The sequence below is a fragment of the Oncorhynchus kisutch genome, linkage group LG10 (assembly GCF_002021735.2).
Source record: "Oncorhynchus kisutch isolate 150728-3 linkage group LG10, Okis_V2, whole genome shotgun sequence".
In the NCBI taxonomy this organism is placed as follows: Eukaryota; Metazoa; Chordata; class Actinopteri; order Salmoniformes; family Salmonidae; genus Oncorhynchus; species Oncorhynchus kisutch.
The window spans coordinates 63,226,159-63,370,337 of record NC_034183.2 but is presented as its reverse complement, the minus strand read 5'-3'; the positions used below and the strand labels follow the sequence as shown (position 1 = coordinate 63,370,337).

The 144,179-nt window shown below is 43.2% G+C and overlaps 1 protein-coding gene across 1 annotated transcript; it reads right to left on the bottom strand.

The window, feature by feature from the left end:
• Positions 1–48,616: 48,616 nt before the first annotated feature.
• Positions 48,617–143,655, bottom strand: LOC109897392 (transmembrane protein 104). The gene is made up of 10 exons (XM_031834658.1): positions 143,428–143,655; positions 142,791–142,863; positions 127,570–127,691; positions 125,979–126,060; positions 124,647–124,734; positions 123,315–123,401; positions 117,735–117,834; positions 115,722–115,818; positions 68,966–69,059; positions 48,617–53,123 (listed from the first exon to the last, which is right to left on the bottom strand). The coding sequence occupies exons 2-10, from the start codon at positions 142,833–142,835 to the stop codon at positions 52,360–52,362; spliced, it is 1,479 nt and encodes a 492-aa protein (XP_031690518.1). The 5' UTR covers positions 142,836–142,863; positions 143,428–143,655; the 3' UTR covers positions 48,617–52,359.
• Between the last annotated feature and the right edge of the window lie 524 nt (positions 143,656–144,179).

The following is a 144,179-nucleotide window of genomic DNA, read 5'->3' as shown; positions in this document are numbered from 1 at the left end:
TTGGAAGTGAGGGGGAGACAGAAAAAGAACGATCCTTGATATTTATTTGGGAACAGCTGCTGTGAGGCATGGAAATGTGTACCCCTGTGAGCATCTGCCATTGCAAATTGATTACCCAGGGGTAGACCAAACTGTGCCAACCCACCACAGACTAATGGCATCTGTTGCTTTGATTATGAGGAGAACACAGACCACTATCTTCTCCCTGATGAGAGCCTGTGATGGGGCCTCTCTGACTGGAGCTCCTTGGGCCCATGTGACTGGAAGCCTGACTAGAGGAGAAGTCGGCTAGCAGGGCTGGTCAGAGGGAACGAAGGGGGTATAGGGGGTGCGCACTGGCAAGGCAACCCTGCAACCCAAGCCAGCAGTGGTATGCAGGGTGGTATGCTGCTGGCTTGCTTCTGATGCTAAGCAGGGCTGGCTTGCCAGTACCCTCCCCCTACACCCGGTCTAAAAAATATCCCAATGCCCCAGGCCAGTGATTGGGGACACTACCCTGTGTAGGGTGCCGTCTTTCGGATGGGACGTTAAACGAGTGTCCTGACTCTCTGTGGTCATTAAAGATCCCATGGCACTTATCGTAAGAGTAGGGGTGTTAACCCCGGTGTCCTGGCTAAATTCCCAATCTGGCCATCAAACCATCACGGTCACCTAATAATCCCCAGTTTACAATTGGCTCATTCATCCCCCTCCTCTCCCCTGTAACTATTCCCCAGGTCGTTGCTGCAAATGAGAATGTGTTCTCAGTCAACTTACCAGGTAAAATAACAAATAAATAAAATAAACTGGCGGCAGAGAAGTCAGGCGCAGTAGCACCAACCCCTAAACACCTCCCCGAGCACTCTTGCGACCACCCCATGAGAGCCCAATTCTCTCCTTGTGACCCCCCTGCATCACCATGCCCACAGGATTGGTGACCTCCCTAATCAACCCTGACCCTAATGGTCGACTATCTGAGGCGTGAACGGGGAAGGGCACAGCCACGGGAACAATAGGGATCCCTAAACTATGGGCAAATTATCTATCTATAAAATTCCCAGCCGCGCCTGAATTGACGAGCTCCTTAAGCTGGGAATGCAGAGAAAAGTGAGAATGGTTCCCTGGCGAAGCCAGAGCGCCCTGCCTGCTGCCTCGATACCCAGAGGAACCAACCCGGCAGTGTGACCTCTGCGGCCACAGATGGTGCACGAGCTAGAACCCCTTCCGGTCTCCCTGTGCACCGCCCCTCCCAGCTCCATGGGTATCGGAGAGGGGTGCGGGGGGATGGAGCCAACAGACCCCGATCTGAATGTCCGCGGGTAACCAGCAGGTTATCCAGCCGGATGGGCAGGTCCACCAGCTGGTCGAACGTGAGGGTGGTGTCTCTGCAGGCCAACTCCCGACGGACATCCTCGCGCAGACTGCAGCGATAATGGTCGATCAGGGCCCTGTCGCTCCATTCCGTGCCGGCAGCCAGGGTCCAAAACTCCAGGGCGAACTCCTGGGCGCTCCTTGTCCCCTGCCTCAGATGGAAGAGGCATTCACCTGCCACTCTACCCTCGGGCGGGTAGAACTCCACAAACTGGCCGCATCTCCCTCTCTCCATACGGCGTTGGCCCACTCCAGCGCTTTCCCGGTGAGGCACGAGATGAGGGTGGACACCATATCGCGGCCCGTAGGAGCCGGATGGACGGTTGCCAGGTATAAGTCCAGCTGCAACAGGAACCCCTGGCAGTTCGCAGCCGTCCCATCGTATTCCTGAGGAAGGGAGAGACGAATCCTACTGGGTCCAGGAGAAGGAGGGGTGCCTAGTAGAGACCCCGGTTGTGCTAGTGGAGGCGCTGGGAGAACTCCCTGACTCTCCCAGCGGTCCATTGTCTGGACAACGCGGTCCATGGCGGTGCCAAGATGGTGGAGCATTGCTGCGTGCTCCCGGACGCGCTCCTCCACCCCTATACCCGGGGTATCTGCTCCTGCTGACTCCATAAGTCAACAACGGAATTCTGTAGGGGGTGCGTACTGGCGGCAGAGAAGTCAGGTGCAGGAGAGCAAAAACTGATTTACAATGGCGCAGTTTAATAAATAAAACCACCATTAACAGAACAATAAATCAATGGGTAAACAAAACCCGGTACACACCAGCATAACGTGCACAATCACTACAATAAACAATTCCGGACAAGGATATGGAGGGAAACAGAGGGTTAAATACACAACATGTAATGATGGAATTGAAACCAGGTGTGCGGGAAGACAAGACAAAACAAATGGAAAATGAAAGGTGGATCGGCGATGGCTAGAAGACCGGTGACGTTGACCGCCGAACGCCGCCCGAACAAGAAGAGGGACCGACTTCGGCGAAAGTCGTGACAGGGGGTCAGGGGATGAGCGGACTGGTCTATATGGCAGACTGTCCAGACTCAGAGACCTGATTCTGTGACTTATTCTCTGTTCCAGTAACACGAACACATCACAGGCATCCCAAAGGCAGCTAAATTAGGACAGCTGCTAGAGATGGAATGAGTGACAGGTCATTTCATGTCCGTTTGATCATTAATTGCGGGTATGTTTGTATCAGATGTGGAACTATAGACATATTACTGGTGCACAGGATATGCTCAACAACAAGTAGGTCTCTCTCTTTCTCTCTCCCCTGTTACTGTTATAGGCACTTATCAATTTGATAACTCACAGCAGCTGAAGTATTCAGTCTAAGAGCGAGCAACTAAGAGTCTCTCAGACAGGAAATTGTTCTCTTGTTTATCCTGCCATCACACAATTGTATCTTCATGCATCGTTGCAAACAAACTCGACTCAGTCCTGGCTGTCTAATTATCCCAGTGGAAAGAAGCTCTAACAAGGTTTGACAAGTTCCTTCCTCTTTCGTGTTTTACCTGGGACAACACATTGATTCAACTGATCAAAGTTGATCTTACTGGACTGCCTGTGACCTCTGGGTTTAAAATCATCAAACACCACCCAATGAAAATCCACGTGCCCAAGAGGTACACTAATGAAAATGTCAAAGTGCATGTATTAACAATCTCCCAAAACAAGTACAGTGCATAAAGCTTACATCCCAATGAGTCAACATGTATGCTTTCAATGTGTTTCTGCACTGCATGCACAATTATTAGGCAAGTGAGTATTCTGATCTTATCAATATTTCTATGCACATTTTCCAGCTCCAAACCATATAAACTTGAATACTTATTGGATTGAACCATTTTCAGGTGATATGTATTTGTGTAATGAAGGAGGGTGTGGTGAAAGTGAATAACACCTTATGTCAAGGTGTGCATAATTACCAGGCAGCTTCATTACCTCAGGTCAAATGGGCCAAAAAATAGATTTAACTGACACCGATAAGTCAAATATTGTCAAATGCCTTTCAGACAGATGCAACACTCTTGAAATAGCTAAACTATTGAGGCGTGACCACCGGACAATCAAACGTTTTGTTGCGAACAGTCAACTGGGGCGCAAAAAATGCATGGGGAAGAAAAGGCTCAAATTAACTGCAAAATACTTAATTAAACGTCAAGCTACCAGGAACCCATTATCCTCCAGTGGCACCATAATCCAGACTTGAGAAGAATTAAACATCAAGCTACCAGGAACCCATTATCCTCCAGTGGCACCATAATCCAGACTTGAGAAGAATTAAACATCAAGCTACCAGGAACCCATTATCCTCCAGTGGCACCATAATCCAGACTTGAGAAGAATTAAACATCAAGCTACCAGGAACCCATTATCCTCCAGTGGCACCATAATCCAGACTTGAGAAGAATTAAACATCAAGCTACCAGGAACCCATTATCCTCCAGTGGCACCATAATCCAGACTTGCACAGTCAACTTCGTGTATGTAAACTTCTGACCCACTGGAATTGTAATACAGTGAATTATAAATTAAATAATCTGTCTGTAAACAATTGTTGGAAAAATGACTTATGTAATGCACTAAGTAGATGTCCTAACTGTCTTGCCAAAACTATAGTTTGATAACAAGACATTTGTGGAGTGGTTGAAAAACGAGTTTTAATGTCTCCAACCTAAGTGTATGTAAACTTCTGACTTCAACTGTATATATTCCCCTGAGAAAGGCAAAACTCACTTTTCCTTAGTTAAACATTCAGGTTTGAGGTTCAATAACATTTTGGATTGACTGAAAGCGTTGTGTTTGTTCAACAATAAAATGTATCCTGAGGAATACAATTTGCCTAATAATTGTGCATGCAGTGTATGTTGATCCAATTAAGAATGGAAATGGAGTACTACATTATGTTTCTGGAGATAGAAATTCAATGTACTGCATCAATCAATTACACCATTTTTTGGGCACTAAATGCTCCTCATAGTGTAATTACGGTGATGAATAAATATTGATATTTTCTCTCCTGAATTACATTATCAATGCACTGTGCTACGGATTCATTACAGGCTGGGTATTCAGATCATAGTTCCTTATATGAAGAATAATAAAACATGAATATCATTCAATTATGGGAATCGTTTGTGTGTGTGTGTGTGTGTGTGTGTGTGTGTGTGTGTGTGTGTGTGTGTGTGTGTGTGTGTGTGTGTGTGTGTGTGTGTGTGTGTGTGTGTGTGTGTGTGTGTGTGTGTGTGTGTGTGTGTGTGTGTGTGTGTGTGTGTGTGTGTGTGTGTGTGTGTGTGTGTGTGTGTGTGTGTGTGTGTGTTGTGTGTGTGTGTGTGTGTATGTGTAGGGGTGTGTGACGTTATGAAAAAGTGGTTTGTCTGAGAGAAGCATTAATATATGAAACACACTGAAGATAAGTCACAGGTTGAGAAGAGTTTGGAGCACATTGAAACATGTAATTGCTGTATTGTACCACATGAGATATAAATGTACGGTAAAGTGTAGGGATGCATTGCTATTAAAGAAGACAATATTACCTTCAAGTCGTATAAGGAATCAACCACTTTGGAAACACATCCAATGTTACCTACTCTACAGTACATGCAAATACCACTGGGATTACATACATTGTTGTGTGTGCTATAGCAATTACAAACTGATTGTTTGATGAACTCCTCTATAGTAAAGAACATGGAAATAATGCATGGGTACTGGGCTCATATTATTGACTTAAATGAAGCCATTAAAGTCCAAACAGAGACAGCTGTCTTCCTGTTGTGTAAAAGGCAGGAGTAGCTAGGTTTCCTTCCAATTGGCGACAGATTTTCATGCGAACATTCTAAAATCTGCATTAAAAACAATATGCACATTACCACCAGAGGGGTGTTTCCATCAAACTGACTTGTTATAAAAGGCTGTGAATGATAATGTAGTGCACATAAAACACTTTTGTGGTTAAGTTTCCATTTACCAAATAAATAATATAATTTAAATGGGTTTCCATGGCATTTTCAACTCTATCAATGGTTTTGTCACAAAACCTATTGCGATAATATTGCAAACTTGCCCAATCTGGTTTTGGTGCATGCTCTATAGACAGTTCGCTGATAAATTGGACAGGGTAGGTTATATGATGAGATATGGATAAAAGTCAGATCATTTGTATTTGATAATTGCAGCCAAACACCAATTATCATGTCCCCATTCAAATGATAGTTTACCCTCAATCTAAAAAAATTATCGTGTGACTCCAAGATTACTGCGAATTTATGCTTTTAATATCAATATTTGTCCATAAAAGCATTTCCACTGGAATTTTTTCATAATCTATTTCACAGACCCCAAAAAATCCCACCTTGTCTTGCGTATTTTGTTTTGTTGACATTGGGACATTTCACCAACAAATTAGCTGTTTCCATAAGGCCTGGTGTTTTTTATGCATCAAGTAATTCATCCGCCTGAAATGACTGGATCGAAACCTGCTTACTGATAGGTTTCATTTCACACCTTGAGGAACATGGACAGACAAATAACATTATATTGATCCAATGTAATTCCTAGAACAACTTTGAGCAAAGGGAGGGAGGGAGGCAGTGAGGGAAGGAGGGAGGGAGGGAGGGAGGCAGGGAGGGAGGGAGGGAGGGAGGGAGGGAGGGAGGCAGGCAGGGAGGGAGGGAGGCAGGGAGGGAGGGAGGCAGAGAGGCAGGGAGGCAGGGAGGCAGGCAGGGAGGGAGGGGTTAGGTGAAGGAGAATGTACCTCTCTACCTTTCGACTGTCTGGAGGAAAATGATGTGACGGCCTATAAAAATGAGACTCTCCTCCTGCTTTTCGAAATACATTATTCCAGCATTTTAGGTGATGCAATAAACAGGACTGCTGAAATGGGAAAGGGAGGCAATGGCTATTTCATCAGTCGGAAACGAGTCTTGTCTTTCACTCCCGTCACTTCTGCTCCTGATACGACTGCTACTGCCGTCCTCACAGACCTGTGGCAGCATGTTTGTCATTCACAGTGGACTCAACTTGCCCTATAGATCGGATTTACACACTTCTTCAGATTCCAATTCCAGCAGGCCTCTCTCCTCTGGGGTCCTTCATGATTTACCAGGAGATGGCTGGACACTAAGACAGAGGTGTTACTGGGCTGGGGAGGAGGTGTTACTGGGTGGGGTCTGGGAGGCTAGTACTGGTGACTGCATGTCAGGGTCAGGGTCAGGCCAGTTTCTTTCATCATCCTTCCTAACATCTATCTATATCAAATATGGGCAGGAGAATACCACCATGCATCCCACTGGTGGCTTGCTTCTGAAGCTAAGCAGGGTTGGTCCTGGTCAGTCCCTGATGGGAGACCAGATGGTGTTGGAGGGCCAGTAGGAGGCACCCTTTCATCTGGTCTAAAGAAAATATGCCACAGAGCAGTGATTGGGGACATTGCCCTGTGTAGGGTGCTTTCTTTTGGCTGGGATGTTAAAACAGGTGTCCTGACTCTCTGTGGTCACTATAGATCCCATGGCACTTATTGAAAGAGTAGGGGTGTTAACCCCGGTGTCCTGGCTAAATTCCCAATCTGGCCTTCGTACCATCATGGTCATCTAATCATCCCCAGCTTACAATTGTCTCATTCATCCCCCTGTAACTATTCCCCAGGTTGTTGCTGTAAATCATAATCATCCCACAGTATTGCCTGTGACCTTGATGGACATGATAGGAACGTGGCAGAACTGAGGCCAAGTTTTAGGACTCATCTTGGTGCTGTTTCCAATATGCTCCTCTCTATTATAGAAGGAGTCATCTATCTCAAACACTATTTATCAAGCTAACAGTGATGAAAACTCATACATTAAAAGTCATTTCTGTACAATTAAACATTGCATTCGCTATCCAAAAACGCATGAACATATTCCCCCCGTAGAGAGAAACACGTTTGAATCATTTCTTTTCTTGAGAGGTTATTTCCTATTTTAATTTCACTAGTGCACATTACATTGATGTTGTTTGTCATCCATTTCCATAGTTGTCAGGGGTTTTTCAACGAGGCAATCTTTTGTTCAAGATATGATACAGGTGCACTTGGCAACAAGTGGCAGCAACTACTGTATACTCGACACTGATTGATGTTGTTCTCATTTTTTATGAATGACAAAGACTAAAATAATGTTTTTAAAGTGAGCTTAATTTTAGGCCGATAGTCATTTTGAGATGCATAGAACCACTGTATAGCCTCTAGGGAGTCAGAACAACAACAATCAACTGGCAGACAATGAATGGATAAATTCCCTGTCTGAAATCATGAGGGTCGATGGGTTAACAAATAGATCCTTCCTTTAGCCAAAACCCATCCTCTTCCCTCAGTCAATTAGTGCCAAAGTCCCTGGAGTTGCCCAACCAGACCAGCACAGAGCTGCCTTCTGCCCCTTCTCCACTCAGTCTCCCAGTCCCCTCAGATCAGCACCATAAACTGTGTTATGGAAGGTTGCTTCTAGTCACTTGTTTCTACCAAACAGGCACATCATTTGTGGATGCCAAAATGGTGGACCGTTGTGAATAAAGAATGTGAGTATTTAGGTGCCAGAAATCCAAACTCAAAAATATTCAATAACTCTAACATAGCACAGTGAAGCTTGGAAGGACATCCCATAGGGTATTCATTTTTAAAATATGCAACATCCCTGTCATCACTCAAATGCATGATCACTTTTTGTTTTTACCTTGACAGCCCAAAGAGAAGTAGGGTAATTACTTTAACACTAAATTAATAAAAAAATAACACTTCACTTTTATTAAATTATTAAAAAGGATGGGTTATTATACAGCCCACTTAGAAATTAAACCCCCACACAGTGTATGTGTGTGTGTCTATGTGTCTGTCTGTCTGTCTGTCTGTCTGTCTGTCTGTGGTGAAGCCACCTGTTTTGTTTTAAATGAACATTGCTGACAGGGTGAGGTGAGTGCCATGGTTACCAGGATCCAGGCTCTGTAAGACCACATAGAGCATGTCTCAATGGACATCAGGCTCTGGTATTACAGACAGTGTGGACTGTTATTAGCAGCTGTGGTAACTGGATATTTTGGAAGCATTAGCAAAGCTACCAGCTCTCTGCTGGTTGACTGTCTGCAACTGGAGGGAATGATTGGTAATATACAACAGGTACAGTGCCTTGCGAAAGTATTCGGCCCCCTTGAACTTTGCGACCTTTTGCCACATTTCAGGCTTCAAACATAAAGATATAAAACTGTATTTTTTTGTGAAGAATCAACAACAAGTGGGACACAATCATGAAGTGGAACGACATTTATTGGATATTTCAAACTTTTTTAACAAATCAAAAACGGAAAAATTGGGCGTGCATACTTTGTAGCGCCACCTTTTGCTGCGATTACAGCTGTAAGTCGCTTGGGGTATGTCTCTATCAGTTTTGCACATCGAGAGACTGAAATATTTTCCCATTCCTCCTTGCAAAACAGCTCGAGCTCAGTGAGGTTGGATGGAGAGCATTTGTGAACAGCAGTTTTCAGTTCTTTCCACAGATTCTCGATTGGATTCAGGTCTGGACTGACTTGGCCATTCTAACACCTGGATATGTTTATTTTTGAACCATTCCATTGTAGATTTTGCTTTATGTTTTGGATCATTGTCTTGTTGGAAGACAAATCTCCGTCCCAGTCTCAGGTCTTTTGCAGACTCCATCAGGTTTTCTTCCAGAATGGTCCTGTATTTGGCTCCATCCATCTTCCCATCCCTGCTGAAGAAAAGCAGGCCCAAACCATGATGCTGCCATCACCATGTTTGACAGTGGGGATGGTGTGGTCAGGGTGATGAGCTGTGTTGCTTTTACGCCAAACATAACGTTTTGCATTGTTGCCAAAAAGTTCAATTTTGGTTTCATCTGACCAGAGCACCTTCTTCCACATGTTTGGTGTGTCTCCCAGGTGGCTTGTGGCAAACTTTAAACTACACTTTTTATGGATATCTTTAAGAAATGGCTTTCTTCTTGCCACTCTTCCATAAAGGCCAGATTTGTGCAATATACAACTGATTGTTGTCCTATGGACAGAGTCTCCCACCTCAGCTGTAGATCTCTGCAGTTCATCCAGAGTGATCATGGGCCTCTTGGCTGCATCTCTGATCAGTCTTCTCCTTGTATGAGCTGAAAGTTTAGAGGGACGGCCAGGTCTTGGTAGATTTGCAGTGGTCTGATACTCCTTCCATTTCAATATTATTGCTTGCACAGTGCTCCTTGGGATGTTTAAAGCTTGGGAAATCTTTTTGTATCCAAATCCGGCTTTAAACTTCTTCACAACAGTATCTCGGACCTGCCTGGTGTGTTCCTTGTTCTTCATGATGCTCTCTGCGCTTTTAACGGACCTCTGAGACTATCACAGTGCAGGTGCATTTATACAGAGACTTGATTACACACAGGTGGATTGTATTTATCATCATTAGTCCTTTAGGTCAACATTGGATCATTCAGAGATCCTCACTGAACTTCTGGAGAGAGTTTGCTGCACTGAAATTAAAGGGGCTGAATAATTTTGCACGCCCAATTTTTCAGTTTTTGATTTGTTAAAAAAGTTTGAAATATCCAATAAATGTCGTTCCACTTCATTATTGTGTCCCACTTGTTGTTGAATCTTCACAAAAAAATACAGTTTTATATCTTTATGTTTGAAGTCTGAAATGTGGCAAAAGGTCGCAAAGTTCAAGGGGGCCGAATACTTTCGCAAGGCACTGTATGTGTTGTGGCAATGGAAAGGAGGTCACCGGACAGGACGCTATTATACAGCGCTACAAAGCTTTTAAAACCAAACGCATTTACTGTTTTGAAGGAGAATTAGGATGCAGCGGTCAATATTTCTATAAAGTCCATTATGCATTTCAGCTGGCATCAACTGGACCAGTTTGTTTCTCCACACAGGCTGTCCTCCCACCCTAATGTCCAGTACTCCTCATACTCACTGCCTGCTGCTGCCACCTGACCTGTGTCAGGATGTCACAGTGCAATTTTCCACCTTATAAAGTAGCAATACACTCTAACAAGCTTACCCTCCAGGCTGAAAGTCACAGTGTGGTGTGTTTTTATTGCTTTCTCTCCATTTGAAACTTTCCAATAAACTCAATCTCCCTCCCTCCTTTCTCTCTCTCTCTCTCTCTATTTTGCTCTCTAGGCTGTCTGAGAGACATCAAAGGTTATGTTCACGCTAATTCATCTTAATTGTGTCAGGCTTTGGACTCGGAGGGAGTGGAACGAGATGCTAATGGCTGACGTCAGATCAGCGTGAGGAGGAGGGCGACCTTCACCAGGAGCGACCTTCAGAGGGCATTGGTCCACAGAGAGGTCTCCCTGATAAGTGGAGCAGCAGCGTTCAGATTGCTCCACTAATCAGTAGCAGAGCCTCAGGTGATCCTTCAGTACCCCAGCGTCTACTCGACTGTGTCTATGCTAACTACGTGGCTAAATCAGCATTCTAATTTGTGCAACTTGTAGAGAGACAGACGCGCTGACATCAAGGTTGCTCCTGATTCAATGTCATGTTCAATTTGTTTGAGATTTGTTTGAAGCTGAACAGCTTGTTGGAGGGATATGTGTGCTTCTGACAGTGCTATAGTTGTCTCTTAAGCCGTAACCAAAGTGCTGAGGTCTAACCCTGAGTTAATGCATACAGGATTGAGATTGAATGGGGGAAACACTGGTAAGAGGAGCAATAATGTGCTCATCCATAACTTGCTGGGCGAATATCCCATAATTACAGAACACATTAGAGTCCACAGATACATTAGCATTGATCATTAGAGCGCAATGCGACCTGGTTGAACCACCTGAGCCGACAAATCCCTGGCATAAAAAAAACATTTAGCTTGACCGACTAGTTTGCATGAGAGTGATTAGTTTAGTTGAGAATTAACACATCTGTCCCCATATGATGCAAAAGCTATGCTTTCTTGTACATCAGCAATTACCATGAACCAATTTAGGGGCTGTGGATGTGGCAAATGATTTCTAGTTCCACAGAACCACAACGACAAACTACTGGCCATAAGCAGACCCTGAAAGTGCTTTTAAAGTCATTTTCAGAAAGTAATAGTTAGAGGTATATACAACCCATTGGGAGTTTTTCTCAGTTGGGCTTTAAGAAAAAGTAAATGGGGAAATAGTTCGATTTTCAAATGAATTTGGTTACTTAGCAAAGCGATGAGCCATTGCACTGTGCCCTAACGACTTGCTTCCCCAAGCTACTACAGGAACAAGCCTGTGGATTTATGGGTGTTGGTGTGTGTGTCAGAGTTGCTGTGAAAGACATGTTATGGATTAACATTATCCATAGGGAGGGATGGAAAGAGCGGGGGCAGGAGGGATTCAGGGATGGAAGGAGGGGGTCAGAGGAAAGGGGGGAGGAGATTTGGGAGAAAGACAAATACAGTGTGGAAGGCCTCCTGAGTGGCGCAGTGGTCTAAGGCACTGCATCACAGTGCTAGCTGCGTTACTACAGATCCTGGTTTGATACCGGGCTGTGTCGCAGCTGGCCGCGACCATGGGGTGACGCACAATTGCCCAGCGTCGTCCAGGTCAGGTGAGGGTTTGGCCGGCCAGGATGTCCTTGTCCCATTGCTCTCTAGCGACTCCTGTGGCAGGCCTGGTGTATACACGGTCGCCAGGTGTACGGTGTTTCCTCCGACACATTGGTGCGGCTGGTTAAGTGTGTATTGTGTCAAGAAGCAGTGCGGCTTGGCGGGGTTGCGTTTTGGTGGACGCGCGGCTTTCGACCTTCGCCTCTCCTGAGTCTGTACGGGAGTTACAGCGATGGGCCAAGACTGGAACTACCAATTGGATATGGTGAAAAGAAAAGACACGTCAACATTTAATTTTAATCATGTTGCTGCCATTTCACCAACTAAGCCCTTTCTTTTCAGTAATGTAAACTCAGTCACATTCTGTTGATAGACATTAGATGTGAAGCCAACACTGTTTGATACTACTGGGAAACCTTCCCACAAACCTCCAGCCACCCAGATTTACTCTGCTGTCTCCCATTCTAATTGGCTGCTTCTAATTCTAAGTGGAACAAAGGTGGTGGGAATCTAACACCAATTAAGAGACAATGAGGACCAGAGGCTTTTGGGAGGCTCACAGGCAGTCAGGAGGACACCTACACCAAAGCCCTGCTGGGTGAAATAGTACCATTCCCAGGTCCACAAAACGGCCTGTGTCTGGCACGTGCCAAGGAGCATTAAGTGATTTAGCTGTGGTGTCCACTGTGTCCCTGGGGAAGGAAACAGAGAGCTGGGGCTCCTGGGAAAAGAGAGGGCGAGTAGGAAGGTGGTGAGAAGGACTAGTGTAAATCTCCACAGCATTTCGAGGGGAAGAAGCAGCAAAGAAGCAGACAAACATTACACATCAGCACCATAAATAGTGACTGTAAAAACAGAAGCATCCTCAGGACCTCCAAGAGCTCTCAGCAAATCAACCAAGAATACTGAGGCAACAAGGGCACCATGTGTCCATGTGTATCAACTTGTATCTCTGGTGTGTTTGCCACAAGAGGCAATTGAAAGCAAGGTAGGAAATGACAACAATATGTAGCCCATACTGATATTTACAACATTGGAGAGTAGTTGAACGTATTCCAGCTCCAGAATGTGTGTGTTGTAAGTCCACTGCCATCCTCTTATAAAACGAGCCCTTTTAAAGGTAAGTGCTGCTGTCTGTTAGAAGGCGATATAGACCTAACTAGGAGCTTGTAAAGGAGGTTCATGAAGGTGTTATATTGTCTTCCATTTGGACCTTTCATTAAGTTGACAGCAGAAGAGACAAAAGAAGAGAGAGAGAGAGAGAGAGAGAGAGAGATGGAGAGGCAGGGGTCACCACACCGTGACTTCAATCGTTAAATCGATGAATAAAACTTCTGCTGAATTAAGTCTGAAAATGACACTGAAGCTTCTCTCCAAAGCTCCTCACCTTCAGTCGGCAGAGTCGTGAGTGGATGAACTCCAGGAACTGCAGATGTGACCGATTGGCTGATTCCTTACACTTGGCGGCCAAATGGGGTGCGCTTAAGCAGGCCTATTGACAAGTAATTTGGATGAAAACAAATTGGAGTTTCAGGCTGACATTAATAAAACAAAGTCATGGAGAAAGAAAAAGGGTGGGGTGACAGAGAGAGAGGATGAGGTGTGGGGGGAGAGAGGATGAGGTGTGGGGAGAGAGAGGATGAGGTGTGGGGAGAGAGAGGATGAGGTGTGGGGGGAGAGGGGATGGGGTGTGGGGAGAGAGAGGATGAGGTGTGGGGAGAGAGGGGATGGTGTGTGGGGAGAGAGAGGATGAGGTGTGGGGGGAGAGGGGATGGGGTGTGGGGAGAGAGGATGAGGTGTGGGGGAGAGGGGATGGGGTGTGGGGAGAGAGAGGATGAGGTGTGGGGGGGGAGAGGATGAGGTGTGGGGGGCGAGAGGATGAGGTGTGGGGGGAGAGGGGATGGGGTGTGGGGAGAGAGAGGATGAGGTGTGGGGAGAGAGAGGATGAGGTGTGGGGGGAGAGAGGATGAGGTGTGGGGGAAAAGAGGATGAGGTGGGGGGAGAGAGGATGGGGGTGGGGGAGAGAATGCGGTGTGGGGAGAAAGGATGGGGTGTGGGGAGAGAGGATGAGGTGTGGGGAGAAAGGTTGAGGTGGCGGGAGAGAAAAAAGGTGTGGGGAGAGAGGATGAGGTGTGGGGGAGACAGGATGGGGTGGGGGGGAGGATGGGTTGGGGAGAGAGGATGGGGTGTGGGGGAGAGGATGGGGTGGGGGGAGAGAGGATGGGGTGGGGGGGAGAGGATGGGTTGGGGAGAGAGGATGGGGTGTGGGGGAGAGGATGGGGTGGGGTGTGGGGGAGAGAGGATGGGGTGGGGGGGGAGGATGGGTTGGGGAGAGAGGATGGGGTGTGGGGGAGAGGATGGGGTGGGGGGAGAGAGGATGGGGTGGGGGGAGAGAGGATGGGGTGGGGGGAGAGAGGATGGGGGTGGGGGGAGAGAGGATGGGGTGGGGGAGAGAGGATGGGGTGGGGGGAGAGAGGATGGGGTTGGGGGGGCACACTGAAACTAATTAGATATGACATCCAAAGCCTGCTATCAATTTATACCCCACACACCACACACAGACTGACCGAGAGGAAGGGCAAGGTAGGAGGAAAAAAACATATACCTTGTTGATACGTCACGTGCCACAACTGCAGAACCACTTTCAACATTTGAAGAAAGCCATGGCTGTGGAAATTAACATTGACCATCTATTACAGTATGCTTGAAAGAGATATGTACAGTAAGTCAAGGATGACTTAGACAGAGTAGGCCTTAAAGGAGAATTTTCCTTTTTTACAACCAAATCTCTATTTTTGATGTAAATGGCATGTTATGGAAGGGTCCAGACACTTTTCTTTTGCGATTTCACTTGATTTTGAAAAACGTACCCCAAGCAGCGATTCATTTCCTCATCCTCGTTGTGCAGTACGGGGCTCTGGAATAACAAGAACAATGGCTCCAAAAACACCCAACTAATCTCTCAGTATAGTGACGCAGGTCTTTAGAAGTACACATGAAATTCTGTCATTTGGAACTTTATCCGCAACATTTTCATCTTCTTCCATTTTTCCTCCAGATACACATTTATACATAAGAAAAACTATTTACAGACGCACACAAACAATGACTACTATTATCTGCCCAGACCTGCATACTCACAACCCCATCCCTAGTGTCTGCATTATTGTTTGCCTGAAATGGTATCAATTAGTTTTTCTCGGTCGCCCATGCTATTTCAATATTTACATAATAAATCATTAGATTTTCCCATTGTATTAATGATGGCGGATTGATATCCAAGTTTTTAGTATACGTTTTTTCAAGATGAGTTATATTCCATTTGGTTGCGACTCAAGTGATACCTCTCCATCCACTCTAGCAGCAGGCTACACTGAGAATGGAACAGCTGGATAAGGGAAACAGCTCAAGTTGCACAAAACGGAATATAACATTGCAAATAATGTTTGGGATGTGTACAACATCTAAAGACCTGCATCACTATACTGAAGGCGTTTCAGATTCTAAAAGGATGTATTTGTATTTGGGTGTTTTTGGAGCGTTTGTTCATGCTTTTCCAGAGTACTGCACAACGTACTGCACAACGTACTGCACAATGAGGATGAGGAAGTGAATCGATGGTTGGGGTAAGTTTTTCAAAAACAATCAAAATCCCATCAAAAAGAGTGATTTGGTTGAAAAAAGCAAGCTTCTCCTTTAACAACACCTTGCTGAATGCAATTAAGGCTGGCCATTATATAATGTAGTGGGTTGACTTAAATTGAACCCTGGCCTGTTTTATGGGGCCTCCGCCTCACCAATGCTCTCACGTTTCAATAGGACATCACAGGGAAGTGCTTTGGGGGAGAGTAAATGAAGAGGGTTCCTGCGATTGGTCACAGGCATATATCACTATGGCGACAGCTTCACAATGAATTTAGACTTTCAGCCATTTACTCTGCCTAACAATGGGAAGGCGATGTCCCCAGTGGAATGCAATTAAGACCCTCTCGTCACTGAACTCCCTCCTCCCTAACCCACACCTCTCCTCCCTGTAAAGAAGGTAGTAAGACAGCAATGTGGATGGTATTTCACTGTGCCTGTCTCACTATATAGACTAATAAATCCCAACATTCAGTAGTAAATCCTAACATTCTAATGCATATTTTCCGTGTATAAAAGCACTTTTTGGAGAAAAGATGAGACCTTTAAAACATTTTCTTTGTTCTGTGAAGTGTATTTCAATGAGGGCTGTTGTTGCCTTCTCTACTCCTCGATAAGAGGAGTAGACCCCGTACCCCCTCCCCACTCTGCTCTCTATCTCTCTGGGGCAGCAGGGTAGCCTAGTGGTTAGAGCATTCGACTGGTAACCGAAAGGTTGCAAGTTCAAATCCCTGAGCTGACAAGGTTAAAAGATATCTGTTGTTCTTCCCCTGAACAAGGGACTTTTCCTAGGCCGTCATTGACAATAACAATTTGTTCTTAACTGACTTGCCTAGTAAAATAAAACAATTAATGACAGAGTGATGACGCAGTTCTTTGTGAGCTTTTTGCCCTGCATCGCCCTGGCTGCAGAACACTGTGTGTGTGACTGCAGACTGCTGCGTGATAGTGTCACTGCACATCTGCCCAGCTGGCCACACCTCCAGCCTGGTTGTCGAGGAGGAAGAGGAGGAGGGATAGGGCCGATACGGGAGAGGGACAGATGGCTTCAGAGGAATGGGCAGGGGTACAGGGGTACAGTATGCCATCAATTAATTTGCAATGGAACCCAAATCCCAATTGGTGCCTCCATAAAATTTCAAAGACGAAGGAACAGATTGAACCCTGGGTGTGTATGGAAATCCTGAAAATAGGGTTTAATTGGGAGTGAGGAGGTACAAATCCATTGAAGCATAAAGACTGCTACCTATTTTGTACTGAAACTACATTGCATTTGTACTGTACGCATCATGATCAACCCTCACCTTATATTACCTCATTTTATCATATAGGGCTGAGATAGCATAATAATAATGAACGATTCACCAAAATGTCAGTTTAATTTTGGGGGGTTATTAATTACTTTTCATGTTCAAAACTGTGCACTCTCCTCAAACAATAGCATGGTATTCTTTCACTGTAATAGCTACTGTGAATTGGACAGTGCAGTTAGATTAACAAGAATTTAAGCTTTCTGCCAATATCAGATATTTCTATGTCCTGGGAAATGTTCTTGTTACGTACAACCTCATGCTAATCGCATTAGCCTACGTTAGCTCAACCATCCCGTGGTAGGGACACCGAGCCCATAGAACTAATTGACTGAGGTCGGTTCAATGACTTGAATTTCGATTTAGTTAGGGTTTTTTGTGAGCTCAAAACATCGTTTCTCTAGAAAGAAATCAAATTGTTCACTTGAGAAATTAAGTCAAGATCTATGTGGGACGCTGGGCTAATTGGAAGTTGTAGTTTTTATTAGGCAAATATTCAATCTAGTTCAGTGCAGAAACATGGTAATTAACTACATTGACCATAATCCATTGTACCTGTTCCAGTGTTACTAGAGACAAATCTAGGGACTTATTCTGGTGTTATTGGAGACTTTTGGAGACTCTGACGTGAAAGCACGTATCGTTCTTACTCTTCTCAACAAGCAGCCGGTGCTGCCGTGGGCCCCACCCTGTCCCAAAGCAATCACAGGCGGCCCAGTCTTCGCGCAGCAGTCTGTCCCAGCTGCAGTCAGAACAGGAGATGTTCACCCCTCCGTCCAGACTGCAAATGAACCGTGCATGCGGGAAGCCGCCGCTGGCTGATCCCGCCCTGAATGCTTACATTCAGGGCGGGATGTAAATGTAATAAAAAATAAAAATAAAAACCCCGCCAGTGTCGCTTTTGCCGGTCCCAAGCCCAGATAAAGGAGGACGGTTGGATTTGAGACATTAAAAAAAACAAGAATCGACAGAAGAAAGCTCATTTGTAGTTCTAAAAATATTTTGGGTGTTTCTTACTCATGTTTTTTTATATATATATATATATATATTTTTTTTTTACCCCCTTTTCTCCCCAATTTCGTGGTATCCAATTGTTAGTAGTTACTATCTTGTCTCATCGCTACAACTCCCATACGGGCTCAGGAGAGACAAAGAAGGTAATGCGTCCTCCGAAACACAACCCAACCAAGCCGCACTGCTTCTTAACACAGCGCACATCCAACCCGGAAGCCAGCCACACCAATGTGTCGGAGGAAACACTGTGCACCTGGCGACCTGGCCAGCATGCACTGCCGCACAGGAGTCGCTAGTGCCTGATGAGACAAGGATATCCCTACCGTCCAAACCCTGCCTAACCCGGAAGACGCTAGGCCAATTGTGAGTCGCCCCACGGACCTCCCGGTCGCGGCTGGCTGCGACAGAGCCTGGGCGCAAACCCAGGACCTCTGATGACACAGGCTATACTGCTATGCAGTGCCCTAGACCACTGCACCACCCAGGAGGCCTTTTTTACTCACTTTTTGTCTCTCCCACAACGTTATTCCTCTCTCGTACAGCATCCATCACAATTACTTGCACATAGCCAATTATGCAAAGTTGGTGATGACGTTATTTAGTGACTTCTAGCAACTTTTAGGACAGCCAATAGCTACGTTCCTTACTGAGGAGTTGGCAACACTGCACAGACAGACCATATGAGACTGCATGAGAGCGGAATGACACAAAGACAAGAGGGATTACATTTAAAATTTAGCAGGAGTGTCTTGCTCAAGTGTCTTGCTCAAGGTTAGATCGTCAGATTTTTCACCTAGTCAGCTCAGGGATTTGAACCAGCGACCTTTCTGTTTAATCAAATCAAATCAAATTGTATTTGTCACATGCGTCAAATACAACAGGTGTAGTCCTTACAGTGAAATGCTTACTTACAAGCCCTTAACCAACAAGTCTGTTTTAAGAAAAATAAGTGTGAAGAAAGTATTTACTAAAATAAACTGAAGTAAAAAAAAATTAAGAAGAAAATAGAAAAATAACAAATAATTAAAGAGCAACAATACAATTACAGTAAGGAGGCTATATACAGGGGGTATAGGTACAAAGTCAATGTGCGGGGGCACAGGTTAGTCAAGATAAGTGAGGTAATATGTACAAGTAGGTAAAGTGACTATGCATAGATAATAAACAGAGAGAAGTAGCATCATAAAAATGGGGGTTGGGGACAATGCAAATAGTCAGTGAAGACACTTGCCAGTTGGTCAGCGCATGCTCAGGAATACACATCCTGGTAATCCGTCAGGCCCTCCGGCCTTATGAATGTTGACCTGGCTATGTTGACCCTTGGGTTGTGCCGTGGCGGAGATCTTTGTGGGCTATACTCAGCCTTGTCTCAGGATGGTAAGTTGGTGGTTGAAGGTATCCCTCTAGTGGTGTGGGGGCTGTGCTTTGGCAAAGTGGGTGGGGTTATATCCTTCCTGTTTGGCCCTGTCCGGGGGTGTCCTCGGATGGGGCCACAGTGTCTCCTGACCCCTCCTGTCTCAGCCTCCAGTATTTATGCTGCAGTAGTTTATGTGTCGGGGGGCTAGGGTCAGTTTGTTATATCTGGAGTACTTCTCCTGTCCTATTCGGTGTCCTGTGTGAATTTAAGTGTGCTCTCTCTAATTCTCTCTTTCCCTCTTTCTTTCTCTCTCTCGGAGGACCTGAGCCCTAGGACCATGCCTCAGGACTACCTGACATGATGACTCCTTGCTGTCCCCAGTCCACCTGGCCGTGCTGCTCTCCAGTTTCAACTGTTCTGCCTTATTATTATTGGACCATGCTGGTCATTTATGAACATTTGAACATCTTGGCCATGTTCTGTTATAATCTCCACCCGGTACAGCCAGAAGAGGACTGGCCACCCCACATAACCTGGTTCCTCTCTAGGTTTCTTCCTAGGTTTGGCCTTTCTAGGGAGTTTTTCCTAGCCACCGTGCTTCTACACCTGCATTGCTTGCTGTTTGGGGTTTTAGACTGGGTTTCTGTACAGCACTTTGAGATATCAGCTGATGTACGAAGGGCTATATAAATACATTTGATTTGATTTGATATGTAGAGAGCGATCATACCGTAGTCTAGAACAGCTGATGCTCTCATGTATGCTTCAGTGTTGCTTGCCTCAAAGCGGGCATAGATGTAATTTAGCTCATCTGGTAGGCTCGTGTCAATGGGCTTCTCGTGGCTGTGCTTCCCTTTGTAGTCTTTAGTAGTTTGCAAGCCCTGCCACATCTGACGAGCGTCGAAGCCGGTGTAGTATGATTCAATCTTAGTCCTGTATTGACGCTTTGCCTGTTTGATGGTTCGTCGGGGGGCATAGTGGGATTTCTTATACTGGCCCAACGCTCTTAACCGCTAGGCTACATGCCGCAGATAGAGACAGTTTGTGAGGTAGCTCTACTTGATTGACAGTTGAGGTAGTTGGTAATAGGCAGTCTTGAAAATATGTGTGAACTAGTGAAAATTATTTTGTGAAATTATTTTGTCATCCAGCTAGGTACTACTACTAGCTTAGCTAAATAGGATGACTCCTTCAATGGGGAGCACAATGGCTTGCTGATACTGCCTGAGCAGAGATTTGATGATGACTTCAAGGAAAAAGAATCATAAAATAAGTAATGTGAATACATTATGGTTAATAAGTGATAAGCAGTGATGAATATTCACTAGCATCATGGGGCTCTTATTAATTGTTTTATTTGGTTTTGTTACCAAATGCAATCCACTGTCAGGTTCATGGAAAAGGCAGGTGATGGCTGAGAAAAGCTCTAAAATTATTTTTATGTCATTATTTCATAATGCATTTAACATTTTCAAAAATGATAAGAACCGTGATTTTTATTTTATAATCAAACCAAAACAGAACCAACCTCAAAAAGCACTAATCGCTCAGCACTATACTGTAGATTAAAGACACTTTCAACAAACATCAACGTAATTAACAACTGTGTAAAATAAAGGTTGTCTAAATGCAGGTGTCCTTGTCAGGAATGTGATAGAGATCTTGTGAATCAATACTAGCCCATTCAGCACATGGAGGCAGGGCCTGGGTCCCAGGGACAGGGGGCTGTTCACTAGATGGATGCATAGAGGACTGTTCACTAGATGGATGCATAGAGGACTGGTCACTAGATGGATGCATAGAGGACTGTTCACTAGATGGATGCATAGAGGACTGGTCACTAGATGGATGCATAGAGGACTGTTCACTAGATGGATGCATAGAGGACTGGTCACTAGATGGATGCATAGAGGACTGGTCACTAGATGGATGCATAGAGGACTGGTCACTAGATGGATACATAGAGGACTGGTCACTAGATGGATGCATAGAGGACTGTTCACTAGATGGATGCATAGAGGACTGGTCACTAGATGGATGCATAGAGGACTGTTCACTAGATGGATGCATAGAGGACTGGTCACTAGATGGATGCATAGAGGACTGGTCACTAGATGGATGCATAGAGGACAGGTCACTAGATGGATGCATAGAGGACAGGTCACTAGATGGATGCATAGAGGACAGTTCACTAGATGGATGCATAGAGGACAGTTCACTAGATGGATGCATAGAGGACAGTTCACTAGATGGATACATAGAGGACAGTTCACTAGATGGATACATAGAGGACTGTTCACTAGATGGATACATAGAGGACTGTTCACTAGATGGATACATAGAGGACTGTTCACTAGATGGATACATAGAGGACTGGTCACTAGATGGATGCATAGAGGACTGGTCACTAGATGGATGCATAGAGGACTGTTCACTAGATGGATGCATAGAGGACTGGTCACTAGATGGATGCATAGAGGACTGGTCACTAGATGGATGCATAGAGGACTGGTCACTAGATGGATGCATAGAGGACTGGTCACTAGATGGATGCATAGAGGACAGGTCACTAGATGGATGCATAGAGGACAGTTCACTAGATGGATACATAGAGGACAGTTCACTAGATGGATACATAGAGGACAGTTCACTAGATGGATACATAAAGGACAGTTCACTAGATGGATACATAGAGGACTGTTCACTAGATGGATACATAGAGGACAGTTCACTAGATGGATACATAGAGGACTGTTCACTAGATGGATACATAGAGGACAGTTCACTAGATGGATACATAGAGGACTGTTCACTAGATGGATGCATAGAGGACTGTAGGAAAGTCAAACTGGAACATTACATGTTCATCAAGTGCTGCGAGACAGATGAGCTAAATGACCTCCCTGTTATTTGTCACACCCTTACAGTAAACATGAAGACACACACGATCAATGCCACACATGTAGTGCACAGCACATCTCACATTCATGCTACATGAACATGTTCACACATGCTGAAACAAAGTGTTTTAACTCTGTCCCTAAACATAAATACAGTTAGTATACACACACTCTAGTTGATACACACACACTCTAGTTGATACACACACACTCTAGTAGACACACTCTAGTAGACACACACACACACACACTCTAGTAGACACACACACACACTCTAGTAGATACACATTCTAGATGATATACATTTGTTACGGCTTTCTAGTGGTGAAGGAGAGTCGGACCAAACTGCAGCGTGTCGATTGCGATCCATATTTATTAAACAAAACGTAAACACGACTAAACACTAAAACACAATAAACGTAATGAAAACCGAAAACAGCATATCTAGTGCAAACTAACAGCGAGTAACAAGTAAGACACTAAGGACAATCACCCATGACAAACTCAAAGAATATGGCTGCCTAAATATGGTTCCCAATCAGAGACAACGATAAGCACCTGCCTCTGATTGAGAATCACTCCAGGCAGCCATAGACCTTGCTAGATAACCCCACTAGCTACAATCCCAAATATATACACACCAAAACCCCAAGACAAAACACACCACAATACAAAAACTCCATGCCACACCCTGGCCTGACCAAATGCATACAGATAAACACAAAATACTTTGACCAGGGCGTGACAACATTCAAGTTGATACACATTCTAGTAGATACACATTCTAGTAGATACACATTCTAGTTGATACACAGTCTAGTTGATATACATTCCAGTTGATACACATTCAAGTTGATACACATTCTAGTAGATACACATTCTAGTAGATACACATTCTAGTAGATACACATTCTAGTTGATACACAGTCTAGTTGATATACATTCCAGTTGATACACATTCTAGTTGAAACACATTCTAGTAGATACACATTCTAGTTGATATACATTCTAGTTGATATACATTCTAGTTGAACCACATTCTAGTTGATACACAATCTAGTTGATATACATTCTAGTTGATACCCAGTCTAGTTGATATACATTCTAGTAGATACACATTCTAGTTGATACCCAGTCTAGTTGATATACATTCCAGTTGATACACATTCTAGTTGAAACACATTCTAGTAGATACACATTCTAGTTGATATACATTCTAGTTGATATACATTCTAGTTGAACCACATTCTAGTTGATACACAATCTAGTTGATATACATTCTAGTTGATACACATTCTAGTTGATATACATTCTAGTAGATACACATTCTAGTAGATATACATTCTAGTAGATACACATTCTAGTTGATATACATTCTAGTTGAACCACATTCTAGTTGATATACATTCTAGTTGATATACATTCTAGTTGATATACATTCTAGTTGATATACATTCTAGTTGAACCACATTCTAGTTGATACAGATTCTAGTAGATATACATTCTAGTTGATACACAGTCTAGTAGATATACATTCTAGTAGATACACATTCTAGTAGATACACATTCTAGTAGATACACATTCTAGTTGATACACATTCTAGTAGATACACATTCTAGTAGATACACATTCTAGTAGATACACATTCTAGTTGATACACATTCTAGTAGATACACATTCTAGTAGATACACATTCTAGTAGATACACATTCTAGTTGATATACATTCTAGTAGATACACATTCTAGTAGATACACATTTGAGTAGATACACATTCTAGTAGATACACATTCTAGTTGATACACATTCTAGTAGATACACATTCTAGTAGATACACATTCTAGTAGATACACATTCTAGTTGATACACTTTCTAGTTGATATACATTCAAGTTGATACACATTCTAGTAGATACACATTCTAGTAGATAAACATTCTAGTTGATATACATTCTAGTTGATACACATTCTAGATGATACACATTCTAGTAGATACACATTCTAGTTGATATACATTCAAGTTGATACACATTCTAGTAGATACACATTCTAGTAGATACACATTCTAGTTGATACACAGTCTAGTTGATATACATTCTAGTAGATACACATTCTAGTAGATACACATTCTAGTTGATACAGTCTAGTTGATATATATTCTAGTTGAAACACATTCTAGTTGATACACATTCTAGTAGATACACATTCTAGTTGATATACATTATAGTAGATACACATTCTAGTAGATACACATTCTAGTAGATACACATTCTAGTAGATACACATTCTAGTTGATATACATTCACGTTGATACACATTCTAGTAGATACACATTCTAGTAGATATACATTCTAGTTGATATACATTCAAGTTGATACACATTCTAGTAGATACACATTCTAGTAAATACACATTCTAGTTGAAACACATTCTAGTTGATACACATTCTAGTAGATACACATTCTAGTAGATACACATTCTCGTTGATATACATTCTAGTAAATACACATTCTAGTTGAAACACATTCTAGTAGATACACATTCTAGTAGATACACATTCTAGTTGATATACATTCTAGTAAATACACATTCAAGTTGATACACATTCTAGTAGATACACATTCTAGTAAATACATATTCTAGTTGAAACACATTCTAGTTGATATACATACATTCTAGTAGATACACATTCTAGTTGATATACATACATTCTAGTAGATACACATTCTAGTTGATATACATTCTAGTTGATATACATACATTCTAGTAGATACACATTCTAGTTGAAACACATTCTAGTTGATATACATTCTAGTTGATACACATTCTAGTTGATATATATTCTAGTCGATACACATTCTAGTTGATACACACTGTAGTTGATACACACAGTAGTTGATTCATACTCCAGTTGACAAAGCGACAAATTGTCAGTGTGTAAGGGACAGAGACAGGGACAGAGACATGGACCAAGACAGGAACAGAGACAGGGACACTGACAAAGACAGACGGGGACAGGGACAGAGACAGATGGGGACAGAGACAGACGGGGACAGAGACGGACGGGGACAGGGAGGGGGACAGAGACAGGGACAGAGACAGTACGAGGACAAAGACACTGACAGGAGAGGTGACAGTGACCAAAGCTGCTGCCTGGCTTCCGCGTGTCTCTCTCAAGTCCCTCTGCGGCTGTTTCAGCATCATCACTCTACGGGGCTTAAGCTGCCATCAGCGGCAGACATTTTACATTCCGCCGGCGTATCCTAATGAGAGGCGTGGAGCTGACTGTCTGACACTGTCGGACCGCATCAATCCAAACTATGTCTCTTAATCCTCTCCTGCCAGGCGCACGCTAGCCTGCCTCCTTCCTCCTGTCGATGGTCAGAGCCTTTGGGGAAGGGGGAGGGATTGTCAACGGGTGGGTACACACACTTACTCAATCACATCCACACACTCACATACTTACACAATCACACAAACACACAGAGTTTAAATTCTCACCGTTTTTGTCAGACGAGCTAGCTAGCCCAGGGGAAGTCCATGGGCTGCATCCTGTCTGAGAAGCTTTGGACTGCTAGTCTCAGATCACTCATTCATGCCAATTACCCACCCAGCACACACACAGATGTAGCATGCCTGTCATATTACCACCCATGACCTTCTCCATATCTGGGGAATGTGATCAAGCACGGGTGTCTGTGCGAAATGTGATCACAAAGACTCAGTGCTGTCCAGAAGTTGAGTGATGGCCCATTTAAATGTTTAGGCCCAGTGTGAAATATCCCTATACCTTCCCCCATACTGATTACCTACATGGGAAAGGTAGCTTATAAATAATGAGAGAGCAGGTTATTGAGAGAATGCATGATTAGCAACTGCCACTGTCATCCTCAAAGAGACTGTGTAGTACTGTCGTAATTAACTATATTAACCTTGCCACGGGTCTTCATACAGGTGTGTCAGAGGCAGTGAATGTTCCAGTCCCTGTGCTGCACTGCTGTTGAGCCAAAACGTGTATAGGGACTGTAACTAACATGGAATGAGAGAAACATAAGAAACCATGTGTCTGGTGTGTGTGTGTGTGGGGGGTGGACTGCTGCACTCTGCCCCATCTGCTATGCAGCACACATTGTGGCAGGGCGATGGTGGAGGTGGCGGACCAGTGATGGATGACGAGGCAGGGCTCAAACAGCTCTGGGCACTGATAGAGAGAGAGAGAGAGAGAGAGAGAGAGAGCCTTATCGCCCAGATCAAATTCACACACCTCCACCCCCTCTTACCAGCACCCACCCCCTCTTCCTCCTCCCCTCCCCTCCTATCATCTAAAATCTATTATCAGTTTTTTGGAGAGGGAGAGGACCGCACTCCCTGTAAGGAGCCAGTCGATTGGTCAAATGTCTAAACCAAAACCACAGCAGTTTGTGGTCAGCAATGGCTTGAGAGTGAGGGAATAGGGGTTTAAGATAAACCTTTATTCTAAAGAAAATATTGATGCAATCAGACAGTAACTAAGACTCCCATATAAATCATCTTGACTAAGCATTACGTTGTCACATGGGCTCGCCAAGATAAACCGATTTAAAAACATCAATAACACACATTGAGGTAAATCCGGGACATGAGAGAATTATATTGAAATAATATGGGTTTGCCAGCGTCTGTAGATTGATAACTGACTGTTTGCACACTGTCCCAAGGACACTCCTGACACTGTAGCGAGAGTAAACAGCAGCCAGCCATCGAGACAACCCCGTCCATGGTGTTTGCTCACTCACTGTGATCCTCAGTGAGAAACCCTTGTGAATCCTGGGTAAATACGGCAGATTGAGACCCCGGTCCGGTCTGAGGCTGGGCCGCCATGCTGTCAACATGGAGCTATGCAAACATGCAACAAGACAGAGAGTAAGGCTCCGTGTAGCAGGCCTACAGTATGAGTGCATGTCTGCATTCTGACTGGGACCTTTCCTAGTGCTACCCCACCTAAACACTGACCTCCAGGTGACTGATAGCTAACCAGAGAGATCATCTTCTACTAGGACACCCTTGAGGGGACACTGTCAGTGTTGTATTGTAGGGGCGGAGAAAGGGTAAGAGGTGTGTATGGACTGGAAAAACCCATGTAATGTCACAGCCAATTTCATGCCATTGAGAGTGTGTTAACCAGACATGTGTCAAGCCCCCCCCCCCCCTTTGTAGACAGCAGTGAGATAGGAGACAGCAGATAGGATTAACCTGTTCTAGCCACCTGTGTCCTGAATCCTGAACAGATGTAATGGTACATAAAGATACCATCATGTGGTCTGTCTGTCACTTAAACAGAACACGCTTTCTACTATCAATTTTCCCAAACCGATATTCCTCTACATGTATATGCAGTATTCCAGGCATGGATTAAACATCAATTTGAACTCTCTACAGCCCAGCATGAGATAAGCTATTCACACATTTTGGTATTCCATCTATAGTCTGTTACGATGCTGCTTTTGAGGAACCAGTGCAGACCGAATGAATATTGAGTATTGGCACAGTAGGCTGATAAAGTTGATTGATGATAAACAGCTGAAGGGTAAGGCAGATCACACAGACTCCTTAACATCCCTAAAACGTAAACAATATAGACTTAAGTCAATTGTATTTGTGTTCCACTGTGAGTCCTGCAATGGTCATAAATCAACCACTGAGATGTTTTCCAGACAGTGGCTCCTCTAGAATATTCAACCAGTGCTGGCTTCCTACCTATCGATGGAGAGAGAAAAAGGGAGAGCAATTTAAAAACTATTTAAGACAGGTAGCTGCAGAGGAGGGGTAATTTAGTTTAAACCTATTATCCCTACTATCGATGCCTGTCTATTCCCTTCCCGATGCTAGCCAATAAGGCGCTAGGAGCTTTTCACCACGCAGGGCTTGGCCATCGTCCCTAAAACACTTCTTCCAGTGTGACTTGAATCTCTCCCACAGACTTCCATTAAACCCACAGACTGCTAAGGTGGCTGAAATACATGATACATACTGCATGCCAAGAAAAATATATTACTCTACTAAAAAATATCCACTTTAGCAATTAAACTGTCTGTATTCAAAATTAGACTATCATATAGGATGGGTCAACACCGGAACAGGTTCTAATACCCTGATAACCTATGGCCAGAATAACAAGAGTGCAGCCTTTAAAGAATAAGGGGACCTTCTATCCAACTGCTACTACTGCTTTCTCTTTATTGACTTCCTCTGCTATGTCAGTTTGGGCACCTCTCCTAATACAACACCTAGAATAAGCCTCTCTAGCCTGGCATTGCCAGGTTGATCACATCCTCTCTTCCCCCAGGGTGTGGAGGAGAGAGAACAAAGGAGAGTTTAGGGAGGACAGAAGGTGTCCACTGATAAGGAGCAGGTGGTACCCTCCTCTGTGTCTCAAGGCTGCAGCAGTTTCAGTAGCAGAGAGCCCTGCCTCATGCTTCCCTGTGCTACCTACCTGGCACCCAGAATCATGCACCTGCCTGCTGCTCTCTATCAACGCTGGTTAAGACAGCAGATACATGATCAATAGGCTCCTCTCCCTCATCAACAACACCATGATCAAAGACTACAGCACAAAATGAAGTGCAGTGATGAAGATTGTGTTGTGGGTGAAAACACGGTGGAATCAGTGCACAGCAAAGGCTGGTATGGTCAGCACAGCGGAATAGACATGGTCAATCAGCATGGATAAGGGGATCAGTTTGAGCCAGCCTGTTGAACAATCCCTAATGCAGATCACATAATGAGTAGTAGCAAATACAGACAACACTTCTGTAGGCCTATTGCATGTGTCTGAGGATGAGTCATTATATTGTTAACTGAGCCAGCATTGGGAATGGTCTCGTTTCTAACTAACCACATGTCACTGGCCCTGTGCTGGGGGAGTACTGATGAGGCCAACCAGGTCAGAGAAAAATCCTAATTTGATCCAATTAAAGCAGTGCAGTCAATTTCAGTAACACCCCATACCCTCTTCCTTCCCCTCTTCCCCTCTCCATCCAAACATGGTATAAATCATGAAGACATTAAATAAGCTGTGAATAAATTAAGCCAAGCAAAGTTTTAATTTCCAATTACAGCTCTACCCGCAAACACACACCCCCACATACAGTGCCTTCAGAAAGTATTCACACCCCTTGACTTTTTCCACATTTTGTTGTGTTACAAAGTGGGATTAAAATGAATTTAATTGTATTTTTTTTCAACGATCTACACAAAATATTCTATAATGTCAAAGTGGAAGAAAAATTCTTACATTGGTAAAAAATGTAATATATGAAAAATAAAAGACAAATATACAGTGCCTTGCGAAAGTATTCGGCCCCCTTGAACTTTGCGACCTTTTGCCACATTTCAGGCTTCAAACATAAAGATATAAAACTGTATTTTTTTGGGAAGAATCAACAACAAGTGGGACACAATCATGAAGTGGAACGACATTTATTGGATATTTCAAACTTTTTTAACAAATCAAAAACTGAAAAATTGGGCGTGCAAAATTATTCAGCCCCCTTAAGTTAATACTTTGTAGCGCCACCTTTTGCTGCGATTACAGCTGTAAGTCGCTTGGGGTATGTCTCTATCAGTTTTGCACATCGAGAGACTGACATTTTTCCCCATTCCTCCTTGCAAAACAGCTCGAGCTCAGTGAGGTTGGATGGAGAGCATTTGTGAACAGCAGTTTTCAGTTCTTTCCACAGATTCTCGATTGGATTCAGGTCTGGACATTGACTTGGCCATTCTAACACCTGGATATGTTTATTTTTGAACCATTCCATTTTTTTGGAACCATTCCATTCCATTAGATTTTGCTTTATGTTTTGGATCATTGTCTTGTTGGAAGACAAATCTCCGTCCCAGTCTCAGGTCTTTTGCAGACTCCATCAGGTTTTCTTCCAGAATGGTCCTGTATTTGGCTCCATCCAGCTTCCCATCAATTTTAACCATCTTCCCTGTCCCTGCTGAAGAAAAGCAGGCCCAAACCATGATGCTGCCACCACCATGTTTGACAGTGGGGATGGTGTGGTCAGGGTGATGGGCTGTGTTGCATTTACGCCAAACATAACGTTTTGCATTGCTGCCAAAAAGTTCAATTTTGGTTTCATCTGACCAGAGCACCTTCTTCCACATGTTTGGTGTGTCTCCCAGGTGGCTTGAGGCAAACTTTAAACAACACTTTTTATGGATATCATTAAGAAATGGCTTTCTTCTTGCCACTCTTCCATAAAGGCCAGATTTGTGCAATATACGACTGATTGTTGTCCTATGGACAGAGTCTCCCACCTCAGCTGTAGATCTCTGCAGTTCATCCAGAGTGATCATGAGCCTCTTGGCTGCATCTCTGATCAGTCTTCTCCTTGTATGAGCTGAAAGTTTAGAGGGACGGCCAGGTCTTGGTAGATTTGCAGTGGTCTGATACTCCTTCCATTTCAATATTATCGCTTGCACAGTGCTCCTTGGGATGTTTAAAGCTTGGGAAATCTTTTTGTATCCAAATCCGGCTTTACACTTCTTCACAACAGTATCTCGGACCTGCCTGGTGTGTTCCTTGTTCTTCATGATGCTCTCTGCGCTTTTAACGGACCTCTGAGACTATCACAGTGCAGGTGCATTTATACGGAGACTTGATTACACACAGGTGGATTGTATTTCAAATCAAATCAAATCAAATCAAATTTATTTATATAGCCCTTCGTACATCAGCTGATATCTCAAAGTGCTGTACAGAAACCCAGCCTAAAACCCCAAACAGCAAGCAATGCAGGTGGAGAAGCACAGTGGCTAGGAAAAACTCCCTAGAAAGGCCAATACCTAGGAAGAAACCTAGAGAGGAACCAGGCTATGTGGGGTGGCCAGTCCTCTTCTGGCTGTGCCGGGTGGAGATTATAACAGAACATGGTCAAGATGTTCAATGTTCATAAATGACCAGCATGGTCGAATAATAATAAGGCAGAACAGTTGAAACTAGAGCAGCAGCACAGTCAGGTGGAAGTTGAAACTGGAGCAGCAGCATGGCCAGGTAGACTGGGGACAGCAAGGAGTCATCATGTCAGGTAGTCCTGGGGCATGGTCCTAGGGCTCAGGTCAGTTGAAACTGGAACAGCAGCATGGCCAGGTGGACTGGGGACAGCAAGGAGTCATCATGTCAGGTAGTCCTGGGGCATGGTCCTAGGGCTCAGGTCCTCCGAGAGAGAGAAAGAAAGAGAGAAGGAGAGAATTAGAGAACGCACACTTAGATTCACACAGGACACCGAATAGGACAGGAGAAGTACTCCAGATATAACAAACTGACCCCAGCCCCCCGACACATAAACTACTGCAGCATAAATACTGGAGGCTGAGACAGGAGGGGTCAGGAGACACTGTGGCCCCATCCGAGGACACCCCCGGACAGGGCCAAACAGGAAGGATATAACCCCACCCACTTTGCCAAAGCACAGCCCCCACACCACTAGAGGGATATCTTCAACCACCAACTTACCATCCTGAGACAAGGCTGAGTATAGCCCACAAAGATCTCCGCCACGGCACAACCCAAGGGGGGGGGGGCGCCAACCCAGACAGGATGACCACAACAGTGAATCAACCCACTCAGGTGACGCACCCCCTCCAGGGACAGCATGAGAGAGCCCCAGCAAGCCAGTGACTCAGCCCCTGTAATAGGGTTAGAGGCAGAGAATCCCAGTGGAAAGAGGGGAACCGGCCAGGCAGAGACAGCAAGGGCGGTTCGTTGCTCCAGAGCCTTTCCGTTCACCTTCCCACTCCTGGGCCAGACTACACTCAATCATATGACCCACTGAAGAGATGAGTCTTCAGTAAAGACTTAAAGGTTGAGACCGAGTTTGCGTCTCTGACATGGGTAGGCAGACCGTTCCATAAAAATGGAGCTCTATAGGAGAAAGCCCTGCCTCCAGCTGTTTGCTTAGAAATTCTAGGGACAATTAGGAGGCCTGCGTCTTGTGACCGTAGCGTACGTATAGGTATGTACGGCAGGACCAAATCAGAGAGATAGGTAGGAGCAAGCCCATGTAATGCTTTGTAGGTTAGCAGTAAAACCTTGAAATCAGCCCTTGCTTTGACAGGAAGCCAGTGTAGAGAGGCTAGCACTGGAGTAATATGATCAAATTTTTTGGTTCTAGTCAGGATTCTAGCAGCCGTATTTAGCACTAACTGAAGTTTATTTAGTGCTTTATCCGGGTAGCCGGAAAATAGAGCATTGCAGTAGTCTAACCTAGAAGTGACAAAAGCATGGATTAATTTTTCTGCATCATTTTTGGACAGAAAGTTTCTGATTTTTGCAATGTTACGTAGATGGAAAAAAGCTGTCCTCGAAATGGTCTTGATATGTTCTTCAAAAGAGAGATCAGGGTCCAGAGTAACGCCGAGGTCCTTCACAGTTTTATTTGAGACGACTGTACAACCATTAAGATTAATTGTCAGATTCAACAGAAGATCTCTTTGTTTCTTGGGACCTAGAACAAGCATCTCTGTTTTGTCCGAGTTTAATAGTAGAAAGTTTGCAGCCATCCACTTCCTTATGTCTGAAACACATGCTTCTAGCGAGGGCAATTTTGGGGCTTCACCATGTTTCATTGAAATGTACAGCTGTGTGTCATCCGCATAGCAGTGAAAGTTTACATTATGTTTTCGAATAACATCCCCAAGAGGTAAAATATATAGTGAAAACAATAGTGGTCCTAAAACGGAACCTTGAGGAACACCGAAATTTACAGTTGATTTGTCAGAGGACAAACCATTCACAGAGACAAACTGATATCTTTCCGACAGATAAGATCTAAACCAGGCCAGAACATGTCCGTGTAGACCAATTTGGGTTTCCAATCTCTCCAAAAGAATGTGGTGATCGATGGTATCAAAAGCAGCACTAAGGTCTAGGAGCACGAGGACAGATGCAGAGCCTCGGTCCGATGCCATTATTATTTATCATCATTAGTCATTTAGGTCAATATTGGATCATTCAGAGATCCTCACTGAACTTCTGGAGAGAGTTTGCTGCACTGAAAGTAAAGGGGCTGAATAATTTTGCACGCCCAATTTTTCAGTTTTTGATTTGTTAAAAAAGTTTGAAATATCCAATAAATGTCATTCCACTTCATGATTGTGTCCCACTTGTTGTTGATTCTTCACAAAAAAATACAGTTTTATATCTTTATGTTTGAAGCCTGAAATGTGGCAAAAGGTCGCAAAGTTCAAGGGGGCCGAATACTTTCGCAAGGCACTGTATCTTCATTAGATAAGAATTCAACCCCCTGAGTCAATACATGCTACAATCACCTTTGGCAGCATTGAGTCTTTCTGGGTAAGTCTTTAAGAGATCTCCACACCTGGATTGTGTTCTTTTTCAAATGTAAAATTGGATGTTGATCATTGCTAGACAACCATTGCTAGACAAACATTCACCGTCTTCTTGGTAAGCAACTCCAGTGTAGATTTGACCTTGTGTTTTAGGTTATTCTCCTGCTGAAAGTGGAATTCATCTCCCAGTGTATGGTGGAAAATAGACTGAACCAGGTTTTCCCTCTAGGATTTTACAAGCATACCCACATTATGCAGCCACCACTATGCTAGAAAATATGGAGAGTGGTACTCAGTAACGTTTTGTATTAGATTTGCCCCAAACATAAAGCTTTATATTTAGAACAAAAACGTAATTGCTTTGCCACATTTTTGCAGTATTACTTTAGTGCCTTGTTTCAAATATTTTTATTCTGTACAGGCTTCCTTCTTTTCACTCTGTCAATTAGGTTACTATTGCAGAGTAACTACAATGTTGTTGATCCATCCTCAGTTTTCTCCTATCACAGCCATTAAACTGTTTTAAAATCACCATGGTGAAATCCCTGAGTGTTTTTTTTGAGTTAAGAAGGACGTCTGTATCTTTGTAGTGACTGGGTGTATTGAGACACCATCCAAAGTGTAATTAATAACTTCACTACGCTCAAAGGTATAATCAATGTCTGCTTTTTTAATGTGAGGCATTGGAAAAGCTCCATGGTCTTTGTGGTTGAATCCGTGCTTGAAATTCATCGCTCGACTGAGGGACCTTACAGACAATTGCACGTGGGGTACATTTTAACACTACTAAACACAATTTTTGCAACTAATGTGACTTGTTAAGCAATATTTCCTCCTGAACTTATTTAGGCTTGCCATAACAAAGGGGTTGAATACTGACTCAAGACATTTGAGCTTTAATTTATAAAAATTGACATAATTCCATTTTTACATTATGGGGTATTGTGTGTAGACCAGAGACAAAACATCTCAATGTAATATGCATTTTAAATTCAGGTTGTAACACAACAATATGTGGAAGAAGTCAAGGGGTGTGAATACTTTCTGAAGGTATTGTACATGAAAGGCCAGAGGGTGAATTAAATGACTGTGTCGCAGCCCTGTCAAGATTGAAATTCAGCAGGAAGGTTTATTATGACCATAAAAATAGGGATCTGTTGTCACTGACAAAAGCCTATGAAGGATCTTCACGTGACACAGAGAGTGGAAAAACATGAAGTGATGCCAGGAGACCACACACACCCTCCAATGACACTTTCTTCCCAAACTCCACCACATGATGACAGGAGATAGATGACAGCGATAAAAATGCAAATGAACATTTAACTAGTGATTCATGCATTCTAAACAGTCATCTGAATATGAAAAAGTAAACGGATAAAGTGCTTAATAGCATTGTGAGGGATAGTTTGACAGTTGCATTTTGTCCAAACCAGGCCGTTCCAATTGGAAATGTTTCAAACCCTCATCATCAAAGGGATTCTAAAGGAACATTATTGGTCTTTTGAAACAGGAAGTGAAATGTAAGTACAAGTGAATGTTTAATGAGAACAGAACTTCACCATCAAAGAGTTCATTTCAAACATCTGTTCTTTAATTAAGGTTCAAAAGGTCCAGACAAACAAAATGCTTTTATTTCCTTTTCAAAACAGAAACATAGGAATCATACAATTGAAAACATTTAGAGCATTGATTGAATTCACATATAGGCACAACCACTGAAAACCATTATGAAAACCATTGAAAAAGAACAATGGTTGAACTTGTGCAACACAGTGAATTAACTACGTGTAACAACTCAACAACGAACAGTCTCTTGTCAAATTGACTGGAGACAGCAAATCTCTTATTGGCAAATTGACTGGAGCCAGTAAATCTCTTATTGGCAAATTGACTGGAGCCAGCAAATCTCTTGTTGTCAAATTGACTGGAGCCAACAAATCTCTTGTTGTCAAATTGACTGGAGCCAACAAATCTCTTGTTGTCAAATTGACTGGAGCCAGCAAATCTCTTGTTGTCAAATTGACTGGAGCCAACAAATCTCTTGTTGTCAAATTGACTGGAGCCAGCAAATCTCTTGTCAAATTGACTGGAGACAGCAAATCTCTTGTCAAATTGACTGGAGCCAGCAAATCTCTTGTTGTCAAATTGACTGGAGCCAGCAAATCTCTTGTTGTCAAATTGACTGGAGCCAGCAAATCTCTTGTTGTCAAATTGACTGAGGCCAGCAAATCTCTTGTTGTCAAATTGACTGGAGCCAGCAAATCTCTTGTTGTCAAATTGACTGGAGCCAGCAAATCTCTTGTTGTCAAATTGACTGGAGCCAGCAAATCTCTTGTTCTCAAATTGACTGAGGCCAGCAAATCTCTTGTTGTCAAATTGACTGGAGCCAGCAAAACTCTTGTTGTCAAATTGACTGGAGCCAGCAAATCTCTTGTTGTCAAATTGACTGGAGCCAGCAAATCTCTTGTCAAATTGACTGGAGCCAGCAAATCTCTTGTTGTCTAATTGACTGGAGCCAGCAAATCTCTTGTCAAATTGACTGGAGCCAGCAAATCTCTTGTCAAATTGACTGGAGCCAGCACATCTCTTGTTGTCAAATTGACTGGAGCCAGCAAATCTCATTGTCAAATTGACTGGAGCCAGCAAATCTCTTGTTGTCAAATTGACTGGAGCCAGCAAATCTCTTGTTGTCAAATTGGCTGGAGCTAGCAAATCTCTTGTCAAATTGACTGGAGCCAGCAAATCTCATTGTCAAATTGACTGGAGCCAGCAAATCTCATTGTCAAATTGACTGGAGACAGCAAATCTCGTTGTCAAATTGACTGGAGCCAGCAAATCTCTTGTTGTCAAATTGACTGGAGCCAGCAAATCTCTTGTTGTCAAATTGACTGGAGCCAGCAAATCTCTTGTCAAATTGACTGAGTCCAGCAAATCTCTTGTTGTCAAATTGACTGAGGCCAGCAAATCTCGTTTTCAAATTGACTATAGCCAGCAAATCTCTTGTTGTCAAATATACTATAGCCAGCAAATCTCATTGTCAAATTGACTGGAGCCAGCAAATCTCATGTCAAATTGACTGAGGCCAGCAAATCTCATTGTCAAATTGACTATAGCCAGCAAATCCCGTTGTCAAATTGACTGGAGCCAGCAAATCTCTTGTTGTCAAATTGACTGGAGCCAGCAAATCTCTTGTTGTCAAATTGACTGAGGCCAGCAAATCTCTTGTTGTCAAATTGACTGGAGCCAGCAAATCTCTTGTTGTCAAATTGACTGGAGCCAGCAAATCTCTTGTTGTCAAATTGACTGGAGCCAGCAAATCTCTTGTTGTCAAATTGACTGAGGCCAGCAAATCTCTTGTTGTCAAATTGACTGGAGCCAGCAAAACTCTTGTTGTCAAATTGACTGGAGCCAGCAAATCTCTTGTTGTCAAATTGACTGGAGCCAGCAAATCTCTTGTCAAATTGACTGGAGCCAGCAAATCTCTTGTTGTCTAATTGACTGGAGCCAGCAAATCTCTTGTCAAATTGACTGGAGCCAGCAAATCTCTTGTCAAATTGACTGGAGCCAGCACATCTCTTGTTGTCAAATTTACTGGAGCCAGCAAATCTCATTGTCAAATTGACTGGAGCCAGCAAATCTCTTGTTGTCAAATTGACTGGAGCCAGCAAATCTCTTGTTGTCAAATTGGCTGGAGCTAGCAAATCTCTTGTCAAATTGACTGGAGCCAGCAAATCTCATTGTCAAATTGACTGGAGCCAGCAAATCTCATTGTCAAATTGACTGGAGACAGCAAATCTCGTTGTCAAATTGACTGGAGCCAGCAAATCTCTTGTTGTCAAATTGACTGGAGCCAGCAAATCTCTTGTTGTCAAATTGACTGGAGCCAGCAAATCTCTTGTCAAATTGACTGAGTCCAGCAAATCTCTTGTTGTCAAATTGACTGAGGCCAGCAAATCTCGTTTTCAAATTGACTATAGCCAGCAAATCTCTTGTTGTCAAATATACTATAGCCAGCAAATCTCATTGTCAAATTGACTGGAGCCAGCAAATCTCTTGTCAAATTGACTGAGGCCAGCAAATCTCATTGTCAAATTGACTATAGCCAGCAAATCCCGTTGTCAAATTGACTATAGCCAGTAAATCTCGTTGTCAAATTGACTATAGCCAGCAAATCTCTTGTCAAATTGACTGGAGCCAGCAAATCTCTTGTCAAATTGACTGGAGCCAGCAAATCTCTTGTCAAATTGACTGGAGCCAGTAAATCTCGTTGTCAAATTGACTATAGCCAGCAAATCTCTTGTCAAATTGACTGGAGCCAGCAAATCTCATTGTCAAAATGACTGAGGCCAGCAAATCTCGTTGTCAAATTGACTGGAGCCAGCAAATCTCTTGTTGTCAAATTGACTGGAGCCAGCAAATCTCTTGTCAAATTGACTGGAGCCAGCAAATCTCTTGTTGTCTAATTGACTGGAGCCAGCAAATCTCTTGTCAAATTGACTGGAGCCAGCAAATCTCTTGTCAAATTGACTGGAGCCAGCACATCTCTTGTTGTCAAATTGACTGGAGCCAGCAAATCTCATTGTCAAATTGACTGGAGCCAGCAAATCTCTTGTTGTCAAATTGACTGGAGCCAGCAAATCTCTTGTTGTCAAATTGGCTGGAGCTAGCAAATCTCTTGTCAAATTGACTGGAGCCAGCAAATCTCATTGTCAAATTGACTGGAGCCAGCAAATCTCATTGTCAAATTGACTGGAGACAGCAAATCTCGTTGTCAAATTGACTGGAGCCAGCAAATCTCTTGTTGTCAAATTGACTGGAGCCAGCAAATCTCTTGTTGTCAAATTGACTGGAGCCAGCAAATCTCTTGTCAAATTGACTGAGTCCAGCAAATCTCTTGTTGTCAAATTGACTGAGGCCAGCAAATCTCGTTTTCAAATTGACTATAGCCAGCAAATCTCTTGTTGTCAAATATACTATAGCCAGCAAATCTCATTGTCAAATTGACTGGAGCCAGCAAATCTCTTGTCAAATTGACTGAGGCCAGCAAATCTCATTGTCAAATTGACTATAGCCAGCAAATCCCGTTGTCAAATTGACTATAGCCAGTAAATCTCGTTGTCAAATTGACTATAGCCAGCAAATCTCTTGTCAAATTGACTGGAGCCAGCAAATCTCTTGTCAAATTGACTGGAGCCAGCAAATCTCTTGTCAAATTGACTGGAGCCAGTAAATCTCGTTGTCAAATTGACTATAGCCAGCAAATCTCTTGTCAAATTGACTGGAGCCAGCAAATCTCATTGTCAAAATGACTGAGGCCAGCAAATCTCGTTGTCAAATTGATTGGAGCCAGCAAATCTCATTGTCAAATTGTCTGAGGCCAGCAAATCTCATTGTCAAATTGACTATAGCCAGCAAATCTCGTTGTCAAATTGACTATAGCCAGTAAATCTCGTTGTCGAATTGACTATAGCCAGCAAATCTCTTGTCAAATTGACTGGAGCCAGTAAATCTCGTTGTCAAATTGACTATAGCCAGCAGATCTCTTGTCAAATTGACTGGAGCCAGCAAATCTCGTTGTCAAAATGACTGAGGCCAGCAAATCTCGTTGTCAAATTGATTGGAGCCAGCAAATCTCGTTGTCAAATTGACTGAGGCCAGCAAATATCTTGTCAAATTGACTATAGCCAGCAAATCTCTTGTCAAATTGACTATAGCCAGCAAATCTCTTGTCAAATTGACTATAGCCAGCAAATCTCTTGTCAAATTTACTGGTCTATGGACAAATTGACAAGAGATTTGCTGGCTCCAGTCAATTAGACAGTGCTGAGCAATTAACCAACATTTCAGTTATCTTTCAGTTTTTAAACAACTCATTGACTGACCTTGGTTTAATTATTGAATTCCATGTAGTTTTTATCTGTGATCTCAATGGGCATTTTCTTACAGCAAATTCTCTAGATATAAATCAGATCAAGCCAAACTGTGCAATGTAAGGTAGTAGGGAGTTGTAGTTTCCAACAGGCCAATATTCTACGTAGTTTAGCGCAGAAAACATGGTAATTAACTACAATGACCATAATCCATTGCATGCCTACTTGTCCAGTCTGTGTGGGGCATACACCGAGAGGGAGAGAAGAGGAGACAGAAAAACACGTGATAGAGAGCAGTTGCGTGAGGTATCTCTACCTGAAAATATATGATCTAAGTGAAGCTGCTACTCTCTGTTATTATCTATGCATAAGTCACTTTAATATCTCTACCCACATGTATATATTACCTCAATTTTACCTCGACTAAATGGTGCCCCCGCACATCGACTCTGTACCGGTACCCCCTGTAACCCTTTGTTGTTTTACTGCTGCTCTTTAATTATGTTACTTTTATTTATTTTTTTAGGTATTTTTCTTAAAACTGCATTGTTGGTTAAGGGCTTGTAAGTAAGCCCATTTCACTGTAAGGTCTACACCTGTTGTATTTGGGATGTGACAAAATTTGTATTGGTATCAGCAATTATAAAGTCAGTTAACATATTTTTATTTACAATGACCGCCTACCCCTGCCAAACCCTAACACTGTGCCAATTGTGTGCTGCCCTATGGGACTCCCAATCACAGCAGGTTGTGATACAGCCTGAAATTGAACCAGGGTCTGTAATGACACCTCTAGCACTGAGATGCAGTGCCTTAGATCGCTGCGCCACTCGAGAGCCCTAAAAGTACCTTATTTACCTTGAAGAATCACTAAAAATAGTGATTTTGTCAGACAGCAGCTCTATATAGATGAGATGACGGAATAAAGTCATGAAATAAAACTAATGTAATATACACGACTTAAATATTTTATTAAAGTAATGTGAATAAATGATGGTTAAAAGATTATATGTAGTAAGGGGCAGTCTACCATCATGGGACATTTATTCATCGTTTTATTCTGTATTACAGCATTCAACCCACATAATGCATAGTGCATTTGTTTTAAAAATGTGCAAAACTGTTGGGGAAATTATGATTAAATGACTGAATAAATCATTTTAAATGGAACTGTAACTAAGTAAACTTATACTTTTATTATATCTGATTAACAATATGAGTTCATAAGAAGGGATTGTGTGACACAGACAAGGAGTAATTAAAGTTAATGAACACCATTCCAACTGGGAAGAAAGGAATGGTCTGTGGATTAAGTAAACAGATAATGTAGTTAACCTATGGTTGAACCGACGAAACTGAGCTCTGGGGTGTTTTAGATAAGGAAGTGAGTGCATTCCTAGGTTTTCTGTTAATTAGAACTGTCAGCTAAGTGTTGATCGATAATGTTGGGGGGTCAAAAGTTAATTCAGTTATGTTGTGTGACCTGTGAGTGTGTTAGTAAGTTAGAATGAACTATTAAATTCACTTTGTCCCGGTCGAGAGGAGGGGATTCTGTTAAGCAATGAAATTACGTCATGTTATTGTATATAAACTGTTGCTCGTGGTAAAGTGGCAGCTCGCTCCGAGAATAAATTCTGTTACCTATTATTGAAATGGCTGGTCTCCGTCTATTTTATGCAAACAAGAATCTTACAAATTCTCATAAAATAGATGAAGGGTTTTCAATTAATGAAAACACATTGGCATAATTAAATTACAGTAACAATTGGTCCTTCGAGCGGGATTCCACAAACTTGCCTCTGTCGTCCGAAGGGAAAGCCGAAAGCCGTGCACGGACGGGTCTGACTCGTTATATAAAGACCTGGCCTCGGGATTGAGTTTTTTTTTAAAACAGGCCGGTATTGATCTGAAGGCGACAGAGAAGGTGACGGAATCGAACCGGCATTGCTTTTCCCAGTCTACAGGACGAAGGTAAATAGTCTTTATTCTCGAATTTGGGAGGAATTATTTAAGATATTTTTTGATTGAATGTGCTAAAGGAGTTTGGATTTAATCAATGATAGGTGTTTGAATATTCTGAACAAATACACTAGGTTTCTACTTTGTGTTTTAACCAAAATCGATAGGAAGGAAGGAAACGGGTCTGAAATGACTCGTGGTAAGGTGCACTACCATAAATAAAATAGAACTTAATAGATCCTGGTTTTGCAAGCTGAAGGGTTATTAAGGGTGGGATATAGTAAGTTTTGTTAGATAGGACGGTCGTTCTGTACAAATAGGATAGCCATTAATTCAAAAGACATACCTAAATAAGGTTTTAACCTAAGTAGTCTATCTGTATATGGGAAGTAGTCTGACTATGAAAAGTAGCACATAATAACTGAACCTATTCAATACTGAAAAAAAGTCATATCCAAGGTGGTGGCGAGGGAAAGCTAGTCTAGAGAAGTGAGATATGAGATATTCATGTTGAAAGTCCCAAGGAACAATAGTTTATAATGAGCTTATAATTGTATACGGGTGAAATCTAATGTCCGATCAAAAGACATCTATAGACAAAGTTTCCAGAAAGGAGAAATACATAATAGAAACCCATACACATTGATTATCATTAAAGAGACCTAGTCAGACAGAAGAGCAACTAAAGTAACTAAGTAACGGTAAATAGCAGATTCATAGAAATACACGCACATAGAAGAAGAAAAAAATAGAAAGGCATAAATAAGTGATTAAATACCATAGCTACTAGTAACGGTAAGGATTTCATTAACATGGGGAGTAACTCCTCAAAGGAGGGCCCGGAACTAACGGGACACGAGCGTTATATGGAACAGAGAGACAAAAGAAACATTGATTTCGGTCAAAAATGGAGAAAGAAATATGATTTTGATGGCCGTCTAAATGTAGAAAAGCTGGAATCACTTATAAAATAGATACATAAGGAATGTGGAAATTTGTTGAAAAAGCAGAATAAAAAGGGGTTATACACAGCTGGAGTTTGCTTTCAGAAGCAAAAAAGAGAGTTGAGGGTGAAAATAGGAGAAAACCCCAAAAAGAGCCAAGATGGGCTGCCCTCCGCTCCCGCAGATGAAAAAGTTAGCCAATTGGGCGGGGGTGAGGGTAACAAACTATATCATTCTCAAGTATACCAAGAATACAGAGGTAATCTTGTCGATGAAATAGTGGTTGTGAGAATACGGCTGCAGGAGCTACCTGCAATATCACCACCCATATATGTGAAGCTGAAGCCGAGGGGGGATAATAGAGGCAGAAAAAGGAAAAAGGTCGAGAAAAGTGGATAAGGTGAGTCAAAAGAAAAATATAAAATGTTTTAAGTGTAACGAAACTGGACATTTCGCCCGGGAGTGTAACACTCCCTTCAAACGTCACCACCAAGATTGTAATTTAACTAAGGGGAAGATCAGAGGCGACAATCGGGTAAAAAAAAGGGGTCAGATACAAAGAGAGCGAGATTAATGAGAATCCTCGCTGAGGAAAACTTTGGGCTTTTAAATTAGGGCTATTTTCTGTTGTCCCGATGCCGGAGTTACGAATAAAGACAATTGTAAAATGGGTCTATTTGCGGAGAATCTCAGTCAGTTCCATAGCGTTGGTGGTATAGTGGTGAGCATAGCAGTCTTACAAACTGCAGTCCAGGGTTCGGTTCCTAGCCAAGGTGTTAACTAAAGAAAAAAATTCTTCGTTTTTGGTTGTAATTAAACTGATTGTATGTTTTGCAGAGAAAGTTATAGTCACTAGTATTGGTATAAGATATAAACTGAACGTTTTAAATAGTTTGTTTGGTTCAAATTGAAAGACTAATACATTCAACTCAAAATATTGGATGGAGTGAATTTTGATGCAAGACGATGTCAGTTCACTAAATGATCTGTTTGAATAAGGTATTGGGAATAGAGTCGTAATTAAAATGCTGAATTAAAGACGAGACAGTTACTTAAATCTAATGAATTCTAAATAATAACGAAGATAAAATTACGATAGATTTGTGCCCATCAAAATGTTCTTATAAATTTAGCGAATTTAGAGATGAGAGATGTTGATTGATGTTGTAAATTCTAATTCAACAGATGTGATTAAATTAGGTTTGGTTTATCGAACCCGTACTACTGTTGTTGCAGACAGCCAACAATGACGGATGGAAGTTATCTAAAATATGTCAATTGAAGGAGCCATGGGAAAATACGTTTACATTTTTATTAAATATCTGGGATTAAATTACTGATTTCTTACATTGAGAAATGTAAGACATTTGCGACAGAGGGAAAAAGTAATACATTAGATAATAATGTTATCAGGTTAATTGTATCTAAGGGTAGCATGTTCATTTAAGTATACATATACATTGACGTTGTTTAAAATGTATGATTCATGATTTGAGGTACAGGGGAATTATCATAAGGTTTAGTTTATAGTTCACTTTTGAGTTTCTGAATCGATGTAGCATACTGAATGCTAGTTAGGCGTTTTGTGTTCTTCTGGGGGAATGGGAGTTTTATTGTCTCTCTTTTTAGATGATTCCTGGGATTATAATCTTGGGGAGAGTGGGTGAGATTGAGGCCATAAACGACCAAATTGAAAAAGACCTGGAAGTTTTGTTTATTCATTAAGGTTTGCAAATATATTCACATAAAACATTTGTTAGGACTATTTGTTTTAGTGCAAAGGTATTTTAAAGAGGCACGCTCAAATATGGAACTTTATGAGTTTTTATTTTATGAGTTTTAATTACACAAGTGAATTTTTTTATTTGAAGGATAAACGGTTCTTTAATATGTCTAATGTGGTATGGAACATGACTATAAAAGGGTGGTATGACCTTTGACCTTATCATGGCTATCTCCTGGGGTCTGATCAGCCTCAGGGGAGAGCCATTTGTATAATGAATTTGTGGTCATTTGGGTTACTAGTTTTAAGGTAAATTAATTATAATGGAGTTTTAGTTTGGGGTTAGAATTATTGTTTGAACCACTGATGAGAAAGTGGTTCAGGATTCTGTTTTACAATATTAGCTGTGATAAATCCTATTTATCAGTGAGAATAAATAGGGGAAGATAAGATACATTGAGGTTTGGATAGGAGATATATTAATCCAATAGGGCAGGTAATTACATAGAAAAATAAGTTTAAGTTCTTAGGGGTGATAAATTACTGTAGATAAGGTATTCCACACTATGCAACATATATTAAATTATTGATGAAACTGATTTTAAGGTTACTTCATGTTATTGTCAGATAAGATACTGTGGATCCCTGAAGGAAAGAGCTTATTAGTGTAGGAAGGATTTGATATGGTTAGCATTTGTTTTGGCTTTGTTTGATTATTAGGATTTCTTTTTAAATAGTATTACATTTGACAGGAATATATGACATCTGTGATGATTTAGGATTATTGTTAGGATTAAGATAGATTGATAAAGGAAATGTAAGGACTTTAGAGATTGCCACTCATAGACACGTTTTTTCTAAAATCAATGATTTGAGAGATAGGAGGGAAAAGGGTTACTGTTTAAATCGATAAATATATATTTAAGAAAATATATAAGTAGCACAGATACTTCTTAAAGTAGATAAGACAATTGACAGAGAATTGGTACAGGATTGACATGAATGGACGCCCAAGGGAGAATTGGACATGTGGAAAATGAAAGGGGCACTCCTACATGATGATGTCAGACATAAGGATAATTTACGAATCTTACCTAAGTCATTGTTTAGAGTAGGCAAGGTTGTTACCTGGGCAGAGCCAGGTATCAAAGGGGGGATGAGTAAATTGTGTTCTAGGATAGGATGTGACCTACTGGATAATAAACTAATTTAAAAAAAATAGCTAACAAGTAGGTATAGAAGTTAAAGATATAATCAGATAGAACAAATGAGAAACTGTTGGTTAACCAAACCTGTATGTCCAAGATTTTATGCACTACAGGTGAATTACAGGTGAAGTCACTCAATCCGGTCCTTGGGGCCTGTTGGAGAGACCATACCAAGTACTCCTGGTGACTGCGTTCGCGGTGAGGATAGCTGAAAGAGCAACCTGGGTGCACATCACCCATTGTAAGAGGGTAGGACACACTGAGACTGGCGAACAATCATAGGGGTAGGAGGAGAACTGTATCAACAGGATACGGGGGTTACACTCCTATTGAAGACTTCCCTTATACCCGACCTTTCCCCGCTATGAGTGTTCATAGAAGTGAAGGTGTGTTTTGGCCTCTTGCTGATGATGTGTTCTCTAGGAGAGGGTGTGGCTTTAGAGGTGGGCTGTCCATCCTGAGCTGTCTGGTTGTGGGACCTTATTCCTGATACACCATGAACACCGAGAAGGCCAGAGGGTAATATTGACATAGTTAAACAATGAGGATTTAGTATTAACCAAGCATAAGAGATCACTTGATCTGGATAATCAGGAAGTGAGAGTGGGATTGGGAAGGATGTCTCAGTGGAGTTCTATGTAGACCAAATGGGGCCTCAGACTCCTTGGCAGTTCAGGTCTAAGAGCAGCTATTATGGAAGACATCTATGCAAGTCCCTGTGTAGTTCATGGAAACAGGTTATAGTTCACATCATGTGAGAGGGCTACATAAATCTACATACCCAGTATGGAAGAAGATGGAGTGTAGTGAAAGTAAGGGTTTCAGTTGATAATCTAGTGCATTCTGGGTAGAAAAAGTTAAGAGCAGATAATTGCTCTATAGTCAGCAGAATACAAGCAGAGTCCCCCTGACAAAGCAGATACTGACTGTGGAGTTGTCCAGAGCCAAGAGCCGGTGTGGATAGTTCAGATGAAAGATCTTAAGGAAAGGGAAACTGGTTATGAGGATTCTAACCTCTGGTTAGAGTGGATTCAATATACGGCCAGATCAATAGCTAAAGAAGAATGCTATGTTTGTGCCACAGCAAACCTAAGTTGACATCCATCCCTTTTTCATTAAATGGAATTATTCACCTAAGGGAATGGCCTGTATGGTAAAGCTATTCATGGAAGCAGGAAAGCCAGATAATAACAGTTGTATGGATTTGCACTATTTATATCCGCATGTTCCTCTGAAATCTAAGCTTCCTCCTTTCACAGAGACAAGGGAAGACTGTTTACTGTTTGATTCAGTATAGTACTTCTGGGAAATATGTGGGGGAAATCAGTACCTGCAATAGGACAGATAATGTTACTTCTGATGCAGCAAATTAGTGATTTGGCAGGCTGGTAGAGATCTGGGGATTTCAGTAAGATAAGGAGGCCCAGGGCACACATCTGGTGGTTGTGTGGGGGAATGACGTGATGGCCGAGTATTACCGGCTAATTGGAGAGGGGTATGTGCACTAGTACATTTGGGAATGCCTTTCACACTCATTCAACACCATGACATGATGTTGACTAAACGGGAGAAAATAAGTACTCCGTCTGGGTCTTTTGATGATAGGGTTTGTATTAATAACATTGTGGTTCCACGGGGGCAGATGAGATCAAAGCTATACATTAGATCCTGGCAGGATTAGAGTCAAGTATTTTTTGGTGGTCCAATCTCAATAAGAATCTGGATGGGATCAATTATATCTATTATAATCAACAGCGCTTCATCAATTATACTAGAGATGCAATAAAAGGATTAGCAGAACAGACCGAAGCGACCAGTCTGATGGCTTGGCAGAATAGAATAGTCTTGGATATGTTTTCTGGCTGAAAAGGGTGGGAGTGTATGGAGGTAGTTTGGACACCGATAAAACAGCTCCGGATGGATCAGTGATCAAGGCCTTGGCTGGTTTACACACCCTAGCTCACGAGTTGGCAGTGAACTCAGGGGTGGATACTTCTCTGACTAATTGGGTTAATAGTGTGTTTGGGAGATGGAAAAATGTTATGATTACTGTGTTATGGGCTACCTTCACCTGTGTGACTGTGTTCATTTTGTGCGGATGTGTTTTGATTGCGTGTATGAAAGTTGTCATTTCCAGGACTCTGGAAAAATCAATGACACTTCAGATGGTGATATATGGACCAATCCTAAACTCTGACCAGTGGAATACAAAATACATGGCTCCGGACGTAATAGAAGAATCCGGATCCTTTCACTCGCGAGGAGACCATATTTGATGTTTAGGGAATTTAGATGTTTTCTTGTTTCAATGTATAGACTGTTTTTTCATGAAGATTGTAACGGAAAATCCTGATAAGTAGAGTTAAGATTCTGATGTAGGTTAGAACAGTCATTGAAGTTGATTGTGTGTACATGTACATGTATGGGGTTGTCTTCTTCTAGTATATCATTGATATTTCCATGTAGTGTTTAATGATGGTATGAGTTGTTAAGTCACTTTTAGGGTGGATTGTTTGGAAAATTACGATAAAATGACTGAACAAATTATTTTAAATGGAACTGTAACTAAGTAAACTTATACTCTGTTTTATTATATCTGATAAACAGTATGAGTTCAAAAGAAGGGATTGTGTGACACAGACAAGGAGTAATTAAAGTTAATGAACACCATTCCAACTGGGAAGAAAGGAATGGTCTGTGGATTAAGTAAACAGATAATGTAGTTAACCTATGGTTGAACCGACGAAACTGAGCTCTGGGTTTTTTAGATAAGGAAGTGAGTGCATTCCTAGGTTTTCTGTTAATTAGAACTGTCAGCTAAGTGGTGATCGATAATGTTGGGGGGTCAAAAGTTAATTCAGTTATGTTGTGTGACCTGTGAGTGTGTTAGTAAGTTAGAATGAACTATTAACCTCATTTTGTCCCGGTCGAGAGGAGGGGATTCTGTTAAGCAATGAAATTACGTCATGTTATTGTATATAAACTGTTGCTCGTGGTAAAGTGGCAGCTCGCTCCGAGAATAAATTCTGTTACCTATTATTGAAATGGCTGGTCTCCGTCTATTTTATGCAAACAAGAATCTTACAAATTCTCATAAAATAGATTAAGGGTTTTCAATTAATGAAAACACATTGGCATAATTAAATTACAGTAACAGAAACCTAACCACCCTCAAAAAGCCAAAAAAACACTCAGAACTAATTTGACAAGAGCCAGTCCATCTTTTGTTGGCCAATAAGGTTGCACCATTAGAATGCAAATTTTGTGTGGGCCCAATAAAAACACAAAATATTGTGAAAAACTATCATTCCACTATTAAAATGTTGATATATTAAGGAAATGTTCTGAAATTACAATGTTAATATTTTATATGTCTTTAATAATCACAGAACTGTCTCAAAGTCACAAAGACGAGGCAAACCCACACTTTAGAAGACAAGGATATCCCATTTTATTTTGAGGAGACATTGGTTGTCAGTTAAATTAACTGGCTTACATGCAGATCTTATCTGACAGGCTGCTTAGAACAAAGACGTGCCAGGAAAAACAACAGTCAACAAATGATTGGAAACAATAACCCCGGGAAAAAGGCACATTTCACAACTCCAAATAAGAGTCAGACATACTCATTTAAAATCTTTTCAAAGTGACACATACACTGACACAGAAGAATACACACACAGACAAACACTCTCAGAAACAGTCAATATTCGCTTGAAATCTTACTTCCCCAACCCAGTTCAAAGCATATTGCACATTTGTATTGAAAAGAAGATGAGGAAAAATAAGAAGATGAGTAACTATCCACCACAATCTGGAGGCTTAAAGGAACAACTGACTACTGAATTTTGGAAGGAGCTGCATGCAGAAATGTAATGTTAACAATAATTACCAGAAGGAACCGAAGATTGAAGAAAGGAACCCAATATTGAGAGAAGCAGTGTTACAGAAATAGTCAGCACTCTTTTTCTGTCCTAACACACACAATACCAACAACATGCAGAGGTCTCTCATTCAATAGTCCTCAACAATACTGTACTGCCATCAATATGTTACAATGCATGACTATTAGTCTAATGATTTTAAATAGTGTCAAGCTGTATATATTGATGGGTTAAGAACACCATTGAAGACTGTTAGATAAATACCATAGTTATCAACCCTTACAAACATCTTCAAACCATTTGCAAAAGTCTACGTAAAACACACAAAAGGTCAAACCCAAGGCAATTATGTGCAAACTTGTGCAATGTTGCAGGTGCAAACCATGAATGGCAATAAGTATTTCCCTTTTTGACCAGGTGAGTGCTCATGACAGGCAGCTAACGATACATTTGAGCTATTACTTTAGCACTTACATAGTAAAAGAAAACCACTATTCTAAATGTGACCATGTAATATGGAACCCTACACCACAAAACATGATTTACATTCCCCAACAACAATACTGTTTCACAAAGGTATGACTCCTGTAGTTGGGCTCCAAACTTTGTGACTATAATGGGACATAATATATATTCTATAGAGCAGAGATATATATATAGAGAGATATATAGAACCAGAGGACATGACAATGAGGAGGCAGAAGCGTATAATGTTGACATTAGCATGAGCAGAGCTCGGGGCGAAGAGGATGTTCCCACATGTCTGGAAGTAAAATCTAATTAGTCGATCAAACTGAGCTACCAGGAAACTGTAATAAAACCTCAAGTAAAGAGCTGACGGCAAATCAGCCAGCTGAGAAGTTCTCGTTACGAGCGAGCACGAGACAGATGGTTAAAATCAAAACTTTATTTGCCATATGCACCGAATACAACAAGTGTAGACTTTACCGTGAAATGCTTACTTACAAGACCTTAACCAACAGTTATTGCAAAAAGAGATATACTGGGACTACTGTAGAGGTGTCTTTGTGTGGCACAGTAGGCACTGTACGAGTTTGCTCCTGGTGATGTAGCCAACATAAACCTTCCTGTGTCCATTGATAACTTTCTGGGGTCAAAGTTCAACAGAGAGCAGTCGGGTGCTGACATGGAGTTGATGAAGGGCTGATGATTTGGTGGTGAACAGTAAAACATGAGGGTGGTTTGTATACAGAGTTTGAACTCAAGATCGGTGTCCTGATGACCAGAGATGGAGCTCTGTCATCAGGCCCATCAGTCAGGGATCTGTCATGGACAAAGGTTCATTGTTCACAGGGAAGACGAGGAGAACTAAGGCAGAGCCACCAGTGAGGAATGTAGAAATGCCAGCCATAATAAACTGATTATAACAGATTCATTTAGCTTGCTTTCTTCACCATCCCAAGTTCATTTTAAAGCCACATTAAAGTCTCTCTGCATTGCCATTAGGAACAGGAGCATTGAGTTAGTTGTCAGGTTCTATTTTTCCTCCACTGAGCTCTATCCATAGTTTCAGCATATTCTGTCTTGAGCCACAACACTGTTTCTGAAGGTCCAGAGGAACACTGACACCTCCCTGCTCTATCCTTCCTTCAGTTATTTTGGATTTAAAATGAAGCATTTGGAAACAAGTTGACCAGCTCTTTGTATATGCTTAAAAACAGTGCTGTTGTGTAGTGCAATGCTTTGCTAATACAGTCCGATTGTTCAGCTTGTATTTTTCTACAGAGGGACACTGGAACAGAGTGAACAAGGTCCTCTTCCTTGTGTTCCTACATACGGTAGCAGCTTTCATACAATCGCGAGATATTTGGTCCCTTTCCACAAATGGTATAGATTACTCTTAAAAGGGGTGATCTGCAGTTGATATAATTAATAAATGTAGGTGCTCATTGATTCTTGAAGAATATAACTTATAAATGCCTCATCCGCTTAGTTCAACTCTCAAAACTGATCAGTACCTATAATATGAGCTTGTTGTACTCCAATGTTGTAAACAAAGTAAATGTAAATAAACACTCTATAGCCTCAAAACATGTTTCAAATTATAATTGTGAAATCATGGAAGGCTGGTCCTTGTATGCATAGCTTGATCTATGAATTTGATAATGGTTTACATCTCCAGCCCCAACCTTTTTACCGAAACAGGGACTGTTTGTAAACAAAGTAAATGTAAAGAAACACTATATAGCTTTAAAACATTGTTAAAACTACTATAATTTTGATATCATGGATGGCTAGTCCTTGGATGAATAGCTCGGTCTATGAATTTGATAATGTTTACATTTCTCCAGTCCCATCCTCTAGCTTTTTACTGACACAGGGGTGGGGAGGACACTTTATAAAATGGTTACATTTCTCCAGTCCCATCCTTTGTACTGAAACCAGGGTGGGGAGGACACTTTATAATGGTTACATTTCTCCAGTCCCATCCTTTGTACTGAAACCAGGGTGGGGAGGACACTTTATAATGGTTACATTTCTCCAGTCCCATCCTTTGTACTGAAACCAGGGTGGGGAGGACACTTTATAATGGTTACATTTCTCCAGTCCCATCCTTTGTACTGAAACCAGGGTGGGGAGGACACTTTATAATGGTTACATTTCTCCAGTCCCATCCTTTGTACTGAAACCAGGGTGGGGAGGACACTTTATAATGGTTACATTTCTCCAGTCCCATCCTTTGTACTGAAACCAGGGTGGGGAGGACACTTTATAATGGTTACATTTCTCCAGTCCCATCCTTTGTACTGAAACCAGGGTGGGGAGGACACTTTATAATGGTTACATTTCTCCAGTCCCATCCTTTGTACTGAAACCAGGGTGGGGAGGACACTTTATAATGGTTACATTTCTCCAGTCCCATCCTTTGTACTGAAACCAGGGTGGGGAGGACACTTTATAATGGTTACATTTCTCCAGTCCCATCCTTTGTACTGAAACCAGGGTGGGGAGGACACTTTATAATGGTTACATTTCTCCAGTCCCATCCTTTGTACTGAAACCAGGGTGGGGAGGACACTTTATAATGGTTACATTTCTCCAGTCCCATCCTTTGTACTGAAACCAGGGTGGGGAGGACACTTTATAATGGTTTCAGCTGCTGATTACCGCTGTAATTAAAAGGGTTCACATGCTACAAGAGCAGCATAAAAAGGCACACCGTCCGACCTGTACCAAGTTCTGGAAGGCCTCAGGTAGAGAGAATGTAGAAATACAAGACACCCACACAGAGAAACCGGTCTTTCACAGTCAGTCCGTGTCCTCATTTCTTGGTGTCCTCCAGGATGATGTTGGCTGTGACAAACATGAGGCAGAAGGTAGCCCACACCACTACGAACCACACCCAGAAGGTGTGGCGGAACGGGGACCGGTGCTTGTTGACCTCGTCCGTGCCCAGCATAGGCACCAGGTGGCGCCGGCCATAGTACACCAGTAGGGCGGGGATGACGTACTGGATGCCCGTGCCAGCGTAGGCGCCCGTGATGCCCACCAGGGACTCCAGGTTGTGGGTGCAGAAGGCCACTATGATGGGCGGAACCAGGGTGATGAGGGGGAAGACGATGCGGTCAACCACCCAGGGGTAGGTGCCCCCGTCGCGGTGGAAGAGGGTCTTCCAGTTGTTGCGCAGCGTGACTGCGATAATGGGAAAGTTGGTGCTGATGGTGAAGACGGGGAAGAGGCCCAGGAAGTAGCGCAAAGCGGGGATGTCCAACACGTCACAGTTGTCAGTGAAGTTGAGGGTGTACATGTCGTGTAGCAGCGAGCTGTCGAAGCAGAAGATGGCTGTGAAGGAGAGCAGGCCGTAGAAGCCAAGGATGAGGACATAGTCACACACCACCAGGGTACCCACATGCCTCTTATCAGAGATGGGTGTCACCAGGGAGGGCAGAGAGTGCTGGCACATGAAGGAGTAGACACACACTCCAAACAGGTTTGGCACCCCAGAGATCTGGGCCATACGGGGGTGGCCTTCTCCCCGGCCTTTACCAATACGGATCAGAGCCAGGATAATCATCATGGTGAACGCTGAAAGACACACAGAAAAACAGCGGGTACTGGAGTTAAGCGATGTAACAACACCAAAACAAACAAGTAGTGTGTGTGTGAACATATTAAGACTGTTTCAAGGACAGCCTTTTTCCATCTACGTAACATTGCAAAAATCTGAAACTTTCTGTCCAGAAAAGATGCAGAAAAATTAATCCATACTTTTGTCACTTCTAGGTTAGACTACTCCAATGCTCTATTTTCCGGCTACCCGGATAAAGCACTAAATAACCTTCAGTTAGTGCTAAATACGGCTGCTAGAATCCTGACTAGAACCCCAAAATTTGATCATATTACTCCAGTGCTAGCCTCCCTACACTGGCTTCCTGTTAAGGCAAGGGCTGATTTCAAGGTTTTACTGCTAACCTACAAAGCATTACATGGGCTTGCTCCTACCTATCTTTCCAATTTGGTCTTGCCGTACATACCTACACGTACGCTACGGTCACAAGACGCAGGACTCCTAATTGTCCCTAGAATTTCTAAGCAAACAGCTGGAGGCAGGGCTTTCTCCTATAGAGCTCCATTTTTATGGAATAGTCTGCCTACCCATGTGAGAGACACAGACTCGGTCTCAACCGTTAAGTCTTTACTGAAGACTCATCTCTTCAGTGGGTCATATGATTGAGTGTAGTCTGGTCCAGGAGTGTGAAGGTGAACGGAAAGGCCCTGGAGCAACGAACCGCCCTTGCTGTCTCTGCCTGGCCGGTTCCCCTCTGAGTCACTGGCTATTCCATGCCATCCCTAGGAGGGGTGCGTCACATCACTGACGTAATCTTCCTGTCTGGGTTGGCGCCCCCCCTTGGGTTGTGCCGTGGCGGAGATCTTTGTGGGCTATACTCGGCCTTGTCTCAGGATGGTAAGTTGGTGGTTGAAGATATCCCTCTAGTGGTGTGGGGGCTGTGCTTTGGCAAAGTGGGTGGGGTTATATCCTGCCTGTTTGGCCCTGTCTGGGGGTATCATCGAATGGGGCCACAGTGTCTCCTGACCCCTCCTGTCTCAGCCTCCAGTATTTATGCTGCAGTAGTTTGTGTCGGGGGCTAGGGTCAGTCTGTTATATCTGGAGTACTTCTCCTGTCTTATCCGGTGTCCTGTGTGAATTTAAGTATGCTCTCTCTAATTCTCTCTCTCAGAGGACCTGAGCCCTAGGACCATACCTCAGGACTACCTGGCATGAGGACTCCTTGCTGTCCCCAGTCCACCTGGCCGTACTGCTGCTCCAGTTTCAACTGTTCTGCCTGCGGCTATGGAACACTGACCTGTTCACCGGATGTGCTACCTGTCCCAGACCTGCTGTTTTCAACTCTCTGGAGATAGCAGGAGCGGTAGAGATACTCTTAATGATCGGCTATGAAAAGCCAACTGACATTTACTCCTGAGGTGCTGACTTGCTGCACTACTGTAATTATTATTATTTGACCATGCTGGTCATTTATGAACATTTGAACAGCTTGGCCATGTTCTGTTATAATCTCCACCCGGCACAGCCAGAAGAGGACTGGCCACCCCTCATAGCCTGGTTCCTCTCTAGGTTTCTTCCTAGGTTTTGGCCTTTCTAGGGAGTTTTTCCTAGCCACCGTGCTTCTACACCTGCATTGCTTGCTGTTTGGGGTTTTAGGCTGGGTTTCTGTACAGCACTTTGAGATATCAGCTGATGTAAGACGGGCTATATAAATTACTTTGATTTGTGTGTACGACATTTCAACCAGGTAAAATCAGCTCCCACAGAGGGACTGTTATAGCCTCATGCAGTTTAAATCAAGGCTCCCTTGAGGCTATCTACTAGGAGAGTTGAAAGGGAAGCTTTTACGGTAAAATAAAGCTCAAATTTCCTTTAGACCAAATCAAACCCATATTTTACTTGGTTGAATGCAAACTAAAACACAAAAATACTCAGAGTAAAGTAAAATATTTAATGTAAAAAGTGAATTAAATTGTAAGCTAAATATTGGCCAAATCTATAATACACCTACATCATCTCATGACAACAGTAATAGGATTGGCCGAGTAAAGAAATGACATGGAGGCATTTAAGGATACAGATAATAAATATATATTTTTTTTTACATTCGACTTCGGGTCACCGGGTTCACATTATTGCATATTTCTGATGCCAAATTGTGATCCGGTGCATGCCAACAAGGCAAAGCTACACACCGCTTAATCCCTGAATGCTTTTGATGGGTCCAGATATTGCAACATCCCAGAGGTCAGATTAGGGCCAAACCTCTGGAATGATCCCTTTATGTAGCCCTCCCCTAATCCACCCCTACCTTTCATTATAGCACCACTGTTTTAAAAAATACATTTTAAAGGACAAGCCTTCTACCATTGCTAATCTGAAAGCGATTAATGTTGACAAGGCAAGATCGTTTAGGCCCTAATGGGCTGTGGGAGAGTGCTGAGCTGGCCAGGACGGACACATAACTCAGCTTCCTCCTCTGTTCTCCATGCTGCTAATGCCTGAACATGGCCATCCAGGTAGAAACACAAGCCAGCATCAGTCACCTGACTGCAGAAACAATATGACCTAAACCCCCCCCATCAAAGGGCAGGAGGCTTTAAGCCTCATGAGGATAATACCGAAACCACTTAGTGAGATATTGCCTTCCAGTTGCCTGATCCAGAAACAATCCCGCAGGCAAAGAATACAGCCTATAGGAATGCTATGGATTATATACAGTGTGTGAAGGCTCTCTGACTCTCAGTTCATCCAACCCAAAGTCAGCAGAGGTTGGAGGCTGGGTGGTACAAAAGGCGTCAGCGTCTCCACCTCCTACTGTTTGCGCAAAGGCCATCCCCAAATCGATTGGTGCGACTGCCTCTGTGGCTGTTGGGCTGGGCGTTACTAAATGAGAGCTTTAAGCATGGATGCCAGTCTTATTAAAGGCTCAGTTTCCTGCCTGCCTGCCCCCCCCCCCCCATCCATCCCCTCACCTTCCCAAATCCAAATCAGGCCATTAAACTGGGAATCAGTCACAGACGCACTCCACGGCCCACTCCTCAGCTTTCATCACACTCACACGGGGTGACGTTCAGAACACACATTGCTTCACTACTCACCCCACTACACCATACCACTAGGATCCCACTTCAAAACACACCCACACAGCCCTGTGTAGCTATGCAGGTTAGAGTAGAGCCAAAGCTCTTTTGTACTTGCCGGCAATATCTCAGAATCTATCTGGGCCCAATTGCCAGGAGAGGCAACCCATCAGTGTCAGGGGGGAGGATGGATTGGCTCTTTAGATAGGGCCTGAGTGAGGGGCCAGCAGATTACCAATTCATCTGCAGCAACTGGGGCGGTGGGAGGGGGTATAGGGAGGAGACGGTGGAGAGGGGTGCCACCGGCAGCCTCATCCTCCTTCAAGGTCTCTCACTAGCATCAGGTGAGGTCGGGACAGGAGTGGAGTCCTCTGCTCCAATCCTTCAATGTTTTGTTTTTTTACACTCTTCAGGGCACAGGTGAAATATTCCAGAGCTAGCAAGGGGGAAAGGGGCTGGGAACGTGGAGTTTTAATCTGCCCCTATTAATCAGGTACTGTGTACTTCTGCCGTGGCACTTTAATGTATGTCAGGGGGATGAAATGATTCACTCCAATTACAAGGACATAATGTTCTGAGGAGGGGATGGGGGAAAAACGACCAATGACAGAGGTAGTAGGATAGCTAACAAGTAGTGGGATTATGCCTTTGGAGAGAACAAGCAGAAATAATTTAAGAGTTGTTAACTAACAGGCTAAATGCAAACATCTTATTTTGACTAATGTGATTACTTACTCGTCTTAAAATAGGACAGGATACTCTTAAAAACACCTTTTTCCTTGTGCTTTGTGTGGACTTAGTTTGGGGTGGACACTGAGATAAAGATGCCCAGCAGTGGCCAAAGTCCTACCTGTTGAGGATTTCAGCTCAGATAGTCAAGATTTAATGGATACCTGGCCTACATCCATTGTCAACATTGGCTCAGGACAGGAGAAGCAGCCAGAGCAGAATCCTGTTTTAACACAGTCTATGTAGAGAATGGGACAGTGGGCAGTGGACCAGCACTCAAGGACATCGGCAAATAAGAGCAAATAACACCTTCACAACAAGTATAATCCCCAAAGACATCACATCAAAACATATGGAAAAACTATGCAGATGAGGTCAACACTCAATGTGCTAACATGAGCCACATTGGGACTCTGAGAATACACTGTGTATTGTAGTGACGTTGTCTTTGTATCTTCATCTGACTGGACATGAGAGACTGTCAGTGGGGGTGGTTATCAGCTGTCCCTCTCACTTCAGGCATGGAACACAATGTTCTGTATGACAGTCTGCCTGCTGTACTCTCCCTCTCTCTCGCAGAGAAGTAATGTACATCCGCTGTGTGTGAAACAGCCATCAAAAGGAGCCGTCCCGCTGGTCATGACAGAGGACGGACAGCGGGAGACGCTTCTCCTCTATTCCCTGACATTAACGGTAACAGGCTATACAGGAAGGAACATGGGCGGAGGGCGTTTAATTAAGAGTCTTATAGGACGGGACGCCACGCACACCTAGTGTACAGATGCTTAACCTTCACCAGAGCAACAGGTCTTTTCTCTGCCAGCAAGGCTGAAATGTTAGGTTGTCGTGGTGCAACAAGCACAGTGATTCATCACACTCCCCTCGTATCCCCTCGGTGAGGCCCATGGAAGCCTGGAGGAAAATGGCACTGGTATTTATGTTACAGTCTTCTTCATCTTGATGTATCTGTCTCTGATGCCGCAGCCCAGCGCGCTCCTCTCGGCAGGGTTTGAACTGTAAAACCCCTGGCGACACGGTCAGTGACTGGCTCCTTTATGAGGGAAGGGCCACGCTTTAAAAAGCTGATAGAAAACGTTGCTCTTTTCCTACCATACGGCGGCACAGGCTAAGTTTGGGACAAGGAGGCTCGGCATCGCGCCTCAAATTGATAGTGAATGGCAAAAAGGCATAGCGGCTCCGCGGGTATCAACACAGGCTGATCAGACAGTGTGAAGGGCAGGGAGAGTTTGGGTGAAAGATGTTTTTTTAACCATGACTTTCAGGTCAAGATGTATCACATGGTATTAGAGTGGAATGACATTGGCAGCAATCTTTGACACAGCTAGAATTTCTCTCCTATGGCAGAGGAGATGGAGTGACAGAGAATTTCTCTATGGCTCTGATCCCAACTATCATGCTTTAGTGCTCATTAAAGACAAGGCCTCATTTGTCTTACTTAAGGCACTGAACTAACTCTTATCTTTGAAAGAGAATGATAATTGATAAGATGAAAGAACTGGACACTAAGTAGAACAAAGTACATTTTGATAATGTACTCATTCATCATTCCTTTGCAACTGGATCATGCTACACGAGTTAGGGCAACCATGTGTGGGTTTTATAGTACTTGGTGGAGCCTTAACTGAGAATCTCAATGTTTTATCTGTCTAACTGCGAGGAATAGGAGGAACTCTTTGATCACTAGGAGTGCTTTAGAGGCACGGGGACAGTGGAGAGAAAATCCAACATAGTTAGTCAGATTACAAGCCATTGGTAATAGCATAGAGCCAGCATTAAGTAAGTCATTGCATCATAAATTCACAGCAAATTAAACATTTTTCACCGCCGTAATGATTAAAAAAATATTTAAAAATGGTACATTTTACATTCCTTCTTGTGGCCATATTGCTCTCCTTTCTCTAAAGGGCAGTGGCATTGACTTCCTGATGGAGTCTACTCTGAAGCACTCTTTTCACCCTCCTGGTAATCCTCAATTAACAATGGACACTCCTTCTTGCCTCTCCATCGATGGACACTCAGGTGAAAAACTCATGAATTCAGATGGGATGAGCCATTTTCTTTGCAGGGATATCTCTGATGATATGGTGATCACCTGGACTTTTACATTAACACTCTCTGCTCTTCACGCCTGTCTGCAGGTTACACTCGTCATACGGCATCGGGGAGGGACTGAGTGCATTGTGTAGGTGTCAAACAGTCACATATCACATCCACATAACTGCTATCGGTGATATATAGCACTTCAATGGGGATGGCAATGACCATCTGGGGAATGTTTAAACTTAAACGCCCCCCAGAGGAGGCACGTATCTCCAGTGGTAGCAAACAAAGAGTTTGCGGTTAAGCCAAGGTTGGCCGGCACTCTCAACCCCCCAAGGAACTGTAGAATACAGTATCTGTGGAAGACGGACTCCTCTTCAGCCGCTGTCCTGTGACGGGTTTCCTTGACTTCATTAAGGAGCACAAAATGACTTCAGACTTCAGGTGAGGAGCTTTGAAGCACACCACTGTTCTGATTTTGTGAGTAGTACACTCCCTGTACCATTGCTTTTGCGCTTGATGTGGGAAGAAGTGTCTATAATAACAGTTGACAGGTCAAGGGCTTTTCATGTGCTTTCATCTTTCTGACATTAAAAGACATACGGGATATTATTCTAGCAAAGGCTTTGACAGTAGATAGGAACATTAATCTCTACTGGTATACAAACTGGCCTCTTGCTACTTCCATTGCCTAACAGATTCAAATCCAAGTCCCACTCCAGCAGCACTCCTTTGCAGCAATCATCCCATCATTAATTAAAGGGCAACTCCACCACTTTTCAAACTCATTTTAATTATCTCCAGCACCAAACCAGTGTTTACATAATTTGTGAAAACAGTGTTTCTATGATCTGTGGTTAAAACAATAAGAAAGGACATTCTCTCATCACAGGGTAAGATTTAAAAGTAAAAAAAGTGTTTAAAACATTTTAACATTATTTTTTTCTATAAAACATAGAAATGCACAGTTTTCACATATGTAGACACTGGTATTGTGCTGGAGATAATGAAAATGAGTTTGAAAAGTGGTGGAGTTGCCCTTTAAATTAGATGAGACCACTTCGTTGAGTCTCAGTGGCAATGAGCAGCTCTGGCAGTTTGTCCGATTTCTGGGTTTGCAGAATCTTTTACTGCAGATGTTTTTTTGGTGATATCCTATAATGGCATAGTCTTGGTTATCAGAAGCAGGGGGAGAGAACAGCCACGGCGTGTGTGATAGCTGGTGATAATGGCCTGCTAGCCTGGCTACTTCGAGACAAGCCCCGTGATCAGGGTGTGCAGTACCGCAGCAGGGCTGCCATTTAACACCCCATACAGCAGCTCAACTCCACCGGGCAGAGCAGAGTTCAACTCCATGACGTTATCTACAGTGTTCACGAAAACATCAATTAGTCCAATCGCTCAACCGCGCCGCTGCAAATTGCACATTCGGCCAAAGATTAGAAACAAAATGCACCTACCTTCCTTACCATAAGGCTGAGCTAAGCCACGCTCCAAACACTGGGATCTCGAAAACACATCCGCTTGAGGCTGCCTTGAGGTCAGCCCCCCCCCCCCCTTTAACTTCTCAACCACAAACGTTTAAAACCAACAACCTCTTCTGTGCTACTGCTGACATTTTTTTAAATTGTATAACAAACTAATAGAAGTCAAATGTTTATGTAAATTCAGTGGGTGGTTGCACCAGGTTAGTTAAAACACCCATCCAACAGTAATTAAACATTCAGTTCTTGCAGAATATAAATGTATTTTTTCTTCTGACCATATCAAATAATTTATTGAGCATAGAAAGCTTGGCTCGTGATGCAATGGACGTACAAGGCAGACAAGATATAAATAAACCAAATTCTCGTCTGCTTCTGTCTTCAATATCAAATCCTGTTCAGGTCTGACATTTTTTTCAAATGAGACAAAGGTAAAATGTTCAAAGCAAGTTGTGCATTTGACCTCTAGTATTCCTGCCAATCAATGACGAAACCCAAAGAAAGAGTGTACACTACAACACCAGACTGCAGTTAAAACTACATTCTAGAAGCACAGTCCTCCCTCACCTCCCTCTCAGACAAGGAAATGGAGGCGACGACGACAACACGGTGAGGTGAGCGGGGGACGGAAGTCAACAGTCATGATTAAGGGCTTAGTTGTCAGGGTATTGAGCTACAACTGACCCCAGGCAACACCACAGCAGAAGACATCCTACAAGTTTTCCCCTAATCACCTCCTAGAAATTGTGTTCACTATCAAAACTAAGGTCTCATTACAAAATGAAACACCAAACACCAATACTAAAAAGGATCAAGAAGAGGTGCCCAAAAACAAATAGGGAAAAAAGCTGCCTACGTGTATTTCTCTATATATACAGTGGGGCAAAAAAGTATTTTGTCAGCCACCAATTGTGCAAGTTATCCCACTTAAAAAGATGAGAGAGGCCTGTAATTTTCATCATAGGTACACTTCAACTATGACAGACAAAATGAGAAAAAAAATCCAGAAAATCACATTGTAGGATTTTTAATGGATTTATTTGCAAATTATGGTGGAAAATAAGTATTTGGTCAATAACAAAAGTTTCTCAATACTTTGTTATATACCCTTTGTTGACAATGACATAGGTCAAACTATTCTGTAAGTCTTCACAAGGTTTTCACACACTGTTGCTGGTATTTTGGCCCATTCCTCCATGCAGATCTCCTCTAGAGCAGTGATGTTTTGGAGCTGTTGCTGGTCAACATGGACTTCATGTTCATCAACTCCCTCCAATAATTTTCTATGGGGTTGAGATCTGGAGACTGGCTAGACCACTCCAGGACCTTGAAATGCTTCTTACGAAGCCACTCCTTCGTTGCCCGGGTGGTGTGTTTGGGATCATTGTCATGCTGAAAGACCCAGCTACGTTTCATCTTCAATGCCCTTGCTGATGGAAGGAGGTTTTCATTCTTTCCTTTACCCGGATCAGTCATCCTGGTCCCTTTGCAGAAAAACAGCCCCAAAGCATGATGTTTCCACCCCCATGCTTCACAGTAGGTATGGTGTTCTTTGGATGCAACTCAGCATTCTTTGACCTCCAAACACGACGAGTTGAGTTTTTACCAAAAAGTTATATTTTGGTTTCATCTGACCATATGACATTCTCCCAATCTTCTTCTGGATCATCCAAATGCTCTCTAGCAAACTTCAGACGGGCCTGGACATGTACTGGCTTAAGCAGGGGGACACGTCTGGCACTGCAGGATTTGAGTCCCTAGCGGCGTAGTGTGTTACTGATGGTAGGCTTTGTTACTTTGGTCCCAGCTCTCTGCAGGTCATTCACTAGGTCTCCCCGTGTGGTTCTGGGATTTTTGCTCACCGTTCTTGTGATCATTTTGACCCCACGGGGTGAGATCTTGCGTGGAGCCCCAGATCGAGGGAGATTATCAGTGGTCTTGTATGTCTTCCATTTCCTAATAATTGCTCCCACAGTTGATTTCTTCAAACCAAGCTGCTTACCTATTGCAGATGCAGTCTTCCCAGCCTGGTGCAGGTCTACAATTTTGTTTCTGGTGTCCTTTGACAGCTCTTTGGTCTTGGCCATAGTGGAGTTTGGAGTGTGACTGTTTGAGGTTGTGGACAGGTGTCTTTTATACTGATAACAAGTTCAAACAGGTGTCATTAATACAGGTAACGAGTGGAGGAAGAAGAAGAAGTTACAGGTCTGTGAGAGCCAGAAATCTTGCTTGTTTGTAGGTGACCAAATACTTATTTTCCACCATAATTTGCAAATAAATTCATTAAAAATCCTACAATGTGATTTTCTGGATTTCTTTTCTCATTTTGTCTGTCATACTTGAAGTGTACCTATGATGAAAATTACAGGCCTCTCTCATCTTTTTAAGTGGGAGAACTTGCACAATTGGTGGCTGAATAAATACTTTTTTGCCCCACTGTATATATCAAAACTCAACAGAGATGTGAGTAAAGCGGATCTGAGCTCGGTTTATGTTTTGTTTCTGAAAGAGAAGTGTCAAACTAAGACATCTACATCTGCATTGGTTGCTGTTTGGGGTTTTGGCTGGGTTTCTGTACAGCACTTTGTGACATCGGCTGATGTCAAAAGGGCATTATAAATACATTTGATTGAAGACATATTTTCTATCTGAACAACTCCATGGTCAGTGTTGACTAGAAGTAATGTCCGTTGTGACAAGAAAAGGAATGATGCATTCCAATCTGCAGTTTTCCTTTAATGCAAATTTCAGGACTTCTGAGCTGTGCTGATGTTGGAAAGTTCATGAACGCCCAGCCATACTTCAACATTCCCCGTGAGACGCACTCTACATTAGCCTCTCTGGGCAAACTCTTAGGTTCTGCTCAATCAGCCACTAGTAGAGGTCCCTCCCTGACCTTCAAAAACAAATACTACCCTCTCTCTCTGCTTGAAATGGCAATAGGTAGCTGTAACGCTCCCTGGTTACTCCCTAAACCAAGACAGTGGGATGGACTGGATAGGGATCCACAGATCACTGTGGGCTGGGGCCTGTGGTTTCAGCTATTCATTTCTCCAGAGAGAGTAAAAGCCCTAGTTGATTTCACAGCCTCTTTTCCTATTGAGCCAGAGGTTACTCCACACAAAGCTTGGCTGGGGTGGTGTAGCTCACCATGTCTAGAAAAACAAATGTGACAGTGGGAGGACAGTGTTCTCAGAATGCATGATTTCTCCATTCCCAGCATACAGTAGGATCTATATGCCATGGCTGTAAGGGTAATAAATAGTGCCTCGGAGGCTCTTCACCTATCCATCCATCCATCCCTGTGGAGACAGAAGCGGGGTGAATAATGCTCGTTTACCGAGCTAGGTGCCTTTCCGTCTATTCCTCTCCACTCAATATCAATTAAAGCGCCGGCTCTTAACCCTCCTCCCGGTCTGCTGTCGAGTGCAGATAATGATCCCCCTCTTTCTCTTCACAGTGTGCTGCTAGAGAGGATGGGGACAAGGTAACAAGGCAGCAAGCTTTATCTATTCACATAACTCACCCAATGGAGATGGGTTTCAACAAACAAGCGTGTGAGCACCTACGGGAGTTCATAGAGACTGGGTGCAGTATGTGAGCGATATAGTCATTCAACTAAGAGCCTATGAGGTCATCAGGCAACAGAACTGTGACATTAAAAGATGGGTCAGGGGAACCGAGTATAGAGTAGGAGGAATAATAAACACGAACGGGAAACGCAAATGGGTCTGGAAACAGGGCTACACAAAGTTTCTAATGGCTCCAGCAAAGTGGGACCATGGACAGAAGCAGCTACAAGCAGAGTGATGGGATCACAACTGGGAAAGGAGATGGAGTTACAAGAGGAATACACATATGGACTACTATGTCCACAGTGGGGGAAGACAAAACGTGTGTAGTGAGCTTGTTTGGACAGGGGGGCTCAGCTGAGTGACACTGACAAGGCCACAGGCAGTGAGCAGGGCACAGGGTTTCAACACATCTCACCTAACATTCCCCACACTGCTCTGCACCCCTCATCCACCACTATCATCACCCCCCCACCCCCCCATAGGGCATCATGGGTGAGTGGAGAGGCAGGCAGGTGAGCCTGGCCACCTGGCTCCTTGTCTAGGGCGAGTAATGAGTATGAAAGAGAAGGGCCATAAGAAAAGAATGGAGATGGAAGTGGCTGAACGGGGGACATAACTACGCAGGTATCAATATCTGGTATCTTAGAAGACAAGAAAGGATCTGATAGTGGTGGAAATTCATTAAATCCGGCAAATGCAGGCTAATGTAAAAATGAAGAAAAAGGTGACTAACATGCACTGTCAGTTTTGTCAGACAGTTTGCTATAATGCAGTTATAATTTAAAGGATAACTGCATACTGGTTGGCACTAGAAAAAAAGGAAAACCTCAGTAGCACTAATTGCTTATTAAAATATATGAGTTGTCAATAGGTGAGAATCCTGTGGTTCGATGTAGTGATATGGTTTCAGAGTGACAAGAACATTAATATAATTGCTGTCTAAAAACGTACCATACTGTACTACATCAGTGTCATTATGGAAATCATTTGACAAAAAAAAAAACCCTGGAGGACTTGTTACGAGTTTCAAACAAGACATTAAGACATTCTCAGTCTCATCATAAGCTGTCTCATAAAAAAAATATATATATTCTTACATTTGAGGGTTTTGTTTTGTTAGCGACACTTCATTAACATTAATGAGGATCTGTTGTTCATGCTTATTTGGGGGCTTTAAGGTGCGGAGAAGGAGTCACAGGATGATTCGAAGATACCTGGTACCTGAAGGTGTAAAACCATGGGCCTAATCCAGAGACGTATTCACAGTGCATACTAATGACATTCTTAAAACAATCATGAATCCCATCATCGTGACAGAAATAAGAGGTTTACTATTAGTTTCACTATATCGTTGGTATTAAATTCCTCCCTTGAGACCAAAGCTTTGTTAAGTCACAACCTTCGCCAAGACATAAGCTATGCTACAGTACACGCGTATTTTATTTTAATTTAACTAGGCAAGTCAGTTAAGAACAAATTCTTATTTTCAATGACGGCCTAGGAACAGTGGGTTAACTGCCTGTTCGGGGGCAGAATGAAAGCTCAGGGATTTGAACTTGCAACCTTTCGGTTTCGGCTAGTCCAACGCTAGTCCAACGCTCTAACCACTAAGCTACCCTGCCGCCCCGGCATTCAAGTCCAACAACGTGTCCAATTCAGCAGCTTCAGTGGGTGAAAAGAGTGGAGCTAAATCAGAGTGAGGAGATGAGTCAGAGGACACGTGATAAAATGGATAACAGGTGAAATGAATCACTCCCGAGTCCCATTTTCTTGCTGCAGGGCAACGATAAAGCACAGTATCTTTAACAGGACAGACAATCAATGCCTTGAGAGCATAACACATCCTCTTTAACCACAAGGCCCTCGAAATGACCACATACATAATCAAAATCGCTTTTAAATGGGAAACGTTTGAGGAATTGGAAAACATAGGTTACCTCGCAAACATTGAACTGGTGCCAGAGGCTATAACTTTGAAAGAAGGACAGCTAAAGATTGTATAAATGACCCAATAACAGTCATGGAGAAAAAGACACAGAATACATTCTGGCTGACGATGCATTGGCTCGGTAATCAATTATTTGCCTTGAAGTGGTACCCTTTGTGCTGAACCCACTCGCTCGCTTTAAGTTTATGGCCAGAGCATCATGCCATAAAAAACTAATATATACACTGAACAAAAATATATACGAAACATGTAAAGTGCTGGTCCCATGTTTCATAAAAGATCCCAAAAATGTCCCATATGCACAAATAGCGTATTTCAGTAAAATGTTGTGTACAAATTTGTTTACATCCCTGGGGACAATAAAATGCCATTAAAATGTGCAGTTTTGTCACAGATGTTTTGTCACAATGCCACAGATGTCGCAAGTTGAGGGAGCATGAATTGGCATGCTGACCACAGTAAATCCTCCAGATCTGTTGCCAGATAATTGAATGTTAATTTCTCTACCATAAGCCGTCAGTGTAGAGAATTTGACAGGACGTCCAACTGGCCTGTAACCATGCTAGCCCAGGACCTTCACAGCTGGCTTCTTCACCTGCAGATCTTCTGAGACCGGATGAAACCCGATAATTAACTGTACTGGGCAGATGTGTGGGCGAGCGGTTTGCTGATGTCAACATTGTGAACAGAGTGCCCCATGATGGCGGTGGGGTTATGGTAGGAGCAGGCATAAGCTACAGACAACAAACACAATCACATTTTGAATGCACTGAGATACCGTGACGAGATCCTGATGCCCATTGTCATGCCCGTTGCCATTCATCTGCCGCCATCACCTCATGTTTCAGCATAATGCACAGCCCCATGTCGCAAGGATTTGTACACAATTCCTGGAAGCTGAAAATGTCCCTGTTCTTCAATGGCCTGCATACTCACCAGACATGACACCCATTGAACATGTTTGGGATGCTCTGGATACAACCTGTACGACAGCATGTTCCAGTTCCCGCCAATATCCAGCAACTTCACACAGCGGAAAAACATTCCACAGGCCACAATCAACAAGAGATGTCGCGCTGCATGAGGCAAATGGTGGTCACACCAGATACTGACTGGTTTTCTGACAACTCCCCTACCTTTAAAAAAAAAGGTATCTGTGACCAATAAATGCACAGCTGTAGTCCGTGTCATGTGAAGTCCATATATTAGGGCCTAATGAATTGATTCAATTGACTGATTTCCTTAAACTGTAACTAAGTGAAATTGTCTTTGAAATGGTTGCATATTTATTTATATTTATATTTTTGTTCAGTGTACTTATGCGTTACCGAATGGAGGAACATTTTTCCATTTGCCGGATGTATTTTTTTATTGCGCATCCAATTACTCGAGACCTTTGTCAGTGAGCTCTCTCTTTCAGGGTTGGATAGGCTGGTATAGCCAGACAAACAAGCCCTAAAGGTTTAGCAGCAAATCTAGTACAGACAGATGCGGTTTCTGTGTGAAAATGAGACTAGAGACTCTGTAGAGACAGGGTGGAGAGGTCAGACAGGCTATGCTGCCCCTGTCCTGATAACAGCATCACATAAATTGCCAGAAAACTCTTCAACACAAATTTCAGAGGGCAAAATCAGTTGAATACGTCTTTAGACAGCCACTTGCCTTTCATGTAAAAAATAAAAGCAGTACTTAAATTGATCAATTAGGTTAGGTCTCCAAAGTGAATTCCTCTGAGATTAGCTAAACATTAGAAACTTACCTAAACTGAAAAAATAAATAAAAATTGACACTAGAGATTTAGGACTCAAGCATGCTGTCCAGCCCATTCATTTTTCTTCAGCCGTCTTTTCCTCCTAAACCTTGGCCCATAATGTTTTTCTTATAGGATTTAAAACGGTCTCCAACCCTGTGTTTGATGGCTGCATAAACCCCTCAGCCTTCAGTGCCCTATGCTTTAAAGGCAGGCCATCTATCCCCATGCTCCGTGGCACCGGTGCAGTAAGGAAACAAAGAGCTGCCACTGCGGCCATTTTGAATCATTAGCTGGTGCTGTAGAGAGGCCTGTAGAGGTGACACAGCCAATCAATCACAGGTAGAGCCAGGGGAGGGCGGGGATATAAAGTGGAGTGGAAGGGGTGTAGCCAGAATCCCAGGGTGCTTTGTAGATAGCCAGATAATGAACAGTGTGTGTTATTTATGTGCACGCAACTGTGTGTGTGTGTTTGTGCATGCGCGCCTGTGTGTGTGTGTGTGTGTGTGTGTGTGTGTGTGTCTGCCCTGTGTGTTGTTGTGGGTGCCAGTAGTATGTCCACACGGGGGTGGCGGCAGAGCCATGATTCAGTAGTGTTGTGATTTTAACAGCAGGTCCAGGACGGGCGGTTTATTTTCGTTCGTCGCCCTGTGAGTGACGGTCCAATCAGGCCTGGGACGGGCTGTCAGGCCTGTCAGGCTGAGGGATGAGAGGAGATGGGAATCAGGACACGGAGCAGGACTGCAATATGATCGACGGTCCCAGGCACAGGAGCCACAGAGAGGAGAGGGGAGAGGAATGAAAGAGGGAGAGGAAGAGGAGGACTGCTCCCACCAATGTTCAGACCGTCAGCCAGGTGGAATAAAGTGTTGTTTTTTTCTAAACATTTGCAACAGTGACAAAGAGCAATCTGGGAGAAGGCGTGAGACCGTGACCCGGGGATAATGGAGTGTGATATTTAATGGAAGGAAAGACACACCCTCCATCATGCAGACAAACTTGGAAGAGATAATGCACATTAAAGTGCTTCCTAAATAAATACCCATGACCGATTTACCGTTTCGATAAAGTTCCTGGGAATTTCACAGCTTGAATTGCTCTGCCTACAAAATAAATTGAGAACCACATTTAATGTGATTATTTGAAGATGTGTGCCTTGAGCCTGTCCAGAGCAACCTTTATCAGCCTATGGTGTTTGTATACCTTAAGGTAAGATAGGTTACTCTTACCGATCCAGCGCATGAGTGAGGTGAGGATCTGGAGGTATTTAGTCTTCTGAGCATCGAAGAAGACGAAAGGGCCCAACATCACAGTGAATATGCTCTGTAAAGAGGGAGAGATCATCTTAAAACACATTGGAAATCACTTTATACAACATATTCACAAACCAGTGTGTGTTTGGGTTGTGTTTATACTTCCACAGCATGGGAAATAAATGACAAATGGTACAATTGGATTTTTCCAAGATGAAAATAGAGATAAAACTCTGTCTCATGAGAACATGAGGCGATTTATTCCCTTTCCACCCAATATACACCAAGATGCCAAACCCCAAAATAAAACATTTAAGTTGAAATTCTTTGAAGCCATCATAGTACCGATTGCCTCATAACAAAGATGGGTCTTATCGAGAGTTGCAATCATCAGTGGCTTCAGCACCCTCTCTCTATTCCCCATCTATCCCATTCTCTCTGACAATCCCATGTCTGATAGCGGACGTTGAGTGACGTGTGATCTCAAGGCCAGTCACTTCAGTGGCATGTCATCTGAAGAGGAGCCTGCAGGGTAGAACTCACACAGTCAAACACAATGATCTCTAACAGGGCCTGGGGGTGAGAGCTCAATCAGGAGACAAAAGTGGAGACAGAAAGACAGAAAGATACAGATGGAGAAATGTTCCACTCAGAAAACTGATCTGCTCCAGTCACTCTCCATCTCCAGGACCTCTGACCCCTCCCATGAACCTCCCTAACTCCACCCTCCCCCACCCATAGCTCTCCCCTTCCCTCTGTGCTGTATTTACAGGGTGGGCCCATGGGTTGTGGGGGCAGGACACAGTGGTCAGTGTTGGTGACATAAGTGTGAGACAGGACAGAGAATGTTGACAGCCTCTACCTGCACAAGGAGGCCATCCACTGGGGACAGGGAAGGGTACAGTGCTGGCTGGATGCTAATGCCAAGGACGCAACAGAGTGAGACCAGCCGACACGGAAGGGTGGGACCAGACTCATTTAAAAACTTCTTACGGCTGAGATCCCGCTAACGGGATCGATATGACAACAGCCAGTGAAAGTGCAGGGCGCCAAATTCAAACAACAGAAATCTCATAATTAAAATTCCTCAATCATACAAGTATTTCACACCATTTTAAAGATACACTTCTTGTTAATCCCACCACAGTGTCCGATTTCAAAAAGGCTTTACGATGAAAGCACACCAAACAATTATGTTAGGTCAGTACCTAGTCACAGAAAAACACAGCCATTTTTCCAGCCAAAGACAGGAGTCACAAAAAGCAGAAAGAGATAAAAATTAATCACTAACCTTTGATGAGCTTCATCAGATGACACTCATAGGACTTCATGTTACACAATACATGTATGTTTTGTTCGATAAAGTTCATATTTATATAAAAAAATCTGAGTTTACATTGGCGCGTTAAGTTCAGTAATGTTTTGCTTCCAAAACATCCGGTGATTTTGCAGAGAGCCACATCAATTTACAGAAATACTCATAATAAACATTGATAAAAGATACACAAGTGTTATGCATGGAACCTTAGATACATTTCTCCTTAATGCAACCACTGTGTCAGATTATTTTTGAAACTTTACGGAAAAAGCACACCAATAATCGGAGTACGGCGCTCAGACACAAAAACAAGCCATACAGATACCCGCCATGTTGTGGAGTCAACAGAAGTCAGAAATAGCATTATAAGTATTCAAATACCTTTGATGATCAGAATGCACTCCCAGGAATCCCAGTTCCACAATAAATGTTTGTTTTGTTCGATAAAGTCCATCATTTATGTCCAATACCTCCTTTTTGTTCGCGCATTTAGTTCACAAATCAATATTCACGACGCGCAGGCCAGACGAAAAGTAAAAAAGTTCCGTTACAGTTCGTAGAAACATGTCAAACGATGTATAGAATCAATCTTTAGGATGTTTTTAACATAAAACTTCAATAATGTTTCAACCGGAGAATTCCTTTGTCTTTAGAAATGCAATGGAACGCAGCTACCTCTCACGGGCGCGCGCCTGACTGAGCTCATGGCCTTCTACCAGACCTCTGGTTGAAACAGCTCTCATTCTCTCCTCCTTCACAGTAGAAGCCTCAAACAAGGTTCTAAAGACTGTTGACATATAGTGGAAGCCTTAGGAAGTGCAATCGGACCAAATGTACACTATCTTGGATAGGCAAAGAGTTGAAAAACTACAAACCTCAGATTTCCGACTTCCTGGTTGAATATTTTCTCAGGTTTTTGCCTGCCATAGGAGTTCTGTTATACTCACAGACATCATTCAAACAGTTTTAGAAACTTCAGAGTGTTTTCTATCCTAATCTACTAATAATGTACATATCTTAGCTTCTGTGCCTGAGTAGCAGGCAGTTTACTCTGGGCACCTTATTCATCCAAGCTACTCAATACTGCCCCCCAACAATAAGAAGTTAAGACATTATTTCCAGAATTATGGATGAGAATTGTGAATCCCACGTGTCAGGAGACGAAAGTGCTGAATAGTACTTAATACCAGCTACGAGTGACTGCTACAAATCAGTGCAGAATTCCCGAAAATGTACTACATCTTGGAGCGACGGACATACATTTGCAATACTCATTAATGTGTAATGGAGGAGGTATTATGGAAAGTGTGGACTGTCCTAAAGAAGGTTAAGTCGTTAACGGTTGAGTGACAGTGAGACATATTTCAGCGCTGAATGGTCAGTGGTGCCTGGGTCTGTCTCTGTACCTGTGGTATGAGACAGTCTAACGTGTCATACTTCATCCTCCAGCCAGACAACAGTCCATCACAGGCCTGATGATACCTCCCATCCATCTGCCACCAAGTGATGGACTGCTACCACTCTTGGCCTGAGAAGACATGGTATATGCCATCTCAGAAGTGGGGGATATGCGCTTGTCAAGAATAGGGCAGCAGGTAGCCTAGGGTTAGAGCATTGGACTAGTACCGAAAGGTTGCAAGATCAAATCCCCGAGCTGACAAGGTAAAAATCTGTTGTTCTGCCCCTGAACAAGGCAGTTTACCCACTGTTCCTAGGCCGTCATTGAAAATAAGAATTGGTTCTTAACTGACTTGCCGAGTTAAATAAAGGTAAAATAAAAAGGGCCCTCAAGGCTTTACATTGGAGAGAGAGAGAGTCTACTGGACCGGACAAAGACCCATATAAACAGAGATTCTCCATGAACGTGAAGAGCATGTTAGAACGGGACCTTTACACTGCCATAGCTGGAGGCAACATATGGTCTCTACAGAAGAGGAGATAGTTCTGTGGATGAGACTCTGGTGTTGGCCTGGTGTTAAGGCAGTTGTGCGCATGTGGCTGGAGGGGTCTGCTATGAAATAAAAATGTTTTTAAAACAAACAAAAAAGTAAGAAAACAGGAGATGATGCAAACGAGAAAAGAAACAAAGTTATCATTTTAAAACTGATCTTGTTTATAAAAAAATAAAAATAAGAGTGGGGAGGCATAGTGGCTGATGAATTTCACCCTTCTTGTGCAGTCAGCACCACACATGAATCAAGACCCCCTCCTCTAACCAATTACAACCTCCCACCACCACAGCCAGACAATAAGGCCTCAGGACACTGGACTGCACTTAACCACAGCACAACAGCCAGAGGAAGCAACACAAAACAATTGAAATGGATAAAGAATACAAACAGCAAAAACAGCTCTGTGCTGTATCTTGATAAGGATTTGTCGGTGAAGGCCAGCAGTGACTTGCAGTGACTTACAGAGAGTTGGAGAGAGCCTTTCATCTCTGACAGAGAGAGCAGAGATGGAAGAAACCATTTCGCCAACAAGGTTTTGTGATGGCAATGACAAATGGGATGGGGAACGGGGTGGCATCACACTGGCAAGCAATGCCAAGGCCAGGACCGGAAGGGAAGGCAGGCAGAGGGGCAGGGCTGGAGGCAAGAGAGGCATGGCTTGTGTACAGTATGAGAAGGAGAGGAACAGAGAGCGTGTGGGTGAGGGGAGAGGGCATCAGATGCCATGTGCTGTAGAGTGACTCAGACCCAGTGTTGGCAGGGCCTTAGGAGCAGGAGGGCACAGGGGGGGGCAGAGAGAGAGAGACGGAGGAACAGAGCGACAAGAGGCACTGCTGCAGGAGATAACACTTACCTAGTCTCCATAGAACTACACACACTGCACCATCTTACTATAGGACGGAAAATGAGCCTAGAGACAGGGACAAGGAGGTGAAAAGGCCAAAAGAAAGCTCATTAAAATAAACGTTGCAAATTCAGAGCCTTAGACGGACGTTTTTAGAGCTATAGGAAATGGAGAGGGGCATCTGGAGGTAGTCTGCTTGTGGTCAGTGAGTCATGTCGCCATAGCTGACTGAACTGGCAGGTCAACACACAAATCTCCTCTCCTGAACAATGAACTTCACTGAGTCAATAACACACACACCTTTGAAAATTGTTGTGACAGCATATATTAACATGGCATGGGGATGATATCAGTCTTCACTAATCAAAGGCTATTTCATTCATGGCTTCTGACTTGAGGACAACATCACTAATAAAGCAGTTGGGATTGTGATTCAATTCAAATCCATTTTGGGCCAGCTATTATAATCCTCAGAACCAATGACAGTGAAAACATGTCCTTTCAAATCCCTAGCCCTCAGCGCCATCTGTGTTCAGTGATCTTTCATTTGAAAGGCGGTTCTGCTATTAATAAGGTTTGGTGTAGACGGAGTCAGTGCCCACGGGCCAGCCAAGCACTCAGGTGGACTTATTTAGGACTGTCAAGGAGACACAGGAAGCAAAGCACTCCCTGCCAAGTACATAAAGGGGAAAAACAAAGGCAATATAGGTAGAGTTCCATGTCTTAGGAAGGTTGACTGGCACTCGGTTTCGATGCATTTAATTCTACATTCAAGACACTCTACTGATTTGTTCATCTCACTCTTCCCTGCGCTGCACTGAAATAGATTTTTGTCTATGCATGTTCTTTCCTGACCCAGAGTGCTTACGTTTCAAACGTATGCAATAAAAGTATCCATAGTGAGAACAAACCCTGTCATGGAGAAAACATTATTTTCCTTCCCTCTCTTCGCGGTGTGCTGATGATTTTGTTCTGGCAGAGTGACACCCTCAATCATGACTAGGAGTGTTTCATTTTTGATGACAATGACATTTTTAAACATCAGCCAGTTCTTGCCTCAATATCAGACAACGGTGAGCAACACCAAACCTGCCACAATCACACACTTGAGTGAAATGCAATAAACAATAAGTCAGAGATGAAAACTGCAAAAGTGACCAGGCTGAAGACGGATACAAACACTGATTTATTCTATTACCCCGGCTGAAAGGGTACACACTCTCTCCACAGACCATTAGAGTACTTCTGGAAGCAAGAGACAAGCAAACAGACCCCTAGGGACAACATCCTATCTGATAACAATGACAGGAGAACCTGTAGTAGTTCTGTTTTTGCCATAATAATTAGTCAACATGCGGTTTGTTGCCAGGTGAACACACAGTAAGATTGTGTTTTAACCACAATTCTGGCACTATACACAGACCCTTAATTTAGATTGTGACCAACGTTCCTGCACGCAGTTCCCCAGGACTGCCGCCCACAATTGCCAGCCTGCACAGAGACGCACAAAGTTGAACTTCACCCATCTTTACTAGTTTATTTGCCCCAAACATGTACTTTTCTGGCCATCTTTGAAAAGCGAGTAAGGTAAAGAGCTGTTTATGTCTTGAAGGGGCAGTGTTGTATTTTATGACCGGCTTGTACAAGCTAAGAAGCCAATAGTGAGGGTAGCATACAGTTTTATATGGTTATTTGTTATAATAATGTATGGGGATAATAACACATTTTATTTTGTAAAGTAGTTTCTTGCATTAAGCACAATACAACTACATTTCCAGTCACCTCCTTGTCTGAAGGACAAGTGGCTAAACAGGTTAATGTCAGGTCCTGCATGTTTTCAAAAGCCTCATGGAATGTAGGCTTACAATGAACACTGCAATGGCTGCTACTGTAGGCTGTATCATAGAACAGCTTTCAATAGCTATTTCCATGTTCAAATGTTATGGGATGCATTTCTCCATTGTTTTTGATGGTAAACCACTCTTGTAGGGCCTGCATTATGATCAAATAGCCACAGTAGTCTACTTGGCCACTGTTACAACTTCAAAAGTGGGTACAGCCAGTGTTCACAGTAAAAGCGCCGGAAGTTGCACAGAATTTCTACAAGGTTCAAGTTTGTGCTCAGCAGACCTAAGAATTTGCTCAGTGCCGAAAGAAATGATGGAACATTGATGGTGACCCAGAAAAAGAGAAGGCTCAAAGGACACCATCCGTTTCTCATCATGTCCCACTGTCAGGACCAGAGGGCCTGGAGATCTCCTGCCGTCTCCTCTCTCACATTCTCCATCTCTCTCTCTTCCTCTTCACACAGTAGGTACCTCCAGCAGGCCATCCCACTCCAGACAGCCATGTGGCTACAGTAATGAGCTCCCCAGCCGAGCAGGCCACCTCCTGTGCATGGTGGGGAGGTGAGCTCATTCACTGGAGTGCTGGGAATGACTGTCAGTTCAATCACCATGGGACTAGAGTCACCAAAGTGCTGGAGAAGAAGACTATCTGGGTTTGGTGCTTTTGTTGAAAGTGCAACAGTATGGCTCCTAAGGCCCTCGCAGTTTGGTTATAGAAAGGGAGATGGTGTGTGATCATGAAATATACTAGTAATGTTGTGGGAACTACAAATTCATTGATATCAATCAAACTTTAAAAAACGAAAGTATTGGGTTGTTTAATCTGCCAGTGTCCATAATCTCTCCAAAGATCATGGTGGAAAAAGTGGCTGACAATCAATGTCAACAAGTAATCACTATTTTATGTGAAAGATTTGTGTGTGAGGGAGTCATGCGTATGCAACAGCCTTTGATTAGCTTTGGCTTGCGTCATCTTTGAGTCAATCCGTTGGTCTGGTTAATCACTGCATGTGTGAGTATTTCACGTGGGCACTTCAGCCATTACAGTTGGCCCACATAACACATCTCTGATCCATGCACCCATTTGAATAATTAATCACCATATTGGTTACCTCATTCTGGAGGGGTCAGCCAGTTACTACCACCACACAGCTGTCTTGTGCTCTATGATAGATTGGTTACAGGGATTGGATTCAAATCATAGAGTACTGCATCACTTGACTGCTACAAAGCTGTTTGGCATCTTGCTTTTATATTGCTTAGTGTTCTGGCCATTGTGTTATTTCTGGTGTTTGGGTGGAGGTGGAGGCAGAGGGAGTTAATGGATGAAAACCCAGAAGCCACTCATGGTTAATTCTCTACGGTCGTGGTCATGAGAATGCCATGTGGTCATGTAGCCTGGAACACTGTAATCCACCCACCATCAAAACAGCCGAACAAGGATTACTATTCCCAATCCCCACAGTCCCAAGATCCCCAGCCATTTGTTTCAGATGTTAATCTTCATTCCGGACAGATTTCACATGGAAAAACCTACATGGGTGGGGATTGGGGAGATAGGATTCCATTCCGGCTCATTTCTGACTAATGAGGATAAATGATCAAATACATTAAATAACAATTCAACTGAGGTCACTGGTTTCCTTTCAACTTCCTTCGAAAGAAAAGGGAAAACAAGAGAGGTTGGGTGGATGCGGTTCTACTGATTTATACAGACACAGTGGAGAGAGATACCATCTTTTAGAATGTGTTTGTTGTGTTTAATTTATGGAAGACTGCTTGACAGGATATCAGCATCTCGCATGGAAACATCAGCAGGTGCACAAGCGCATATGCAAACAAGATGGACGACTGCTACAAACCAAACATTCACATATTTGAATAAAAATGCCAGGTCCATTGATTTGCCTTCAACCAAATTCCATCCTACTCAACACATATTCATTGTTAAATATTCAGACTCCTTTTATTCTCAGAACCATCACTATCTCTACTCTGGTGGTGTTTCCTGTGATTCAGAGAGGGAAAGGGTTTGTCCGTTCGGAGTGAGTGTACGACTGGAACCATTATTCAGAGGCCAGTGAGAGCAGGTCTGTTGTTGTAGCCCTGTAGTGACTGATGGGTGTGAGCTGGGAGACTGGGTCAACGTGTGATGAACACTGAAGCGACAGTGTCTCTCCCAGCTGGCCACTGGCACTCAGTGGAGGGACGTTATACAGCAACAGGAGGAGTGTGAAGGTATGGTGGCGAACACAGAAACTATCCACTACTGACAGCACGGGCCCACTGATCTCAGAGATCTAAGTGGGCTCTGCCAAGGCTGGGCTGTTGCTTTCCCTCATACTCATAAGTGACACTGATGATGAGCCTCAATAGTATGTATTGAGAATGTGAGAACAAAAAAACAGGGTTATTCCCAACTCCGAGCATGCGCTGACCAACTGGCAAGTGTCTTCAATGACATGTTCAACCTCTCCCTGTCGGAGTCTGTAAAACCAACATGTTTCAATGTCCCTGTGCCCAACAACACTAAGGTAACCTGCCTAAATGACTACTGACCCATAGCACTCACGTCTGTAGCCATGAAATGCTTTGAAAGGCTGGTCATGGCTCACATCAACACCATTATCCCAGAAACCCTAGACCCACTCCAATTTGCATAACGCAGGAACAGATCCACAGATGATGCAATCTCTATTACACTCCACACTGCCCTTTCACACCTGGACAAAAGGAACACCTATGTGAGAACGCTACTCATTGACTACAGCTCAGCGTTCAACACCACAGTGCCCTCAAAGCTCATCACTAAGCTAAGGACCCTGGGACTAAACATCTCCCTATGCAACTGGATCCTGGACTTCCTGACGGGCCACCCCCAGGTGGTAAGGGTGGGTAACAACACATCCGCCACACTGATCCTCAACACGGGGCCCTCTCAGGGGTGTGTGTTGTCCCGTCCAGTGCTCCCTGTTCACTCATGACTGCAGGGCTAGGCACGACTCCAACAACATCATTAAGTTTGCTGATGGCAACAACGGTAGGCCTGATCACCGACAACGATGAGACAGCCTATAGGGAGGAGGTCAGAGACCTGACCGTGTGGTGCAAGGACAACAACCTCTCCCTCAACGTGATCCGTAAGGCACTACAGAGGGTAGTGCATACGACCCAGTACGTCATTGGGGCCAAGCTTCCTGCCATCCAGGTCCTCTATACCAGGCGGTGTCAGAGGAAGGCCCTAAAAATGGTCAAAGACTCCAGCCACCCTAGTCATAAAGTGCTCTCTCTGCTACCGCACGCGGTACCGGCGTGCCAAGTCTAGGTCCAAGAGGTTCCTAAATAGATTCTACCCCAAGCAAAAAGACTCCTGAACATCTAATCAAATGGCTACCCACCAGACTATTTGCATGGCCGCTCAGCAAGAAAGAAGCCACTGTTCCAAAACCGCCAGATTATGGTTTGGAACTGCACATGGGAACAAAGATCGTACTTTTTGGAGAAATGTCACCTGGTCTGATGAATCAAAAATAAAACTGTTTGGCCATAATGACCATCGTTATGTTTGGAGGAAAAGGGGAGGCTTGCAAGCCCAAGAACACCATCCCAATCGTGAAGCACAGGAGAGGCAGCATCCCGTTGTGGGGGTGCTTTGCTGCAGGAGGGACTGGTGCACTTCACAAAATAGATGGCATCATGAGGGTGGAAAATTAGGTGGATATATTGAAGCAACATTTCAAGACACCAGTCGGGAAGTTAAAGCTTGGTCGCAAATGGGTCTTCCAAATGGACAATGACCCCATGCATACTTCCAAAGTTGTGAAAAAATGGCTTAAGGACAACAAAGTCAAGGTATTAGAGTGGCCATCACAAAGCCCTGACCTCAATCCTATAGAAAATTAGTGGGCAAAACTGAAAAAGCGTGTGCGAGCAAGGAGGCCTACAAACCTGACTCAGTTACACCAGCTCTGTCAGGAGGAATGGGCCAAAATTCACCCAACTTATTGTGGGAAGCTTGTGGGAGGCTACCTGAAATGTTTGATCCAAGTAAAAAAAATTAAAGGCAATACACTCAATTAGTATTTGGTAGCATGTAAACTTCTGACCCACTGGGAATGTGATGAAAGAAATAAAAGCTGAAATAAATAATTCTCTCTACTATTATTCTGACATTTCACATTCTTAAAATAAAGTGGTGATCCTAACTGACCTAAGACAGGGATTAAATGTCAGGAATTGTTGTGAAAAATTTAGTTGAAATGTAGTTGGCTAAGGTGTATGTATGTAAACTTCCGACTTCAACTGTACATACAATAGGCCATAAAAGCCCATGAGGGATGTATAAACCAAAACTGATGGTGATAACAAGTCAATTGATTCATTGAACATGGTGAGAGCAAGGGGAACAAGGAGAGAAATGAGAGGAGAAAGTGAGAGTGCGATTAAAACGAGGGGCAACACATATGAGAAGGAAAGAGGGCTTATGGGACAGTACTCTCAAATGTTCTGGCACTTTGCGTCTGTCAAGATGAAAGAGAGACTACCTCTGACATCATTAATCACCAAAATGCATTACTATGACACAGCCATAATTAAAAAACTAAATTAATTACCAAATAAATTGATGCTTAAATAGAAAGATTGCCTTGCCGAATTTCCTAAACAACCAACACCCAGCCCTTGCTCTAATGAAAAAAATGAAAGCAATTAAGAAACAAGGCTATATTTTGCCTCAGTCAAATTATTGAGACAAATTGAATTAACTGATTTAGGGATACAAACATTAGGCCTCTCCATGATAATCTGTGTGCAGAGGAACACCACAGACTGTCACGAAAGTGTCTCAAGCTCATCCATGATCACATATTCAACAAGGGTAGTAGGGTACTAACACAGTGTAGGAGGATTGGGATGTTTCTACTGCATGGACCAAGGGGGCTCAATTCAGTGTTAAGAGGCATATATCATAAACACCATTCAGTGTTTGCAGCGAGGGGGAATGTTTGAATTAAAATGTATCAAGTACAGTTTTTTCACACCATGAAATTTTTTTCCCCTTCTAATTAGAAAATGACAGTTCAGTGGTCTGAACCTGAAACCTGCATTCTTGACGAGCAAAATTATTTGTTTTTTTTTTAAATTGTAGATATTCAGATACAACAGAGTTTGATTCAGATAGGCCTAAAGTTTTCAAAATCAGAAGAACGCTTCCCATTGGTGTCACCGTAAAACTGCACACAGACAATCTTCAAAACTGAAACTAAGGGCTCAGACACGTCAATAGCTTTTGCTGGCCAAGAGTGTTTAGCACCTCTGAAATTAATTTGCGAACTGAGTGCGCACCTATTTTTAGGAACGACCCCAATTAGTCGACTGGTCGATTGTTTGATCGTTAAATTGTTGGTCGACCGAGATTGCTTTAGTAGAGAAGTAACAAATTACATACATACGTATGTATGTATGTATGTATGTATGTATGTATGTATGTATGTATGTATGTATGTATGTATGTATGTATGTATGTATGTATGTATGTATGTATGTATGTATGTATGTATGTATGTATGTATGTATGTATGTATGTATGTATGTATGTATGTATGTATGTATGTATGTATGTATGTATGTATGTATGTATGTATGTATGTATGTATGTATATATATATATATATATATATATATACACATACATACATACATAATTTCACATGCTGTTGTGCAAATGGAATAGACAACAGGTGGAAATTATAGGCAATTAGCAAGACACCCCCAATAAAGGAGTGGTTCTGCAGGTGGTGACCACAGACCACTTCTCAGTTCCTATGCTTCCTGGCTGATGTTTTGGTCACTTTTGAATGCTGGCGGTGCTTTCACTCTAGTGGTAGCATGAGACGGAGTCATCCAGGATGGAACATCAATGCGAGCTGTGGCAAGAAGGTTTGCTGTGTCTGTCAGCGTAGTGTCCAGAGCATGGAGGCGCTACCAGGAGACAGGCCAGTACATCAGGAGACGTGGAGGAGGCCGTAGGAGGGCAACAACCCAGCAGCAGGACCGCTACCTCCGCCTTTGTGCAAGGAGGAGCAGGAGGAGCACTGCCAGAGGCCTGCAAAATGACCTCCAGCAGGCCACAAATGTGCATGTGTCTGCTCAAACGGTCAGAAACAGATTCCATGAGGGTGGTATGAGGGCCCGGCGACCACAGGTGGGGGTTGTGCTTACAGCCCAACACCGTGCAGGATGTTTGGCATTTGCCAGAGAACACCAAGACTGGCAAATTCGCCACTGGCGCCCTGTGCTCTTCACAGATGAAAGCAGGTTCACACTGAGCACATGTGACAGATGTGAGTCTGGAGACGCCGTGGAGAACGTTCTGCTGCCTGCAACATCCTCCAGCATGGTCAGTCATGGTGTGGGGTGGCATTTCTTTGGGGGGCCGCATAGCCCTCCATGTAGCCTGATTGCCATTAGGTACCGAGATGAGATCCTCAGACCCCTTGTGAGACCATATGCTGGTGCGGTTGGCCCTGGGTTCCTCCTAATGCAAGACAATGCTAGACCTCATGTGGCTGGAGTGTGTCAGCAGTTCCTGCAAGAGGAAGGCATTGATGCTATGGACTGGCCCGCCCGTTCCCCAGACCTGAATCCAATTGAGCACATCTGGGACATCATGTCTCGCTCCATCCACCAACGCCACGTTGCACCACAGACTGTCCAGGAGTTGGTGGATGCTTTAGTCCAGGTCTGGGAGGAGATCCCTCAGGAGACCATCCGCCACCTCATCAGGAGCATGCCCAGGCATTGTAGGGAGGTCATACAGGCACGTGGAGGCCACACACACTACTGAGCCTCATTTAGACTTGTTTTAAGGACATTACATCAAAGTTGGATCAGCCTGTAGTGTGGTTTTTAATTTTGAGTGTGACTCCAAATCCAGACCTCCATGGGTTGATAAATTAGATTTCCATTGATAATTTTTGTGTGATTTTGATGTCAGCACATTCAACTATGTAAAGAAAAAAGTATTTAATAAGAATATTTCATTCATTCAGATCTAGGATGTCTTATTTTAGTGTTCCCTTTATTTTTTTGAGCAGTGTATATATATATATATCATCTCAGTGAACTAATTGATTGTGGAGGCCTAGACTAAAAGCTAAAATGCTTGATTCAAAAATGTGGTTGGAGGCTCCATATGGAGTGTGTGAAGCAATAGAGGAACCTCCAGAGGCATGCAGAGGCCAAATCGAGCTCTGTACCTCTGTACCCCGCCCAAATTGTTTAACAATGCAGATGGCTCTGTACAGCTCCGCATTGAGATGGTAGGTGGGGGCGGTACATCCTGTATAAAAACAAACTCACTTCCTTGACAACAGCTCTGCACTGCTCTGAAGGGCAAGAAGTATGAATGCCCTGACTTCTGCTGAGGCCATTCTTGCCCTGACTTCAGCGGAGACCATTTCACCGTAAATGCGTCATGGCCAATGCTGACGACTGATTGACCATGTGCCCAGATGCACAATGCACTTCCCTCTCCAGAATGCACTCTCTCCAATTCACACAAAGAATGTACTTTGTGTGAATTGTTAACGTTCGATTGCTAGTATATGTCAATTCCCCATGATGCATTCAGAAAGTGTTCAGACCCCTAGACTTTTTCCACTTTGTTATGTTACAGCCTTATTCTAAAGTGGATAAAATAGTTTTTTTCCCCCTTGTCAATCTACACACAATACCCCATAATGACAAAGCAAAAATATATATTTTTGAATTTTGGCAAATTTATTAAAAATAAAAATCAGATTTACATAAGTATTCAGACCCTTTACTCAGTACTTTGTTGAAGCACCTTTGGCAGCAATTACAGCCTCGAGTCTTCTTGAGTATGACGCTTGGCACACATGTATTTGGGAAGTTTCTCCCATTCCTCTCTGCAGTTCCTCTCAAGCTCTGTCAGGTTGGATGGGGAGCGTCGCTGCAAAATTATTCATCCCCTTTACTTTCAGTGCAGCAAACTCTCTCCAGAAGTTCAGTGAGGATCTCTGAATGATCCAATGTTGACCTAAATGACTAATGATGATAAATACAATCCACCTGTGTGTAATCAAGTCTCCGTATAAATTCACCTGCACTGTGATAGTCTCAGAGGTCCGTTAAAAGCGCAGAGCATCATGAAGAACAAGGAACACACCAGGCAGGTCCGAGATACTGTTGTGAAGAAGTTTAAAGCCGGATTTGGATACAAAAAGATTTCCCAAGCTTTAAACATCCCAGGGAGCACTGTGCAAGCGATACTATTGAAATGGAAGGAGTATCAGACCACTGCAAATCTACCAAGACCTGGCTGTCCCTCTAAACTTTCAGCTCATACAAGGAGAAGACTGATCAGAGATGCAGCCAAGAGGCCCATGATCACTCTGGATGAACTGCAGAGATCTACAGCTGAGGTGGGAGACTCTGTCCATAGGACAACAATCAGTCGTATATTGCACAAATCTGGCCTTTATGGAAGAGTGGCAAGAAGAAAGCCATTTCTTAAAGATATCCATAAAAAGTGTTGTTTAAAGTTTGCCACAAGCCACCTGGGAGACACACCAAACATGTGGAAGAAGGTGCTCTGGTCAGATGAAACCAAAATTGAACTTTTTGGCAACAATGCAAAACGTTATGTTTGGCGTAAAAGCAACACAGCTCATCACCCTGAACACACCATCCCCACTGTCAAACATGGTGGTGGCAGCATCATGGTTTGGGCCTGCTTTTCTTCAGCAGGGATAGGGAAGATGGTTAAAATTGATGGGAAGATGGATGGAGCCAAATACAGGACCATTCTGGAAGAAAACCTGATGGAGTCTGCAAAAGACCTGAGACTGGGACGGAGATTTGTCTTCCAACAAGACAATGATCCAAAACATAAAGCAAAATCTACAATGGAATGGTTCAAAAATAAACATATCCAGGTGTTAGAATGGCCAAGTCAAAGTCCAGACCTGAATCCAATCGAGAATCTGTGGAAAGAACTGAAAACTGCTGTTCACAAATGCTCTCCATCCAACCTCACTGAGCTCGAGCTGTTTTGCAAGGAGGAATGGGGAAAAATTTCAGTCTCTCGATGTGCAAAACTGATAGAGACATACCCCAAGCGACTTACAGCTGTAATCGCAGCAAAAGGTGGTGCTACAAAGTATTAACTTAAGGGGGCTGAATAATTTTGCACGCCCAATTTTTCAGTTTTTGATTTGTTAAAAAAGTTTGAAATATCCAATAAATGTCGGTCCACTTCATGATTGTGTCCCACTTGTTGATTCTTCACAAAAAAAATACAGTTTTCTATCTTTATGTTTGAAGCCTGAAATGTGACAAAAGGTCGCAAAGTTCAAGGGGGCCGAATACTTTCGCAAGGCACTGTATATATATATATATATATATATCTTTTTAATCTGGATATTTCTACCTGCAATGTTTTTATTTGTGACTTTATATAGGCAATTTTTACATAGTTAGAAATGGCAATAGAAGTGACTTTTTTTTAGGTTTGTATCATTTTCATTTAGATATAATTTTGAAAAACCACATGACAATGATTGAGATACGTTGAAGACGTCATTATAAATAGAATCGCATGACAAATGTAGGCAGTCCAACGTCTACAGTGGGTGGTCCCTAAAACAGCGTGCTGAACGATCTGCAGACGAACGCTAGATCCACATTCGGTGCGACTTGTGTGAGCCCCAACTCCTGCAGTCTTCAGAAGAATACATTCCTAGAGCTGCATCGAACAACTTGTTTTGACCCCCCCCCAAAAAAAAGCAATTCTGCTGTACAAACACAAAATACATAAATGACTCGAAGGGATGTTAGACCTGGGCTCATTCATTATTTTCCCCTCAGTGAGTGTAGGAGAGACACACAGAGACAGAGGCTTTATTGGGTATAAAGGAGAGCTTATCTTGTGGTAGCAGCAGCCTTGCCATCCCCCTGTGTGACGAACAGCCATAGACTCATCAATGTCAGACCTCCTCTCCATCAACTGTGGATGCATCACTGGCCCTGCAGGCCCCGAGGTCACTATCAGGCAAGCGTAAGCTGAACACTTCCAAAATAAAACAGGGATATAAAACCACCAGAGATGAATAAATAACACAGTCTCTCTCCATGGACATGGCTTGTGTGTGAAAGTCCATCTATGGAGGAGGCTTCAGGAAGCCAGTGAGCCAGGCTGAGACTATGGACGGGTTGGAAACCTGTCAGATAGAATGGGTCAGTGTCTCTGACAGGATCTTTATACAGAGGTGTGTGAACCAAAGTAGCCTGACATACATGGTTCCCACTGTTAAGTTCATGTTTTAAGTATCCCTATATTTCTGTTATTACGGGGCTATCACTCAGTCAAGAGTGCGCCTGCGCGGGGAGTCTTGTTGTTGATGGACCTAGCCTTGAGTGGAATGGCTACCTTGTAGTGTGTTCATACAGTATAGTAAACTTTTTAAAACTGGAACCTTGCCGTTGTGTCATTTCAAGTTAACATTGGTAGCAGAGGATGGCTAATAACTACAATGTGCCACCTCACTTCGACGAGAAGAGGTAGTACGAAAGTTGGGAAAATGAACTTGGAATCTGGACACGCGTTATTAATCTGGACGCGAAAAAGCAAGCACTTGCGGTGGTATTATCGCTGGAGGGAAGAGCGAGAGATACAGCACTGGAAATAGCCGTTGAGGATTTGAACAAGGATGATGGTATGGAAACTTTGATCAGAGCACTGGATTCTGTATTTCTTAACACTTTCTTAAGACTTAACACTGTGCCTACAGTGTTACGAGAGATATTTCGGTTGCAATGACGGTCTACATCATTGATTTCGAACAGAGGTAGAATAGGATACCCAAGTACGACATGGTTCTCCCGGATGCAGTGTTATCTTTCAAGTTGCTAGATACTGCCTGTCTAGATGGTAGGGAGAAACAGTTGGCTTTGACTGCTTGTACTGTGCTGACTTTTGCATCAATGAAGTCGGCACTAAAAATATTTTTGGGTGAAAAGACGTCTGTCGCGCCAATAACAGATGGAATGCAAGTGAGTGACGCAGCACATTACACTGGGCAGCAGAGAAAAGGCGCCAACAAGTAACGTACTCAAGACAACCAGAAGAGGGCGCCATTTCCCGGCACAAATCCACTAGACAAATATGGAAAGAGAACAAAATGTGCTATTTGTCAAAGCACTTACCATTGGGTTAGACTGTCCTCATAAAAATTAACAAGTAAAACTAACAGAGGAAAATGTAAACACAGAGATAGAGCAGTGTAACATTACACTGTTTTCAAATGAATCTGATACCGAGATCAAATTTGAGAGAGAGTTAAGATACCAGCAAAAATTGGTCAGACTAAGTGTCACATTGAAACAGAGGTGGTCCCTACAGATATCCCATTACTATTAAGCGAAGCTTCCCTCAAGAAGGCAGGGGCTGTACTAGACATAAAAAAATGACAGGGCAGTGATGTTTAAACAACCAGTGACTCTTGAACTTACTACCTCAGGCAACTATTGTGTAAACATTTTAGACAAAGACATCACACAGAGTCCATGTAGAAATGAGATTCTGACTGACACAGAGCACATGGAGATTCTGACATTCACAGAGAACATGAACACAAAAGAAAAACACAAAGTATTGTTCAAGCTTCAAAGAGTTTGGACATGCTACAATTGACAGACTTCAGAAGTTACTCAGCAGTTCAGGGAATAATGATGATGGGAGGTACGAAACTGGAAACAAAGTGTACTACAAACGAGTTGACTGTCAAGAGTGGAAAGGACCGGGAGTAGTCATTGGCCAAGATAGCGTGGTGATATTTGTGAGGCACGGAGACATCATTGTCAGGGTGCATCACTCAAGATTGCGGAAAGTAAATGATCAACAAGATCAGGGGCTGTTGCTGAGAATCAGTCTCTCACAGTAACAGACACAAACCTACAAGATGTCGCATCCAATGATATGCACACTGAAACTGACACAGAAAATGGAGCAGAGACCTTCAGATAATACTGTTGAGCGTTCAAATGAGGAAAACATTCAACAGCCACGTGTTAAGAGAACATGGTTGTTCCAATCTGAAAACTGGACAAACTGTTAAATACATGGACAGAGAAAGTGGTATTCCACATACAGCAACCGTCATTGGGCGAGCAGGAAAAGCCAAAGGAAAACACCAGAACTGGTACAACTTGCAGTACTCTGAACTAGAGGTCGACCGATTAATTAGGGCCGATTTCAAGTTTTCATAACAATCGGAAAATCGGTCATTTTGGACACCGATTCTGCCCATTTTTTTTTTTTTACACCTTCATTTAATCTTTATTTAACTAGGCAAGTCAGTTAAGAAGTGGGTGGGTTAACTGCCTGTTCGGGGCAGAATGACAGATTTTTACCTTGTCAGCTCAGGGATTCAATCTTGCAACCTTACGGTTAACTAGTCCAACGCTCTAACCACCTGCCTCACGAGGAGCCTGCCTGTTACGCGAATGCAGTAAGAAGCCAAGGTAAGTTGCTAGCTAGCATTAAACTTAATCATAATCACTAGTTATAACTACACACGGTTGATGATATTACTAGTTTATCTAGCGTGTCCTGTGTTGCGATCCTAGTACAGGGATCAACATCAGGGGAAATTTCAGTGACAACTAAAAATACAACGTCGTAACATTAAACATTCTTGAAAATGCGAGTGTCTTACATCCTTCAAAAGATTAGGATCTTGGTAATCAAACTAAAATAGCTATTACAGAGAACAAATCCCATGCTTTTGTTTGAGAAGAGCGATCAACAACAAAAACATTTTCTGCCATGACAGTTTTTACACATTCACATCTGAAGTTAAAATTATGACTTACATTCTGATATCTTGCTCTTATTTCTCTTCCTGAGGGTCCCAGTGATCAAATGAAGTGCCGTTTTCTTTGATAAAATCCATTTTTATAGCCTAAAATGAAACATTTTGTAAACCGTTTGTGTCGGGAATTCCATCTCTCAACTTTTTACGGAGCATTCGACGTAATTACACACCGTAAACAATCGTTTATCTAGTCATAGTTGGTTTCAGTGCAAACCTCTGGATGCTTGCAACACAGCCAAACTTGATCGTTTTTTTTGTGAGGAGTATTGACCGAAGTGAACTGATTTGAAGACAACGAGTAAATGACTTCATTGCGCACCAATAATTTGAGCGAAGCTTCGTTGATTGACTGTATTTCTGCTCAATGATCTTCTTGAAATCTAGCTGGGTAGATAGCCAATGAGCTGAGGTAAACACCAGTATGTAATGGTTTTGGGTTGGACCACCATTCCTTGTTTGTAAATGCACGCGTAACAAACTCCATTCTCGCCATTGACTGCAGATTCGTTGCAGTCACGCTTGTTACGCACAGCAGTGTTTGGGAAAGTAGTATTTTGGAAGCTGTATTTTTTAAAGTGTTTTTTCAATGATTTCATTGAAGACATCATGGCGAATAAATCAGGAAAAGCGAAGTGCAAGTATACAGATTTGCACCAGATTATAGAAGAGATTGATCGGGAAAGTGAGACAGATTTTTTGTTTGAGGAATCTTTGAGTGAACACAAGTGTTTTCTATTCAAAGCTGTCAATTATATGCATATTCTAGCATCTTTTCCTGACAAAATATCCCGTTTAAAACAGGAACGTTTTTTTCCAAAAGTTAAAATACTGCCCCCTAACACCAAGAGATAAATAAGAATATTTCATTCATTCAGATCTAGGATGTGTTATTTTAGTGTTCCCTTTATTTTTTTGAGCAGTGATATATATATATATATTCCATGTCAGATATATATATTTCCATGTTTTATTCAAATGGAATGGAGTAGAACAGCAAACACACACATGGCCACTGCGCCTGCTACTCCTCTCCATTTCCATATGAAATACCCATTGGGTGCTGTTGGGGGGAGGGCAGGCCCGCAACAATGGCCAGAGTTGAATGGAACAGCACTTCACCTTAGTGACTGTTACCTCTGCTCTATACAATACATATGTTTATTTTATGTGATGATAAAAGGCTCTTGCAATACAAATATTTTTTTATGTTTTCCTTCACAGTGATAGCGACTCTGACTGGGAGGCCCCGGTGCCAAGGTGCCCATCCCCCACTAAAGCGGGTTCATCCAGCCGGCCTCCTGCTGCCTCCGGCTCCACACCTACCCCCGCCCAGCCATCTAGAGGTGTGAAGACAGTAACAAAGAAGCGGAGGAAGGGAAGTGTGGAACCTGTTGGCAGAGAGGTAGAGGGGCAATGGCACTCTGTGCTGGAGAAGGATGTGGAGCCACGTCCTCCAATATTCCGACCAAAAAGGCCACCAGGACCTCAGCTCGACATGACATCAAAATACAGCCCCATGCAACTTTTTCAATTGTTTTTCACCCCGGCAGTTGTTGATTCCCTGGTGTGTAATACTAACAAGTATGGGGCTAGGAAGCAAGCAGGAAAGAAAGAGGCATGGAAGCCCATTTCCATGTCAGACCTTTTCTGCTACTTTTCACTGGTAATTTACATGGGGCTGGTGAAGTTAAAAACCCTAAAGGATTACTGGAAAACATCCCCACTCTATCACCTGCCCCCCCCCCCCACACTGTCATGTCCTCTACAAGGTTTTTAAGTATCTCACGGGCGCTTCACATCAGTGACCCAGAAGTTGATGAGGAGAATGACAGGAGGAGAGGCACCGCAAGGTTTGACAGGCTCTGCAAAGTCAAACCTCTCTACCCCAGCTTGATCCATTTTCAGCCCGCCCAGAACTTGTCCATAGATGAGAGGATGGTAGCCTCAAAGACCAGAATTGGCCTAAAACAATACATGCGTAACAAACCAACTAAGTGGGGTTACAAGCTGTTTGTTTTGGCTGATTCTGTGTGTGCATACACATGCAATTTTTTTGTCTATGAGGGGAAGAACACTTGTGCGACTGGTAAAGGACTTAGCTATGACTCTGTAATGGAGTTATTGAATTTTCAACTGCTGGGGAAGGGCTACAAACTCTTTGTGGACAACTTTTACACAAGCCCTACCCTGTTTGCAGACCTGAGGAAACGGGATGTGTGGGCTTGAGTTACCATTCGGACCAACAGAGTGGGCTTTCCGAAGACCAAGGTAAATTACATGCATAAGCGGGCTGAGTCGGGGTACCATGCGATGGATCCATGAAGATGGCCTGCTGTTTGTGAAGTGGATGGACACCAGAGAGGTGGTGATGTGCTCCACTATCCACAAGTCCTTCAGTGACGATCACATCGTCAGGCGTGTGAAGGACGCTACTGGGGCATGGACTACCAAAAATGTCCCCATTCCTGCAGCCATCAAGGACTACAACAAGAGCATGGGAGGTGTAGACCTATCCGACTCACTGATACTACAATGTTCTACATAAGACAAAGAAATGGTACAAGACATTGTTTTACCATTTCATTGACATTGCTGTGGTGAATTCCTTCATCCTGCAGCAGGAAATGGCGAAGAGCTGCGGACAGCCCCCCCATCTCACAGCTAGCCTTCAGGGAGCTGCTCATCGGGGAGCTTGCTGGCTATAGCAAAAAGTCCACTGCATCACATTCTTCCCCCTCTACCTCTGCCAGCTCTACTCCTGCCTCCAGTGGTGTTCATATGCCACAGTTCATTATTGCAGGCATGATTGTGCCTCAGGGCCAAAAGGGCAAAGCATGGAGTCGTCGTTGTGTAATTTTGTCACATGAAGTCCCCCATCACCTGCACCAGTTGTTCAGTTTGCCTCTGCTTTACATCAGAAAGAGACTGCTATGGGACATGGCACAGGCAGCAAAATATTGTGTAGAGGACTTCCAAACGGTCTACCCCTGTTATTTTTTAAATATTTACATCATATACATTTGTATATATTTTTGTGTGTGTTAGAATTGCTTTTTGATATGTTGTATATAGTTATTTGCACTGTTGTATATAGTTATAGGTCATTTCACATATTTGGCCACTTGGGTACATTAGGGCAACTTGTGTGGGACACCTGGGTGACTCCATGCTAAATGTCATGTAGCTCACCCATTCCTGAAGTTATCAGTCTGAAACTTTGCACACCTACAGTTGCCCTCTTGTGTTATCCATCAAAATTATCTCCAGCATCCTATCTGACTGTGTGGCTATTCTAGTACATGTGAAAGATGATACTACAACAATAAAAAACAGAAAACGTATGCTCTTTATTTCTCTTTTCTTCCACCAGATCTGTGTTATATTCTCCTACATTCAATTAACACAAACACAAACTTCAGAATGTTTCCATTCAAATGATACCAAGAATATGCATATCCTTGCCTCTGGGGCTGAGCTACAGGCAGTTAGATTAGGGTATTCTTCAGGCGGAAATTGAGAACAAGGGATGCAGCCATAAGAGGTTTTAATGGGTGAAGGAGGAAGATTCTCACCTATCTGTTGGCATTCAAAAAGGATCAGAAGGGTTGTCCGAAGCACACATGGAATTGACAATGCAATCTTTCTTGCAACTCTGTTGTGGCAGCATAGCCTAGTGGTTAGAGCGTTGGACTAGAAACTGAAAGGTTGCAAGTTCAAATCCCCGAGCTGACAAGGTACAAATCTGTCATTCTGCCCTTGAACAAGCCAGTTAACCCACTGTTCCTAGGCTGTCATTGAAAATAAGAAATTGTTCTTAGGGGGCAGCATTTTCACTTTTGGATAAGTAGCGTGCCCAATTTCAACTTCCTGGAATATAAGATATGCATATTATTAGTAGATGTGGATAGAAAACACTAACGTTTCTAAAACTGTTTGAATCATGTCTGAGTATAACAGAAATTATGTAGCAGGCAAAACCCAGAGGACTAACTGTTCAGATTTATTTGTTTTGCCTCTGACTGTTCCCTGAGGTGTCTTTGCCAAGGGATATTTCTTAGGAACCCGTTTTCAGTTCCCACCCGCTTCCACTGGATGTCACCAGTCTTTGGAATTTGGTTGAGGTTATTCATTTGTGCAACGAAGAAGAAGCACATCCTGGAACAACATTACACTATTGAGAGTTGCGCAAGATGTAAAAAGGAGCATGGTTTGTTTACCTCCTGTATTGAACACAGATAGCCCCATCTACAATTTGATCGATTATTAACGTTTAAAATTACTTAAAGTTGTATTACAAAAGTAGTTTGAAATATGTTGGCTAAGTCTATAGGCAACTTTTGAAATGTTTTGTAGTGACGTTGCGTTTTTTTGGCAGCTGTTTTTTTCTGGATCAAACGCGTCAAATAAATGGACATTTGGATATATATGGACGGAATTAATCGAACAAAAGGACCAATTGTGATGTTTATGGGACATATTGGAGTGCCAACAAAAGAAGCTCGTGAAATGTAATGCAGGTTTCATATTTTATTTCAGTGTTTTGTGTAGCGCCTGCCGGGTTGAAATATGCTGCTCTCTTTGTTGACATTGTGCTATCATCAGATAATAGCTTCTTATGCTTTCGCCGAAAAGCTTTTTAAAATCTGACATGTTGGCTGGATTCACGAGTGTAGCTTTAATTGAATATCTTACATGTGTGATTTAATGAAAGTCAGATTTTTATATCATTTTTTGAATTTGCCACGCTGCATTTTCCCAAGTGGGACGCAACCGTCCCCTATACCATAAGAAGTTAACTGACTTGCCTGGTTAATTAAAGGTAAAATAAAGTTAAAAAATAGCTTACCACTGGTGAGACAAAACGGCACATTCTACCTGTAGTGTGTCACTGACAACTACTCATTAGTTGATGCTGTGAAGTCAACCAAGTCTGTCACAGAGAAAAGACTTTGTCTTGAGGTTAGCAGCATCAGGGAACTTATTCAAGCCCAGAGAATCCAGCGGATTCTGTGGTCGACCACAAAGGAACAGCTTGCTGACTGTCTGACTAAAAAAGGAGCATCCGCTCTTGTGCTCCTACAGGCTCTCAGTAACGGAAAGTGGCAGCTTGAGTAATACAAAACTGTCACACAACCAATTTGTAATGAGGAACTTGAATAATACTTGGACATTTAATTATGTTGTTGATGTTTTGTCTTTAAAGAAAAGGAGGAGATTGTTAAGTTGATGTTTTAAGTATCCCTATATTTCTGTTATTCAGGGGCTATCACTCAGTTAAGAGTGCGCCTGCGCGGGAAGTCTTGTTGTAGATGGACCTAGCCTTGAGTGGAATGGCTACCATGTAGTGTGTTCATACGATATAGTAAACTTTGTTAAACTGGAACCTTGTCGTTGTGTCATTTCGAGTTAACACCCACTGGACCTCCACGTGTTACAGCTGACCCACAAACACTCAATGACGCACCCAGTACACAAGGACTCTAAAGCGAAGTGAGCTTGCCTCAATAACTGTCTAAAATATGACCTTACAATGCTAAATTAGAAAATTGCAAGTTTGACAAGGCTACAAGGAACACATTTGCTCTCGATTCCATTAGCTTCACACTCACCAAGGTCAAGCTGATGTCCAGATGTATAAGCCTAACGGTTAGTTCATGACTACCATCACTGTGAGATGTGTGAAAAGAATAAAAACACCCTCAACACTCATCTTTCTCATACACAGCCCGCTCTCGGTGGAAGTGAGATATACTCAACACAGACACTTTTACTGTTAATTAAGTAGATGACCCAGGAGACAACCGTCTAGCATATATGCAATTAAAGATGACTGTAATGAGAGGAAGGATGGCAGCAGCCAGAGAATGGGATTGGACAGGACATGGAGGAGGGTGAGGTAAGTGTAGATGGGATATTTTGCCACCTGCCTGTGACTATTCAACACATCAGAATTGCTCAACACTACAGTAACGCAGTTGAGCCCAATTCCTCTTCACTTTGTCTCAGTAGGAGATGACAGAAAACTAATGAAGGAAGTTGAAGCAGACGTCAATAAAATCAAAAAAGTTTAACCTGTGGTATTTCAAATGTACACACCGCTGTAGGGCAAGCCCACATGAAGACTAAAGCACGCATATAGATGCATCTTTATTTATTTCACTGCAGTACTAATAAATCACACTGGCTGGGCTTGTCATGGCCAACTAGTATTTGTCAGGCCAAGACTTTCACAATCCACCAGCATTCCTAGGTCAGCATCCAGTCTCAAGACAGTCTGACAGAGAATCCATGTGTAGGCCTAAACTTTTTAAAAGGCAATCGCTCAACTATTAAGAACCATTTACAGCATGATTAAGCAAGTGATTGCAGGGTTCCACTTGTGTGAGTCTATTTGAGACTAAATGGTGAGGACCACTGAGCTCTCAAATGTATACCCTCACACACTGCCGCTTTGTTTGAATAACGATGTCACATGAGGGTTACCATTAGGAAATGGCTGTGCCGGACATTTGACCAGCAACATTTTAAATTTACAGGACCCATATGCATTGGGTGCGTAACCTGATTAGGGCATCCACACACCGTGCTCAGAGTGACAGAAATCGCATTCAGAAGAACATGCATGTCGAGGATGCAACGATATGTGGTCCTTCTTACAGACTTCTGATGTGCACTTTGAACATGTTAGAATAACTACAAGAAGGGCTTACCAAGAAAAACTTCCAAAAGGACTCATTTGAGGTCAAATTAAGTTAGGCACTCAACAACAAAAAAGGCAGAGATTGATTTCTTATTGCTCACTTTAATCCAGCCTGTCCAGTTTATGATGGCTTACAGAAAATTCCTAAAAGTATGGATGAACCTCCTTTATGTCCCATAGTGTCAGGTAACAGTAGCCCTGTTAAACACCGATCTCAATATGGTGATTTATTAATCTTAACATTTGTGCCAGCATTGCCAGCCTTTTTAGGAGATACTGAAAAGCCCTCACATCAAATTACTTCCAATATGTGGGCAGTTTCTACCAACAGATTCAGAGTACAGCAATGGGAGCTGACTCCTAACTATGCAAATGTATTCATGGGACACTATGATGTCCAGAAAAACCCATATTTCCAGAATATCACCCTTTGGAAAAGATACAGACGACATCCTACTGGTATGGAACGGTACTGAAGGTCTCCTCTCAGAGTTAATTTCTTATAATTTATCTGACCCAAATCTCAAATTCACAACAGAGAGAAGAGAAGAAAATAGACTTGGAGTCTACTATCTTCTGCAAGCCGCAGAGTAAGAATACACTTTTACACACCGGTATCTCAATTCCTAGGACTCCGAAGTAACTGTTTCACAGACAGACTTTGAGCGTAAAGCTAATGGTATGCACACTAGGTTCCTGCAAGGTGGGAATGATAAGGGAGTTATTGAACAGGGCTATACCCGTGTTAGAAAGACTGAACGTCAAAGCCTACTCACTGGCACTAATAGTGGTGTTTCTCTGATCCACCTCTACGCAGAAAACACCATTCTGTATACTTCTGGCCCTTCTTTGGACACTATGCTAACGAACCTCCAGACGAGCTTCAATGCAATACAACTCTCCTTCCGTGGCCTCCAACTGCCCTTAAATGCAAGTAAAACTAAATGCATGCTTCAACCGATCGCTGCCCGCACCTGCCCGCCCGCCTAGCATCACTACTCTGGACGGTTCTGACTTAGAATATGTGGACAACTACAAATACCTAGGTGTCTGGTTAGACTGTAAACTCTCCTTCCAGACTCATATTAAGCATCTCCAATACAACATTACATCTAGGATCAGCTTCCTATTTCACAACAAAGCATCCTTCACTCATGGTGCCAAACATACCCTCGTAAAACTGACTATCCTACCGATCCTCGACTTCGGCAATGTCATTTACAAAATAGCCTCCAACACTCTACTCAGCAAATTGGATGCAGTCTATCACAGTGCCATCCATTTCATCACCAAAGCCCCATATACTACCCACCACTGCGACCTGTATGCTCTCGTTGGCTGGCCCTCGCTTCATATTCGTCGCCAAACCCACTGGCTCCAGGTCATCAGGTCTTTGTTAGGTAAAGCCCGCCTTATCTCAGCTCACTGGTCACCATAGCAGCACCCACCCGTAGCAAGCGCTACAGCAGGTATATTTCCCTGGTCACCCCCAAAGCCAATTGCTCCCCCAGTTCCCACCTGTCCTTCCAGTTCTCTGCTGCCAATGACTGGAACGAATTGTAAAAATCACTGAAGCTGGAGACTCATATCTCCCTCACTAACTTCAAGCATCAGCTATCAGAGCAGCTTTCAGATCATTGCACCTGTACATAGCCCATCCAATTGCTCCTTTGCACCCCAGTATCTCTACCTGCACATTCATCTTCTGCACATCTACCACACCAGTGTTTAATTGCCCAAATTTTAATTATTTCGTTTCGTATTCTTTTTATTGCCTTACCTCCCTAATCTTACCTGATTTGCACACACTGTATATAGACTTTTCAATTGTGTTATTGACTGTACGCTTGTTTATTCCATGTGTAACTCTGTGTTGTTGCACTGCTTTGCTTTATCTTGGCTAGGTCGCAGTTGTAAATGAGAACTTGTTCTGAACTGGCCTACCTGGTTAAATAAAGGTTAAATAAAAAAATTGACAAAACGCCCCCATGTTTGTGTTTTACAGCACATGCCGGTCGCGTCAAATCCAATGTATTAAAACACTGGAACATTCTCAACAGTAATCCAAACCTACGAGTGTCCACAATATTACAGCCTCACATTTTTTGGGGGCCATACAAGAATATAGCCGATTCCATGACACACAGCATGAAGCTACCTAAGAAGACACTTGGCTACCAGGCCCACCCAATAGCAATTACAAGTGTGGCCACTGTGTACATTGTGACAGTACAACCAATATGAAAGTGTTCACTCTTCTGAATGAGTATCGTGAAGCAGTAAAAGGAGAAAAACAGAAACCGTTTCTATTATTATTATTTTGTTTTTATTTAACCTTAATTTAACTAGACAAGTCAGTTAAGAACAAATTCTTATTTACAATGACGGCCTACACCGGCCAAACCTGGACAACGCTGGACCAATTGTGCACCGCCCTATGGGACTCCCAATCACGGCCGGTTGTGATACTGCCTGGAATCGAACCAGGGTGTCTGTAGTGACATCTCTAGACCACGACGCCACTTGGGAGCTCTTGCACTGTCTGACAGATTTTTCACTCAAAGGCTCTGTTTATGTATGATAAGATACATAACGAATACACGAGCCAATTTAATTCCACTAAATTATGCAAATGAATCTATTGACCGATAAGCATGACCAGTCAAATGTATTTCCATCGACTGGTATTTCCATCAATTAATAGGCTAAATAGCATGATTTTGCAATTTTTTATCTGTGTCACATTTACATTGGACCAACTTTAAACATTAGAAATCAAGAGTAAGATTACTAATGGCACTTTATCCTCCAAAAGGAGCAGGACCAATTAAACAAGTCACCTCAGTCATCGGCTTCATCAATAAGTGCATTGACGATGTCGTCCCCACAGTGACCGTGCATACATATCCCAACCAGAAGCCATGGATTACAGGCAACATCCACATCAAGTTAAAGGCTAGAGCTGCCGCTTTCAAGGAGCGGAACACTAATCCAGACGCTTATAAGATAGGCAGCGCGCGAAATATTATTATTATAAAAAAACTATTTTTAAATATGTAACTTTCACATATTAACAAGTCCAATAGAGCAAATGAAAGATAAACTTCTTATTAATCTACCCATTCGTGTCCGATTTCAAAAATGCTTTACAGCTAAAGCACAACATATGATCATGTTAGATCACCGCCAAGTCGAAAAAACACAGCCATTTTCCCAGCCAAAGATCTTCATCAGATGACACTCATAGGATATCATGTTACACAATACATGTATGTTTTGTTCGATAATGTGCACATTTATATCCAAAAATCTCAGTTTACATTGGCGCCTTACATGCAGTAATGTTTTGATTCCAAAACATCCGGTGATTTTGCAGACATACTCAACATTGATAAAAGATACTACTGTTATTCACAGAATTAAAGATAGACTTCTCCTTAATGCAACTGCTGTGTCCAATTTTTTTTTAACTTGAGGAAAAAAGCATAATCTGAGAACGGCACTCAGAGCCCAAAACAGCCAGAGGAAAATCAACAAAATTAGAAACAACAACATAAATATTCACTTACCTTTGATGATCTTCATCAGAAGGCACTCCCAGGAATCCCAGTTCAACAATTAACCTTTTGCAACTAGGGGGCAGTGTTTTAATTTTTGGATAAAAAAAAAAAAAACATTCCCGTTTTAAAACGGGATATTTTGTCACGACAAGATGCTCGACTATGCATATAATCGACAGCTTTGGATAGAAAACACTCTGACGTTTCCAAAACTGCAAAGATATTGTCTGTGAGTGCAACAGAACTGATGTTACAGGCGAAACCCAGATAAAAATCCAACCAGGAAGTGCCGCATTTTTTAAAACCACTTCATGCCAATGACTCCTTATATGGCTGTGAACGGGCTACGGATGAGCTTACGCTTTCTACGTATTCCCCAAGGTGTCTACAGCATTGTGAAGTCTTTTTACGCATTTATGTTGAAGAATAGCCGTAGGGGCCACATTGAGCAAGTGGTCACATGATGGCTCCCGCAGAAATTCTTTTTCCAATCGCTTCTTATGAGAAACCAATTGTCCCGACGGATATGTTATCGAATAGATATATGAAAAACACCTTGAGGATTGATTCTAAACAACATTTGCCATGTTTCTGTCGATATTATGGAGCTAATTTGGAAAAAAGTTTGGCGTTGTAGTGACCGCATTTTCCGGTCGATTTCTCAGCCAAACGTGACGAACAAACGGGAGCTATTTCGCCTACAAAATAATATTTTGGGAAAAAAGGAACATTTGCTATCTAACTGGGAGTCTCCGGAGTGAAAAAATCCAAAGTTCTTCAAAGGTAAATGATTTAATTTGATAGTTTTTCTTATTTTCGTGAAAATGTTGCCTGCTGCCAGCAGAGCCTAGCATAGCATTATGCCATGATAAACTTACACAAATGCTTGTCTAGCTTTGGCTGTAAAGCATATTTTGAAAATCTGAGATGACAGTGTGATTAACAAAAGGTTAACCTGTGTCTCAATATATTTCATTTGTGATTTTCATGAATAGGAAGATTTTGTAGGAAGATTTATGTCCGCTGCGTTATGCTAATTAGTTTGAGCCTATGATTACGCTCCCGGATCCGGGTTTGAGAGTCACAAGAAGTTAATGACTGATTTGTTCCATAAAGTTCCATCATTTATGTCCAAATAGCCACTTGTTGTTAGCGTGTTCTGCCCAGTAATCCATCTTCATGAGGCGCAGGCACTTCATCCAGACAAAATCTCGAAAGGTTCTGTTACAGTCCTTTAGAAAGATGTCCAACGATGTATGGAATCAATCGTTAATGTTTTATGTCCAAATAGCCACTTGTTGTTAGCGTGTTCAGCCCAGTAATCCATCTTCATGAGGCGCAGGCACTTCATCCAGACAAAATCTCGAAAAGTTCTGTTACAGTCCTTTAGAAAGATGTCAAACGATGTATGGAATCAAGCGTTAGGATGTTTTTAACATAAAACATCAATAATGTTTCAACCGGAGAATTCCTTTGTCTGAAGAAATAGCACTGGAACGCGAGGTAACTCTGTCAGGAGCGCACGTCATGAGACCAAGGCTCTCTGCCAGACCACTGACTCAGAGGTCTCATGAGCCCCTCCTTCATAGTAGAATCCTTACTCAAGTTTCAAAAGATGGTTGACATCTACTGGAAGCCGTAGGAAGTGCAACTTCATCCATATCTCAATGTGTATTCAGTAGGCCAAGCTTTGAAAAATTACAAACCTCAGATGTCCCACTTCCTGGTTGGATTTTTCTCAGGTTTTCGCCTGCCATATGAGTTCTGTTATACTCACAGACATAATTCAAACAGTTTTAGAAACTTGAGTTTTTTCTATCCAATACTAATAATAATAATATGCATATTTATTAGCATTTATTTTACCTTTATTTAACTAGGCAAGTCAGTTAAGAACAAATTCTTATTTTCAATGACGGCCTAGGAACAGTGGGTTAACTGCCTGTTCAGGGGCAGAACGACAGATTTGTACCTTGTCAGCTCGGGGGTTTGAACTTGCAACCTTCCGGTTACTAGTCCAATGCTCTAACCACTAGGCTACCCTGCCGCCCCTGCCACCCAGCATCTGGGACAGAGTAGGAGGCAGTTCACTCTGGGCACGCTATTCATCCAAAAGTGAAAATGCTGCCCCCTATCCCAAAAATGGAATCTTACTACACCGGCTCTGACACTCATCGGATGTGGCAGGGCTTGAAAACTATTACAGAGTACAAAGGGAAACCCAGACACGAGCTGCCCAGTGACACGAGCCTACCAGAAGAGCTAAATTCCTTTTATGCTCGCTTCGAGGCAAGCAACACTGAAGCACGCAGGAGCGCACCAGCTGTTCTGGATGACTGTGTGATAACGCTCTTGGTAGCCAATGTAAGCAAGATCTTTAAAACAGGTCAACATTTACAAAGCCACAGGTCCAGATGGATTACCAGGACGTATACTCAAAGCATGCGTGGACCAACTGGCAAGTGTCTTTACTGACATTTTCAACCTCTCCCTGACCGAGTCTGTAATACCTACATGCTTCAAGCAGACCACCATAGTCCCTGTGCCAAAGGAAGAGAAGGTAACCTGCCTAAATGATTACCAACCCGTAGTACTTACGTCAGTATGAAGTGCTTTAAAAGGCTGGTCATGGCTCACATCAACAGCATCCTCCCGGATACCTTAGACCCACTGCAACTGGATCCTGGACTTCCTGACGGGCTGCCCCCAGGTAGTAAGGGTAGGCAACAACACATCTGCCACGCTGATCCTCAACACTGGGGCCCCTCAGGGGTGTGTACTTAGTCTCCTCCTGTACTACCTTTTCACCCACGACTGCGTGGCCAAACCACTCCAACACTATCATTAAGTTTGCTGATGACACAGCAGTAGTAGCCCTGATCACCGACAATGATTAGACAGCCTAGAGGGAGGATGTCAGAGAACAGGCAGTGTGGTGCCAGGACAACAACCTCTCCCTCAATGTGAGCAAGACAAAGGAGCTGATCATGGACTACAGGAATAGGCGGGCCGAACAGGCCCCTATTAACATCAACGGAGCTGTAGTGGAGTGGGTCAAGAGTTAGGTCATTGGTGATGTGTACGCCAAGGAACTTATCATGGGCCAAACAGTCGTGAAGAGGGCACAACAAAACCTTTTCCCCCTCAGGAGACATGGCATGGGTCCCCAGATCCTCAAAACGTTCTACAGCTGCACCATTGAGAGCATCCTGACCAGTTCAATCACTGCCTGGTATGGCAACTGCTCGGCATCTGACCATAAGGCACTACAGAGGGGCGTACGGCCCAGTACATCACTGGGGCCAAGCTGCCTGCCATCCAGGACCTATATAATAGGCGGTGTCAGAGGAAAGCCCATAAAAAATTGTCAGAGACTCCAGTCACCCAAATCATAGACTGTTTTCTCTGCAAGCGGTACCGGAACACCAAGTCTAGGACCAAAAGGCTCCTTTACAGCTTCTACCCCCAAGCCATAAGACTGCTGAACAATGAATCGGTGCCGGTACTCCTTGTATATAGCCTCGTTACTGTCATGTTAATGTGTAACTTCTTATTTATTTTTTATCTTTAGTTAATTTGGTAAATATTTTCTTAACTCTCCTTGAACTGCACTGTTGGTTAAGGATTTGTAAGTACGCATTTCACAGTAAAGGTCTACACTTGTATTCAGCGCATTTGACAAATAAAGTTTGATTTGATAGATATGAGTCAGTAACTTCAGTGATATAACCAAGCCATTACTGAAACAGAAAGAGACTGAAGCAATGAGGAGAGGAAATGATGAGGATGATCAACTCTATACTGTACAGATAAGACTGTATTACTCCATTTATCCTAGCTTCAAAACCCCTCTGATGTTCAGAGTTTCAAGCCTTTGAAGTCTATCAGAGAATGCTGTGGCATACAACAATCACTGAACAGGCATAACATCAGCGTAAACAAATACTGAACTTGGGTGTGACCTGTATAGGTCATTCTTAGTTCAACAGATCAATCGAGGGGCTGATCTAAAGTTATGCCATTACACTGGATCTCAAAATTCACTTCTCTCTGGAGAGATGAGAGGATACCAAGGATAAGACATGAGCTAAACTCTTAGCCAACATTTAAAACGATTCCCTACTTTATCATTCACAACTTCCCAGAAATATGGGTTTAGCTTAACCAGACCTCCAAAAAACTGTTGCGGATACATTTGTGCCAGCAGCCTCTATTTGGGTAGCCACAGTAAATTGGGAACAATAATCAGTTGTCAAAGTAAACAATGATGAGCAGTTTATTTATTTTTAAATATAAAAATAAGTAAACAATGATGAGCATAGCATTCATTTGCTACACTGAACCATTATGACTTCATATGGTGACCTGTGGTGCAGTTGCCTTCCAGTTGGTTTGCCTAATTAAAATCTCTGGCTCCTCATTATACACCTAGGTAAAAAATAACGAGCAACACCGCAAAGGGAAGATTTATGACAGGCAAGGGACATAACTGGGAGCAAATTCGAAACGATAATTTGCCTGTGGTTTAATAGGACCTCAGCTATTTCGCTCTCCCGATCGTTATAACTTTTAGTAGGGGTTGTGGGGGATGGGGAGAAGGGGGTGCCATATCGCACAGAGAACAAGGTCTCATTAAATTATGACGATGGACCCTATGAAGAATAAATGAAATAATACATCAACTAAGGGGCCTTGTCATGAATATGCTCCATGTCACGGTGTAATTGAAAAAGACAAGTTGAATGAGGAAGCGGACTGTCCCTTTTAATTTCCTGGCTTTGGAGAAGGGTGCAAACGGTTGGGTCATTCTTTCAATAGGAGGCTGGGTCTGGTCATCCTAACCAGCAGGCCCAGACAAATACACAAAACACACAGCCATGCAAGCAATCAGCCCAAGGTCACAGGGTCTGAAGGTAAAAGTCTCTTGAAACCTGTCCCTTTTTAAATGTGAGCCTGTGTTCCGTTAAAGCGGCAGATTAATTCCATGAGAATCACGTTTGTTAGCGTTCAGCCACCCACCGAGCAAGACCCGTACATCATTCTGCAATGTCCTTGTACCAGATAACCAGCTTTTCAAAACAGAAAACAATATTGTACTCAGCATGTAGATTTTCTCCTTAAAAACACGAGGCACAGACTTTAACGTGTTAGACAGGCCAAATATGTCTATTTTATCTCACTCCCCTGAGAAAAGGAAAGAATTAACAATTGACACAGACAATGCCATTAAAAGTAATAGAAATCAATGGGCTACACTACTCCCTTGTTTTGTTTTCTCAAAACCAATGAGTGAATTAACTTCTCAAATGATGATTGTCTGCAGCGTCTATAAGCAAAAAGACAGAGGGAAAACTGAGTTAAATGGACAGGCTGAAGGCAATAATTAAACCATGTATTACCGTGGTTACAAATCACAGGCACACAAGCCTGAGTTCTGTAGTGACAGCTGCCAAAGAGATCCTTAAGCACATTTGATGGCGTTAGCAGTTTGTCTCGTGTGGTTAACTGCCACTTTTTATGGTAATGTGACAGCAGCACCACTCACACAAAAAAAAGGTTAACAACTGCTCAATCTGCTGGAGTGGAAGCAATATGCTGTAGTTAGCAAACGCAGATGGGACAAACTCTTCTTAAACAGGGTAAGTATAGGTTCTAGTCTTTCAAAAGTCTTTGAAAGTGACTGGATGATCAGTTGGATCCTCAGCCTACATTATTGTTCTCTGACTCAGAGAGGCTGTATCCTCTCTCCTGCATGACCTCCAAGTCCCCCTTGCCAACAGTCCCTCCAGTCCTCTCCCAGTACGGCTGTGTTCCTCTGCAGTGTCCTGATCTGCAGCTCTGATTGGGTTCTGCCTCGTGTTGGTGTGGAGTGGACTCCACTTGTGTGGTTCCCAACTCAAAACACTTCCCCCTGCTGAGGTAATCTCTATTAAACCATCTGCACTGTCGTCATCTCCCTGCAGATCTGGGGTGGCTGTACCACAACAGAGCTACACTACAGCACCCTTGCTCCCTCTCCTCCAAAGTGAAACACACAAACATCTGAAGAAAGCATCACATCAAATACTGTACCTATGTGTATTATCTGGGCTTATCTGCGTCTGTTCTCTCTGTGGGTCCCCGAGTGTGTGAGTGAGTCGGACTCGTTCAATGGAGTGGATCTAAACAGATGGTTGACACAAAGGTGGCCTCGTTTCATGGTGGGTGGCGCCCGCTGAGAGAATATTTCAATTCACTGAGTGGTCTAATAGACACAGCCTTTAATACGCACATATGCATAAAGACAAACAGGGAAAGAACGCAGTGTCAGCAAAACCTAATTTTGAGCTGATATACAGTATTGATTTCAATCACTTTCTCAACCACAAGAAAAACATTCTCAATATAAAATCAGCCATTTAAATCACAGCTGGGTTACACAACAATATATGTATGCATTATGGAACCAGTGGACAGCTAGGGCCTTTTTTATGCAGTAAAGGCCCAATGGTGTTGCAAATTGCAATTGAAAATCAAAAGGTAAACCTCGCCAGGGAGCAACAACGGACAAAGAGATTTAATTGAGGTCTCAGGAAATCTCTCTGCTGGGGTTAAGCCAGTCCCCAGAAAGACCCCATTGTTGCACTTTTCACGCCGAAACATAATCCTTACAATTAAAACTGCGGTCCAATGTAAAGGGCAGGTCAACGGCTAGGATTGGCCAAGCACACAATGACCTACAACCTTACGCTGGGATATGCATGACTGAGGAAAAGCCCAATCTAAGTGAGTAGTTAGAGAAATCTTACATCCTTAGTGTCTATATATATACTGTATATTAGTTTTAAGGGAGAGTGAAAACAGCCTAGGTACTAGACACGAGAATCAATCAGCATATCAAATCTCCCCCAACTCATCTTCGTAGCCCTTTACACTTGTACAGGATGAAAATGGCAGATTTGAGCACAGATAAATGCCTAAATTGGAACGCAGTGGCCGAAGAGTAACATGCTATACATGACGTCAGAGCTCTGCGCTTCACGTCACTGTAAGGGTTTGACTGACCGCTGTTCTGAATTTGAGTGTGGCAAGTAGTTGCAGTTACTTACAAACACCCATTAAAATGACTATGTATTTGGGAAGATGACGTTTGTTATGTATTATGTCATACAAGTGAGTACAAATGTACACTTCACATTTCTATATGATCAAACTCATGCATATGCAATATCAACATTTATGATCACTATGTTTGATGTACAGTTACAAGATGACATGGCATCATAAACTGGGGTGTCTGAACAGAATGAGCCTATTTTTGTATTTTGTGAAGAAAATTTGCCACGGCACATGCACCTGAATGCACTCATGACTCATTCCGATGCACACCAAAATTTCCCTGAATTGCATTGTGAAAGCCTAACTTTGTAAAATCGTACTTTAGAATTTAGTTTGTCATGTTGGCAATATAACAAGCTTTCAAATGATGCCCACCTGATCCAGACTGATTTATAAATGGACAGTTTCTGGATTGCGAGAAACAGTAATTGTGTGATGGCTGGGATGCAGGATACGACACAGACAAGAGTGGGGAGAACAAGTATTTGATAACCTGCAAAATCAGCAGTGTTTCTTACTTACAAAGCATGTAGAGGTCTGTAATTTTTTATCATAGGTACACTTCAACTGTGAAAGACGGAATCTAAATCAAAAATCCAGGAAATCACATTCTATGATTTTTAAGTAATTAATTTGCATTTTTTTGCATGACATAAGTATTTGATACATCAGAAATATTTGGTACAGAAACCTTTGTTTGCAATTACAGAGATCATACGTTTCCTGTAGTTCTTGACCAGGTTTGCACACACTGAAGCAGGGACTTTGGTCCACTCCTCCATACAGACATTCTCCAGATCCTTCAGGTTTCGGGGCTGTCGCTGGGCAATACGGATTTTCAGCTCCCTCCAAAGATTTTCTATTGGGTTCAGGTATGGAGACTGGCTAGGCCACTCCAGGACCTTGAGATGCTTCTTACGGAGCCACTCCTTAGTTGCCCTGGCTGTGTGTTTCGGGTCGTTGTCATGCTGGAAGACCCAGCCACGACCCATCTTCAATGCTCTTACTGAGGGAAGGAGGTTGTTGGCCAAGATCTAGCGATACATGGCCCCATCCATCATCCCCTCAATACGGTGCAGTCATCCAGTCCCCTTTGCAGAAAAGCATCCCCAAAGAATGATGTTTCCACCTCCATGCTTCACGGTTGGGATGGTGTTCTTGGGGTTGTACTCATCCTTTTTCTTCCTCCAAACACGGCGAGTGGAGTTTAGACCAAAAAGCTCTATTTTTGTCTCATCAGACCACATGACCTTCTCCCATTCCTCCTCTGGATCATCCAGATGGTCATTGGCAAACTTCAGACGGACCTGGACATGCGCTGGCTTGAGCAGGGGGACCTTGCGTGCGCTGCAGGATTTTAATCCATGACGGCATAGTGTGTTACTAATGGTGTTCTTTGAGACTGTGGTCCCAGCTCTCTTCAGGTAATTGACCAGGTCCTGCCGTGTAGTTGTGGGCTGATCCCTCACCTTCCTCATGATCATTGATGCCCCACGAGGTAAGATCTTGCATGGAGCACCAGACTGAGGGTGATTGACCGTCATCTTGAACTTCTTCCATTTTCTAATAATTGCGCCAACAGTTGTTGCCTTCTCACCAAGCTGCTTGCCTATTGTCCTGTAGCCCATCCCAGCCTTGTACAGGTCTACAATTTTATCCCTGATGTCCTTACACAGCTCTCTGGTCTTGGCCATTGTGGAGAGGTTGGAGTCTGTTTGATTGAGTGTGTGGACAGGTGTCTTTTATACAGGTAACGAGTTCAAACAGGTGCAGTGAAATACAGGTAATGAGTGGAGAACAGGAGGACTTCTTATTGAAAAACTCACAGGTCTGTGAGAGCCGGAATTCTTACTGGTTGGTAGGTGATCAAATACTTCATTAGCATTTTATTGCATGACATAATTACTTAAAAATCATACAATGTGATTTTCTGGATTTTTGTTTAAGATTCAGTCTCTCACAGTTGAAGTGTACCTATGATAAAATACAGACCTTTACATGCTTTGTAAGTAGGAAAACTTGCGAAATCGGCGTATCAAATACTTGTTCTCCCCACTGTATTTGAAGACTCTTCTCTGAGTAATAAAAGTGCTTTAAAATTACTTAGGATATGTGCACACTTTGGAGAGGTTTGTGGCCAAGTGGAAACACCAGTTAGTCCTCTCACTGAAACACTTGGAATTATTTGTCTTATGTTGCACCTACCCCACATTTTCCAGGAATATTCTTATGTTACTGAATATATCCAGAGTATTTTTCAGATTTTGTTATCAACAATGCAACAGAAGTACAATACATATAAATGAACATAAAATTCACAGTGTCATTTTTGGATTCAGCTGGAACTGTTGTGTCCTCACCTTTGGTCTAATAATTTTCCAATAATATCCAAACTGTTCCCTTTCAATTGCTACCATGATTATGCATATCATTGTCATATTTCTTCTGTCAGAAACATTTAAATGTAGCCCTATCCATATAGGCCAATTCCTACAAGTGTAAAATGGTTAAGAGGTTTTGCAGATCGTGATGGAGAAAATGGCTGCCATGCTCCACAGCATGATACATAGCGTTTTGTGTGGACACCATTGATCTAACCAAAGGTCAGAGCAAACCAAAAGGCCACCCACCTTGCAGCTTGTATGCTGTTATTAGTCCGTCTTGCTATGACAAAAGCCTGTGTTTACAATCAATGTCGTCTGAGCTCCGTCTGAAAGGGACTAAAGAATGTGAAAGGAACTGACAAAGTACAGCCCAGCATGAGCTGTGTGAAAAGCTTGACGTCCATTGAAGGTTTACAGAATGAGAAAACCTTTGATCACCTGGAATACCTTTATCATTTCAGTCACAAAGTCACTGAATGAACTGATATGACTTTTAAGTTTCAAAAGAACTCGCAGAGCTGGCCATTGACGATAAGTCAACCTGACAAATAGTCCAGACACCTCAGGGTAAAGTGTGAGGCTAACCTCCAAATTGTGAATTCCAGTGAATATTGTTATTGAGTTTCACTCATGTCCTCTGCATGCATGTATGTATGAGGTGCAAAGTTCATACTATGTGTAGGCACTACCTCTCAATCCTAGAGAGAGTGGTTTGACAGGCTTAGTGACGGGGGGATCGATACAGTTACATACGGGACATTATTTTTTGGACAATATTATATTGATACTTTGACTTCAAGAATCAATTTGTAAAAAATAAAAAAACATTTGATACATACATACATGTTGGAGTCATTAAAACTCGTTTTTCAACCACTCCACAAATTTCTGGTTAACAAATTACAGTTTTGGCAAGTCGGTTATCTACTTTGTGCATGACAAGTCATTTTTCCAACAATTGTTTACAGACAGATTATTTCACTTAATCACAATTCCAGTGGGTCAGAAGTTGACATACACCAAGTTTTTTTTTCTTCCCCCCCCCCCCCCCAAATTCGTGGTGTCCAATTGTTTTAGTAGCTACTATCTTGTCTCATCGCTACAACTCCCGTACGGGTTCGGGAGAGACGAAGGTTGAAAGTCATGCGTCCTCCGATACACAACCCAACCAAGCCGCACTGCTTCTTAACACAGCGCGCATCCAACCCGGAAGCCAGCCGCACCAATGTGTCGGAGGGAACACTGTGCACCTGGCAACCTTGGTTAGCGTGCACTGCGCCCGGCCAATTGTGCGTCGCCCCACGGACCTCCCGGTCGCGGCTGGTTACGACAGAGCCTGGGCGCGAACCCAGGGCCCTTAACCACTGCGCCACCCGGGAGGCCCGACATACACTAAGCTGACTGTGCCTTTAAAAAGCTTGGAAAATTAAAAAAAATGTCATGGCTTTAGAAGCTTCTGATAGGCTAATTGACATAATTTGAGTCAATTGGAGGTGTACCTGTGGATGTATTTCAAGACCTACCTTCAAACTCAGTGCCTCTTTGCTTGACATCATGGGAAAATCTAAAGAAATCAGCCAAGACCTCAGAATTTTTTTTTGTGACTTCCACAAGTCTGGTTCATCCTTGGGAGCAATTTCCAAACGCCTGAAGGTACCACGTTCATCTGTACAAGCAATAGTACGCAAGCATAAACACCATGGGACCACGGAGCCGTCATACCGCTCAGGAAGGAGACACGTTCTGTCTCCTAGAGATGAAAGTACTTTGGTGCGAAAAGTTCAAATCAATCCCAGAACAGCAGCAAAGGATCTTGTGAAGATGCTGGAGGAAACAGGTACAAAAGTATCTATATCCACAGTAAAACGAGTCCTATATCGTCCTATCCTGAAAGGCCGCTCATAAAAAAGCCAGACCACAGTTTGCAACTGCACATGGGGACAAAGATTGTACTTTTTGGAGAAATGTCCTCTGGTCTGATGAAACAAAAACAGAACTGTTTGGCCATAACGACCATCGTTATGTTTGGAGGAAAAAGCGGGAGGCTTGCAAGCCAAAGAACACCATCCTAACCGTGAAGTACGGGAGTGGCAGCGTCATGTTGTGGGGGTGCTTTGCTGCAGGAGGGACTGGTGCACTTCACAAAATTTGGTGGATATATTGAAGCAACATCTCAAGACATCAGTCAGGAAGTTAAAGCTTGGTCGCAAATGGGTCTTTCAAATGGACAATGACCCCAAGCATACTTCCAAAGTTGGAATGGCCATCACAAAGCCCTGACCTCAATCCTATAGAAGATTTGTGGGCAGAACTGAAAAGGCGTGTGCGAGCAATGAGGCCTACATACCTGACTCAGTTACATCAGCTTTGTCAGGAGAAAAATGGGCCAAAATTCCCCCAACTTATTGTGGGAAACCTGTGGAAGGCTACCCGAAACGTTTGACCTAAGTTAAACAATTTAAAAGGCAGTGCTACCAAATACTAATTGAGTGTACGCAAACTTCTGACCCACTAGGAATGTAATAAAATAAATAAAAGCTGAAATAAATCACTCTCTACTATATTCTGACATTTCACATCCTTGTGGTTCTGCAGGTGGTGACCACAGACCACTTCTCAGTTCCTATGCTTCCTGGCTGATGTTTTGGTCACTTTTGAATGCTGGCGGTGCTTTCACTCTAGTGGTAGCATGAGACGGAGTCTACAACCCACACAAGTGGCTCAGGTAGTGCAGCTCATCCCGGATGGTACATCAATGTGAGCTGTGGCAAGAAGGTTTGCAGTGTCTGTCAGCGTAGTGTCCAGAGCATGGAGGCGCTACCAGGAGACAGGCCAGTACATCAGGAGACGTGGAGGAGGCCGTAGGAGGGCAACAACCCAGCAGCAGGACCGCTACCTCCGCCTTTGTGCAAGGAGGAGCAGGAGGAGCACTGCCAGAGCCCTGCAAATTGACCTCCAGCAGGCCACAAATGTGCATGTGTCTGCTCAAACGGTCAGAAACAGACTATGAGGGTGGTATGAGGGCCCGACGTCCACAGGTGGGGGTTGTGCTTACAGCCCAACACCGTGCAGGATGTTTGGCATTTGCCAGAGAACACCAAGATTGGCAAATTCGCCACTGGTGCCCTTCACAGATGAAAGCAGGTTCACACTGAGCACGTGACAGACGTGACAGAGTCTGGAGACGCCGTGGAGAACGTTCTGCTACCTGCAACATCCTCCAGCATGACCGGTTTGGCGGTGGGTCAGTCATGGTGTGGGGTGGCATTTCTTTGGGGGGCCGCACAGCCTTCCATGTAGCCTGATTGTCATTAGGTACCGAGATGAGATCCTCAGACCCCTTGTGAGACCATATGCTGGTGCGGTCGGTTGTGGGTTCCTCCTAATGCAAGACAATGCTAGACCTCATGTGGCTGGAGTGTGTCAGCAGTTCCTGCAAGAGGAAGGCATTGATGCTATTGACTGGCCCGCCTGTTCCCCCAGACCTGAATCGAATTGAGCACATCTGGGACATCATGTCTCGCTCCATCCACCAACGCCACGTTGTACCACAGACTGTCCAGGAGTTGGCGGATGCTTTAGTCCAGGTCTGGGAGGAGATCCCTCAGGAGACCATCCGCCACCTCATCAGGAGCATGCCCAGGCATTGTAGGGAGGTCATACAGGCACGTGGAGGCCACACACACACACTACTGAGCCAAATTTTGACTTGTTTTAAGGACATTACATCAAAGTTGGATCAGCCTGTAGTGTGGTTTTTCACTTTAATTTTGAGTGTGACTCCAAATCCAGACCTCCATGGGTTGATAAATTTGATTTCCATTGATCATTTTTGTGTGATTTTGTTGTCAGCACATTCAACTATGTAAAGAAAAAAGTATTTAATAAGAATATTTCATTCATTCAGATCTAGGATGTCTTATTTTAGTGTTCCCTTTATTTTTTTGAGCAGTGTGTATATATATATACACTGCTCCAAAAAATGTGTGTGTATATATATATATATATATATATATATATATATATATATATATATATATATATATATATATATATATATATATATATATATATATATATATATATATATATATATATATATATATATATATATATATATATACATATACATATACATACACACACACACACACACACACACATATATATATACACACACACACTTTTTTTGTTTCTTGGTAGCATAAGCTAGAGCAAGTCAAAACTCCGCTATTTTTCATCCTACGGCTTGTTCTCAATCTTTTTAAATAGTGAGCCAACATGTTTTCAGCACTTATTTCAATGACTGATCAAAACAAATTTTCTCATGCTCTCGTCTCTCTGCAGCATTATCGAACTGAAATACATATAGAATCACAATACATATCGGCACCTAAGTATCGCGATAACAACGTGAGGTCCCTGGAAATTCCCAGCCCTGGACAGGCTGTGAAGACGGTAGCTTGTTCAGATAAGCTGAAGAATTCTATTGACAGCGATTATCAAAATAGTCCCTCCTATATAATAGATGATCCTTGATTTGGTCAGTGTTTTTCCTCACCTCTCTCCCCTTCTCTGTGCTGATCCCCAGAGCCTTGTGGGTCTGCTAGTAGAGCAGAACTACTTTTCAGAACTGGGACAGCTGTTCTGTCACATACTAAAAATAACCCACAATCTGTTGTCCAAGCACAACAAACAATGCTGCATCCACCGTTGACAAATGAAATGAGAGATTTACAAGCATAATGTGAGGTACACTATATATACACACACAGACACACACATAAGTGTGGACACCCCTTCAAATTAGTCGATTCGGCTATTTCAACCACACATGTTGCTGACAGGTATATAAAATCGAGCACACAACCATGCAACATCCATGGACAAACATTGGCAGTAAAATGGCCCGTACTGAAGAGTTCAGTGACTTTCAACGTGGCACCGTCATTGGATGTCACCTTTCCAACAAATCAGTACGTCAAAATTCTGCCCTGTTAGTGCTGGCCTGGTCAACTGTAAGTGCTATTGTTGTGAAGTGGAAACGTCTAGGAGCAACAATGACTCAGCCGCAAAGTGGTAGGCCACACAAGCTCACAGAACGGGACAGCCGAGTGAAGAAGTGCGCAGACCATGACTTTGGAATGAGATGTTCGACGAGCAGGTGTCCACAGTTTTGGTCATGTAAGGGAAAGGGGGATACCAAGAACTGAATTCAAATGCCTTCAACTGAAATGTGTCTTGTATCTTGTTCTGATAAAAAGGGACTGGCACATTCAAAATCGACCAACAAGATCTAGAATAAGACTAGCTTGTGGCTCAGTTGATGACGATTAGAGCAGTCTGGCCAGGCAGACCACTGATATGTGGGTGGCATCTATAAAAACCTGGTCTGATGAGGAGGCCGGTGGCCCGAAACATGTGACTTTCAGAACAACACTTTCAGAACAACACAGTACAGGGCAGGTGAAAAAAAAAAAAGTCTTAAGCCTGTCCGTATGGGCAACAGTCCATTTTTGAGGTGCAGAGGGTAGAAGGCCCCCTGGAGAAACAACTCCATCAACCCTACTTCTGTCTGTCTGTGACATTAGCCTGAGTTCTCTATATCATGCTCTCTCAAACAGCCACCCACACGGGGATTACAGCTGTGCACCGTTATGCTGTAATCGGGCTGCCCTTTAATCTTTCCTTGCTTCCTTTTCTAAACCCTAATAACGCTGTGGCTGGACTAATGTGTCCGACATCAATCCCACTCCCCCTGTGGCAGCCAGTGGTGCCCTACACAATACGGCAGCCCAGGCAGACCAAATACGCACCCAACTGAGGAAGTTCAGGTTGTGTTAGTGCTTAGCACAAAACCACAACATACACATTACACACACTATTGATTATTTAAGATGAATAAATATGGTACAGAGCAGTTACCACAGTAAAATCCCTTAAGGAAACCGATAATACCATAGCAAGGGATTAAAGCCCCTTATCAATGACACCTATAAAACTGGGAGCTACAAATGCCTGGTCAAGGTACAAATGGAGGATTAACTGACAATCTGTTGCCAGGAGAGACTACTCGATTTTGAGGTTGAGAAGATGTGATGGTGAGGAGAGAAATGTGGTTGATGAGGACAGGAGAGAAGGGCCATTAACAGATAGAATGTAATGACCACTGAAACACAGAGAACCTCCTGAACATAGTTCAGACCAGCTTTGAGCAATTCCATTGGTATACAACAACTGAGCAGCAACTAATGCTAACATATTGAACGCAGTGTGTTTGCTAATGCCTAAGTCAAACTAATTGCATAACCAAAACAAAAAAAGTAATTAGGAATTGTAATTATGGTTATTTTTGTAATGCCTTTTTTAAACACTGAAAGAATGGGACAGCATAATATATGAATAGGCTCATTTGAATTCTTTAGCTAAACCAAAAGAAAATAAAGGGGCATTTCCCAATGCCGTATTGTCAGCCTTTCTGACAACTGTTCCAATGTTTTCCAAAGTCTGATTAAGCATGCAGGTCACTTAGTTTGGAGCTTGAAGCCTTCCAGTGAAATGATATGGACGTTGTAAAGAAAAGGGAAAATACTGGGCTGCATAATGACTCCAGATGGCAAAGACTCTAGATGTTGTGGACATTGTGCCTAGATGTGTGTTGCCACTCTCCATGTTGTCTGTAGCTTGTGAGGTGTGGAAACACTTTGTTGCTTTTATGAATTTTGTCTTGCTGCTTTTTGTTTTATGCTGCTCTGTCTGTATGCTACGTCTTGCTTGTCCTATGTTGCTCTGTCTGTATGCTATGTCTTGCTTGTCATATGTTGCTATGTCTTGCTTGTTCTATGTTGCTATTGTCTATATTGTAATTGTTTTTAATAACCTGCCCAGGGACTGCGGTTGAAAATTAGCCGGTTGGCTAAAACCGGCACTTTTACTGAAATGTTGATTAATGTGCACTGTCCCTGTAAAAATAAAACAAACTCAAACCCATCATTAGGATGAAGGGCACCTTGGTCTTTGGGGTGGGGCAGAGACATGTCAGAGAGCATAAGCAGGCATAGTGTAGGTGGGAGAGGAGAGGTATTTCCATTGGGCAGGACAGAGCGGTGTATGGAGAGCGGCTGGGCTTAAAAGGAATAGTCAATCAATTATTTAAAGTGATCATGGGGAGTGGTGGGCAGTGGCTAAGGGGCCAGAGCGTTTGACCCAGGCACGTCAAAGACAAAGGGGGTCTGAGGAGCAGGAAGACACTCCACTCCCTGTGTGCTAACAGAAGCTGATGAATGTTTTATCGAAGCCCAATTATTTATTTAAGGATGAGTCCACCACGGGAAGGAATCTAATAAGGTTTCACGGAGAAGAAAATGGGAGAAAATACAACTAAGCCCCTAGAAGTCCAAATGTCTGTAAGCAGGAGACCAAAACTAATAACAGGAAACATCTTCTTTAAGAAACACCAGAGAACAGTTGACTTTCTGTCAGATACAATCAATTATTTTAAAATATTACCAAGCAGAAATAATCTCAACATCTACTATAATAAGAAGCAATCAGTTAGATACATTAACACAGAGGTGGAAATGTCCCTTTCCCTGAAAGGAAACTTTGTGAAACTGCAAGGTAAACAAAAAATACAGGAGATTATAAATCAGCATAATTTCAATTCGTTGACATGATGTAAGAGGCTTATCCAGACGAGATAAAAAACAACAATGCATTTATTGGAGAATTGTTTGGGTATGCTCGTTGTGTTGAAAATGAGTGAGGGTGGAGAGAGGAGTGAGGGTGGAGGGAGAACAGTGGAGGGGGGAAATATTACAGGAGGAGATCAGCACATCTATCACTGTCGGCCGGCAAAGATAAAGCAAAAGTGGAAATCGCAGGAGTTTCGCTCTCTTAAGACTTCAAGGGCACACACACTTGCTCAGGGCTGCAGGAGTGGAGGCCGTGAGAGGGAGACCGAGGTGGAAGGGTCTCTCTGACACTAACACAGACAGGGGTTGGCACATTGGGGCTCAGTCACGATGGCAGGGGCTGACAGAGAGAGGTGTGGTACACCATGTGTCCTCCAGGGGCCTTTGGGACGAGGGTAGAAGGACAGGGGTGAGAAACAGGGGTGCCGTATGTACTCACCAGAAACACCTTGTAGGCGTCTTTCCTGGTGACAGGCCCCCAGCACAAGTCGGTGTCGTCGTATTTCACACTGCCAGCACTGCATGAGTGGTTACCACTACAGAGAAAACAGACAGACTGGTGATCATTACAGGTCCTTTCATGATCAGATCAAGTCAGTCCAAGAATAACATACGACAGGAAAGACTAGTTTACAATGTTGCAAAAGAACATGAAACAATGATAAAAGATTAAATATGACAGGGCAGAATTACTAAAACTTTGCAGACTTGTCAGTTCCTACTACCTCGGAGCGGTTAGATTATCAGGGAGGTCAGTTCCTTCTAGGTCGGAGCGGTTAGATTATCAGCGAGGTCAGTTCCTACTACTTCGGAGCGGTTAGATTATCAGCGAGGTCAGTTCCTACTACCTCAGAGCGGTTAGATTATCAGCGAGGTCAGTTCCTAATACCTCGGAGCGGTTAGAGTATCAGCGAGGTCAGTTCCTACTACCTCTGAGCGGTTAGAGTATCAGCGAGGTCAGTTCCTACTACCTCTGAGCGGTTAGAGTATCAGGGAGGTCAGTTCCTACTACCTCGGAGCGGTTAGATTATCAGGGAGGTCAGTTCCTACTACCTCTGAGCGGTTAGAGTATCAGCGAGGTCAGTTCCTACTACCATGGAGTGGTTAGATTATCAGGGAGGTCAGTTCCTACTACCATGGAGCGGTTAGATTATCAGGGAGGTCAGTTCCTACTACCATGGAGCGGTTAGATTATCAGGGAGGTCAGTTCCTACTACCATGGAGCGGTTAGATTATCAGGGAGGTCAGTTCCTACCACCTCGGAGCGGTAAGAAAAGTATCAGTAAAAGTTATATCACTGCACTAGACTTGATGATCCAGTCTTCCTGGTGGAAAATTACACATTGTCATTCTGAGGCAATCACAAAACCCTTTCAGTGCTGCCAACAAGGTGCGGCAGACTGAGCATCAATTATGGGACATAATCGTTAGAATCTGCCTCTGCCACCGAGAAGTCTGCTGCGGCAAGGCTTTACAAAGAGATACCGCTCTACGATCTCAATCGCCTGGCTCTCCTCAGTGGCAGAGCCAGTCGAGCGGGGAGCTCCGGTCTGTGCCATAAGGTAATTCCTTTTTAAGTGTCTGTTCTGCCTCACATTTTAGGTAGAAAGTTACCACGGGGCTTTTCGACCCCGCTGAGTCAGAGAGGGACAAATGTATATTTTTAATGCTATTATGGTGGTATGTTAATAGAACTTCCTCTGATGTGGTAAGTGGTTAAAATTGTAATCTCGAATTGAAATATATTCACTCACCTTCACCTTAAGAAGTTAAGTATCTCTATAAATGTTTAAGGATCTCATCCTCACCACATTTTGTTCATAAGATACCCTATATGGCACTCCCAGGGCTCACTGAACCCTTAAAAAGTCACTGATAATCTAACGTCATTTGGGCAAAATGGGAGAGCTTTCGTGTTTGGGGAGGGGTCTTTGGTTGAAATTGTACTTTTTGGAACACCATGAGAAAGTCAATCATCTTTCTGTCATAAAGCTACACCAAATTGAATTGTGATCCTGACGGTTAAGGTGGTCTCACCAGAACAATAGTTCCTCTAGAGAAGAGCCTCCCTTAGAACTGTCTGAGACAATATGGAATATGTGATATTCACCCAGCCCCACCGGGCCAGTGGAGGGGACTTGTAATAAAAACCTGTCTGGGAGCCAGTCAACAAAAAGTAAATGCCAAGAGCACTGGTGGGAGGTCAGGAAGGCTAAAGGCCCCCTCATCAGAAAGTTTTACTGAGGCAGAAGGTCAGGGAACAGCCAAAGTGCAGAGATAAAAACAGAACTGAGAGAAAGGGATATGCTTTGTCCTGCCAAAAGTAAATGATCCAAGTACTTGGAAAAGTCAGCTGCACCCACATTAGTCATACAGTTGCTTGAAATAACACCCCCAAATAAGAAACCCATGAATGTAATGAATCAGCAGCAAGCTGGCTGGCTGGTCTTACCAGGCTACTTCCATTAGTGATATGGGCACAGCAGCAGCATAGATGGCCAGGTCTCCATACAGGTAGACTACCATGCAGATGTAGAACATGTTGACACCAACTGAAAGACAAAACCAAAGGGTTAAGACATGAGCAAATTATACCTGGAGCTATACATACAATGTCATACATTATACATTTCTAGTGTATATGACTGTGTTATCAGTTCATATCTCTGAGAGAATCTGCCTACACACATGCAGGGATAGCTTAGCTAACACATTCCTCATCTTTAACAGCCGTCAGATGCCTGATTATGAAATATGGTCAATGCAACTTGTGTCAAACTTCAACAGCTAAACATGCAGTCTCCATCATAGGCAATCTCCTCCGTCTCTACACCTCCACTCCTCCATCAATCCCCTGCTTCTCCCTCCGGGATGGCAGCCACAACTGCCGCAGCACATTTCTCCGCTCCACCGGAAGAATATTAATCACACTAATTAAGAAAGTAATCACTTCATGATGGAAATTCTCCTCATTACCTCCCCCACACCCACCTCACACTACTGGCCCATCCAAGCTGGCGCAACGAGTGGAGATTGAGAGCTTTCAACAACGGGAGACCGATAGCCATGTTGTGCCAGGCATCCATCATACACTGGAGTTCTCGTGTGGGAGTCCATTAAAAATCAATAAAAAGTGAGGGGCTTATAGTTTTACAGGGCTAAATTGATTAATTGATTAATCTGATCTGAGAGTAAAGGGATGAATGGCAACCTTCTGCTGCCCATCACACAGCCGAGCTGAGGGAAACAAGAAAAGGGATATGGAAGAGGACTAGCTGGTCCAACAGCCAGATAAGCCCATGTAGTTGTAAAACAGTCATCACCTGTCTTGTGGCAGGGATTGATGGACACTTACAGTAGACTGCATTATGATATGAAGCTATATTAAAGTTGCTACAGTAAGTTGCTGCAGCCCTGTTTGAGTTAGATGGAGAGTCTAACAGCAGGTAAATTCTGTGGGAAAGGGCGATGACAGCAAACATTTACCTAGCTAGCACCACCACCCATCTTACCGCCATTGAGGATAATGTGGTGCTAAAGTACTGTGGGAGGGAGAACCAAAGGGCACTTTGGTAGCCAGGTTGTGTTTATTCTCTTCCAGGACCATCTGATCACATCATTGTGCAGTGGTGCACTGAGGTCATAAAACACAGGCTGGGGAAAATAAACACTGATAACTCAAGAAGACGCCAGTGTGTGTGATTACACTATACTGTACCTATCAGTATTGATCTGCACACTGATCATAGTATGAATGTATCTCACAGGTTGGTGGGGGGACTCGATTCTCTCTGCATCAATTCTACACATTCCATTTTCACCTCCTCTCCGACAACCCACTTTCAGAGGTTAGCACTGTACAGTACGCTCTACCATTCCTGCATGTCTCCATCTGGCCCTATGGAAAGGAAGCCTGTTAGAGCTTTTGCCTCGGATAGGGGAAATCAGGGCTGCCCCTGTCAGTGAGCGATAGCTAGGTGAGGACCCAGCATGACCAAGAGGATGCTGCCCTGCCAGGCTCTGTCACTAATACCTCCCCATTACCCACGGCCAGAGGCTCACACGCTGCTGCTGCAAATGACTCTTCACCTAGGAGCTCCACTCAGTCCCCTAGTGGCACGGACACACGTCACTATCCATCACCCCACTGTTGCAGACTGACAGAGGCTCTGATAGCCTCTCTAGCTGGGTCTGGAGGAGGAGGGAGTGGTTCCCAAAAGAGGTATGTTAGGAAGTTGCTTCCTTCCAACATCCACAGCCATTTTGTTGAATGCCAACCACGCTCTGCTCTGCTATCGTGGAGCTTCATCAGGCAGGAATGTGAATACGAGAGCCTGACAACTAAAGGCTGTTTGTTGGATGCAACAGAAATTACTTTCCTTAAGTTTGATTTTGAAACCCCAATGGGCTTTCATTGAGTGAGATGTATTCTCTGTGCTAAAACTTGGGATATTGATCTGGATCTCGGGTAATCATAGAGTTGAGCAGTAATAGCAGCAGGCCCTCTGAAAAGGAAAGCGCATCCTTTATGTTCATATACAATAGAGACTTGAAAACTATTTTAGTTGAGGCTTATGTAATTGGGGTGGTGGGGGGGCTGACATAAACATGTCCATTTATCTTCTTAGTGGCAGCGCTGCTCCCCATTTTCCTTTTGTCAGTGCCCCTCATAGCGTACAAGTATGACATTTAAGAAAAGTCATTCAAGTATAAAAAAAAATGTATGCATCGGTGTTAGGTACTCATTAAAGCTGGGGTCTGTAATAAAAGAGTGGATTAGTATTCCTAGGGTGGAATACTAGTCAAGGGTGGTTGGTGCATGTTATAGAGCCTGTACCTTCTCCCTCTGTCTGCACACCATCCATTTCCCCATACATCACTTCTACTGCCTTTTCTACCTAGAGGGACGGTGGGCTGAGATAGGCGCAGAAGCACACAGACCAGCCTCTGCTGTTCACCCCCTTTGTGATATTAGCCAAAGTCGTCTTCTAATCAACTTGCAAATTGTGGATGAGGAAGGTTACAGTAACACTACAGGCACTCTCCTCGCTGCTCCGCTAATAAACCAGCCCCCATCAAAATTCTGTCAGGGCCGATACCCATGGCCTTATTCCAAGCTTGCTCTGCTGCTATGACAATTTTAGCTCAGGAGGAAGTCGAATTCCCTTTCATAGTGATTATTTTTCAATTACATGAAGTGGACAGGAGAAGAAAATTATTTTATTTATTTTTATTTTTTATTTTTGAAAAAAGGTATTCCCCCCACACATCCACACTGAATCTGCATCTGCGCATAAAGTGAAAAAGTGCCTTTCCTGCCAGTGGTGCCCAGTGCGGTCGAACAGTCCCATCAATAACCAGAACCGGCCCGAGGTAGTAAGGATTCAAGAGGCCAGGGCTGCCCTTCCCCACCGCAGGCCTCAGCCCTTTACACACACAACCAAGCCCATTAAATCCAACAACACATTCAACAACACTCCACTATCAAATCCCTCAACAAAAAAACAAGAGATTTTTTTTTAATGCCTGACAGCTTTACCACACCAGTAAAACTCCCTGATCAGACATACCACTAATCTTATATTACCTCCCAGCACTAATTACACAAAGAAGAGTTCATATCAGCGGAGATCTGGGTAGAGAGACAAACGAGACTTCCATTATGCTGGAGCGCCATTGAGCTGCATCTCACTCCTCTCTCATGCGAGCTGGGCCCAGTGCCCATCTAATTCATTTCTGATTAGAGTCACTGGGCAGCACTCCCACATCACACAGAGAGATAGAGGGGACTCTTATCTCTGCCACCGATCGATACTTCCTCGTGGCGCCTCACCCTCACCTGCAGCCGAGGACAACACCACACCAGACACACTCCACACACACAGGGAGAGGTCATCACCAAAGAGTGTTTTAACACTTTAATAGGGCTGAGAGAAAGTGGAAAGAAGAGACTGCAGCCGGAGTGTTCCACAAGGGAACAACACGCTGCTTCTCTAACAGCATGTTTGCATGCCTGCCTGGCTTTGTGTGAGTCAGTGAATCCATTTGTGTGCGAGTGTGCCAAGTGCACCACCTAGTGGCCAGAGCCAGCTCACAACACAGGAAGAGATCTGCACACAGATGACATTGTCAGAGTGGAGCAGAACGGTTTGACCTTTTTATCATCAGAGATGACAAAAGCGATGCTGTTGAAGTATTGGCGCTGCAGGTGCGTATGCTGCAGACTGTTGAGTCACCTACCTGGTTAATACTACTTGAGAAACAGGCCGACCTGCCAGCAGAGGAGGAGAGGGTGGGGAGGGGGTAGTGAGCGGGCCCAGCACACCGAGGAGTGTCTACTCTGACGTAGGTGAGTAATGTAAATCAGCAAGGGTGTTCTGTTTCTGGTTCAAGGTGAACATGATTCTGCTTCAATTAGCTCATCACTCAGGCTGCCGAGGCTTTAACATGTTCACCGCCGCTGGTGCAGCCCGCAGGAGGCCCCCACACACAGCTGGGGAGACTAAAACAGCAGCAGTTTGATGGCCAGGGAAATACAACCATTTAGCCATATACACCGAGAGTACCAAACATTAGGAAAACCTGCTGTTTCCCTGACATAGACTGACCAGGTGAAAGCTATGATCCCTTATTGATGTCACCTGTAAATCCACTTCAACCAGTGTAGATGAAGGGGAGGAGACAGGTTAAAGAAGGATTTTTAAGCCTTGAGACAATTGAGACATGGATTGTGTATGTGTGCCATTCAGAGGGTGAATGGGCAAGACAAAATATTGAAGTGCCTTTGAATGGGGTATGGTAGTAGGTGCCAGGCGCAGCAGGTGTGCATCAAGAACTGCAACGCTGCTGGGTTTTTCACGCTCAACCGTTTGCCGTGTGTATCAAGAATGATCCACCACCCAAACGACATTCAGCCAACGGCAGGCCAGTGGTCGGTAACGGGTCATTGATGAAAGAGGACAAAGGAGGCTGACAAATTGTGCAGCGCAACAGACGGGCTACAGTTAAGTCAACTGATAGTCCAGTACAACATTGGTGCCCAAAGACTCATAAAAGAATGCACAACTAGTCGTACCTTGACACAAATGGGGTATGGCAGCCAACCAACTTACAGAGTTCCACTTCTTTCAGCAAAAAAAAAAAAAAAAAACTGTGGTTGCAGTGGGCTAAGGAATAAAAACAATGGACACTGGAAAATTGGAAAAACATTGCCTGATCTGAATGAACCCTGGTTCTTGCTGTTGGGAGGACAAGGGAATGGAGAAAACCATGAGTACATGCATCCATCATGCTGTGTGCGGGCTGTTTGTTGGTGGTTGTGGTAGTATAATGGTGTGGGGTGTGTTTTCATGGCATACATTGGGGCCCCTTGATAAAAATGGAGGAACATTTGAATGCCACAGGATATCTGAACATTATTGCCAATCAGGTGCATCCCTTCATGGCAGCAGTGTATCCATCTGCAAATGTATTTTTTATTATCAGGATAAAACCCAATGGCACAAGGTAAGGATTGTCCAGGAATGGTTCCACGAACATGACAGTGAATTCAGCTTACTGCAGTGGCCTACCCAGTCACCAGATCTCAATCCAATTCAGCATCTGTGGGATGAGATGGAACGATGCTACTAGTAGAGATCTACTACCAGCCAACTGGACACAACTGTGGAAAGCATTGGAGTCAACCTGGGCCAGCATCTCTGTGGAATGCTTTCCATACCTTGTAGGGCAAAAGGGGGTGCAACTCACTATTAGGAAGGTGTTCCTAATGTTTTGTACACTCAGTGTAAAATTACACTCCATTAGAGAGCCAACAGCCTCACTTTTGGAATCTAACAATGATTCCCTTTAAAGGTTAAGAAACTGTCCCCAAATTATCCCACACAACTGTCAAGGCTCCTCCATAGCTGTTAGACAAGGAGGACAGGTTTTACCATGCCCTGCACATAGCGGCATCAGCAGCACTTCATTCAATAACAGAGTGTGGATTCATCATATCCCCTCAAAGTACTGAATGAGGATAGGCTCTTACCTTTGTTGAAGAACATGGAGGCCATTTGACCCATCTCTACCCTCTCCACAATGTCAAAGTGATCAACGTGTCCTCCTCCTGTTCGCTCTGTGATAATGCATAGACATGAGAATGCAGTGGTGAGTCATTCCAATCGGAGTGATTCTGATGTCATTCCTTCTATAAAACGTTGACATTAACCAATGACATATGGAGGATACATACAATGTATGATTGATCTGATCATGTCAATCAACATATGCTTAAGAATTGAGACCTTCAAAAAGGAGGGACGACAAAAAAGAGAATTCCGAATCCTCCACAAGACTCAATGTTTTCATTTATACACTACATGGCCAGATGTATACGTCTAGGAGCAACAACGGCTCAGCCACAAAGTGGTAGGTCACACAAGATCACAGAATGGGACCGCCGAATGCTGAAGCTCATAGCGCGTAAAAAATAGTCTGTCCTTGGTGGCAACATTCACTTCGGAGTTCCAAACAGCTTCTGGAAGCAACGTCAGCACAATATCTGTTAGTTGGGAGCTTCATGAAATGGGTTTCCATGGTCGAGCAGCCGCACACAAGCATATCATAACATGCCAAGCGTCGGCTGGAGTGGTGTAAAGCTTGCCGACATTGGACTCTGGAGCAGTGGAAACGCGTTCTCTAGAGTGATGAATCACACTTCACCATCTGGCATTCTGACATACGAATCTGGGTTTGGCGGATGCCAGGAGAACGCTACTTGCCCGAGTGCATAGTGCCAACTGTAAAGTTTGGTGGATGACAAATAATTGCCTGGGGCTATTTTTCATGGTTCAGTAGTCTAGGCCCCTTAGTTCCAGTGAAGGGAAATATTGATGCTACAGCATACAATAAAATCTTAGACAATTCTGTGCTTTCAACTTTGTGGCAATAGTTTGGGGAAGGCCCAATCCTGTTTCAGCAGGACAATGCCCCCCAAATTCACAAAGCAAGGTCCATAGAGAAATGGTTTGTCGAGATCGGTGTGGAAGAACTTGACTCGCCTGCACACAGCCTGGCCTCAACCCCATCAAACACCTTTGAGATGAATTGGAATGACCTGAGTCAGGCCTAATCTCCCAACATCCAAACTCACTAATGCTCATGGCTGAATGGAAAGCCTTCCCAAAAGAGTGGAGGGTATTATAGCAGCAAAGGGGGGACCAACTGCATATTAATGCCCATGATTTTGGAATGAGATGTTCGACGAGCAGATGTCCACATACTTTTGGCCATGTAGTGTACCTTATTTTCAACACATTCTTAACACGACCTTAGCAGTGTGTCTAGTCTTCAGGAGGGATGAGAGGAACACTATACTCACGGACTGACAAAATGGGCCTCATCTCTGGCTCTGATCGTCCCCGGACATCATCATCCGAATAATCAGAGGTGGAGTCGCTGTCCTGGACCTGAAGATGAGGGTGATGGAAAGAGGATAACCAGCCTGCCTCCACCCAACACTGACTTCACTCCTAATCTACAAATCCTATTGCTCAGTGCCAACAACAGTCAGTTTACAACCTATTAACACTGTGTTTTATTTGCTGGACATGTGACGTGGAGGGGAGCAGCATCTGGAAATTGTCTGGAACAGCTGGGATATGCTGGGCAGGATGAGGGAGCTGTCCCCCTCATATACAATAGATATGAGCGCCTATCTGACGCCCTCCCATAACTCTTCATCTACCAAATTCACTACAAATTCATATTAATTAATGCTCAATTACAATCGACATTGAGGATGTCATTATCAGTTGAATTAACAAGAGCAGCTACAGCTGGTTGGGCAGAGTGTGGGAGAGACTAAGAAGTGGGTGGCTCACTGGAAGAGAATATGCCAGCAACAGAAACAAAGCATCTAACATCAAAGTGACAGATGTGGCCTTGGTCAAAAGAGCAGATCTATCCTATTTCTCCGTCACATCCGAGAGATGCAGAGTCAGTCCCCCCCAAATTCAAACTAATACACTTTTATGGGACTTTCTCAGAAAATGTCGGCCAGTATATGACTTTAAAGGAACGGCTTAATTTTTTTTATGTGCTTCATTCGAGCGGAAAGAAATAAAGAATGTTCAAGGGTAAACATTCCCACTCTGTGCCTCCCTTCTCCCATTATGTGGGAGGAAATGTTGGAGGAAGACTAAGTGATCCATGAATCAAGGCCATGGGGTTTGGGGCTCTGTCAAAGCCAGACCCATTGTCCTTACGCTCATAACTCCCTCCAGCGGAAACCTTGGGCATTAGGCAAAATGACTTGCTGCTTTTCTGTAAAAAAAGAAAATGAACTCCACCAGCTCCATCAATCTCTGCACGAGAAGACTTTCCCTTACTATTTAAAATGACTAAAGTAACAATGATTAAAAACTAAACTGCCCCCCCAGTGAGTCAGTAGAGGACACTACAAGGCTTGTTTAATCACACATTTGTGGGAGTGGCAAGCACTCCATTCCCCATATTATTCTTTAATGGTCTATTGAGCGCCTTGAGGTTATCCTTCCCGTAAAGGTGTTGCGGTTTAAGGGGTAGTGAACTAGCAAATCTCGGCCTTCACTTGATGAGTAGGGATCACTGGAAAAGACAGTATGTATGAGTGTCAACTATCACTCTTCCTCCATTACTTCCACCTGTTGGTTATTTATATGTGCTAACTCACCTCCTCCTGCTCCCTCCTCTTCCAGCACAGCTGAGCGTTGGCCGCTGCCATGGCCTCGATCACAAACGTAGTGGTCATGTAACTGATGAAAATGAAACAAAGTGGGTTCAGGAAAATATATTCAGATGACAAAAACTAGCCCTGAAAAGTCTACACATATTATATACTGAGCATAACAATTTTATACAAATGTAGAATTGTATGACCCATTGTCAACAACTGTCAAAGAATATCATTGTGTTGTATTTGTTGTAGTCTGTGACCTTGCCTAACTGCACACTATCCTTGGTGATAAAATAGGATCTCTAGATCTCAATCATCTAAAAACAAAGCAATATAAAAAGATGAAACTGTTAAAAGGCACAGTGCATGTTTAAATCCACATCACAAAGCTAAAGTATTATATATATATAATTATATTATATTATAATTATATATTATATTATTATTATATAATAATTATATTATATCCTTCCTGTTTGGCCCTGTCCGGGGGTGTCCTCGGATGGGGCCACAGTGTCTCCTGACCCCTCCGGTCTCAGCCTCCAGTATTTATGCTGCAGTAGTTTGTGTCGGGGGGCTGGGGTCAGTTTGTTATATCTGGAGTACTTCTCCTGTCCTATTCGGTGTCCTGTGTGAATCTAAGTGTGCGTTCTCTAATTCTCTCTTTCTCTCTTTCTTTCTCTCTCTCGGAGGACCTGAGCCCTAGGACCATGCCCCAGGACTACCTGACATGATGACTCCTTGCTGTCCCCAGTCCACCTGGCCATGCTGCTGTTCCAGTTTCAACTGACCTGAGCCCTAGGGACCATGCCCCAGGACTACCTGACATGATGACTCCTTGCTGTCCCCAGTCCACCTGGCCATGCTGCTGCTCCAGTTTCAACTTCCACCTGACTGTGCTGCTGCTCCAGTTTCAACTGTTCTGCCTTATTATTATTCGACCATGCTGGTCATTTATGAACATTTGAACATCTTGGCCATGTTCTGTTATAATCTCCACCCGGCACAGCCAGAAGAGGACTGGCCACCCCACATAGCCTGGTTCCTCTCTAGGTTTCTTCCTAGGTATTGGCCTTTCTAGGGAGTGCTTCTACACCTGCATTGCTTGCTGTTTGGGGTTTTAGGCTGGGTTTCTGTACAGCACTTTGAGATATCAGCTGATGTACGAAGGGCTATATAAATACATTTGATTTGAATTTGATTAAAGTACTGGCCTCTGATCTGCATCTCTGTGTGTCCACTGTCTCCCCTTTTTCCTCAAATACTACCCTAATGAAACACATCCTGCATCATCAACTTCCTCCTGCTGACTGACACGCTGCATCAACTAATCTGCAACTCCTCCTGCTCTGGTTGTTCCCTGCTAGATTACTGACACGCCTCATCAGTGGCATCTCATTTGATAGGGAGGGCAATAACTCTCCACTTAGGTGGCTGGGAGGACCTTAGGTGTGGACGATAAGGATTAAATATAGTAAATTCCTCTTGTGCTATGGTGTACTTAAACTAAAGTGAGAGCTGGGGAAGTGGATGTAAGGCAACAGTTGTGGAAATTAATGGAAAGGCAGTGAGCCTACGAGGAACTCGCCTCATAAACGCCAGGAAGGAGATGAGCGCCAGGCTGACCGCCCAACCTGCTTGGGCAAAGGCCTTGGGCATCGTCAGTGCCCCCGTGCCCACGATCAGATTAAACATGTACACCAAGCCCACCTGCAAAGACACAGAACAAAGAGTAAGACGTAGGGAGTGCTCTATTAGAGGGTGTCGTTGTCTTGGGGGTCCACAAAAGGCCAGTAGGTCTGGATGCTCCTGTTTACTGGACATTATCCTCCATTCACTTAACGTAACACCCCACTCTGGTCAAGGGAGCGAAGTTTGAACCCTGGAAATCATGCGACAGTTTAGCACCGGTGTAAAGAAAAACATGTTGACCTCACATTGCCAAGTTGCAACGCACTGGTCAACTGAAGACATTATCTTGATCTTATTCAAACACTGTCCTCAGCTGTGGACTATTACAGTCCCATCTAGCAGTAGACGTAGGGCTGACACCGTGACATATAGGTAGACCAGTGAACAGAAGGTCAGATCACTAAAAAGCCCTTATCCCTATCCATTCCTTCAGTCAGTTAATATTTCATCTAGAAAGAGCACTTTAACCACAAGACAACTAGCCTTAAAACAGCTGAAGCAGACACAACCATGCTGATATCAGTCCCTGCAGAAACTTGTGACATACCTAGACAGGCCTCACAATAACGCATTGCTAAACATAATTTATGGTTTGGGTCATCAAAGTTTATCAGTGGTAGCCTTTTTCAGTGCCTAAGCATTCCTTCCTCTTTTCAGTGTCCTGACTAGATGAGTAACTACCGCATGTGCTCCCCACAACATTTCTGCTCTACATCACTATTGTATAACTTCAAGATATTAAGTTATTGTTTTTCAAATCAACAAACAAAACAGATTCCATATTCACAGATGTGGCAGACAAATTATAGAATAAAATATCAAACAAACAAATTGCAGCAGCACTATCAGTAATCGTGTAGACATTTCCAGCTTTAGCAGAGACAACAATTAAAGAATTAGCTTTAGAGCAACTTACACTTCCTGTATACACACACACACACACACATTTCCTTAAATCACCCCATTCACTCTGTCCAGTTTGAGTAGTGGAGACCAGAGTCTATCAAACCTGGGATGTCTCTTGCGGAGGTCGTAAGTGAGCTTTTCAAGAGGAAGAAAGTCAACAATCTGGTCAATCCACGTTTTAAAATGCAGGGGAAGAATTAGAAGCCCCCAGCAGGAGAATCCATTTTATAGCTAAGTATGTGATAATTTGTTTAAGACTATCTCGGTCTGGATGAAGAACACAATCCTGCTGAACATTAAGAAGATAGAGACACGGGGTCATATCAAACTGTACATGCAGTAGTATGTATAGATGACCAGATCTCTCTACAACTCCAAAATACATGCATATACAGTGGGGCAAAAAAGTATTTAGTCAGCCACCAATTGTGCAAGTTCTCCCACTTAAAAATATGAGAGAGGCCTGTAATTTTCATCATAGGTACACTTCAACTATGACAGACAAAATGAGAAAAAAAATCCAGAAAATCACATTGTAGGATTTTTTTATGAATTTATTTGCAAATTATGGTGGAAAATAAGTATTTGGTTCACCTACAAACAAGCAAGATTTCTGGCTCTCACAGACCTGTAACTTCTTCTTTAAAAGGCTCCTCTGTCCTCCACTCGTTACCTGTATTAATGGCACCTGTTTGAACTTGTTATCAGTATAAAAGACACCTGTCCACAACCTCAAACAATCACACTCCAAACTCCACTATGACCAAGACCAAAGAGCTGTCAAAGGACACCAGAAACAAAATTGTAGACCTGCACCAGGCTGGGAAGACTGAATCTGCAATAGGTAAGCAGCTTGGTTTGAAGAAATCAACTGTGGGAGCAATTATTAGGAAATGGAAGACATACAAGATCACTGACAATCTCCCTCGATCTGGGGCTCCACGCAAGATCTCACCCCGTGGGGTCAAAATTATCACAAGAACGGTGAACAAAAATCCCAGAACCACACGGGGGGACCTAGTGAATGACCTGCAGAGAGATGGGACCAAAGTAACAAAGCCTACCATCAGCAAGGGCATTGAAGATGAAACGTGGCTGGGTCTTTCAGCATGACAATGATCCCAAACACACCGCCCGGGCAACGAAGGAGTGGCTTCGTAAAAAGCATTTCAAGGTCCTGGAGTGGCCTAGCCAGTCTCCAGATCTCAACCCCATAGAAAATCATTGGAGGGAGTTGAAAGTCCGTGTTGCCCAGCAACAGCTCCAAAACATCACTGCTCTAGAGGAGATCTGCATGGAGGAATGGGCCAAAATATAAGCAAAAGTGTGTGAAAACCTTGTGAAGACTTACAGAAAACATTTGACCTCTGTCATTGCCAACAAAGGGTATATAAAGTATTGAGATAAACTTTTGTTATTGACCAAATATTTATTTTCCACCATAATTTGCAAATACATTCATTAAAAATCCTACAATGTGATTTTCTGGATTTTTTTACTCATTTTGTCTGTCATAGTTGAAGTGTACCTATGATGAAAATTACAGTCTTCTCTCATCTTTTTAAGTGGGAGAACTTGCACAATTGGTGGCTGACAATACATTTTTGCCCCACTGTAAGTTCTACTTTCAGATGTACATATTTTACAATAAGGAGACATGGCTGTATTCATTCTATGGAGTCTCACTGGGGTGTAATACAATTTGAACAAAAATGTATAATTATATACTTTAATTTTTATATTAGTAGAGGAGCAGCATATACTGTCGTAAACCTCCGCTCATCACTGATAATCAGACAAAAGTCCTTTTCCCAGATTATTTTAAGAGTAAGGAGGAACCCACACTCTCGTATAGGAATATTTAGATATTGGAGTTTTTGCCTTTTATGGATTGTGCTGTAGCAAGAAGGGTCTCAACTTAATTGAGATCAGCTCTAAACCTCTCCTTGGAAGTGAATGAGGAAATTACATGTCTAATAAAAAAAATGTGCACATCGAATTCCCTGCAGAGCTCTTCAAAGGATTTCAGTGTAGTTGCGTTCTGATGAAACAGGTCTGAATAGGTCCTGATCCTGAGAGTATGCCAAAGATGAAAGTTGGCATCACTCTGGGCTTTGGCGAGTCTGGGTTGTTTCCTATAGGCAAGTGAGAGCATATCTGGGAGGAAATGCCAAGGTATTTCTTGCAGTCCTTCCATGCTAGTAGGGTGTTGTAAATCAAAGGTTTTGGGTATGTTCCCCACTTCACTGAAGTCATTAATGAATATAATTGAGTTTAGAGGAAATTGACCACAGGATTGGGCCTCTATCTGAATCCACATTGAGTCTTGTCTGTTTGTGATCCATGTTAACATGTTGCTGATTTGGGCAGACCAGTAGTACAATTGTACATAATGTTGCTGCTACCGTCTCATATGACCAAAAAGAGCTTCTGGACATCAGAACAGTGATTACTCACCATGAATTGGATGAATAATTTTTCTTTAATGAGTCGGACGAGAGGGATTTACTCCAGATACCCGAACAGGCCCTCATCCCCGTCATTTGAAGGAGAAAGAGACGGAAGAGGTATCGCGGAAGGAGATCGGGGTGCCTTTTGAGGATCTGCCAAAGAGTGGCTAATCTGCAAACTGGAAACCATTTATCCGGAGGCTGCATTCATTATAGCTGGGGATTTTAACAAGGCTAATCTGAAAACAAGACTCCCTAAATTTTATCAGCATATCGATTGCGCAACCAGGGGTGGAAAGACCTTGGATCATTGTTACTCTAACTTCCGCGACGCATATAAGGCCCTGCCCCGCCCCCCTTTCGGAAAAGCTGACCACGACTCCATTTTGTTGATCCCTGCCTACAGACAGAAACTAAAACAAGAGGCTCCCACGCTGAGGTCTGTCCAACGCTGGTCCGACCAAGCTGACTCCACACTCCAAGACTGCTTCCATCACGTGGACTGGGATATGTTTCGTATTGCGTCAGATAACAATATTGACAAATACGCTGATTCGGTGTGCGAGTTCATTAGAACGTGCGTTGAAGATGTCGTTCCCATAGCAATGATTAAAACATTCCCTAACCAGAAACCGTGGATTGATGGCAGCATTCGCGTGAAACTGAAAGCGCGAACCACTGGGTACTGGACTTCCTGACGGGCCGCCCCCAGGTGGTGAGGGTAGGCAACAACATCTGCTCCCCGCTGATCCTCAACACTGGGGCCCCACAAGGGTGCGTTCTGAGCCCTCTCCTGTACTCCCTGTTCACTCACGACTGCGTGGCCACGCACGCCTCCAACTCAATCATCAAGTTTGCGGACGACACAACAGTGGTAGGCTTGATTACCAACAACGACGAGACGGCCTACAGGGAGGAGGTGAGGGCCCTCGGAGTGTGGTGTCAGGAAAATAACCTCACACTCAACGTCAACAAAACTAAGGAGATGATTGTGGACTTCAGGAAACAGCAGAGGGAACACCCCCCTATCCACATCGATGGAACAGTAGTGGAGAGGGTAGCAAGTTTTAAGTTCCTCGGCATACACATCACAGACAAACTGAATTGGTCCACTCACACAGACAGCATCGTGAAGAAGGCGCAGCAGCGCCTCTTCAACCTCAGGAGGCTGAAGAAATTCGGCTTGTCACCAAAAGCACACAAACTTCTACAGATGCACAATCGAGAGCATCCTGGCGGGCTGTATCACCGCCTGGTACGGCAACTGCTCCGCCCTCAACCGTAAGGCTCTCCAGAGGGTAGTGAGGTCTGCACAACGCATCACCGGGGGCAAACTACCTGCCCTCCAGGACACCTACACCACCCGATGTTACAGGAAGGCCATAAAGATCATCAATGACATCAACCACCCGAGCCACTGCCTGTTCACCCCGCTATCATCCAGAAGGCGAGGTCAGTACAGTTGCATCAAAGCTGGGACCGAGAGACTGAAAAACAGCTTCTATCTCAAGGCCATCAGACTGTTAAACAGCCACCACTAACATTGAGTGGCTGCTGCCAACACACTGACACTGACACTGACTCAACTCCAGCCACTTTAATAATGGGAATTGATGGGAAATGATGTAAATATATCACTAGCCACTTTAAACAATGCTACCTTATATAATGTTACTTACCCTACATTATTCATCTCATATGCATACGTATATACTGTACTCTATATCATCGACTGCATCCTTATGTAATACATGTATCACTAGCCACTTTAACTATGCCACTTTGTTTACATACTCATCTCATATGTATATACTGTACTCGATACCATCTACTGTATCTTGCCTATGCTGCTCTGTACCATCACTCATTCATATATCCTTATGTACATATTCTTTATCCCCTTACACTGTGTATAAGACAGTAGTTTTGGAATTGTTAGTTAGATTACTTGTTGGTTATTACTGCATTGTCGGAACTAGAAGCACAAGCATTTCGCTACACTCGCATTAACATCTGCTAACCATGTGTATGTGACAAATAAAATTTGATTTGATTTGATTTAATCTGCCTGCTATTGGCCAACATACAATTGCTGGATAATTACTTGGACAAACTAAAAGCACATATGTCCTACCAACGGGACTTTAAAAACTAATATCTTGTGTTTCACCGAGTCGTGGACGAACATACAATAACATACAGCTGGTGGGTTATACACTGTATCGGCAGGATAGAACAGAAGCCTCTGGTAAGACAAGGGGTGGCGGTCTATATATATTTGTAAACAAAAGCTGGTGCAGGATATATAAGGAAGTCTCTAGGTTTTGATTGCCTGAGGTAGAGTATCTCATGATACGCTGTAGACCACACTATCTGTATTTTTTTGTAGCTGTCTACATACCACCACAGACCGATGCTGGCACGAAGACAGCACTCAATGAGCTGTGTACCCCCATAAGCAAACAGGAAAACGCTGATCCAGAGGTGGCGCTCCTAGTGGCCGGGGACTTTAATGCAGGTAAACTAAAATCCATTTTACCTCATTTCTACCAGCATGTTAAATGTGCAACCAGAGAGGGGAAAAAAACAACTCTAGACCACCTTTAATCCACACACAGATATGCGAACAAAGCTCTCCCTTGCCCTTCATTTGGCAAATCTGACCATAATTCTATCCTCCTGATTCCTGCTTACAAGCAGGAAGCACCAGTGGCTCAGTCTATAAAAAAGTGATCAGATGAAGTAGATGCTAAACTACAGGACTGTTTAACTAGCACAGACTGGAGTATGTTCCGGGATTCTTCCGATGACATTGAGGAGTACACCACATCAGTCACTGGCTTCATCAATAAATGCATTGATAACATCGTCCCCACAGTGACTGTACGTACATACCCCAATCAGAAGCCAGTCAACATCCGCACTGAGCTAAGGGTAGAGCTTCTGCTTTCAAGGAGTGGGACTCTAACCTGGAAGCTTATAAGAAATCCCACAATGTCCTCCGACGAACCATCAAACAGTCAATACAGGACTAAGATCGAATCGGACTACATAGGCTCCAACGCTCATCAGATGTGGCAGGGCTTGCAAACTATTAGACTAAAAAGGGAAGCACAGGCGAGCTGCCCAGTGACACGAACCTACCAGATGAGATAAATTACTTCTATGCTCGCTTCGAGGCAAGGAACACTGAAACATGCATGAGAGCGTCAGCTGTTCCAGACGACTGTGTGATCACTCTCTTCACAGCTGTTGTAAGTAAGACCTTTAAACAGGTCAACATTCACAAGCCCGCAGGGCCATACGGATTACCAGGACGTGTACTCTGAGCATGCGCTGACCAACTAGCAAGTGTCTTCACTGACATTTTCAATCTCTCCCTGTCTGAGACCGTAATACCAACATGTTTCAAGCAGACCACCATAGTCCCTGTGCCCAAGAACACCAAGGTAACCTGCCTAAATGACTACCAGCCCGTAGCACCTCAGGTCTGTAGCCATGAAGTGCTTTGAAAGGCAGGTCATGGCTCACATCATCACCATTATCCCAGAAACCCTAGACCCACTCCAATTTGCATACCTCCCCAACAGATGATGCAATCTCTATTGCACTCCACACTGCCCTTTCACACCTGGACAAAAGGAACACTTATGTGAGAATGCTATTCATTGACTTCAGCTCAGCATTCAACAACATAGTGCCCTCAAAGCTCATCTCTAAGCTAAGGACCCTGGGACTAAACACCACCCTCTGCAACTGGATCCTGGACTTCCTGACGGGCCGCCCCCAGGTGGTAATATTAGGTAACAACACATCCGCCATGCTGATCCTCAACACAGGGGCCCCTCAGGGGTGCATGCTCAGTCCCCTCCTGTACTCCCTGTTCACTCATGACTGCACGGCCAGGCACGACTCCAAAACCATCATTAAGTTTGCTGATGACACAACAGTGGTAGGCCTGATCACCGACAACGATGAGACTGACCTCCTCCCTAAAGGCTGAGACCTGCTAGGGTAACGTAAGGACAACAACCTCTCCCTCAACGTGATCAAGACAAAGGAGATGATTGTGGACTACAGGAAAAGGAGGACCGAGCACACCAACATTCTCATCAAAGGGGCTGTAGTGGAGCAGGTTGAGAGCTTCAAGTTCCTTGCATCCACATCACCAACAAACTAACATGGTCCAAGCACACCAAGACAGTCATGAAGAGGGCACGACAAAACCACTACCCTCAGGAGAGTGAAAAATATTTGGAATGGTCCTCAGATCCTCAAAATTTCTATAGCTGCACCATTGAGAGCATCCTGACAAGTTGCATCACTGCCTGGTATAGCAACTGCTCGGCCTCCAACTGCAAGACACTACAGAGGGTAGTGCTTACGGCCCAGTACATCAATGGGGCAAGCTTCCTGCCATCCGGGACCTCTATACCAGGCGGTGTCAGAGGAAGGAAATTGTCAAAGACTCCAGCCACCCTAGTCATAGTCTGTTTCCTCTGCTACCGCACGGCAAGTGGTACCGGAGTGCCAAGTCCAGGTCCAAGAGGCTTCTAAACAGCCATAAGACTCCTGCATATCTACTCAAATAGCTACCCAGACTATTTTCACTGCCCCCCACCCTTTACACTGCTCCTACTCTGTTATGATCTATGCATAGTCACTTTAGTAACTCTACCTACATGTACATATCTCAATTACCTCGACTAACCGGTGCCCCCGCACATTGACTGTGTACCAGTACCCCCTGTACATAGCCTCGCTATTGTTATTTTACTGCTGCTCTTTGATTATTTGTTACTTTTTTTTTGGGGGGGGGGGGGGGTATTTTTCTTAAAAGTGCATTGTTGGTTAAGGGCTTGTAAGTAAGCATTTCACTGTAAGGTCTACTACACCTGCTGTAGTTTCTGTCGGCACATGTGACAAATCCAATTTGATTTAAAGGCAGGGAAGGGCATGACCACCCTTAGATTCAGGTTTTGATAACTTAGAATCAAGTTCTCCAGTCTTTCTTTATTGCCCCATATACACTACCATTCAAATGTTTTGGGTCACTTAGAAATGTGAGCATCCCGGAGACGCCTCTTCACTGTTGACGTTGAGACTGGTGTTTTGTTGGTACCATTTAATGAAGCTGCCAGTTGAGGACTTGTGATGTGTCCGTTTCTCAAACTAGACACACAAATGTAGTAGTCCTCTTGCTCAGTTGTGCACCGGGGCCTTACCCTCCTCTTTATATTCTGGTTAGAGCCATTTTGAGCCTGTAATCAAACCCACAAATGTTGATGCTCCAGATACTCAACTAGTCTAAAGATAACCAGTTTTATTGCTTCTTTAAATCAGGACAACAGTTTTCAGCTGTGCTAACATAATTGTAAAAGGGTTTTCTAATGATCAACTAGCCTTTTAAAATTATAAACTTGGATTAGCTAAGAACGTGCCATTGGAACACAGGAATGATGGTTGCTGATAAATGGGCCTCAGTACGCCTATGTAGATATTCCATTAAAAATCAGCCATTTCCAGCTACAATAGTCATTTACAACATTAATATCTACACTGCATTTCTGATCAATTTTATATTATTTTAATGAACAAAAAGTGTTTTTCTTTCAAACTTTTGAATAATAGTGATGCGTTTGTTGGTTGTTTTGAAAAATGAAACTGGGAGATAGATAATTTATTTCAGATGCTTCCATGCTATCTATTTATTTCACCTTTATTTAACCAGGTAGGCTAGTTGAGAACAAGTTCTCATTTACAACTGCGACCTGGCCAAGATAAAGCATAGCAGTGTGAACAGACAGAGTTACACATGGAGTAAACAATAAACAAGTCAATAACACAGTATAAAAAAAAAGAGAGTCTATATACATTGTGTGCAAAAGGCATGAGGAGGTAGGCGAATAATTACAATTTAGCAGATTAACACTGGAATGAAATGATCATATGGTCATGTGCAAGAAGATATACTGGTGTGCAAAAGAGCAGAAAAGTAGATAAATAAAAACAGTATGGGGATGAGGTAGGTCAATTGGGTGGGCTATTTACCGATAGACTATGTACAGCTGCAGCGATCGGTTAGCTGCTGAGATACCAGATGTTTAAAGTTGGTGAGGGAGATAAATAGTTCAATCTAGGGAGGATGTTGATATGGATAACATTGATTCTTCTGACTAAGCTAATTGGGAGGGAGATCCAGGTTCGGAGGTCATTCTTGATTCGATCCAGGAGAAGTAGTTGAAAAGGCAATTCAGATCTGGTTTTACAAAGATTCCAAGGTATTGAAAGCCTGTGTCTTCCATTGGAACGGGCAGAGTGTCTCCATAGAGCAAGTAAGATTGAGAGGGCAAACAATGGATTTATTCAAATTGATCTTATATCCTGAAAACTTTATGTACTGAGAAATTGTGTCTCAAATGGAAGGGAGGAATTTCTCAGGGTTGGATATGTAGTATAAGACATCATCCACTTAGAGAGAGGAGACTGCGAGCATCCTTGTCTTGTGCCCCATCCCAAAGAGAATCTCTCAGAGTTTAGACCATTAGTAGACACCACCATCCATTTGCTTCACTCCATCCTGTCAAACGTTTCTTTTCTTTTCTTTGACCTTTTCTTTAACTAGGCAAGTCAGTTAAGAACAAATTCTAATTTACAATGACGGCCAAACCCTAACAACTCTGGACCAATTGTGCACCACCCTATGGGACTCCCACTTGAGTGGGTTGAGTCACTGATGTGATCTTCCTGTCTGGGATGGCGCCCCCCCCCCCCTTGGGTTATGCCGTGGCGGAGATCTTTGTGGGCTATACTCGGCCTTGTCTCAGGATGGTACGTTGGTGGTTGAAGATATCCCTCTAGTGGTGTGGGGGCCGTGCTTTGGCAAAGTGGGTGGGGTTATATCCTTCCTGTTTGGCCCTGCCGGGGGTGTCCTCGGATGGGGCCACAGTGTCTCCTGACCCCTCCTGTCTCAGCCTCCAGTATTTTTGCTGCAGTAGTTTATGTGTTGGGGGCTAGGGTCAGTTTGTTATATCTGGAGTACTTCTCCTGTCCTATTCGGTGTCCTGTGTGAATTTAAGTGTGCTCTCTCTCTAATTCTCTCAGAGGACCTGAGCCCTAGGACCATGCCTCAGGACTACCTGACATGATGACTCCTTGCTGTCCCCAGTCCACCTGGCCGTGCTGCTGCTCCAGTTTCAACTGTTCTGCCTTATTATTATTGGACCATGCTGGTCATTTATGAACATTTGAACATCTTGGCCATGTTCTGTTATAATCTCCACCCGGCACAGCCAGAAGAGGACTGGCCACCCCACATAGCCTGGTTCCGCTCTAGGTTTCTTCCTAGGTTTTGGCCTTTCTAGGGAGTTTTTCCTAGCCACCGTGCTTCTACACCTGCATTGCTTGCTGTTTGGGGTTTTAGGCTGGGTTTCTGTACAGCACTTTGAGATATCAGCTGATGTACGAAGGGCTATATAAATACATTTGATTTGATTTGATGATACAGCCTGGAATCTAACCAGGGTCTGTAGTGATGCTTCTAGCACTGAGTTGCAGTGCCTTAGACCACTGCGCCACTCGGGAGCCCTCCGCTTTCTCAGCATCCAGTGAAGCCAGCAGAACAGGGGTCTTTCGTGCGTTTACTTGATCTATAATATCAAAAAGACGGCGAATGTTATCAAAAGAGTACCTGTCTCAAGGCCTCCCGGGTGGCGCAGTGGTTAAGGGCGCTGTACTGCAGCACCAGCTGTGCCACCAGAGACCCTGGGTTCGCGCCCAGGCTCTGTCGTAACCAGCCGCGACGTGTTTCCTCCGACACATTGGTGCGGCTGGCTTCCGGGTTGGATGCGCGCTGTGTTAAGAAGCAGTGCGGCTTGGTTGGGTTGTGTATCGGAGGACGCATGACTTTCAACCTTCGTCTCTCCCGAGCCCGTTTGGGATTTGCAGTGATGAGACAAGATAGTAGGTACTAAAAAAAACAATTGGATACCACGAAATTGGGGAGAAAAAGGGAGAAAAAATTAAATAAAAAGAGTACCTGTCTCTAATAAATCCAGTTTGGTACACTTTTATTATTTTGGGAAGAAGACTGTTTGGTCTCATCGAGCAATATGGTAATTATTTTGTAGTGGCCAAAAAGCTTTGTGAAAAAAATTATGAAAAGTTAAATGTATCTTATTTGGATCATATGTGACCTCGTCATCTTCTATTCGGTTGGCCATGATTGTATGCTCCGACTTTTTTAATTGGTATGCAATATCTCTCGAGTATAGTCCAAGTTTAGTTTTGCTTTGGCTGCTTTAAGTTGAATCCAGGAGGCGCAGTCTGGAGATTGTTTATGTACTTCCAGTTCCTTCTCAAGCTCTAACCTGTGTGCTTCCATTGCTTTTTCTCTGAGGAATCATATACAATCAGATGACCTCTTAGGGTGGCTTTGGCAGCATCTCGCATTTGGCCGGAGAAACAGGAGAGTCTGTCTTCAAATCAAATTTGATTTGTCACATACACATGTTTAGCAGATGTTAATGCGAGTGTAGCGAAATGCTTGTGCTTCTAGTTCCGACAATGCAGTAATAACCAACGAGTAATCTAACCTAACAATTCCACTACAACTACCTTATACACACAAGTGTAAAGGGATGAAGAATATGTACATAAAAATATATGAATGAGCGATGGTACAGAACAGCATAGGCAAGATGCAGTAGATGGTATAGAGTACAGTATATACATATGAGATGAGTAATGTAGGATATGTAAACATTATATTAAGTGGCATTGATTAAAGTGGCTAGTGATACATTTTTACATCATTTTTTCCATTATTAAAGTGGCTGGAGTTAAAAGTTTGAGTGCTTTTGGTGACAAGCCAAATTTCTTCAGCCTCCTGAGGTTGAAGAGGCGCTGCTGCGCCTTCTACACCACGCTGTCTGTGTGGGTGGACCAATTCAGTTTGTCCTTAATGTGTACGCCGAGGAACTTAAGACTTACTACCCTCTCCACTACTGTCCCGTCGATGTGGATAGGGGGGTGCTCCCTCTGCTGTTTCCTGATGTCCATGACCATCTCCTTTGTTTTGTTGACGTTGAGTGTGAGGTTATTTTCCTGACACCACACTCCGAGGGCCCTCACCTCCTCCCTGTAGGCCGTCTCGTAGTTGTTGATAATCAAGCCTACCACTGTAGTGTTGTCTGCAAACTTGATGATTGAGTTGGAGGCGTGCATGGCCACGCAGTCGTGGGTGAACAGGGAGTACACAGGAGAGGGCTCAGAACGCACCCGTGTGGGGACCCAGTGTTGAGGATCAGCGGGGGTGGAGATGTTGTTACCTACCCTCACCACCTGGGGGACGGCCCATCAGGAAGTTGAGTACCCAGTTGCACAGGGCGGGGTAGAGACCAAGGGTGATATGGTCCTTGACTAGTCTCTCAAAGAACTTCATGATGACGGAAGTGAGTGCTACGGGGCGGTAGTCGTTTAGCTCACTTACCTTAGCTTTCTTGGGAACAGGAACAATGGTGGCCCTCTTGAAGCATGTGGGAACAGCAGACTGGGATAAGGATTGATTGAATATGTCCGTAAACACACCAGCCAGCTGGTTTGCACATGCTCTGAGGACGCGGCTGGGGATTCCGGCTGGGCCTGCAGCCTTGCGAGGGTTAACACGTTTAAATGTTTTACTCACGTCGGCTGCAGTGAAGGAGAGTCCACAGGTTTTGGTAGCGGGCCATGTCCTCTGTATTGTCCTCTGTATTGTCCTCAAAGCGAGCAAAGAAGTTGTTTAGTCTGTCTGGGAGCAAGACCTTGTGGTCCGTGACAGGGCTGGTTTTCTTTTTGTAATCCGTGATTGACTATAGACCCTGCCACATACCTCGTGTCTGAGCCGTTGAATTGCGACTCCACTTTGTCTCTATACTGACGCTTAGCTTGTTTGATTGCCTTGCGGAGGGAATAGCTACACTGTTTGTATTCGGTCATGTTTCCGGTCACCTTGCCCTGGTTAAAAGCAGTGGTTCGCGCTTTCAGTTTCACACGAATGCTGCCATCAATCCACGGTTTCTGGTTTGGGAATGTTTTAATAGTTGCGGTGGGTACGACATCGCCTATGAACTTGCTAATAAACTCGCTAACCGAATCAGCGTATTCGTCAATGTTGTTGTTTGACGCAATGTGGAACATATCCCAATCCACGTGATAGAAGCAATCTTGAAGCGTGGAATCAGATTGGTCGAACCAGTGTTGAACAGACCTGAGCGCGGGAGCTTCCTGTTTTAGTCTCTGTCTATAGGCTGGGAGCAACAAAATGGAGTCGTGGTCAGCTTTTCCAAAAGGGGGTTGGGGGACGGCCTTATATGCGTTGTGGAAGTTAGAATAACAATAATCCAGGGTTTTACAAGCCCTGGTAACACAATCAATATTCTGATAGAATTTAGGGAGTCTTGTTTTCAGATTAGCCTTGTTAAAATCCCCAGCTACAATGAATGCAGCCTCAGGATATGTGGTTTCCAGTTTACATAGAGTCAAATAAAGTCAGTTCAGGGCCGTCGATGTGTCTGCTTGGGGGAGAATATATGCGGCTGTGATTATAATTATGTGTAGTTGTCTATCCATGTAGTGACCAATGTATGGAATGCTTCATTTGATAGCATGGAGGTGTTGAATTTCCAGCTCTTTGATCAAGGGATGCTTTTACAAAGGTCAAAGCAGAGGCGGACAAAGGCATGATCTGAAAGTCCGATTGTTCAAGCGGCAGAATTCATGAACATTTTTAGAGATAAAAATGTAATATATACGAGAGTAGGTGCACATCACTATTTTAAATGATTTTGTTACATATTGTGTAGACTTTGGACTCATGCAGGTAACTTGAACTAATTTAGCCTAGATAATTTTTCAGCATTTGCTATCTATTATTCATTTGTTAACCTCTATAAAAAGATATAAAAACCTGGCAGAGACCATATCCAAATGACAATCTCTTCGGGAAAAAAACGATTGGAACAAAGACCTAAAAAATAACTTATGTTGGAACAAGATGGAGGGAAAGTTGGAGCATATCTAACGACATTACAGTTAACTAACATTTACACTTAATCCAGTAGAAACTAATATATAGAATATATTATATACACGAGAGACTAAATTCCCAAATCCTACAGCACAATGGCAGAGTCATGTCTTGAGTGATGAGAAGAGTATTGTCCAGCCCATTGGGTCTCTCACTACATGTCATGTCTTGAAATATGCAGACAGAAGGATTAAAAGTACATTTACATTGTAATACCTATAACAGTCAACTTTCTAGCTCCGCCAACAACTTCCAGACTATATAATTCCCAGAAAGCATGGAATATTGAGTCATTATTAGTTTTACACTCATCTTCAAAAAACTTTATCTGAAGACTTGGAAATCAAATCAATACACCAATCATTAACACTTTTTAAAAAATCTATTGAAATAGCATGGGCGACAGAGAAAAGCAAACAAATTGATACAATTTCAGGCCAAGTGGCAAACAATAATACAAGCACTATGGCAAACAATAACACAGGCACTAGGGATGGGGGTGTGAGCATGCGGGTCTGGGCAGATGAGATGTAGTCATTTTAGTGTGTCTGGAAGTTGTTGTTCTTATGTATAAATCCGTATATGGAATGACATTTTACAAAAATACTGTAAAATAAAAAATAATGCACACCAATACCTGACATGAAACAGGAGAATGAGCATAACACTGCAGGGTCTAATAGTGATACTCACATACGGGGAGTAGAGCTCCCCGGTCTCTGTGATGCCTCCTGCCATGATGGGCAACAATACTGGAGATCACAACCTGGGAGATACAGTAATGGCAAATCCTAAATCAAATTATTCACAAAACTGTGTCCTACCAATCATATAATGTTTCACTTTCATAGATACCACTTTTATACAAATCTAGTTGACTGTAGCTTCCTGACAGCCGTCAGGAAAAATGCAGAACACCTTGTGAGAGAGCAGATAGCTAGCTAGCACTGATAACTATTCCATGCCATCACACTAGTGATGCATTGTCTTGAGTAGTTGGCTAAGGCCATTATATTTGCTGCTATGTGGTATAAATGTATTGCACTCACTAGGTAACGTTAACTACGCTAGCTAACGTTAGTTGGCTAACAATAGCTAGCTAAACAACCTGCCCTAACTGAGCTACAGCAGTAAGTAGCTAGCACGGTCTAGACACATTCTCCAGTCTAACGTTAACGTAACTGTAGTTAGTACCATAATGTGTACTGTAGCTAAATTTAGTATGAGCGTTGAACTGGTTATCTAGCTACGTTTATCACCTCTAGACATTGTTTTCAAGCACTTGCAACAGTATTTAAACAAGTCAAAGTAAGATGTAAACAACACGCACCTGCGTTCAGTGAATCTTTTTCAGGGTAACTAAACCAGAAAGCTAAATCTCAAGCCAACAAGACAGCGAATGGCAATAATAAATAACTCGTGCAGAAAAGAAACATCCTCCGCCAATAAACTTGTTTTGTCCATTCTTCTGTCTCATGCACATTCAATGGCTGTGTGCACAACAGGGGTGTAATTATTAGCCAAACAGTTGCAAAACGAGAGTTTCTATTGGACAAATCAAGGTAGGTCCCTCCCCGTTTGCTTCCGTTAAATAAATGTTTTGCAACAGAATTGGCGTAATACATTTTTCGTTAAAATGTATGACAACAAACATGTGCTTGTCGTCTTAATTTAAGGTTATGGTTATCATTGTGGTTAAGGTTAAAATTATATTTTTAAAATAACAATTTTAGGGGTTTATGACTTTATCTAGTATTTAGTAGGTCACGAGACAACAAAATTCGGAACGTCACGGTGAGTCAAATCAAAGATTCTGGATATACTGACAAGATACCGCCCTAACGATTGAGTCGGTGTCCATAAAGCGGCACGGTGGGCTGTCTATCGGCCTATTTTCTTTGCATTGGTGGACACATGTGATTATTGTAATCATATTTTTAATTGTCGATGACTGTATTTGACGTCAAATGTCTGTATTAAATGGAGAGATATGCTACTGCCGCGTTCAAAACCACTGGGAACTCGTAAATCTCCGACTTCCGTGCGTTCAAAGAACTGGCAACCTGGGGAAAAAAACTAGCT

Bases quoted from the DNA above. Each gene is read 5' to 3' on its own strand.
- LOC109897392 (XM_031834658.1), bottom strand. From the start codon at position 142,835: ATGGCAGGAGGCATCACAGAGACCGGGGAGCTCTACTCCCCGTAT. The intron at 115,819-117,734 runs GTAAGACCAGCC...TTTTCTCTGTAG, and splicing joins TCACTAATGGAAGTAGCCTG to TGGTAACCACTCATGCAGTG. The intron at 69,060-115,721 runs GTGAGTACATAC...CCCTCTTTACAG, and splicing joins ACGCCTACAAGGTGTTTCTG to AGCATATTCACTGTGATGTT.